General features: G+C 47.5%; 2 protein-coding genes across 6 annotated transcripts; one reads left to right on the forward strand and one right to left on the reverse strand.

The window, feature by feature from the left end:
* The first annotated feature begins 203 nt into the window (after positions 1–203).
* Positions 204–88,931, forward strand: CCDC63 (coiled-coil domain containing 63). Of its 3 annotated transcripts, XM_077955060.1 has the most exons (13): positions 204–269; positions 20,115–20,229; positions 29,872–30,098; positions 36,354–36,523; positions 41,514–41,703; positions 54,963–55,082; positions 60,325–60,506; positions 62,671–62,852; positions 65,875–66,095; positions 74,396–74,470; positions 80,274–80,466; positions 86,076–86,279; positions 88,729–88,931. In XM_077955060.1, the coding sequence occupies exons 3-13, from the start codon at positions 29,913–29,915 to the stop codon at positions 88,872–88,874; spliced, it is 1,869 nt and encodes a 622-aa protein (XP_077811186.1). In that variant the 5' UTR covers positions 204–269; positions 20,115–20,229; positions 29,872–29,912; the 3' UTR covers positions 88,875–88,931. The 3 variants fall into 3 exon arrangements, with proteins under 3 accessions (XP_077811186.1, XP_077811188.1, XP_077811187.1); XM_077955062.1 differs by lacking the exons at positions 204–269; positions 20,115–20,229; positions 36,354–36,523 and having other exon boundaries at positions 29,981–30,098; XM_077955061.1 differs by lacking the exons at positions 204–269; positions 20,115–20,229; positions 29,872–30,098; positions 36,354–36,523 and adding an exon at positions 41,334–41,405.
* Positions 88,932–96,494: 7,563 nt separating this feature from the next.
* Positions 96,495–107,131, reverse strand: MYL2 (myosin light chain 2). 3 transcript variants are annotated; one of them, XM_077955089.1, is made up of 8 exons: positions 104,717–104,767; positions 103,971–103,972; positions 101,845–101,944; positions 101,333–101,408; positions 99,803–99,907; positions 98,889–98,967; positions 98,740–98,788; positions 96,495–96,826 (listed from the first exon to the last, which is right to left on the reverse strand). In XM_077955089.1, exons 1-8 carry the CDS (start codon positions 104,750–104,752, stop codon positions 96,728–96,730), a joined length of 546 nt encoding a protein of 181 aa, XP_077811215.1. In that variant the 5' UTR covers positions 104,753–104,767; the 3' UTR covers positions 96,495–96,727. The 3 variants fall into 3 exon arrangements, with proteins under 3 accessions (XP_077811215.1, XP_077811216.1, XP_015008282.1); XM_077955090.1 differs by lacking the exons at positions 101,845–101,944; positions 103,971–103,972 and adding an exon at positions 107,066–107,131 and having other exon boundaries at positions 104,717–104,806; XM_015152796.3 differs by lacking the exons at positions 101,845–101,944; positions 103,971–103,972 and adding an exon at positions 106,145–106,351 and having other exon boundaries at positions 104,717–104,806.
* Positions 107,132–117,893: the final 10,762 nt, after the last annotated feature.

The following is a 117,893-nucleotide window of genomic DNA, read 5'->3' on the forward strand; positions in this document are numbered from 1 at the left end:
AATTCTGAGTTCTTATATTTCAGGATTGAGCTGAGAGCTTTTGTGAAACATCATCTCCGGGAGGGCCAGCCTGGGCCCAGCTCACAGACGTAAGCTGTCCTAATATCCCAGCTTCTCATTGACTCAGACATGCACTCGGTGCTTTATTGAGCACCAACTGTGTGTCAGTCGCTGTGCAAGGTGCTGGAGCTGTACTGTAGCAAGGAAAACAGGAGACAAGGTCCCTGCCATCATGAAGCTCACATGCTACAGGGAGTGACAGACAGCAGGTAAGTAAATAATAACAAATGAAAATATAATAGCAGAGAAAAATAATAGCAATGGAAACAAGCAAAGCAGGGGAAGGGGGCTAGACAGTGACTAGGACAGGGAGGTGGATGGTGTGTGAGTATTTTAAACTCAAGGAGGTGCTTCTTCCTGGGATGCTCTGGGATATTCTGGGATACCTGAGATAGCCAGGTAAAATCCACTGGGAATTTGTTGCTGACACTGAGGCAGGAGAATAGCGTCTGGAGGCAGGGAACCTAAGGTTGATTCACACTGACTTCCTAGAACTAAATCAAAAGGAAAATCCCAACTTTCCAAGCCCAAGTGAAAAAAGGACCAGAGGAGCAAAGGACCAGAGGCTGGACCGCGCCCAGCCTGTTCTTCCTATAATCTTTATGCAGATGCAGACAAATGTGAAAACTAGAGTTTTAAAAAGTCTAAAGGGAGCTAGTTAGAATGTCAACAGAGGCTACTCACAGAACTGTAAGAGGCAGAGGAGATAGAGGGTGGAACCTCGTTTTTGAGCCTGGCTGCCTGGGTTCATATCCTAGCCTTGCCACTTTCTAGCTGTGAGAAGAGGGCAAATCACTTCACCTATGTATGCCTCAGTTTCCTTGTCTGTAACATGGTGTAATAATGACATGCAGATATGAGATTATCTTACTATTTATAAAGCACTTCTGATAGATCTAGTACATGATGAAACCGATCTAAGTGTTTTTTTTCTAACTGTATTGAAACAAGTGGGCATGAAAAGAGATTCCTTTTCCACCCTGAACTACAGATTGAGAAGATTTTGGGGCTGGGTTCTGCTACCTGCATTAAATATATATATTTTAAATTAAAAACCCTTTGTTATAGAAAACGTGGAACATATATGAAAGTAGAGAGAATATTACAATTTTTTCTTTTCTTTTCTTTTAAGGCAGTCTTGCTCTATCACCCAGGCTGGAGTGCAGTGGCACCATCTCAGCTCACTGCAACCTCTGCCTCCTAGGTTCAAGTGATCCTCCTGTCTCAGCCTTCCAAGGAGCTGGGACTGCAGGCATGTACCACCATGCTCCACTAATTTTTTGTATTTTTAGTAGATATGGGGTTTAATCATGTTGGCCAGGCTGGTCTTGAACTCCTGACCTCAAGTGCTCCATCTGCCTTGGCCTCCCAAAGTGCTGGGATTACAGACATGAGCCACTGCACCTGGCCTATTTTTTATTTTCTTGAGACATGGTCTCCCTCTCTCACCTAGGCTAGAGTACAGTGGCGTGATCATGGCTTAGTCACCTCAAACACCTGGGCTCATGGGATCCTCCCACCTCAGCCACCTAAGTAGCTGGGACGACAGGCATGCACCATTGCACCCAGATAATTTTCTAGTTTATTTTGTAGAGACGGGGTCTTGCTATGTTGCCAGGGCTGGTCTTGAATTCCCAGGCTCAAGAGATCCTCTTGCCTCGGCTTCCCAAACTGCTGGGATTATAGGCATGAGCCACCTTCCCTGGCTCAGAATATTACAATTAACCTTTGTACACCCATTGTTCATGTCAACAATTAGCAACTCATGGTGACACCTGCATTTTTAACAAGGCCCTGGTGCACACTACATCTTAAGAAACCCCCAGTGGAATTCTAGGACACTCCTGAGGCTATTACCGGAAAGGGGGCCCGATCCAGACCCCAAGAGAGGGTTCTTGGATCTCTCAGAAGAAAGAAGTCAGAGTGAGTCCATAAAGTGAAAGCAAGTTTATTAGGAAAGTAAAGGGATAAAAGAATGGCTACTCCATAGACAGAGCAGCCTCGAGGGCTGTTGGTTGCCCATTTTTATGGTTATTTCTTGATAATATACTAAACAAGGGGTGGATTATTCACACCTCCCCTTTTTAGATCATATAGGGTAACTTCCTGACATTGCCATGGGATTTATAAACTGTCATGATGTTGGTGGGAGTGTAGTAGTGAGGACGACCAGAGGTCAGTCTTGTCACCATCTTGGTTTTGGTGGGTTTTAGCTGGCATCTTTATTGCAAACTGTTCTATCAGCCTGGTCTTTTTTTTTTTTTTTTTTTTTTTTTTGAGACGGAGTCTCGCTCTGTCGCCCAGGCTGGAGTGCAGTGGCCGGATCTCAGCTCACTGCAAGCTCCGCCTCCCGGGTTTACGCCATTCTCCTGCCTCAGCCTCCCGAGTAGCTGGGACTACAGGCGTCCGCCACCTCGCCCGGCTAGTTTTTTGTATTTTTTAGTAGAGACGGAGTTTCACCGTGTTAGCCAGGATGGTCTCGATCTCCTGACCTCGTGATCCGCCCGTCTCGGCCTCCCAAAGTGCTGGGATTACAGGCTTGAGCCACCGCGCCCGGCCTGGCCTGGTCTTTATGACCTGTATCTGCCTACCTGCTATCTCATCCCGTGACTTAGAATACCTTAACCATCTAGGAATGCAGCCCGATAGGTCTCAGCCTCATTTTACCCAGCCCCTATTCAAGATGGAGTTGCTCTGGTTCACATCCCTCTAACAAGACCTGTTGGACACATGTTAGTTTGTTGGGATTTTGCTAGACAAATTGCTAATCTTGAAATCAGAACAGATGATAACAAAAAACTTTTTTTCTCTCCCAAGAAAAATTTTGTCTGCTCCTCAGACGGGGATTTTCTATCCAAGTTCAGTGGATGAGAGCACCAGACACCCCCTGGAAAGGCTCAAGATTCCAGCCCTGTCCTGTGGTCCCTTCAACTGACAACAACCACTCACTACGCAGCCCCATTTACTATCAAGGGAGGCCAGGCTCTGCTTCACCCAAGCCCCGGGAACAAGGTTTGAGAAGCACATGAATTGTGTGCGTTAATTCAAGGGCCACCTTTGGCTCCCTTAGCAGCACAAATTGTCCCTGAGGACATTGACTCGATTCTTGGATACAAAGGGAGATACAATTTACCTTTGACTGCTCTCTGGGCATTAAAGCTGGTCTTGAATGTTTTCTCTGGGCGGTTCCCTGTCATTAGGGAGGTGCCCACATTTACCAAATCAATGAGCCTGATTTCACCTGGTCACACCCCTCCTTGGCACAGAAAACAGTGACTTCTTTTTCCTCTTGCTAATTTGCTATCAAGATCTTCTACTAATCATCATCATAATTACTAATATTCATTGCCACTTAGTAAGCTCTTTATACCCATTAACTCAATTCATTCTTGCAATGACCTTGTGAGGTGAAACTATTGTTACCCGCAGTTCACAGAAGAGGACACTGAGGCCCAGAGAACTGTGGCAAAGACTGCTCCATGTTCCCAACATCCATTTTTTTTCCCTCTTTCAAAGTAAAAGAAATCCAATTTTACCAGGGAACATGGCTGTCCAGAATTTCCCAGCCTCCTTTGTGGGTAAGTGTGGCCATGGTACTCTGGTATGGCTAAGGATGTGGGGGGAAGAGTCCTGCCGTGGTTCTGAAACACTCCCTCTAAGAGGTCACTGCTTCTTCATCCCTTCTTTTATTCTGGCATCTGGAACTTGAAGGCCGCCATCTTGAACTATGACGGTGGGGTGCCCTGAATGGAGGAGCATCTGGCTGGGAGGATACCTGTGACCACCATACCAGGCCTAGTTAAGAAGGAAGTAAACTTCTTCCTTTGTTCTTCCTCTTCTTCCTCTTTCTCTTCCTTCTTCTTCTCCCTCTCTCCCTCCCTTTCCCTTTCCCCCTCCCTGCTTCCCCCTGCCTCTACCTCCCTCTCTCCCCCTCCTCTTGTTCTTCTTCTTTCTTCTTCTCTTCCCTCTCCTCTCCCCTTCCTTTTCCCCCTCCCCCTCCCTCCCCCTCTCCCTCCCCCTCTCCTCCTCCCTCTCATCCCCCTCCCTTCCTTCTTCTTCTTCTTCTTCCCCCTCTCCCTCCCCTTCTACCCCTCCCTCTCCCCTCCGCCCTCTCTCCCCTCTCCCTTTCTCCTTCTCCTCCTCCTCCTCCTTCTTGTCCCTTTCTACCTCCTCTCTCCCCCTCCCCTCTCCCTCCCCCTTATTCTTTCTTCTACTTCTCCTCCTTCCTTTTCTTCTTTTTTGGTAGAGATGAGTTCTCACTGTGTTGCCCAGGCTGGTCTTGAACTCCTGGACTCAAGGGATCCTCCTGCCTTGGCCTCCCAAAGTGCTAGGATTATAGGCGTGGGCCACTGTGCCCAGCCTCTTCTTTCTTCTCAAAGTTTTACATTTTTATTTATTGAGTCAAACCTCAGTACCAAACATGGTGACAGAATTGGGACTTGAATCTACATCTGTGTGACTCTTAACTAACCTATCTGCAATTGTGGGGGTATGTTGTAATACCCTGTAAGATTCAGAAAACCCTTGTCTAAGGCATTATCTCACATGGTCTCAGATATCAATTCACTTTTGAGTAAGGAGTCTGGTTTTTTTTTTTTTTTTGAGACAGAGTTTGCTCTGTTGCCCAGGCTGGAGTACAATGGCACAATCTTCGCCCTCCACCTCCCAGGCTTAAGTGATTCTCCTGCCTCAGCTCCTGAGTAACTGGGATTACAGGTGTGTGCCACCAAGCCTGGCTAGTTTTTGTATTTTTAGTAGAGACTGGGTTTCACCATGTTGGCCAGTCTGGTCTCGAACTCAAGGGCTCAAGCGGTCTGCCCTCGGCCTCCCAAAGTGCTGGGATTACAAGCATGAGCCACCATGCCTGGCCAGAGTTGTACACTCTAAATGAGTGAATTGCAATGTATGGGAATTATATGCCAATAAAGCTGTTTAAAAAAAATAGTAGTGCTGAGGTTGAGAAGCCCTGAACTAGGAGGTAATTAATTTGAAAGAAGAAACTTGGATCAGGTGAGGGGACAGGCAAGGCAGGCTAAGGAGTTTTATCTCTGTTACCACTGATGGGTGACAAGATTGGTGGACTCACCCCTGGAGATGCATTCATATTTCAAGGTTGTTTGGGCACCTACCTTGTGCTGGGCATTTTCATGTATAGCATTCTGTATTATCCTCATGATGAATCTGCAGTTAGGTCTGGCTAGCTCATTGTGGAGATGAGTAGCTGAGGCTCAGAGAGGTTTGGTGACTTGTCCAAAGTTGCACAACTGGTAAGTTGTATAGCTGTAGTCTGAACATGTTTGGACCCTGTGGCTTTCTATGCTGCGCCCTGACTCTCACTGAGGGCTGTGAACCAGCCAGTGGCAGGGGCATCATCTGCCTCTGCTCTCTCCTGTTAGAGCCCTGGTTGCAGCTTGAGTCCTGGAAATGCCCCCAGGAGACCGTTCTCAGAGTGCTGATGTCATCCCTTGGCTGGGGTACAGCTGGCATCTGGATGGGGGATGGTTGCTTAGCAATGCAGATGCAGATTCTGCCCTGAGCAGAGGGAACCATCGTAGAGTCTTGGCTGCACGAACTTCAAGGAGAACAGCCCCAGGGGGGCCTTGGGAACCTGGGGCCTGTTCTGAGTTGGAAGAGCTGGGAATAGCTTTGTCCCTGGGCTGGACTGAACAGGGAGAGCCCTCCTTAAGGGGGTGATTGAGCTTTAGAGGACAGAAAAGGAGAACCATGAGGCCTGGGTTAATCACAGTGATATTGTTATTATAACCACAGCTACCTTTTGTGAGCACCACCTGCACTATGCCAGGTACCGTGCTAAGTGCCTTAATTCCGTCATCCTCCCTGAGCCCCTTGCTATAGGTTACTATTAGCATCCCCTTTGCAAAGAAGGAAGCCAGGGCTCATAGAGGTTAATTGATTTGCCTGTAGCCAGAAAGTAGAGCAGCTGGGACCTGAACCCCAACTTCTCTAACACCCTGGATCACCTCATATTGCAGCTCTGACTGGGCACCTGGTGGAGAGACTCCACCATGTGCCTCCAAGGTCCTGTGTGGTCTGTTCCATGCTCTCTGTGGCTCTCTTTTGCCAGCTCCAGACATCATGTCCTCGTTTCATTATCGGAAACACTCTGACCTTCCAGCTACAGGGCCTTTGCACTTGCTGTTCCTCTGTTCAGGGTGCTTTTTCATCCCTCCCTTCACGTGGTTTGCACTGACTCATCCTGGTCTCCAGTGGAACATCCTTTCATTCATTCATCTATTGATCCAAACGTAGTTATTGGTCGGCCATTGTGGCTCAGGTCTGTAATCCTAGAACTTTGGATGGCCAAAGTGGGTGGATCACCTGAGGTCAGGAGTTCAAGACCAGCCTGGCCAACATGGTGAAACCCCATCTCTACTAAAAATATGAAAATTAGCCAAGTGTGGTGGCATGTGTCTGTAATCCCAGCTACTCGGGTGACTAAGGCACAAAAATCGCTTGAACCCATGAGACAGAAGTTGCAGTGAGCCAAGGTCTCGCCACTGCGCTCCAGCCTGGGTGACAGAGCAAGACTCTGTCTTAGAAAACAAAAACCAAAAAAACTCACATAGTTACAGTGCCTCCCAATGCAGATAAACATTAGTAAATAGAGTATACACGATCCCAGACCTCTTGGAGCTTACACACTGGTGCCAGAGGCAGACAATGAGTGATAAATGAATGGACAAGCCAATAAAAACGCAGTTGCAAACTCCCTCTCCTCCTGGGAAATATTCCCTGACTCCCCTGCCCTTTGGCAAGAATAGATCCGGTCTCCCTTTCACAGTGGTTATCACTAATAATCACAATAACTAATCACTTAATTGTGTAATTAATTACACTTAATTGTGCAATTACTTAATGCTGGTCTGCCCTCTTAGGCTGTGGCTTCTGTGAGGCCAGGGACTGTAAGGCCATCTGGGACTTGCTCACGGGTTTGTTCATAGCACCTACCATAGCTGCTCCTTCAACGCTGTTTAACAATAATAACAAACACTTACACAGCACCTGTGAAGCACCAGGTGCTGTTCGAAGTGCTACCTGTGCAGCAAGTTATTAAATCTTCTCAACAATTCTGAGATCAGACTATTTTTTTTGACAGAGAATGAATAACTATTCCTATTCATATTTCACAGATAAGGAAACTGAGGCACAGAGCGTTTAAGCAACTTGCCCAAGGTCACACAGCTGGTAGTAGATGAAGCTAGGTTTTTGTTGTTGTTGTTGTTTTTGGGGCAGAGGCTTTCTCTGTCACCCAGGCTGGAGTGCAGTGGCACGGTATCGGCTCACTGCAACCTCTGCCTCCCAGGTTCAAGTGATTCTCCTGCCTCAGCCTCCAGAGTAGCTGGGATTATAGGCATCTGCCACCACACCCGGCTAATTTTTGTATTTTTAGTAGAGATGGGATTTTGCTGTGTTGGCCAGGCTGTTCTCAAATTCCTGACTTCAGGTGGTCACCTGCCTTGGTCTCCCAAATTGCTAGGATTACAGGCATGAGCCACTGCGCCTGGCTGGAGCTAGACTTGAGCTCATGGCTCCAGGGCCCATGTTTTCAATCAGTAGTCCCTGAATGAAAGAAAGAAAGGAAAGAAGGGAGGGAGGAAGTAGGGAAGGAGGGAGGGAAGGAAGGAAGAAAGGAAGGAAGGAAGGAAAAAGAAGGAAGGAAGGAAGTGAGGGAAAGGAAGGAAGGAAGGGAAAGGAAGGAAGGGAAGGGAACTAGGTGCGGTAGCCCATCAAGTGGTCATGCCTGTAGCCAGCTAGGTTTTGAAGGAAGTTGTCATCTTTTTCAGAGCTGGGAGCCCAGCCTCCTGGATTCCTGCCTTCCCTCCTGCTGTGTGACAACCAGGGTTATACAACAGCTTGGGGAAACTCTTAATAATAGAACGTGCCACCCACCAGCTTGTTTTGGGCCACAGGCAGGGAACCCGGAGAAGGCAGCTTTGAATGTGACAGGGGCCTTTGGGATGTTCATTGCAACTTCTGCTTCTCAGCTGGGAAAACCAAGATCTCGAAAATCTGATCTCACAGGTCCTGAATCCAGCCCAGAGTTCTAGAAAGTACTCGGTTACTCTGTGCCAGTATTCCAAAGAGTGCATTCTCACAAATCTCTGAGCCAATGGGCTTTCTGGGGCCTTCTACATTGTCATACCAAGGAAAGATTCTGGCCAGAGAGCCCCAGAGAACAGTTTTATGAAAGGTTGGGGTCAGAGCACAGAACCAATCCCGTTTTATACAAAAGAAGCCTAGTGATGTTGAGTATGTGCCACGTGCCAGGCAGTGTGCTAAGAATTCTACATACATCCGCACCTTCAGCAGCCCTTCTTGTCTCTGTTGGATGTAATTTTGTTCCCTGTCTTGCTAGCTGTGACCTTAGGCAAGTCCCTTCATTTTTCTAAACTTCCATTTCTGTTTGACATCAGAAAGATGAGGGGACTTGGCCAAAGTCACAGAGCTAGTAAGAAGGAAAGCCCAATGTGTCTGTTCACAAACATTTCCTTAATGTATGAACACCTATTACTATTTGGGGCAGGGAGTGGGAAGAGGTGATGAAGCCTCTACTAGAACTCGTGGTTTGTCTTGACAGATAACCTGGATCACTTGGTAACGGCTGCCTGGTGGGTTGCATCCTGGATCTATGTGGAAAGAGTGCCAGGACTGTTTAGTAATGTCTGCCATGGGATCAGCCATGGAGAACTAAATATTTGCCGTGTCTGGAATTGGAAATACCTGAGGGAAAAGAGGGAGGGAGAGACAACAACTTATAATTCAAGGAAAACTCTTCGGTGACAGCAGAGGTGCTCTGAGTGGGAAGGAGTGGACTGTGGCTGTGAAGATGTGTGTGGTGTTTCATCCACCCAAACTGGAGATCTCTGGAGACAGAACAGCAGGCTAGAGAGTGCACTGGCCCTGGATTAAATAAAATTTTGGCTTTTTTGTTTCTTTTTCTTTTCTTTTCTTTCTTTCTTTCTTTTTTTTTTGCTGGAATGCAGTGGTGCGATCCCAGCTCACTGCAGCCTCCGCACCCTGGGTTCAAGCAATTCTCCTGCCTCAGCCTCCTGAGTAGCTGGGATTACAGGCATGCACCACTATGCTGGGCTAATTTTTGTATTTTTAGTAGAGACAGGGTTTCACCATGTTGGCCATGCTGGTCTTGAATGCCTGACCTCAAGTGATCTGCCCAACTTGGCCTCCCAAAATGCTGGGATTACAGGCATGAGCCACCACACCCAGCCTGTTTTCTTGTCTTTAGAGACAGGGTCTTACTCTGTCACTCAGGCTAGAGTGCAGTGGCAGTGATCATGGCTCACCGCAACCTCAGTTTCCTGGGCTCAAGTGATTCTCCCTTGAATAGCTGGGAGAAGCTATTCTCAGCCTCCTGAATAGCTGGGACCACAGGTGTACGCCACCACACCCAGCTAATTTTTAAAATTTTTTGTAGAGGTGGGGTCTCACTATGTTTCCCTGGCTGGTCTTGAACTCCTGGGCTCAAGCTATCCTCCCACCTCGGCATCCCAAGGTGCTACGATTATAGGCATGAGCCATCCTTGCCCAGTGTGAAAGAAATTTTGTATTCAAATTCTGGCTCAGTCATTTATTTGACCTGTGACCTGGGGCATATCATGTAACCTCTCTGACCCTCAGTTTCCTCTTTTGTAAAATGAGGAGAAGGCTACTGGGATGATTGCTGAGAGCCTACTCTTGACACGTGGAGCCCTGACTACCATATTCTGAGGGAGGCAGTATTGTCAGTGCAACCACCTTGCAGGACCTTGGGGAATGGCATTCAACGTATTGCCTGTGTAAGTGGCGCCCCCTGCTGCACCAATGTGAATGGTGTTTCCTGGAATTGTGCAACATGGCAGCCTGGATTAGGAAGCAGAGGCCGGGAGAGGTTAAACCACTTGCCCAAGTCACATCGCAGAGGTGGGATTTGAGATCAGGTCTGTCTGCCTCCACCGCCCAAGCCTATAACCAGCATGCCCTCCTGCCTACTACCAATTTACCACATCTGCAACAGTTCAGCATCCGTGACTGCTTGAATGTCGGGAGACCACTTCAGCTGTGTAACCACCTCACGTGGCTTTTCCTGCAGCGGTGTACAACACATGAGTTCACGTCTGCAAAAATCTCTAGCACACTCCCTTGAGTGTGGTGGGCACTCGGGCGGGAGGGGCTGAGCGTAAAAATCAGAACAGCGAGGAGGAGGCTTGCTGGGAGATTGCCCCCACTTGAAGCTAAGTGTGAGAGGGGAAATCCTAAGGGAGGTGACAGCCCCTCCCCGGAGCATTTTCTTTCTTTTCTTTTTTCTTTCTTCCTTCCTTCCTTCCTTCCTTCCTTCCTTCCTTCCTTCCTTCCTTCCTTTCTCTTTCTTTCTTTCTTTCTTTCTTTCCTTTTTTTTTTTGAATTTTTTAAATTTAAAAAAAAATTTTTTTTAAAACGAAGTCTCACTCTGTCGCCCAGGCTGGAGTGCAGTTAGCAGGATCTCCGCTCACTGCAACATCCACCCTCCCTGGTTCAAGCGATTCTCCTGCCTCAGCCTTCAGAGTAGCTGGGACTGCAGGTGCATGCCACCATGCCCAGCTAAGTTTTGTATTTTTAGTACAGATGGGGTTTCTCCATGTTGGCCAGGCTGGTCTCAAACTCCTGACCTCAAGTGGTCCACCCACCTCAGCCTCTCAAAGTGTTGGGATTACAGGCATGAACCACTACGCTGGCCCCCAGGGCATTTTCAATGAAATGGAAAAGTCCAGGAGTCCTTGGCCCAGAGGCAAAGAGGTAAAGGGAGCCAGGCAAACAATGTAGGGAGTTGGGGGAGGTGTGCTCAGCTCTCCAAATGACTGCTGGGTCTCCAGATGAATCAGTTAGGGTCCCGGGGAGACAGTCAGGTGGGAGTGACAAGCAAGTGTGTGGGCAGGATGGGGAGAGCCAGCAGGGATGGCAAAGTGCCTGGGACTGACAAGTGCAGGGGAAGGACTGTCCTGGAGTCTGAGATCAGAAGCTGTGAGAGAGGGGCTCCCTGATAGGAGCTCTCAATAGGGGAACGCAGCTACCTGCATCTGACAGCACAGGGCAGCCTCCACAACCTCATGGACTGAGCACTGGGAGATGGGATGACCCTCCAGAGGAAAACTGGGGTGCTCTTACAAGATGAAGGCAGAAAAAGCCAACAATGGGTCCTTACACAGTCCTGAACAGGAGAACTTCTTTCCTCCCCACCCTTCCCCTCCCTCTCCTCTCCTTCCCTTCCCTTTTCTCTTTCTTTCTCTTTCTCTTTCTTTCTTTTCTTTTTTCTCTCCCTCCCTTCCTTCCTTCCTTCCTTCCTTCCTTCCTTCCTTCCTTCCTTCCTTCCTTCCTTCCTTCTTTCGTCTCTCTCTCTTGCGTTCTTTTTTTTTTTTTGAGATGGAGTCTTGCTTTGTTGCCCAGGCTGGAGTGCGATAGTGCAATCTCGGCTCACTGCAACCTCCATTCCCCGGGTTCAAGTGATTCTCCTGCCTCAGCCTCCCAAGTAGCTGGGACTACAGGCACCCACCATGCCCGGCTAATTTTTGTGTTTTGTTTTGTTTGTTTTTTGAGATGGAGCCTCGCTCTGTTGCTCAGGCTAGAGTGCAGTGGCGCAGTCTCTGGTCACTGCAACCTCTGCCTCCCTGGTTCAAGTAATTCTCCTGCCTCAGCCTCCCAAGTAGCTGGGATTACAGGCACGCACCACCATGCCTGGCTGATTGTTGTATTTTTAGTAGAGATTGGGTTTCACCATGTTGGCCAGACTGGTCTCGAACTTCTGACGTCAAGTGATTCACCCACCTCGGCCTCCCAAAGTGCTGGGATTAAAGGTGTGAGCCACCGTGCCTGACCAATTTTTGTATTTTTAGTAGAGATGGGGTTTCATTATGTCAGCCAGACTGGTCTCGAACTCCTGACTTCAAGTGATCCACCTGCCTTGGCCTTTCAAAGTGCTGGGATTACAGGCATGAGCCACCATGCCCAGCCCGAACAGAATAATTTCAGAACATGCTGGCAGCTCTCAAGTTTTTTAGTTTGATAACTATTGACTTGACCAGCTTTTATTTTCCGGGACATTAAATTGTATGGAATTTTAAAAGGGCACAGCTTCTGGGAAGGGTGCGTGGTTGGGGGGAGGGGGCTGAGGTCTGAGGCCATGGGTGTTTAACTACAGCCCTTCCTCAGGTGGCCTTTGTGTTCAAGCCACCGATGCTCCCAGAAGGTGAAAATGCACCATCCCCAAACTCCCTGCTGTTATTAATCAGCGAACGTGTCAGGGGCAGGTGCGCATGAGTGAATTTTGGGGTCACGGAGGGTAATTGGGTCTGGCCGGGCTAAAGCAGGTGACCCGACTGTCCGCTTGATCTTGAGCTATTGGATAAGGAGATTAATCTAATTCTGTCTGAGGAGAGGATGGCTTTTCGAGAAAGCCTGGGACTCAGAAAATGAAAGTTGGACTTAAACCTCAGGCTAAATTCCCAGCCCCGGGGCCAGCGTGACCTGAGGCGTGTTCCTGGGGGATCTTTTGGCAAGGCTGTCATTGTGCTTGAGCCCCCAGGATGTGAGGAAAGAAAACACAGAGCTCAGAGGGGCCTGGGAGGAATGGAAATGGGAAATTGGGGTGGGAGCTGGGGCGAAGTGGGGAGTCCATGCCCTCCTCGAGGGGTTAAAACCCAGTGCTAGCTGAGAGTCACTGCCTAGAGCCAGACAGTTGAGGTTCAGATCCTGGCTCTGCCCTTTACTCATCGTGTGACATTGGACAAGTCACTTCCCCTCCTTGTGCCTCCGTTTTCTCATCTGTAAAACTGGACAATAGCAGAACCCATCTTGGCCGGGTGCAGTGGCTCACACCTGTAATCCCAGCACTTTAGGAGGCTGAGGTGGGCAGATCACCTGAGGTCAGAAGTTCAAGACTAGCCTGGCCAACATGGTGAAACCCCGTCTCTACTTAAAATACAAAAAAAATTAGCTAGGCATGGTGGTGTACACCTGTAATCCCAGCTACTTGGATGGCTGGGGCAGGAAAATCATTTGAACCCAGGAGGCGGAGGTTGCAGTGAGCCAAGATCATGCCATTGCACTCCAGCCTGGGTGACAGAGTGACTCCCACTCAAAAACAAACAAACAAACAAAATAGAACCCATCTCATAGAGTTGTTCTGAGGGCTGAGTAGGTGAAAGTTTTGCAAATGCTTAGAACAGTGCGTGGTGCAGAGTAAAAAGTATTATATGACTGGTGGGGTGGCTCGCACCTGTAATCCCAGCACTTTGGGAGGCCGAGGTGGGAGGATCACTTGAGCTCAGGAGTTCAGGACCAGCCTGGTAACCTAGGGAGACCCTGTCTCTACTTAAAAAAAAAAAAAAAAAAAAAGCCGGGCATGGTGGCACATGCCTGTGGTCCAAGCTACTTGGGAGGCTGAGGTGGGAAGACAACCTGAGCCCAGAAGTTCAAGGCTACAGTGAGCTGTGATCACGCCACCACATGCCAGCCTGGGTGACAGAGTGAGACCCTGTTTCAAAGAAAAAAAGGCATTATATATAACATTTGCTAAATAAATTAGGTAAATAAGAATGTAACCTTTTTGTTGCCAGATCTTCTAATCTTTCGAAGAAAGTAAATCTGGAAATCCAAATTTTCATAATTCTATTAATGCCAAACACTCAGGCAGTTCCAAAACATCTTAAGATGTTAAATATTAACAAAACTTTATGACGTAGATACTGTTATTACTCCCATTCTACAGATGGGGAAACTGAGGTTCAAAGATGTCACATAACGCGTGCTGGGCCGGGTGTGGTGGCTCATATCTGTAATCCCAGCACTTTGGGAGGCCGAGGCAAGGGGATCACTTGAAGTCAGGAGTTCAAGACCAGCCTGGCCAACGTGGTGAAACCCCATCTCTACTAAAAATACAAAATTAGCCAGGTGTGGTGGTGCGTGTCTGTAATCCCAGTTCCTCGGGAGGCTGAGGTAGGAGAATCACTTCAAGTTGGGAGGTGGAGGTTGTATTTAGCCGAGATCACACCACTGCACTCCAGCCTGGGTGACAAGACTGAACAAATGAACAAACAAATGTGCTAAAATTATACTAGTTATTGGTAACTGGGATGTAGGGTGACCAGCCATTCTGATTTTCCTGGGACTGTCCCCAGCTTTTGCACTGTAAGATCCACGTCCCAGGAAACCCTTCAGTCCAGGAAAACCAAGACTGTTCATCAGCCTAGACTGAAAGCTGGTCAGTGCGGCTCCTGCCCTTCACTCCTGTGCTCCGTTTTCTCTGGTGTGAATGCTCTGGAGTTTTAAATGTTGGTCCCTGTGAGCCAAACGAACAAGCTGCAATTCTTGAAAGACTGCTGCTTCATGACATTAGATTTCCCACTTGTTATAGAGATGGGCCTCAGTTTCCTCACCTGTAAAGGGGGAAAATTATAATCTAGACCTCATAGGGTTGTTGCGAGCATTAAATGAGTTCATAGATGTGGAGCGTTTAAAAACTGTGCTTGGCACAAAGAAAGTGCTTTACAAATGTTTGTGTTCATGTTTTTTTTGTTGTTGTTGTTGTTTGTTTGTTTGTTTGTTTCTTTCTTTTTTTTTTTTTTTTGAGACAAAGTCTCATTCTGTTTCCTAGGCTGGAGTGCAGTGGCATGATCTTGGCTCATTACAATCTCCACCTCCCAAGTTCAAGCAATTCTCCTGCCTCAGCTTCCTGAGTAGCTGGGACTACAGTCGCACGCCACCAAGCCCAGCTAATTTTTGTATTTTTAGTAGTGATGGGGTTTTGCCATGTTGGCCAGGTTGGTTTTGAACTCCTGACCTCAAGTGATCTGCCTCAGCCTCCCAAAGTGCTGAGATTACAGATGTGAGCCACTGTGCCTAGCCTATGATTGTTGATAAATACATTCTCAAGATTCTTTCAGACTTCCTGAATCGAAATCTCCAGCCATGTCTCTGTGACTGGCGCCCAATAAAAAGCCTGGACACCAAGGCGTGGGTGAGTCTTCCTGGTTGGCAGTGCCTCTGACGTGTTGGTGTACATCATTGCTAGGAGAATTAAGTGACGTTTGTAAGACTCCACTGGGAAAGGACAACTGGAGGCTCATGTCTGCTCTCTGCGCCTTTTGTCCTTACTGATTTTGATCTGTAACCTCTCACTGTAGTAAACCATAACCATGAATATGACAGCTTTTCTAAGTTCTGGGAGTCCTTCTGTGGAATCATTGAACCTGAGGTTGGTCTTGGGTGGCCGTCTTGGAGCATATCTATTACAAAAGGAGGGAAAGTGGGAGATTTGCCCCTCATGGGCTTCTCCTTTTTGAGCAGAGACTCCCTGCAGAGATCTCTGTATGCCTCATTTGCCTGAAAGGATATGCCCACCCCTTGACTAATATGTTGGGTATGGTTTAGCTCAAAATAATCCATCCCCGGGACTAAGGAAGAAGTGTAATCGCAAGTAGGCAGGCAACTAAAAGTGACTTCTGTGCTGATGGAGTGGGCGCCGTCATTACCCTCACTTTGCAGAAGAGGAAACTGAGGCCCAGAGAGGTAAAGTGTCTTGCCCAAGATCTCACTGCTGGCTAGTGGCAGCCCAGGTCTTCCTGACTCCAGAGCCTATGTCTGGATGCTGTGATGTACCACTGCACCCAGCTTAGTGCCCTACAAACAGCAGACCCTATGGAAATGAGTTAGGGAACCAAAGATGCACGGCGGAGGGCCCAAGAAGAGGAAAGCGGCACCTGTTTCCTCTGAGCTGTGTTGGCAGGGCATGGAAACGTCTCTTTTTATTTATCAAGAGAAACAGCTTGATGTCTCATGCGAGGTGGCGGGCGCCTGTAGTCCCAGCTACTCAGGAGGCTGAGACAGGAGAATGGCCCGAACCCGGGAGGCGGAGCTTGCAGTGAGCTGAGATCCGGCCACTACACTCCAGCCTGGGCAACAGAGCGAGACTCCGTCTCAAAAAAAAAAAAAAAAAAAAAAAAAAAAAAACAAACAAACAAAATCAGGAATAATGATCATTTTTAATGTTGCCTGTGATTGAGCTGGTTGCCCAAGAAATGTGGGAGAAGCTCTCTTAGGGTGAAAATTGCTCTCTTATCCTTCCTAGCTCCTTCCGTTTTCCCCGAGCCAGTCTAGCAGAATCAGGAGATGAAAAGGGTTTTTTTTTCTTTCTTTTTTGTTTTTTTTTAGATGGAGTCTCACTCTTTTGCCCAGGCTGGAGTGCAGTGGCTCAATCTCGGCTCACTGCAACCCCCACCTCCCGGGTTCAAGCAGTTCTTCTGCCTCAGCCTCCCAAGTAGTTTGGATTACAGGTGCCTGACGCCATGCCCAGCTAATTTTTTTTTTCTTTTTTTTTTTAGTAGAGATGGGGTTTCACCGTGTTGGCCAGGCTGGTCTCGAATTCCTGACCTCAGGTGATCCGCCCGCCTCAGCTCCCAGAGTGCTGGGATTACAGGTGTGAACCACTGCATCCGGCCAAAAGGGGGTTAAATTTATCAGCATAATGTACTAACCAAGATTCTGATTTTTGGATGGTCCAGGAGAGTGGGCAGTGAAGACTTAGCCTGAGTTATTCTCAGTTGCCTCATCTGTAAAATGGGGATAATGTGGGTACCTACCCTGTGGGGTTGTTATAAGAATGTTGGCCAGGCGCGGTGGCTCACACCTGTAATCCCAGCATTTTGGGAGGCTGAGATGGGTGGATCATTTGAGGTCAGGAGTTCAAAACCACCCTGGCCAACATGGTGAAACCCCATTTCTAATAAAAGTACAAAAATTAGCTGGGCATGGTAGTGGGTGCCTGTAATCCCAGCTACTTGGGAGGCTGAGGCAGAAGAATTGCTTGAGCCTGGGAGCTGGAGGTTGCAGTGAGCCGAGAGTGCACCATTGTACTCCAGCCTGGGTGACAGAGTGAGACACCGTCTCAAGAAAAAAAAAAAAAAAAAGAATGTTAAGTGAGTTACTGTATGAAAGGTGCTTAGAACAGTGCCTGGTACATAGTAAGTGTTCAACCACTGTTACTACTACTGCTGATATTATTATTGCCATTGCTATTATCATGGAAGAGAGAGATTTTGATTTTCTATGGCGGGGGCAGGAAGCTATAGGGGGGTGAGTGATGATCGCGGCCTAAAGAGAAAGATATTCAAGGGAGAAATTCCCTGTCGTGGGGAAGATTGTAGAACTTTATTAGTCAACTATATTAGCAGTTATGTAGGTTGCTAAATCTAAAACCTGAAAAAGAGTGGGCTGGGTGTGGTGGCTCACGCCTGTAATCCCAGCACTCTGGGAGGCTGAGGTAGGTGGATCACCTGAAGTCAGGAGTTCGAGACCAACCTGGTCAACATGGTGCAACCCTGTCTCTACTAAAAATACAAAAATTAGCCAGGCATAGTGGCACATGCCTGTAGCCTGTAATCCCAGCTACCCAGAGGCTGAGGCAGGAGAATTCCTTAAACCCAGGAGGTGGAGGTTGCAATGAGCCAAGATTGCTCTACTAGACTCCAGCCTGGGTGACAGAGTGAGATTCCATCTCAAAAAAAAAAAAAAAAAAAAAAGTTAATGCTCTATTTTTCTCTCAGATAAAAGAAGTCTGGAAAAGGTAGGAGTCTAGGACTGTTGGCTACCCAAAGTTATCAGGAAGCCACAATCCTTCTGTCCCTACGCTTATTATGGTTACAAGATAACTGCTGGAGCTCCAGCCATTATATCTATGTTTTAGGCAGGAAGGGAGATAATGGTAAAAGAAGGAAAGAGAGAGCATGCCGGCTCAGTCAGCCTGTGTTTTAGGAGATTTCTTGGAAGTGTCATGCTTAGGTCACATTCTCCCAGAAGACTCTGAACCAAAGATCCAGATGCAAGTGATAAATTTGGGAAATGCTCCCAGGGGAAACTGGTCAGGGAGTGAGGGAAGCAGAACGAGGAAAAGGAACACGCCAAGCGAGAGTGCAACTTCAGGGCAGCCTCAGCTGGATCCTTGGGGAGCCTGGGAGTGTAAATTACATCTCAGAGTTTGTCCTGCCTCAGAGGAAAGGAACTGGGCTCCTGCATTCCAACCCAGCCATGGGCTGTCCAGAAGAGATTGGGAGGGAGTAAATCTCCAGGAACTTCTGACTTTCCATACAGCAGAGGTGGCACCATTGCCCAAATCTATGTTAGAAGCATAGAAAGGCTGCAAATGCTGGTGAATGTTTGTGGAGTTAGTAAAGGGCAGGCATCTGCTCAGAGCATCAGCAGAGCTCCTTCTACCCCATCCACCATAGTTGTTGGGCCAGATCTTAGTCATATGGCTGTCCATTTCTGTAAAGGAGACTGGGAGATGCAGTTTTTATTTTTTACTTATGTTTATTTTTTGTTTTTTGAAATGGAGTCTTGCTCTGTCACCCAGGCTGGAGTGCAGTGGCACGATCTTGGCTCACTGCAACCTCCGCCTCCCGGGTTCAAGCAATTCTCCTGCCTCAGCTTCCCAAGTAGCTGGGATTACAGGCACACGCCACCACGCCTGGCTAATTTTTGTATTTTTAGTAGAGATGGGGTTTCACCATGTTGGCCAGGCTGGTCTTGAACTCCTGACCTTAAGTGATCCACCCACTTTGGCCTCCCAAAGTGCTGGGATTACAGGCATGAGCCACCATGCCCGACTGAGATGTGGTTTTCAAAGTTGGGCATGTGCCATTCCCAGTAAAAGTAAGAAAAGGGAGAAAGAGAGAGTAGACATTGAGGAGGCAAACGGTCACACTGAAGCTTCCGTTTTTCCTTGAGGAGGAGGCCAGACAGACATGGGCTTTGCTCAGCGCCGCTGAGCAGCACACGGGTACATATACTGCTTTGGGCACCAGGTCTCTGCTGCCGCCTCCAGATGGGCAGCCATGTGTTCTCCCGTGCCTTGCAGGGTCACAGCACGGCCTGCAATCTTCTCTCTTCCTCTCACTCGAGCTCTGTGAGCTCTACCTGTTCATAGCCTCAGCTGGGGAAAGTGGGACCATGACGGGGAGAGGAAGGGGGCATACAGGTGGAGGGAGAGAGCTCAGTTCTTTACTTTTTCAAAAAGATGAAACACGGCTGAGGCAGGAGGATCACTTGAGCCTAGGAGGTTGAGGCTGTGCCGTGATTGCACCACTGCACTCCAGCCTGGGTGACAGATTGAGACCCTGTCTTGAAAAAAAAAAATAGAAAAAGAAAAAGATGAGACCAAGTGCAGTGGTTCCCACCTGTGATCCCAGTACTTTGGGAGGCCGAGGCGGGTGGATCACCTGAGGTCAGGAGTTCGAGACCAGCCTGACCAACATGGTGAAACTGCAACTTTACTAAAAATACAAAAATTAGCTGGGTGTGGTGGCATGCTCCTGTGATCCCAGCTATTCAGGAGGCCGAGGCAGGAGAATTGCTTGAACCCAGGAGGTGGAGGTTGCAGTGAGCCAAGATTGTGCCACTGCACTTCAGCCTGGGCAACAGAGTGAGACTCAGTCTCAAAAAAATAAATAAAAATAAATAAAAATAAAATAAAAAATGAAAGCATTTGGCACAACTCCTGGTGCCAAATTGAAATTATTGCTGGCTTCACTCCCGGGCTGGTTCCCATCACTCTGCTGAAGGCACAGTCTCTGCAGCATTGAACCCAAGAAGGTCACTGCTTGTCACATGGGAAGGTGAAGAGTGGCTGTGATGGTCAGGGCTCTGAAGAAAACTGAATCCAACCCAGAGAGTTCAAGAGACTTTAAAGAAGGACTTCTCTTAGAGTGTGGGCAGGATTAAGGGAACAGAGAAGGGAGGTTGAGGCCCTGAGAGAATAGCAAGAAAAGGAAGTCATTGCCACACTAAAGGTAGGATGAGGCAGGAAAAGGAACTGGTATGATGGATGCCCAGTGAGGGCTGCAGCTGGGGAGGGGGGAAAATAGACAGAAGCTGTAGCTGCACAGGGGTGCAGTGACTAGCAGGGACAGGATGTCAACGCACGCAAGAACTTTGAAAGAAACGTCTCACATCTCTCTCACCCTGCCCGGCTGGTCTCCTGCTGGTCTCTCTCATTGGCCACATTCAACCAGAAGACAGAAGGCAAGGGAGCCCTTGAGTGATGTGGATCACACTGTCCACTTCTTGAGACACACAGCAGGAAGAGAAGGGTGGCGAAGGAATTGGAGGGAAGATGAACTAGACGAGGTAAAACAATATGTACATACCATGCATGTGCTTAATAGATGTGGGTATTTTATTTTATTTTATTTTATTTTGTATTAAACATTTTTTAATAGAGATGGGGTCTCACTATGTTGTCCAGGATGGTCTCAAACTCCTGGGCTCAAGCGATCTTCCCACCTTGACCTCCCAGAGTGCTAGGATTATAGGTGTGAGCCACTGCACCAGGCCAGGTGTGGTTATTTTTATATTTTTCGATGTTCTAGCATGTCCCATGAGTAGATAAGCCATAATTTACTTTAAAAATCTTCCTCTTGGCTGGGTGCAGTGGCTCATGCTTGTAATTCCAGCACTTTGGGAGGCTGAGGCGGGCAGATCATGAGTTCAGGAGATTGAGACCATCCTGGCTAACATGGTGAAACCCCATCTCTACTAAAAATACAAAAAATTAGCTGAGCGTAGTGGCGGGCACCTGTAATCCCAGCTACTCGGGAGGCTGACAGGAGAATGGCATGAATCTGTGAGGCGGAGATTGCAGTGAGCTGAGATGGCACCACTGCACTCCAGCCTGGGTGAAAGAGCGAGACTCCATCTCAAAAAGAAAAAAAAAATCCTCCTTTTGTTCATCTGTCTAGAAAACTTTTGTATCAGAGTACAATACACACGTATAAAGGGTCCATATCAGAAGTGTACGGCGGGATGAATTTTCATAAATGAAATTGACCGTGTAACAAGATCAAGAAACAAAACATCTGCAGCCCGGAAGCCTCTTGATTTCCCTTCCACTTATTCCTTCTCCATCCCCCTGTACCAGATAACCTCTATTCTGACTTCTAAAGGCAAAGTTAGCTTCCCCTAATTTCGTGCTTTAAATGAATGGCATTTTTCAGTATGAGCTCTTTTGGGCTTGGCTTTTTCATTCCAAGTGTTTATCTTGTTGATTTTTACTTATTTCCACTTGCCTATGTAGAGATGATTTTACAATCGGTATCTTTGTATATATGGATTTTTTTTTGCCTTTGGCTTATTTTCTTTTTCTTTTTAAAAAGTGCAGTGCTGTTAAGGTAACTTGAAAAACACCTCAGCACTCTAAACATACAAAATATAGAAGATTCCTCTTGTTTTTTTTTTTTTTTTTTGATGGAGTCTCACTTTGTTGCCCAGGCTGGAGTGCAGTGGCAAGATCTTGGCTCACTGCAACCTCCCCCTCCGGGGTTCAAGTGATTCCCCTGCCTCAGCCTCCCGAGTAGCTGGGATTACAGGTGCCTGCCACCACGCCCAGCTAATTTTGCATTTTTAGTAGAGACGGGGTTTGCCATGTTGACCAGGCTGGTCTCGAACTCCTGACCTCAGGTGATCTTCCCGCCTCAGCCTCCCAAAGTGCTGGGATTATAGGCATGAGTCGCCGCACCCTGCCTGATCCTTGAATTTTCAATGATGGGTGGCTCTTTGCTTTGCTGACAAGGAAGAGGTCTGTAGTTTGTTTAAAAGAGAACTTGTTTCAGGTGCAGTGGCTCATGTCTGTAATCCCAGCACTTTTGAGGTGGGAGGATCATTTGAGGCCAGGAGTTCAAGACCAGCCTGGCCAACACAGACCCTGTGTCTGTTAAAAAAAAAAAAAAAAAAAAAAATTAGCTGGGTGTGGTGTAGTTCCAGCTCCTCGGGAGGCTGAGGTGGGAGGATCACTTGAGGCTGGGAAGTCAAGGCTGCAGTAAGCTATGATTGCACCACCGGACTCCAGTCTGGGCGACAGAGGGAGATCCTGTTTCAAAAAGAAAAAAAAAGGCCGGGCATCGTGGCTCACGCCTGTAATCCCAGAACTTTAGGAGGCTGAGGCGGGTGGATCACCTGAGGTCAGGAGTTCGAGGCCAGCCTGGCCAACATGGCGAAGCCCTGTCTCTACTAAAAATGCAGCAATTAGCCAGGCATGGCGGTGGGCGCCTATAATTCCAGCTACTCGAGAGGCTGAGGTAGGAGAATTGCATGAACCCAGGAGGCAGAGGTTGTAGTGAGTCGAGACTGCACCATTGCACTCCAGCCTGGGCAACAAGAGCGAAACTGTCTCAAAATAAAACAAACAAACAAACAAACAACAAAAAAAACCCCAAACACTTCTCATGCCAGCTGATCCCACTTTGTCCACAGCTAAGAATGGCAGCAGAATGCTATATCACTCTATACAGAAACAAGACCACCTGAAGCTAAGTAGATGCTTACCACAGAGTCAACAGGTCCAGTCTCACAGTGAATGCCCTGAGCTACCACTCCGTCGAAAGCCATCTTCCCCCACGGCCTCACTGTCAAGTGAGGAGCATCAAGAGTTTGTCTTGGTTGTTTTGTTCTTGTTTACAAACTATGAATATGTACAGTTGATAACTCAGGATTTCTAGCCAATAACCATATAGTTAACATCGTCTTAGAATTTTTTAAAATGCCAGAAACATCTTTAAATGCCTTGTCATACCATCAAAAGGCACAGAGAGAGGAGAACACAGAGTGCCTTTGAATTTTAAAAATCTTTGACTTGGCCGGGCACAGTGGCTGATGCCTGTACTCCCAGGAGTTTGTGAGGCCAAGGCAGGTGGATCATGTGAGGTCAGAAGTTCGAGACCAGCCTGGCCAACATGGCAAAAACCCATCTGTACTAAAAAATGCAAAACTATCTGGGTGTGGGGGTGCACACCTGTAGTCCCAGCTACTCGGGAGGCTAAGGCAGGAGAATCACTTTAATCTGGGAGGTGGAGGTTGCAGTGAGCTGAGATAGTGCCACTACACTCCAGCCTCAGTGACAGAGGGAGACTCTGTCTCAAAACAAAAACAAAAACAAAAACAAAATCCCCAACTTTGACTTATTTTCTTAGGCTGAATCTCCACATTTAGGTTTCCTGGGTTGAAGAATATAAACATTTTTGTAACTCTTGCTGTGTGAGGCCAAAATGTTTTCTGAAGAATGTAGACCTGTGTGAGAAGTCTGTCACTGAGATAATGAGTGGCACTTACCTTATGGATTAGTACTGTTTTTATTTTGTTTGTTTGTTTGTTTTTTGAGATGGACTCTCACTCTGTTACCTAGGCTGGAGTGCAGTGGCGTGATCTCGGCTCACTGCAACTTCCACTACCTGGGTTCAAGCAATTCTTCTGCCTCAGCCTCCCGAGTAGCTGGGACTACAGGCAAGCACCACCACACCCAGCTCATGTTTGTATTTTTAGGAGAGATGGGGCTTCACCATGTTGGCCAAGCTGGTCTTGAACTCCTGACCTCAGGTGATCCGCCTGCCTCAGCCTCCCAAAGTTCTGGGATTACAGTGTGAGCCACTGTGCCCAGCCCTGTTTTTATTTTGAATGTCATGGGTGGGGTAAAATGTTTCACAATCTTTGCAGGCTTTAAAGTTCTCCATTTGGTCTTGGCAGTCTCAATAAATTAAGGCTCAGAAAGGTCTATTTGCTCTTCTAGGGGCACACGGCAAACCAGTGGCAGATCCAGGACTCTGGCATTCTCTTCACTGCGCCATTGTGCCTCACTGTGTTACAGGAAAGGGGTCCGGATCCAGACCCCAAGAGAGGGTTCTTGGATCTCGTGCAAAAATGAATAGAGAGTGAGTCCATAGAGTAAAGTGACAGCAAGTTTATTAAGAAAGTAAAGGGATAAAAGAATGGTTACTCCATAGACAGAGCAGTCCCGAGGTCTGCTGGTTGCTAATTTTTATGGTTATTTCTTGATGATATGCTAAACAAGGGGTGAATTATTCATGCCTCCCCTTTTTAGATCATATAGGATAACTTCCTGACATTGCCATGGCATTTATAAACTGTCATGACTCTGGTAGGAGAGCAGCAATGAGGATGACCAGAGATCACTCGTTGCCATCTTGTATTCGGTGGATTTTGGCCAGCTGCTTTACTGCAAACTGTTTTATCAGCAAGGTCTTTATGACCTGTATCTTGTGCTGTCCTACCTCATCCTGTGACTTAGAATGCCTTAACCATTTAGGAATGCAGCCCAGTAGGTCTTAGCCTCATTTTACCCAGCCGCTTCTCAAGATGGAGTTACTTTGGTTCAAATGCCTCTGACAATTGGAAGGGAGGCCAAGAGGTGTGCAGCTCTGGATCCCACTGGGGAGGAATTGGAAACTCTGGATGTCAACAATGGCCACTGTCTCTGCATCTGACAGTTCTTTTTTCTTTCCTGCCTCAGTTTATTTGTACAAAGAGCACAGGAGGACAATAGTCCCATGGGGATGACAGCCCAGGGGCCACACCAGTCCTTCCGTCCTCAGGTAGGCAGACAGAGACCTCTACTGAGAAGACTTTGTCAGGGCCTGGGTGCCTTTGGGAGCCTGAGCTGGAAGTGAAGCTGGACCCTGAGCCTTGGTTTGATCCTTGGCCTTGGCCTTTGGCCGACAGAGCCTGAGGCCCTTGGTAGTGCCAGCACGAGGCAGGAGAATCACTTGAACCCGGGAGGCAGAGGTTGCAGTGAGCAGAAATCGCACTACTTCACTCCAGTGGGGTGATGCAGGCAGGTTGATTGAGCTTCCCAAGCTTGGAGTGGGCGATGCAGGCAGGTCGATCAAGCTTGTGGCTGATGCCCTTTGGGATCTTGGGCTTAGCCTCCTCGGACTTTGCCAGGGCCTTGATAGCCTCAGCACATGTACCCACGGCCTTGGCATTGTTGGCCTGCATCTTCTTCAGGCTCTTTTTGTTGTGCTTCTTGGCAAAGCGCATGTTCCTCAGGAACTTGGGGTCCACCCCCTAAAGAGATTCATATCTTTGCGATCAGAATTTTTTTTTTTTTTTTTTTTTTTTTTTTTTTTTTTAGACAGAATCTCCCTCGTTCACCCAGGCTGGAGTGCAATGGTGCAATCTCAGCTCACTGTAACCTCTGCCACCCAGGTTCAAGCGATTCTCCTGCCTCAGCCTCCTGAGTAGCTGGGACTACAGGTGTGTGCCACCACGCCTGGCTAATTTTTTTTTGTATTTTTAGTAGAGACAGGCTCTCACCATGTTGGCCAGGCTGGTCTCAAAGTCCTGACCTTTAGTGATCTTTCCACCTTGGCCTCCCAAAGTGCTGGGATTACAGGTGTGAGTCACCATACCTGGCCTGTGATCAGAATTTTTTGATGCCATTTCTGTGCTGTTTTGGGACTGGTTGTCTGCAGTGTGGTTTTTGGACTTGGCTGCACCGTAACCTGCAGCCCCTGAAGCACCTGGTTCTGGAAGGGAAAGCCTGTATCTGATAGTTCTCGGTTGCAAACAACAGAATCCTCTCCAGCTGGCTTAAGCAGACGTGGAATGCACTGAAGGCCATTAGGCCTTGGATGATCTGGCGGGCTTGGTGGCTCTGCAGCAGGAACAGAACTCACCTCCCTCCACCTGTAGGCCCACGCACTTCAGCTGACACCATGGACTCTGAGGACTGGAGACATTTGGCCAGCACCTGTCCCAAGTTCTCCCAGCAGATTTCCCCTCTCATTGGCCACCCTGAGATCTCAGGTAGGCTCAATGAGATCTTCAGACCTGTGAGATCCAGGGTCCTCCACCCAAGTCTAGAATAAAAATCAGGACTTTGCTAGCAAGGAAAACATGAGGGAAGGGCTTTGTGCATGGTCTGCCTGTGCGGCCACAGCAGTGTAGACTTGGCAAAAGTAGGCTACCCTGGCCTGACTTCACACAGTCTGTTGGCTCCAACATCCAACACCTCATTAACTTATTCATCAATCCTTTGTTTCCCAGGGAATTTTGTGTCCAGATTCCATTTCCTGGGAAAGGAGCTCTGATTGGTTTAACTTGTGTGAGGTGTTCTCTTCTCGTCCAATCCACCATAGAAGAGGGGAGGATTGGGGGAGCTCAAATGCCACAGGCGTGGAGATTAGGCCACTCGGCAGGGCAGAGGAAGATGGAAGGGGCTAGAGTGGCCTCCTTTGCTGAGGAAAAACAACAACAGTTTATTTGTTACCCAGAAAACAAATGAAGTGAGACTAATGGCACTAGTGAAGTCGGGACACCCACACTTTTTTTCCCCCAAAATGATTTGTTATGTTATTCAGTATACATGACAGCAGAAGTGGGAATCCAGACTACTTCACACTTAGCTTGTGGATCGGTACTGTTTTTATTGAATGCCATAGGTGGGGTGAAATGCTTCACAACCTTTGCAGACTTTAAAGTTCTCAATTTGGTCCTGGCAGTCACACCAAATTGAGGCTCAGAGAGGTCTGTTTGCTTTTCTCAGGGCACAAAGCAGAGCAGTTCTCTCCATTACACTACTGTGCCCTCCCTGCCTATGCCCCCTTTTCTAAGAATTTATTTTTATTTTTATTTTTTATTTTTCTGAGATAGGGTCTTGCTCTGTTACCCAGGTTGGAGTGCAGCGGCATGATCATAGCTCACTGCAGCCTCAAACTCCTAGGCTCAGGTGTTCCTCCTGTCTCAGCCTCCTGAGTAGTTAGGACTATAGGTGCATGCCACCGTTCCCAGCTAATCTTTGTATTTTTTTTGCAGAGACAGAGTCTTGCCATGTTGCCCAGGCTGGTCTCGAACTCCTGGGCTCAAGCAATCAACCCACCTTGACCTCCCAAAGTGCTGGGATTACAGGCATGAGCCACTGCGCCTGGTGAGAATTATTTTCACAGTCCCTGTTGGGGGCCACCTGACTATGGTCCCCTGGACCCATGTCATTGGGCCAGGACATCAAATCTAGACTTGGACAATTGTGTTCTCTTGGGAAGACAGGAGGACATTGGAGCATCTCTTGGGAAGAGAGGAGGAAATTGAGATGAGGACATTGATTTATTTATTTTTTTAAGCTGAGCTCTAAAATGGGAACTCGTAAGAAGCAAGATGGGAGGAAGAGGGGACAGCAGAGAAAATAGTCCTTAAAAAAAAGAGGCCAAGTTGAGAGACCAGGTGGTTCCAGAGAGGGCTGGAGGGAGGAGCTGCCTTGGTTTCTGACAGCTTACTAGTTCTGGGTTCTTGTTCCTCATGGGATCTGCCTCCAACCATCGTGAGGTAGCCCTAATATTCATATGATGCAGCATGCTTTAGATGAAAGAAACAAACTGCAATCCACACTGGCTAAAAAAACCAAGAAAACATATTCATTTACATAATAGGAAGTGCAGAGTTCCTATTGTTCCTAAGGTGGATTTCAGGCATGGTGTGATCACCGTGCCAGCCACATTGTTCTGTAATTCTCCCTAGGCTCTTCCCTCCATCGTGTGTTAGCCTTGATCTCACACTGGCTTCCCTCATAGTTGCCAGAGGGCTGCCAGCAACATGAGGGGCAACATGCTTTCTTGTTTGCATCCATAAGGGTAGAAAAGCATCTCCCTCCCACCCAAGTTATTCCTTTCTGTCTGATAGGCCACTGTCAGTTGCATGCCTATTCCTGGACCAGTAGCAGTTTCTGAGAGAATGCTATGCACTAATTGGCTTAAACTTAGATTCCCAGTCATTGGCAAGGAGGATGGGATGGCTGTGATTGGCTTACACTAATGGAGATCTACCTTGGAGGTGTGTGTAAAACTCAACTGCTTCTGGTTACATAGGCTTAACGGGGAAGGACTGTTACCTGAACAAATTGGGATCGGCTGGGAAGAAGGAAAGGGAAACAGATGCTGAGGAGGCCAAAAAAAAAAAAAAAAAATCATTTTGAGTTAGTTCGAGTGGGTTTCTGATTTTTGTAACCAAAGAGTCACTTGGACTGTCAGTTTTCTGGTCTGCATCCAAATGCCTCTGCCCGGTCCCTCTGCGGCTTGGCTCTAATTTCCTCCTGTGTTCTAGAGGCTCTGCTGTCGCCAACATTTCCCACCGCTGGCTCATCGCTTTGGCAAGCTGGCATCTCACCCTGCTCCAAGTCCCGCTGATGAAGCAGAAGGTCCCTTTAGCAGAATCGATTCTGACATGTTCTAATTAAAAAAGCCTGGTACGTCTCTGCATGGGGGCTGCTGAGAGCTGCGCCCATAAAGACACAGAGAGTAAATTCGTCAGAGGAAGGTCTATTTTTAACAAGTCCTGAACCTAATTGAACTTAATCATTTTTCAGACGTCGACACTTGAAATGTGTGAGTCACTGGGCTCTGCGTGGAGCTGAGTGCTGGAGCAGCCCTTTAAATATCAGAGATGAGAGATATCAGCTTGCAGGGCTGCTCAGCTTTGGGGCTGCGGTTTCAGTCAGGTTATGGAAAAGCGTGGGGCTCTAGAGACAGAGAGCCTTGGGTTCAAATCCTGGCTGCTCCACTGACTGCAAAACTCGGTTTCTCCAAGTCTGTTTCCCCATCTGTAAAATGAGGATGGTCAAATGTATCCAAAACACTTCATATGAATCATTTGGAGGCAAGGCCTGACATGTAGCTGTTCAAAATCTATCCTCCTTACTTGACATGAGTATTGATGCTTCCTTGCAGAAACAGTACTGTGTTTGGTTTGGACCGTGTTGCCCAAACCCTATATGTAATATACTGTCCCACTGACTTCCCTCATGGTTACAACGTGGCTGCCAGCAACATCGGGGCAACATACTCCCTTGTGTACCATATTATCTTTCTGAAACCAAAAATATGGTAAGTTCTTTTCTTTTCTTTCTTCTTTTTTTTTTTTTTTTACTGCAACCTTCGCCTCCTGGGTTTAATCAATTCTCCTGCCCTAGCCTCCCGAGTAGCTGAGACTACAGGCACCCACTGGGTGCGCGCCACCATGCCGGGCTAAATTTTTTGTATTTTTAGTAGAAATACGGAAAAAAAAAAAAAAAAAACCACACACACACACACACACACACACACACACAAACATAGGGTTTCGCTATGTTGGCCGGGCTGGTCTTGCACTTCTGACCTTAAATGATCTGCCCTCCTCAGCCTCCCAAAGTGCTAGGATTATAGGCATGAGCCAGCACACCTGGCCTTCAAAATATGGTAAGTTCTAAAACACATCCTGTCCCAAGAATTTACGGATCAAGTGGAGACCTTAGCAGGGCTGAGGCCCCATGGGCTGTGAGTTTGAGACCCTTGAATCCACTCAGGGGGCGAGGAGTTAAAGTGGAAATCACATGGAATCAAAATTACTGTAGAAAACGCGTACCCCCAATAATTTTCCATAAATTCTGTGATTGTTTCTAGAGCTTAGCCCTAGAGGGGCTGACTTGTGTTTCAGGGCCGATTGTATGAAAAATGTGTATCTTTAAACTACTAAACTCCGTTAGGGCAGTGAAAAGCTCACTTGCCTGGATCACACTTGGGTTCCTGTGTTATCCTTACAGTGGGTGGGGGTCAGGTGAATGTTCTGAAGAAAATTCTCCCGCACTGATGAAGTTATTTTTCTCATAAATGATTTCTCTTCCTCCCACCAACTTTTTTTTTTTTTTTTTTTTTTTCAAAGTAGGGAAAATTGGGCTCCTTTGAGTTAGCTGCGTGTGAAGTCCGTACCTAGCAGGGCTGCTGTGAGCATGAGTGTAGGTGTAGGCTAAGAAGACAGTGAATGGGGTGTGAGTGGGGTGAGGCTGACCAGCGATTGCATGGCGTTGGCCGAGGGAGGGGCTGAGATTGTTGATTGACTCAAGAAGTCACTTAGCGTCATGAGTAGTGTGGTAAGGGATCTTTAGAGAGTGTGTCGCCCCTCTCCCCCTACCAAAAGCTTCCCTCCAACCAGCTGCTCTTGTCCTCTCTTCCCGAGGACCCTGTGCCCTCCCTGTGAACTTGCAGGGGAGAACGTCCATGTCTGTGCGGGTCACAAAGGCGCCCGTTCCAGGGGTCCCAGAACGCCCGGGCGTGGGGCTGGGGGTGTGGCGCAGCGAGGCAGCGCAGCAAGCAGTCCTCCCGGCACCGTGGGACTCGCAGTTGCAGCAGCGTCGGACAAGCGGCCCGAGCCGCCACCGACAAGGAGTCCGGGCCCCGCCACTGGTAAGTTTTGCCGCCAGTCCGGCAGCGCCTGCTGCGCCACAGCTCCTCCTGCCAGGGAAAAGCAAAGAGCGGTGGCGGTCCCCAGCCCATTCAGATCTCGCTGCCCTAAGCCCGGAAGATATCAGGGTCTCCCGCAATCATGCATAAATAAATTGTAGCGCGTAAAATAACTCCAGGGCCGCGCGAGGTGGGTCACGCCTGTAATTCTAGCACTTTGGGAGGCTGAGGTGAGAGGATCGTTTGAGCCCAGGGGTTCAAGACCAGCCTGGGCAAATTCGTCTTTACAAAATATTTAAAAACTTAGCCAGGGGTGGTGGCACCACCTGTAGTCCCAGCTACTTGGGAGGTTGTGAGGGGAGGATTGCTTGAGCCTGGGAGGTTGAGGCTGCAGTGAGCCGAGATTGAACCACTGCACACTAGCTTGGATGACAGAGAGAGACTCTGTCTCAAAAAAAGGAAAAAAAAAAAGTTCAACAAATTATTTTCCTCCCATAATAATCCTTTTTTTAAAAAACAAAACGAAAACCAAAACCCGTGTATGTGTTTCTGTGCTCCTGTTTGGCTAGTGCCCTAAGCACATGTTTAATTCCATTACCAGGTTGTTCAGCCTTGGCTCAATATGATCCCTATAGCTGCCTGTCCCAGGGTCCCTAGGGAATCCATCATGGGGCAGGCTTGTCTTTTAAAGGCAGGTTGTTAAAATTCAGAAGCAGAGGAGGTGCAGGCCTAATTAAATATTAGATAAATGAAGATGATCTCTGCCTGGAGGAAACGTCATTCATTCAAATTGTGTTTGCCAAGAGCTTCCCATGTGCCCAGGACCATGGATGCTGTGGTGAATAGACTGAGGCCCAAGGAGCAGGAGACCCTTGCCTGACGTCCCCTGACCTGGGCCACTGGACTTCTCTGCACTTTTCCTTGCCCACGCTGTTCCCCAGAAGTGGGCAGGTTTTAGATTCCTACCAGGAACTGCAAATTCAAATTCCTGCTGGCTCTGGGCGGTTACAGAAAATGTAGAATTAGGGGGAAGGGAGGTTAGCCAATAGGGAGGAGTGGGGCCTGTGGCCAGGAGAGTGAGTGCGTGACCCACATTTATGTTTTGAAACACTGTGGGACAGAACTGGAGGCAGGTTGAATTGGCCCCATGGACTGTGAGTTTGAGACCCTTGAATGAGAGGGTGGTAAGCCAGGGGTCAGGACATCCAGGAGATGCTCTGCAGGCCAAGCTATGAGGATGGGGTTTGGGGTGGGGGAGATCTGTTCCCCCAGGGAACATAGGAGCCCATCCCAGAGGGCACTGACTGAAAGGGAAAGGCCTGGGTTAACATCCGGAACCTGAAGAGAAGCCAGCACCCTAGGGGAGAGTGACGGCGTATGTGCGTATGAATCAGCACGAAGGCAGGAGGTGACAGAGACTTTGGTTCCTGGAGGATGGTGCATAACCCAGCCAGTGATCTCAGGGGCCAGACAGACTGGTACTTGCAAATCCTAATTCACAAATCAGCTACATTCACCCAGCATCTGTCATGAACTAGGCACATGAACTAGGCACTATGCTAACCACTTTACTGACATTATTTTACGCTGAGATATGGGTGTGGGTATCCCCATTCTACAGATGAGGAAACTGAGGCTCAGAGAGGTCAAATCACACTATCAGTGAAAGTCAGGAATACCCAATTCAAGCTGTTAAGATGGTGCATTACAAATCCACTTAGGACTCAAAGGGCCCTGGAACATAGAACAGCTCCTGGACAATATGAAATTGGAGCTGCCCCAAATTCCAGGGTTGAAAGAGGCCTCAGAGAGAGTATCCTTTGCCCAAACCTTGTTAGTCAGGTAAATCCTCCTACAGCTACTACCCCCACCTGGAGGTGGGGATCATTCCAGAAATGATCAAGATACAGAACCATTGTCTTATACCACTTCCCTGCCTGTGGGAATTTCCCAACATTAGACAATTCACTTGGCCCCCAAACCCTCAAAAACATCAGGGAAAATGTGGAGGTTCCTACATTACCAGCCACTATTTTCCTATCACCCATTAACCTGAGAATCATTTTCAACGTATGCATCATGTGAGTTAGGAATGCTTTAGGCTTCAATGAACAAAATACTTGGTGACTGCCTTAAACAACAATGACTCTTGTTATTTCACCTAACACGATGTCTAGAGGTAGGCAGTTCCAGGGATGGGGCAGTAGCCAACAGTATCAATTGGGACCTACATTTTTTCCCATCTTTCCTCTTTGCTGTTTTTAGTGTGATGGTGATATTTCTCCTCGTGGTCATGGGATGGTTGCCACTGCACCATCATGCATGTCTTCACAATAATTTCTAAAAGCAGAAGGAGAGGGGAACACAGACAAGCTCTCACTAATTTTTTTTTTTTTTTTGAGACGGAGTCTTACTCTGTTGCCCAGGCTAGAGTGCAGTGGTCCAATCTTGGCTCACTGCAATCTCCATCTCCTGGGCTCAAGCGATTTTCCTGCCTCAGCCTCTTGAGTAGCTGGGATTACAGGTGCCTGCTACCATGCCCAGCTAATTTTTGTATTTTTAGTAGAGAAGGGGTTTCACCATGTTGGCCAGGCTGGTCTCAATCTCCTGACCCCAAGTGATCTGCCTGCCTTGGCCTCTCTAAGTGCTGGAATTACAGGCGTGAGCCATTGCGCCTGGCCCAAATTCTCACTTGTTGTCACAAAGGAATGGAATAGACTTCTCCTTATGTCTCATTGGCCACATCTGGGTCACATGTCCATCCTTAGACCAATCATTGACAAAGGGAAATGGGGTTACCATGATTAGCAGGAACCAATCATCAGTCATCCTCTGGGACTGGGCACATTGAGGGGGTAGAAAATCAGATTTGTGTTAGGAAGAAAGAAGTTAGGGTATTCTCTGAGGCTTGCTAGCTGCTGTAAAAAATACATCCCCACATTTCATTGGTTTAACATAACAGAAGTTAATGTTGCATTTGTGTAACAGCCCAATGAGGATGTTCATGGTTGGCAGGTGACTTCCTCTACAAGTTGGTCTGGGGACGTGTCTTGTGGCTCTGCCTCCTATAAATGTCAGATGGGGCAAGAAAGGATGGAAAGGTCACACCCACTTCTTAAAAGTAATGGTCTGGAAGTGACAGACTTCCCCTCTACTCACATCCCATTGGTGAGAATTCCTCAGAGAGCCCTGCCTGGATTCAAGAGGAGCAGGGAAGCAAAGCCCTGGATGGGCAGCTAACTCAAACAACAATGCCACATGAAGTGACTGTTGGGGAGGCAATGAACTGATCTCTTTCAGGCTGATCTTATCTCATCCTTGCTTTTAAGAGGCATCCAGGCTGGGTGTGGTGCCTCACGCCTGTAATCCCAGCACCTTGGGAGGCTGAGGTGGGTGGATCACCTGAGGTCAGAAGTTCAAGACCAGCCTGATCAAAATGGTGAAACCCCGTCTCTACTAAAAATACAAAATTAGTTGGACATGGTGGTGCATGCCTGTAATCCCAGCCACTTGGGAGGCTGAGGCAGGAGAATCACTTGAACCTGGGAGGCTAAGGTTGCAGTGAGCCAAGATCGTGCCATTGCACTCCAGTCTAGGCAACATGAGCAAAATTCCATCAAAAAAAAAAAAAAAAAAAAAAAAAAAGGCAGCATCCAGTCTTTTCCAGATCTCTTTGCTAGTCACTTTCCACTAGACACTGCCTATACTTGAGCACAAATCATTTTCTGAACACTCCTTTCAGTCACTTCCTTCTCACCCTTTGCCTGGGCAGTTATCTCTGCCCAGAATACCCCCTCCCACCCTCCAACTTTTCTTCTCTGCCTGGTGAATTCCTATTCATTCTTCAAAACCCAAGTTAAAAGTCATCTTTGTGGAGCCTTTTTTACTGTTTTGTCCTAGGCAGGATTTATGGCACTTCGCAGGCTGACTTACCACTGAATTCCACACAATGTGTAGCATACAGTGGGGGCTCAGTTTATGTGCTAAATAGATGTAAGTATTTCAGGTATGAGAACTCATTTGGTTGCAAGCAATAGAAAATGCATCTCAGGTTGCTTTAATGGAATATACTGATTTCTGTAATTGGACATTACCCAGAGGTATGTTCAGGCCTGGCTAAATGCAGGTGCTTGGATGATGTCCTCAAGCCTCAAGATTCAGTCTGTCTTCATTTTGTCTTCTCTCTTCCATTTTAGCTTGGTTCTCAGTCTCTGCCAGATGGCTGTCAACCCCTCCTGATCTTATCCACCGAGGTTCAAGTGCAGCAGGAAACAAAGTCTCTCTCTTCATGAGTGTTCCAGCTTAAATCCACCATTCACTCTGGTTGGACTAGCTAGCTTCATGTGCCCATCCACCCCTGAAGAAATCCCAGGCTAGAGGGCTGAGATCATGCAGACTGACCAGGATCTGGCGCTCTGACTCGCCCATCCAGAGTCAGATGCCCCAATCCTGAAGATGGTGGGGTATGGTCAGCCCCTAGGAGTGCAGGAAGGTGTGGCTTCCCATGGGAACGTCAGGGTATTGTTACCAAGAGATAGAGGAACACCCCTCTCACCCTTATCAACATTCACCACCCTGCACCTTCACCCTCTGAAACAATCCACATCCTGCCATATCATCCCAGCCACTGGGTACTGAGCACTTACGATGTCCCAAGCACAGTGCTGAGTGCTGAGTGTCTTACACACTCAAATGACATGGCTTCTAGAATTTCTCCCATTTTCCAGGTGAGGAAAATGAGACCTAGAGAACTGAAGTGACTTGCCCAAGGTTAATAAGTGGCTTTGGAGGAATTTGAAATGAGATCCGATGACTGGCACAACCAATGCTTTAAACCATTGCATGGCAGGACCCTCAATGGTGGCAAAACTGGAATTTCTGCTTTTGGAACCCAGCTCCTGCAGTCTGGAATTGGCTGTGCAGCGGGTCTCACAACCTCAAAGGATGCGTGGGATTAATGCTGTCCCTTGCTCTGAATAACTATGGGCCAGATGAAGTTCAAGTGGTGACATGATAAGAATACTGACTCCTGTTCTAAGATGGGAGGGTGGGGATTCCCCAACAGCTGTAGCTGAAGTTGGGCACATTTCTGTTTAACTCCATGAGGGGACACACTGCCCTGATGCCTTGTTTTTTGAGATGGAGTCTTGCTCTGTCACCCAGGCTGGAGTGCAGTGGTGCGATCTTGGCTCACTGCAATCTTTGCCTCCAGGGTTCAAGCAATTCTGTCTCAGCCTCTTGAGTAACTGGGATTACAGGTGTGCATCACCACGCCCTGCTAATTTTTTTGTATTTTTTGTAGAGACGGGGTTTCACCTTGTTGACCAGTCTGGTCTCAAACTCCTGACCTCAAGTGACCCACCCACCTCAGCCTCCCAAAGTGCTGGGTTACAGGCATAAACCACTGTGCCCGGCCCCCTGATGCCATTTTGCCCCCTCTTTGGGTACACAGGGAGCAGGAGGGTAACTGACACACCGCAACCATCTGCCCAGCTCCTAATAATAACTGGTGAGAGAAACAAGTTCCAGGCAAACATTGCTTTAAAACCAATAAGTGCCTTTTATCACACCCGGGCAGCCATCTGGGTATCCTCCTCATGTGCCAAGGTGTGGGTGGAGGAAGGGATGGCAGGGGGAGGGAGGAGGTGCCGTTCTGACCTGCACCCCCCAGCAGGGGTGGCTTACAAGTTCTCTTCCTTTCGCCACCATGAACAGGGCATTGCAGAGAGAGAGAGAGAGGCAGGCTCACTGGCTTTGAGCTCCCTGGATACAGTGTCTGAGCGGAGGCAAAGTGCGGTTCCTTCAAGATGTCTGTGGTAGGTGATGCCAGCTCCTGGCCACAGAACACCTACTACGGGGTCAGGCACTGTGCTGTCCACTTTACACATGTTAGTTCATCTCATCCTGACAACAGATCTGTGCTCGCCCATTTTGTAGGTGGGAGGCTAGAGGCTCAGAGACATCCAGTAATTTACCCAAGTTCCCACTAGATGGCACAGCGAGAGCTTGAACCCAGAACCCCAAAGAATACCCTCCCCCGACCAGAGTATGCAGTTACAAGTCAGTCATCTCTCCACCCTAGCAAGCCAGGGTGGGTTTTCCATGTAATAGACAAGCAGCTGACATCACCCAAGGGAAGGTATTCCACCTCCAGCCCTGGCCCAGCCACCCCCACTGCCCTTCACCCTTAAGCCCATCTGTGGGCTTCTGTAGCCACCTGACCCACTACGGCCTCCCACTCCCCTCCATCTCCCCCAGTTGAAGAAGCACAGAAGAAAAGACTCCGACACTCCCCAGGAACTTTCGGAGAAGGCCAAAGAGCAGCAGGCAGAGGCAGAGCTCCGGAAGCTAAGGCAGCAGTTCAGGAAGATGGTGGAAAGCCGGAAGTCTTTTAACTTCCGAAACCAGCAGAAGATCGCGAGTCAGTAGTAAGTGATGGTTGGAGTTTCACACTGAGTGACCTTGGAGGAAAGTTGGGGTTGGGTTTCGTGGTGCTTGTCTTCTGCCTTGTGACCCCTGGGGCAGGGAGCCACCTCTGAGCCCCATTGGAGGACTCATGGTCTTTTATCTGCAGAGCCTAGTTTCAAGAGAAACCCACTTGAGATGGCTTCAGTGGAGAGGGGGGATTTATTATCAGAATGCAGGGTGTTTTGGGGACCCCCGGGGCCTGGGCACCCAGATCTCAGGGAAGGACCTAATTGAGGAAGGAGTTCTGGTTTCTGTTTTTCTCCACACATGACTTTTGTTCTCTCTCTCTCTGAATTTCAGCCCCAGCTGGTGAGAAGTGGCTGCTCCAACTCTTAAGTTTACCAGCTGCACAGAGAAAGGGTCTTGAATCAATTCGAACCCCACATTCCCGGGAGAGGGAGATTCTGATAGGCTCAGCTTGGGTCAGGGGTCTCCTCCTAGTCTAATCAGCTGTGGCTTGAGGGGGCAAGGGACACAAAAATGTCTGGGGCTGTCACTCCCTTGGTCCAACAGGGAAGTGGAGGAGTTCCCAGAGAAGGTGGAAACCCCAGTGACGTTTCCTAATTGTGTGTCCTTATGAGAACTGAAAGATAGAATGTTTGAAATTGGGTTGCATCAGAAATTACAGAGTGTATTGTTTCTTTTCTTTTCTTTTTTTTTTGGAGATGGAGTGTCACTGTTGTTGCCCAACCTGGAATTGGCGATGGCATGATCTTGGCTCACTGCAACCTCCGCCTCCCAGGTTCAAGTGATTCTCCTGCCTCAGCTTCCTAAGTAGCTGGGATTACAGGTGCCCACCATCGTGCCCTGCTAATTTTTGTATTTTTAGTAGAGGCAGGATTTCACCATGTTGGCCAGGCTGGTCTCAAACTCCTGTCCTCAGATGATCCACCCACCTCGGCCTCCTAAAGTGCTGGGATTACAGGCGTGAGCCACCACGCCCGGCTCAGTGTATCATTTCTTCAGGCAACAGAAAGGTGTTCCCTGGGGTTGAATACACAAACATTAAACAGGCTTTCTTAGATTCCCTCCAAGGGAATGTAACTCCTTAGCTGCATCCATATTGTTTATAAAGGCAGAAACTGTCCATTGTTAGAAAGGAAATCTTACTGTTAGATGTGAAGTTCACAGGATGGGGAAAAGGAATTTTTATTTTTTATTTATTTTTTTAAGACAGGGTCTGGCTTTGTCACCCAGGCTGGAGTGCAGTGGTGCCATCTCGGCTCACTGCAACCTGTCTCCCAGACTCAAGCGATTCTCCAACCTCAGCCTCCTGAGTAGCTGGGATCACAGGCGTGTGCCAGCACGCCTGGCTAATTTTTTGTATCAATGGAGTTTCACCAAGTTGCCCAGGCTGGTTTCAAACTCCTGAGCTCAAGCAATCTGCCCGCCTATGCCTCCCAAAGTGCTGGGATTACAGGCGTGAGCCACCATGCCTGGCCTGAAAAGGGATTCTTTAGATTTTCCATGGATTCAACTTACTCAGGGCCAGGACTAGCCCATAAAGGACCTCCATGTGAATTTTTTAAAAAGCACACTTTCTCAAGACACTTTACTGCCATCTGTTGGAAAAATTGTCATTATGTAGAGATTTTGTTAGAACAAGAAAGTGTCTCCCAGAAAAGTGTAATAAATCTACAAAACAGTGGGATGTTTTCAAACTGGTGGTGCTTCCGAGGGCTGTACAGGCCACAACCTGCACATCTGTGGCTGGCTGACCTGATTCTCAAGCCTACCTCTGGTGTGCATCAGGAAATGCCTCCTTTTGATGTGTCTCTGACAATTTTTTTTGAATTTAACCCTTCTTCACCCCAGCCCCACCCCACACACAGGCTTCTGGATCTACTAAGTCAATCCATTTGATCTGGTTTCACTTTGATGGAACTGAAGGGGAGGAGGGTGGAAGAATGGAGAGTTTAGGTTCTTATTGTTTTATTTATTTATTTTTTGAGATGGGGTTTCCTCTTGTTGGCCAGGCTGGAGTGCAATGGCGCGATCTTGGCTCACTGCAACCTGTGCCTCCTGGGTTCATGCAATTCTCCTGCCTCAGCCTCCCAAGTAGCTGGGATTACAGGCATGTGTGACCACACCCAGCTAATTTTGTATTTTTAGTAGAGATGGCGTTTCACCATGTTGGTCAGGCTAGTCTCGAACTCCTGACCTCAGGTGATCCACCCGCCTCGGCCTCCAAAGTGCTGGGATTACAGGCATGAGTCACCGCACCCGGCCAAGTTTAGGTTCTTTCAAGTGAAATACCCATACAGTATTTAAGGAGGCACTTTTCCCCAGTGCTGACCCTGGCTTACAACATCCAGAGAGTAACTTAAGGTTTTGGGGCACTTCACTCCCTTTATACCAGTTCCAGCCCTACCTGCAAGACAGACGAACTTTCCTTTTGCTTTTACCAACCCTCTCTGAAAACCTCTTTTTTTTTTTTTCTTTTTTTCTTTTTTTTGAGATGGAGTCTTGCTCTGTTGCTCGAGCTGTAGTGCAGTGGTGCAAATTCGGCTCACTGCAACCTCTGCCTTCCAGGTTCGAGCGATTCTCCTGCTTCAGCCTCCTGAATAGGTGGGGCTACAGGCGCCCACCACCACGCCTGGCTAAGTTTTGTATTTTTAGTAGAGAAAGGGTTTCGACACGTTGGCTAGGCTGGTCTTGAACTCCTGACCTCAGGTGATCTGCCTACCTTGGCCTCCCAAAGTACTGGGATTACAGGCATGAGCCACGGCGCCCTGAAAACCTAACTCTTGTAGAGTGTTATACTCTCTTTTTTCTCTCCACCTTAACAAAGACACTCACCCCCTCTTCCCTCCCACTCCCCGCCTCCTTCCAGGAGAGGCTTAAGCAGGGGAGATGAGTCCCCAGGACTGTTGAGAAGACAGGTGGTCATTGGCCAAATGTGGCTATTTACATTTGTAATTAATTAAAATAAATAAAATAAAATAAAATTTAGTTCTGCTGAAATAGCCGCATTTCAAGTGCTCAATGATCACTTGTGCCTAAGTGGATACTATGGGCCCCTCAGAGAACATTTTCATCACTGCAGAACTTCCTATTAGAATGGGATCTACAAACTACGGCCAAATCTGGATGGCTGCCGGTTTTTGTCAATTAAAGCTCTATTGGCACACAGCCATGCCTGTTGGTTCACTTTTTGGCCCGTTACAGAAAAAGGTTTGCCACCTCCTGTCCTAGGACATTCTCTCTTTTTTTTTTTTTTTTTTTGAGACAGGGTCTCACTCTGTGTCTCCCAGGCTGGAATGCAGTGGCACAATCTCAGCTCACTGCAACCTCTGCCTCCTGGGCTCAAGCAATCCTCCGACCTCAGCTACTTTAAATATATTTGTAGAGATAGGGCCTCACTATGTTGTCCAGGCTGGTCACAAACTCCTGAGTTCAAGCAATCCTCCTGCCTCAGCCTCCCAAAGTGCTGACATTACAGGAGTGAGCCACTGCTCCAGGCCTGTAGAACATTCTTTTTTGTTTGTTTTTGTATTATCGAGATGGAATTTTTATTTTTTATTTATTTTTTTGAGACAGGGTCTGGCTCTGTCGCCCAGGCTGGAGTGCAGTGGTGCGATCTTGGCTCACTGCAACTTCCGCCTCCCAGGTTCAAGCAATTCTCTGCCTCGGCTTCCTCAGTAGCTGGGATTACAGGTGCCTGCCACCACCCCCAGCTAATTTTTTGTATTTTTAATAGAGATGGGGTTTCGCCATCTTAGCCAGACTGGTCTTGAACTCCTGACTTCGTGATCCACCGACCTTGGCCTTCCAAGGTGCTAGGATTACAGGCATGAGCCACTGTGCTGGGCCTGTAGAACATTCTTTGCTATTCTATAGCAGTGTGTCCAAAACTGTTGAAGCATCTGGACACTTGATCTTGTAATGAAGCAGATTCTGATCCAATTGGTCCCAGGTTGAGCACCTGAGATTCTGCATTTCTCCAGGCTTCGAAAGGACATTCAAGCTACTGATCCACAAACCACACTGGGCAGTGGGTGTCAGTCTCCAGACTGCCAGAAACTCAGCCTCTGTGCCATTTCCCCTTGTTTCATTGTTGTGCAGTCTTTCAAGCTCCCTTTGCTCTTTTCCAAATCCCAGTATTCCCACATCCCAGTAGACAGTGAAAGGAGGAGACTCGGATCAGCTCATTTCATCATTAGCACCCCAAGGAGAGAAACTGCTGGAGCTTAGAGGCTACTATGCATCCCTGTGTTGATGCAAACTTGAAAAATCCTGCCTGGCCAGGTGCGGTGGGTCGTGCCTGGAATCTCAGCACTTTGGGAGGCCGAGGCAGGTGGATCACATGAGGCTAATAGTTCAAGACCAGCCTGGCCAACATAGCGAAACCCTGTATCTGCTAAAGATACAAAAATTAACCGGGCATGGTGGTGCACAGCTATAGTCCCAGCTGCTCGGGAGGCTGAGGCAGGAGAATCGCTTGAACCTGGAAGGCGGAGGTTGCAGTGAACTGAGATCCTGCCACTGCACTCCAGCCTGGGCAACAGAGCGAGACTCTGTCTCTAAATAAACAAAGAAAGAAATAATCCTGCCTGATGGTTTGCTCCTCATTACTGGAGCTAATTGGCGGTGAAGTCTGGAAAGATGGGCTGCAGAATCAGACAGGTGCCAGGGAGTTGCTGGCAAAAGAAAACCTGGGGGCTTCCTCCATGTCTGGGTAATGGCTTTTGACAGGCACAGCTGCAAATCGTTCCCTAGGAAAAATACCCACTTCAGAGAAGGCAAGGCAGCAGGAAATCATGGTGAACCGGGTCTCAGGTGATGAGGCTTCCAGACCTGGATCTGAGACCCTGGACACGTCCCTTTTGCCTGCTTGCTTAGGTGGGAAGTTCCTCTCTCCCAGTCTCCTTGCAGGACTGATGTGCCTGGAGTGCTCCATCAAGGTAAACTCAGGGGTTCGGGGTTAATCATGGGCTGCTTTTCCAACAGCAAGGAGATCCAGAGCCTGAAGGCAGAGCAGGATGAGATCACCCTGCTGTTGAGTCTCATGAAATCCTCGAGGAACATGAATCGGAGTGAGAAGAACTACATGGAGCTGTGTCTCCTGCTGCAAACCAAGGAGGACTACGAGGCCTTGATTAAATCCCTGAAAGTGCTGTTGGCTGAACTGGATGAGAAGGTGTGGTCTTTCTCTTAAAGGGTTTACCAGAACACAGAGCAAAGGGGAGGAGTTGGGGTGCATATCCATGATGGCTTAGGCCAGACCTCACACCCCAGTATCGCAGTATCTCCTCTGGACAGCCTGCTAAATGTGACTGCTGCTATCGTCTCGCTACCCTTGAGACCTCTGGGCTCCAGTATCCAGGCTCAGCCATACCAATCCATCCCTCTGCCGTGCTCCCCAGCGCCACCCGTTGCACCTAGGATAAACCCCCACAGCTGCACCCTATCGATTAGAAGAGGCTTGGTTATGCTGCAGGAATAAATGCCACCCTCTCACGCATGCTCAGTGGTTTAAAACGTAAAGTTTAAGGATTCTTACTTGTTGATGCTACGTAACTGTTGTGGGTTGGCTAAGAGCCCTTATATCTTCTCACACTGGGACTAGGCTGAAGGAATAGCCACCATCTTGAACATTGCCAGGTGTTATGGGAAAGAAAGAGTTCTAGAGGGTTTCATGCTGGCAATTGAATGTTTCAGTATGGAAGTGAAATATGTCACTACTTCTTTTTTTTTTTTTTTTAAACAGAGTCTTGCTCTGTTGCCCAGGTTGGAATGCAGTGGTGCAATCTTGGCTCACTGCAACCTCTGCTTCCCGGGTTCAAGCGATTCTCATGCCTCAGCCACCTGAGTAGCTGGTATTACAGGCGTGTACCACCATGCTGGCTAATTTTTGTATTTTTAGTAGAGACAGGGTTTCACCATGTTGGCCAGGCTGGTCTCAAACTCCTGACATCAAATTATCTGCCTGCCTGGGCCTCCCAAAGTGCCGGGATTACAGGCGTGAGCCACTGTACCTGGCTGAAACACGTCACTTCTGCTCATGACCCAGGGGCTCAAAATAGTCATGTTTTCTAATTATGGTAACAAAAAAAAAAAAAAAAAGAAAAGAAAATAAAAAGCAAGAGAAAATAGTCATGTACGTGACCCTACCCATCCACAAAGGGGTCTGGGAAGTGCCACCCTCTCATTATCTGGAAGGCAAAGAGCTGGAGGTATTTGCAGGACAGCATTAATGCTCATGCTCCTTACCATGGCTTGAAAGGCCCTGCGTGATCCAGCCCCTGCCTACCCCTTGGCCCACCTCAGGGCCTTTGCCTGTGCTCCCCCACTCCCACCCCTTCCTCTACTCCCGCTTGTCTTTCAGGTCTCAACTTAAATGTGACTTTCTCAGGGAGGCCTTTTCTGTACCCCCTCTCCAGTTTATACCTCTCTGTGTCAGTCAGGTTCTGGCGGGAACATAGAGCACCCCCAGCAGGGTATTTTGAGAACAGTTTAACTCAGGAACCATTTACAAGGATGTGGGCATGAGTAGGGACGTTGAAACACTAGGATTAGCAACAGCGGGGAAGGGGGCAGTGGTCTGGAACTTGGAGAGCCTGGGACAAGCCAGGGGAAATGGCTCCTCTTTCTTCCAACCCTCTGATCCTCAGTGCAAGGGAGCCCCTCAGGGATGCAGCCAGGTCAGCCCATTAGGGCACAGAGCAGTGGGTCTGGGGGGCAAGCAGGGGATCCCATGGACTCCACAGTGTCCTCTTCATAGCTCTTCTCGCCATTGTCATGAGGCCTTAATCTGGTGTTGTTTAATGGCTCCCTAAGCAGCCTGACAGCTCCACAAGGGCGAGGACCATGTCTGCTTTGTTGCCTACCGTGTCACCCCTGCCCCCAACCCTGTGCCTGTCCCAGTGTCCCGCACACAGTAGGTAAACATTTACCCTCAGTAAACATTTACTATTTCTATTATAGCATTAATTAATTGCTATAAAGAAGTGGCTGAGACAGGTAATTTATTTATTTTTAAATATTTATTTATTTATTTATTTATTTATTTATTTATTTATTTATTTTGAGACAGAGTTTTACTCCTGTGGCCCAGGCTGGAGTGCAGCGGCGCGATCTTGGTTCATGGCAGCCTCTGCCTCCCAGGTTCAAGCAATTCTCCCACCTCAGCCTCCTGAGTAGCTGGGATTACAGGCATGCACCCCCACACCCAGCTAATTTTGTATTTTTAATACAGACGGGGTTTCACCATGTTGCCCAGGCTGATCTCAAACTACTGACCTCAGGTGATCCACCCACCTCGACCTCCCAAAGTGCTGGGATGCCAGGCGTGAGCCACTGCATGCAGCCAACACAGGAAATTTATAAAGAAAAGAGGTTTGGGGCCGGGTGTGGTGGCTCACGCCTATAATCCCAGCACTTTGGGAGGCCGAGGTGGGCAGATTACCTGAGGTTGGGAGTTTGAGACCAGCCTGACCAACATGGAGAAATCCCGTCTCTACTAAAAATATAAAGAAAAGAGGTTTAATTGGCTCACAGTTCTGCAGGCTATACAGGAAGCATCGCAGCTTCTGCTTCTGGGTAGGCCTCAGGAAACTTATAACTCATGCCAGAAGGCAAAGGGGGAGCAGGCAAGTGGCATGGCAGCAGCAGGAGGAAGAGAGAGACGGGGAGGTGCCACACTCTTAAACAATCAGATCTCATGAGATTTCACTATGACAAGACAGTACCAAGGGGGATGGTGCCAAACCATTCATTAGAAACTGCCCCCCACCATCCCATTGTCTCCCCCAGGCGCCTCCTCCAACACTGAGGATTACGATTCAGCATGAGATTGGGGAGGGACACCGAGCCAAACCAGACCACTACTGAATGAATCTGGAAATCTCTTCACATCTTTTGTCTGCTTCAGACCCTTCAGAAAGTTCCTGTTGTTCTTTCCATAAAGGCCCTACTCCCCAGTGGGGCTGCATCAGCTCTGCCTGCCTCTCTCACCTCCCCGCTGCCCCCACCTGCTCTGTGTTCTACCCACAGAGGCCCTCTTCGTGTCCTTTGAGCCCACGGTGCTGTCCCTCACTTCCAGGCCCTTGCATGTGCTGTTCCCTTTGCCTGGAGTGCCTTTCCCTGTCCTCTTTGCTTGGAGACCTCCTATTTATCACTTAGGTCTCAGCTCAAATGCTATTTCTTTTCTTTTTTTTTTTTTTGAAACAGAGTCTCACTCTGTCACCGAGGCAGGAGTGCAGTGGTGTGATCTTGGCTCACTGCAACCTCCACCTCCTGGGTTCAAGCGATTCTCCTGCCTCAGCCTCCAGGGTAGTTGGGACTATAGGTGCCTGGCTAATTTTTTTTTTTTTTTTGTACTTTTAGTAGAGATGGGGTTTCACTGTGTTGGCCAGGCTGGTCTTGAACTACTGACCTCAAGTAATCTGCCCTCCTCCGCCTCCCAAGTGTTAGCATTACAGGTGTGAGCCACTGTGCCCGGCCTCAAATGCTATTTCTGTGGGACGTCATCCCTTCATCTTTCCCCACTAGATGCTCCTCCTACTGTGTGTGCCTGAAGTACCTTGTGTCTCCCATCCCCTAGGGCTTGGCGCCCCCTTCGTGGCTTGTTTCCAGTCCTAGAATGTAAGTTCTCAGAGGGCAGAGACCCTCTGTCCTGATTATTGTCATCACCCACCCCTGCTGTCTGACACCAGAGCAGGTGTTTAATAAACACTGGTGAATGAATAAATGACTGAAAGAGGATGACCAAGGAGGCAATAAAGGGAATAAAGAGAAAAATTGAAGAAGAGCTGGTGCCATGGGTCTTCAGAAGCATTAGGAAAAGGCAACACAGTGTGGGGTCCTCAGAAGTTTCTGGGGCTCACTGCCCAGTGCAAACCGTCTTTGCCCAATTTCATTCCAGGGTGGAAGTTCCCAGAATCCCTTCCTCCTATGCCCACCCTCGATGGGCAAAGCCTCGTCCTCACAGGAGGTCACTGGAGGTGGGGACTCCCCAGGCCCTACCTGGCCTTCCTTGCAAAATAGTTAATAAGCTGATGGGAAGACAGCATCTTGCTTAGGGAATATAATTCTCCACCAGCCACAGCCTTGGAGAATGTCTTCCCTTGGGCAGAGGCTGAATGACTCCCAGCATCACAAAAGCAGCATCTGACATAAAGAGTCCAAAGGAAATCCAACTCTGAATGTAATCATGAGAGCTACCAGGAAATGCTGATGCCACAGCTTCCCTTGATGGGGAGCTGGAGCTGGAGGACTGCAGGCCCAACTCTAGTGGGGGCCTGCCTGCCTTCAGAGTAGGTGATGGTGCAGTCTGGAGATGCCACCGTTGCAGATATGAAAACAAATTGGTTGTTTGTTTCTTTTCTTTTCTTTTTTTTTTTTTTTTTTTGAGACCGTCTCACTCTGTCACCCAGGCTGAAGTACTGGGGTGTGATTTTGGCTCTCTGCAACCTCCACCTCTTGGGTTCAAGCAATCCTCCCGCCTCAGCCTCCCGAGTAGCTGAGATTACAGGCACCCGCCACCATGCCTGGTTAATTTTTGTATTTTTAGTAGAGATGGGGTTTCATCATGTTGGCCAGGCTGGTCTCAAATCCCTGACCTCAGGTGATCCACCTGCCTTGGCCTCCCAAAGTGTTGGAATTACAGGCATGAGCCACCATGCCCAACTGTTTTGTTTTATTTCATTGGTGAGTTAGTGAGGGTTTGCACTGGGGGCGCTGCCTGTGCACGGAACAGAAGGAACACCAAAGCAGAGCAGGGGGCCTGACCCCACTGTGTGTGTCAGAGCAGGTGAAGCCCTTTAGTCTTGCTTTGAGTGACGCGCGCGTGTGTGTGCACGCGCATGCGTGTATGTTCCAGCTGAAGTCCAAACCATGGCCAGTATCCATCGTAAACAGCATTCATGTGCCTCACCAGTTTGTGTGAGACCCAGCAGTTCCCTTGACACCTGATCTCCTGAGCTGCCACTTGCATGATGTACCAGCAAGGAAAGTTTGGGCTGCAAGTGACAGAATTCTCAAGTGGAAGTAATTGAGAGGGTAGAGGTTTGCTGTTATCACATAACAAAATATCTGACTGGAAACAGGCTATCCCAGGGAATTTTTTTTTTTTTTTTTTTTTTTTTTTTTTGAGACAGTCTTGCTCTGTTGCCCAGGTTGGAGTGCAGTGGCGCGATCTCGACCCATTGCAACCTCTGCCTCTCGTGTTCAAGCAGTTCTCCTGCCTCAGCCTCCCTAGTAGTTGGGATTACAGACACGTACCATCATGCCTGGCTAATTTTTGTATTTTTAGTAGAGATGGGGTTTCACTGTGTTAGCCACGCTGGTATTGAACTCCTGACCTCAAGTGATCTGCCCACCTCAGCCTCCCAAAGTGCAGGGATTACAGGCGTGAGCCACTATGTCCGGCTTCCAGGGATGGTTTAGCATCTCTGCAATGATGGTTTGTCTTTTTCTCTCTGATCCTCTTTACTGGTTTGCTCCTCATGGTCACAAGGTGGCTGACAAAGCATAGCTGGCATCAGCTTCTGCCATAGCCACATTCATCCTCACAGAACCACACTCAAAGACATGATGAGATGGGAGAGAGTATTTCACAAAATCCGTCTGGCAGATTTTCCCTCATCAGCCATGGCTGGCATATATGCCCATTTCAATGTCAGTCACTGACAAAGGTAAGTAGAATTTCCAGAACTGGCTTTGAGTAGACCAGGGGTAGCAAATTACAGGCCGAGGGTCAAATCCAGCCTATCTGTTTATAGTCTTCCAGCAAAGAATGGTTTTGACATTTTAAATGATTGTATGAGTACCTGGTTATAACCTCTTAGTCCTTGGAGCTTAAAATATTCACCATCTGGCCCTTTAAGAAAAGTTTTCTGAGTCCTACACAGTTGCGCCTGTGGTCCCAGTTACTGGGAAGGCTGAAGCAGGACGATCTTTGAGCCCAGGAGTTTGAGACCAGCCTGGGCAACATAGCAAGACCCTGTCTTAAAAAAAAAAAAAAAAAAAAAAAGAGAGTGGGAGCCGTGACTCATGCCCATAATCCCAGCACTTTGGGAGCTGAGGTGGGAGGATCACCTGAGGTCAGGAGTTCCGAACAGACCAGCCTGGCCAACGTGGTAAAAACCCCGTGTCTGCTAAAAACACAAAAATTAGCTGGGCATATGGTGGTGCATACCTGTGATCCCAGCTACCTGGGAGGCTGAGGCAGGAGAATCACTTGAACCCAGGAGGCAGAGGTTTCAGTGAGCCAAGATCACGCCACTTCACTCCAGCCTGGGTAATAGAGTGAGACTCCATCTCAAAAAAAAAAAAAAAAGGAAAATAAAATGTTTTCCACTTGGCTTAGGCCGGTGATGCTGTATCCCCTGGAGCTGGGGTGGAGACCACCTTCCTTGGTAGATGACTGGTAATAAGGAAATGTTTTGTCTTATATGGCAGGAAGTGCAAAGGTAAGGCAAGCTTCAGGGTTGGTTGGTTTAGCAGCTCAATTTTGCTGTCAGCTGTGTTGGGTGTTATCCTTTGGCTGGGGCAAGATGGGAGCAGCAATTCCAGGCACCACACCCAGACTGACACTACCTTCAGGAGATGTACCCTCTCCTCCAATAACTCTGTTTTAGGAATGAGAAGACTTCTTTTAGAAGCTTCCTTAGCAGACATCCCTTCCCAATGCAGAGGCCCCAGCTGGTTTAGTCCCCCTCACTCTGGAATCAATACATCACAGGCAGAGGGGTAGAATTCTCACGGTGGCCTTGGATATGGGAGGAACGGATGTGGGGAGCCACCGTCCACTGGTCTACCACAGTCCTGGGTGTCACCTCTGCCAGCTGTCTGGCTCTGGGTCACTCTTCTGTCTTCCACTGGGCACTTCTTGCTGCCTAAAATCCATCTTTCATCAGGGCACTGTGGTTCCATGACTCTAAATGTGGATGTAGACCAAGGATCTCAAACTGGTAGATCTCAGGATAGATTAAGTCTGGTTACATGAAGGCTTTGGCCCATTTATTGTTTAAGATTTAATTAATTGACAACATGTTAATAATTGACAGATGTTCAGCATATACCAAAAAAAAAAAAAAAAAAAAAAAAAAAAAAGAAAGAAAAAAGAAGAGCCAAAGAAAAAAGAAAAAAAAAACAGAGAGATTTCATAAAGAAATAAGATTTCCGGCTTCTCTTTTTAGAAACCAAAAGATCTGGTGATATCAGGCCTGAATTTTCATAGAACAACTGTTAACTAAATAGCGTTGTGGGTGACACTGACAACTGTTCCCCTATTGTCTACTTTTTCTTCTCTAACAGATTTCTGACCTTGTTCAAGCTGGTCTTGTGCCCAGCTAAAATGCTCCTCCCATCTTCCCTTGCAGCTAAGGGTAGACAATGAGTTTTAAGAGGAAGTCTGTTGGGGTTTCTGGGAAAATCTTGCTTTCCAGAAAGATGACCTACCTCTTCATCTGTATTGCATTTTCTACTTTCCTCCCTGGAATATGACTGTGAAGGTCAATGCAATGGCAGCCATCTTTTAACAATAAGGGAACAGTCAGGTGAATTACAGAGATCTTGTCCTTACTTACTTGAGCTATGGAACTTAGCTCAGCAACTTTTTTTCTTTTTTTTTTTGTGAGACAGAGTCTCCCTCTGTCACCCAGGCTGGAGTACAGTGGTGCATCCTTAGCTTACTGCAGCGTCCACCTCCCAGGTTCCAGAAATTCTCGTGCCTCAGCCTCCCAAGTAGCTGGGATTACAGATGTGCACCACCATGTCCAGCTAATTTTTGTATTTTTAGTAAAGATGGTGTTTCACCGTGTTGGCCAGGCTCGTCTTGAACTTCCGACCTCAGGTGATCCACCTCCCTCAGCCTCCCAAAGTACTGGGATTACAAGCAGCAGCAACTTGCTATGAGAAAAAGATAAACCGTAATTTGCTTAAGCCACTCTGTAGTTGGGCTTTCTGTAACTTACATTTTTCTTAACTGATAACAAGCTGGTGCCCCTTAACATAGGGTGCACACATTCTAGTTTGCTATCATCTCTGCCATCCTGTCATGTCTTATTAGCTGGCCCACTTTTGTATGCCATCCTCCTGACCACATTTTATAGCCCACTAGTGTAGATTTTTCTTTCAGCTTCCCATGATGATAGCTGAGACTGTGCTGTGTAGACTTTCTGAAGACTTGGGGATAACCAAAGGGAATTAAAGCTCAGGGATGCTAACATGGAATCCCAGATGCAACTGCTTGCAGAATTCACCAGCCCAGGCTCTGCACAGGGCCCCTGATTTTCCCAGCTGGAGGCTAGCAAACTTTATATTTCACAACACTGAGCACTTAAGCCTTCCTCATCCAGCACTCCTCACTTCCAGAACAAGAACTGAGCTTTAGATTATCCTCATCAAGCCACCATCTTGACACAAACAGGAACAAACCAAGTTGCTTCGAATGTCATTGTCCCCTTCATTCCCTGTTGCCTGTACCTACCAGGGTTCCAAAAAGACATCTCAGAGCTTAGGCTCAGCCCAGCCTCCAAGAAGAGAATGTGCCTCTGTTGTGCTTAGGATCTGGTACTCACCAGTCTTGAAGGGCACTCTTCTTTAGATACTAGTTCTGGAACTTCTCTAAGGCCTTCTGGGACTTAGCATTAGCCATCTGCTTCTAGATGGGGTTAAATATTGATAATGAAGATATTTGCCTGGGTGTAGGCTAAGGCTGCATCACGGGCTGGTTATGCACACTGCTAGCAGTGTTTCTGAATGCCTCATATGAGAAACTATGGAGTGAAGTTTCTGAGACAGTGGCTGGGGAGCATTTGGGTCTGGAGAACTGGGCTGGCATTACGAGGGTATAGAGAGACACTAACATTTTTTCCTGCCAGCCATGGCAGGGTAGATTTCACTTATTTGAAGTCAGACTCAGTCATCCTAATGAGTAAAGTGGATGGTGTGTCAGGAATACTTTTGACTGCAAGTAACATAATACCCAACCAAGGAGGCTTGGACAAAAGGATATTTATCAATTATTTTTAATAAGTTTTTTTATTTTGGCATACTTTAAAATTTACAGAATGGTTACAAAGATAATATAGTTCTCACATACCCTTCACCCCGCTCCCCCTAATGTAAACATTGTACATTACCATGGGACATTTGTCAAAACTAAGCAATGAATGTTGATATGTTACTATTAACTGAACTCCAGTTTTTATTGGAGTTTCTTTTCTTTTCTTTTTTTTTTTTTTTTTTTTTTTGAGACAGGTCTCGCTCTGTTGCCAGGCTGGAGTGCAGTGGTGATCTTGGCTCACTGCAACCTCCGATTCCTGGGCTCAAGCGATTCTCCTGCCTCAGCCTCCAAAGTAGCAGGGATTACGGGCACATGCCACCACATCCGGCTAATTTTTGTATTTTTGGTAGAGACGGGGTTTCACCGTGTTAGCCAGGATAGTCTCAATCTCCTGATCTCATGATCCACCCGCCTCGGCCTCCCAAAGTGCTGGGATTACAGGCGTGAGCCACTGTGCCTGGCCGCTTGGAGTTTCTTTATTTAAGACGGAGTTTCGCTCTTGTCGCCCAGGCTGGAGTGCAATGGCATGATCTCAGTTCACTGCAACCTCCACCTCCCAGGTTCAAGCAGTTCTCCTGCCTCAGTTTCCTGAGTAGCTGGAATTACAGGTGCCCACCACCATATTTGGCTGATTTTTGTATTCCTAGTAGAGACGGGGTTTCACCATGTTGGCCAGGCTGGTCTCAAACTCCTGACCTCAGCTGATCCACTCGCTGCAGCCTCTCAATGTGTTGGGATTACAGGCATGAGGCACCACACCCGGCCCTTTATTGGGATTTCACTGGTGTTTTCCATTCATGTCCTTTTATTGTCCCAGGATCTAATCCAGGACACCACTTTGCATTTAGGTTATTTACATTTTACTTAGCAAAAAGTCCTCTGGATGTAGGTGGCCTCAGTGTTGTTTCATCTGCTTTAAAAGACTGTGGCAGCCATGCCTTTCCCTAAGAGGATGCAGCCCTCCATCCTCTGCTCCATCTGCATTGCCTCAGAGGGAGAGGTGTCCCATTGCCTTTCTATACAGCCAGACCCCTCCTGTGTTAGGCCTCCCTCAGTCGCATCCCCCATTATTAGGGAAAGACCTCGCTCCATCAATGACAGCCCTGCTCTCATCTTCACCTTCTGTTTTGTCAAGGTATCCCTCCCTTGCCTCTTTTATCTCAAAATAACCTGAAAACTGCGCACAAATGAAACTCAAAACACAACCCATCTGCAATCCCAAATTATTGCCAGCTTCCCCCTTTCTAGAAATTTCTAGAAAGACTTGTCTACATTCCCTGCTTCCCTTTCTTGGGCAGATGTTATTTCCTCCTCCATCTGTGGTGATGGGAAGAAGTCACCTCCACTGAAACTGCTTTCTCTGGGGTCACCAAGGACCTCAACCTCTCTAAGCCCAGTGGCTTTGCCTCAGTTTCCACCCCAAGACTTTGAATCTGTGAATACCAAACTTACAAGCAGGAAAGGACCTCTCAAATACACAGCCCATTTGTGAATCCCTTTAGGACAGTGGTTCTTAAACCTATCACTCCCAAAACCCATAACACCCATTTCTCCCTTTCTCTCTCTCTCTTTCCTTTCCTTTCCTTTCCTTCCTTCCCTCCCTCCCTCCTTCTTTCCCTCCTTCCTTCCTTTTTTTTTTTTTTTTAACAGAGCCTTGCTCTGTCACCAGAGCAAGACAGTGCAGTGCTGTGATCTTAGCTCACTGTAACTTCCATCTCCCAGGTTCAAGTGATTCTCGTGCCTCAGCCTCCCAAGTAGCTGGGATTACAGGCGCATGCCACCACACCTGGCTAATTTTTGTAATTTTTAGAAGAGATAGGGTTTCAGGCTGGCTGTGGTGGCTCACACCTGTAATCCCAGCACTTTGAGAGGCTGAGGTGGGTGGATCACTTGAGGTCAGGAGTTCAAGACCAGCCTGACCAATATGGTGAAACTCTGTCTCTACTAAAAATACAAAAATTAGCCAGGTGTGGTGGCACATGCCTGTAATCCCAGCTACTTGGGAGGCTGAGGCAGGGAAATTGCATGAACCCAGGAGACGGAGGTTGTAGTGAGCCAAAATTGTGACAAAGCAAAGACTCCATCTCAAAAAAAAAAAAAAAAAAAAAAAAGAGAGAGCTAGGGTTTCACCATGTTGGCCTCAAGTGATCCACTCATCTCAGTCTCCCAAAGTGCTGGGGTTATAGGCGTGAGCCACCATGCCCGGCCTCTAACACCCATTTCTTTTCCTTTCTTTCTTCCTCCCTTTCTTCTTCCGCTGAGTTGTTAATTACACATGGTGAGATGCACACGTCTTAAGGATACAGCTCAATGAACTGATACTTAAGTATATACTCAGGTAATCATCACCAAGATCAAGAGGTAGATTATTGCAGCATCCAGAAGACTTCCTTGGTCTCTTTCACAAACCACCCCCAAGGAACCTCATCCTGATCTCCGGCATCATAACTTTGTTTTGTCTGCATATAGAATTGCATGTAAATCACCTCTTCCAGGATATGCACTTTATAACTGGCTTTTTTCATTCAACATTATGTCTGCCAACACCCTTTTCAACAGCAAATAATTATCCCTTTACAATCTGAAATGAAATCCATAAATGATAGAATATTTTCCCTTTACTTATGCTTTAAAATCATTATTTGTACTAAAATGATGTTTATTTTAATATGTGAATGTCCTCATCTGACTTACCTAGAACAGGGTCAGCAAACTGTTTCTGCAGGGAACTAGATAGTGAATATTTTGGCCTTGTGGGCCACATGGTCTCTGTTACAAGTCCTTAGCTCTGCCTTTGTAGCTCGAGGGCAGCCATAGACAATACATAAATGAAGGGGCATGGCTGGGTTTCAATAAAACTTTATTGACAAAAACAGGTAGTGGGCCAGATTTGGCCACGGGCTGGAGTTTGCAGACCCCTGGCCTAAAAACTGCACTGATAGGCAGAATCGCCAAACATTATACACACTACAGACAGATGCAGGCCGACTGTATCCACGACTTGAAGAACATGATTCAGGCTGTGCTGGTGATGTGATTTTCAGAATGGTGACCAACTCTTAGTAGAGTTACAAACAAATCAAAGAATAATCTTCTCTTAATTGATACAGTGACTACAGTCTCGGATAATTCAGTGTCTATTAGAATTGAATGGAAAATTCTGTGTGTGTACATAGAAACGATAGTTGTTTTTTGTTGTTGTTGTTGTTGTTGTTGTTTTTTAAGATAGGGTCTTGCTCCGTTCAGGCTGGAGTGCAGTGACACAATCATGGCTCACTGCAGCTTTGACCTCCCAGGCTCAAGTGATCCTCCTGTCTCAGCCTCTCAAGTAGCTGAGACTGTAGGTGCTTGCCACCATGCCTGACTATTTTTAGATTTTTTTGTAGAGATGGGGGTCTCACTTTGTTGTCCAGGCTGGTCTCAAATTCCTGGGCTCAAGTGATACTCCCACCTTGGCCTCCCAAAATGCTGGCCAAATTTTCTGTACCTAGAATCAAACTATCTTTTTTGACCAGATGTGGAAAAGGAGCCAGGCATAGTGGCTCATGCCTGTAACCCCAGCACTTTGGGATGTTGAGGCAAGTGGATCACTTGAGGCCAGGAGTTCAAAACCAGGCTGGCCAACATGGCAAAACCCCGTCTGTACTAAAAATACAGAAAAAATTAGACAGGCATGGTGGTGCATGCCTTTAGTCCCAGTTACTCGAGAGACTGAGGTAGGAGAATCGCTTGAACCTGGAAGGCGGAGGTTGTGGTGAGCCGAGATTGTGCCACTGCACTCCAGCCTGGGCGACAGAGTGAGGCCCTGTCTCAAAAAAAGAAAAGAAAGTCTCAAAAGAAAATAAAAATATAAGGAGGTCTCTCATCTACGTAATGTCCAGAGGGGCACTGGGAAGTCACAAGGATGGAGGATAAGTCTTGGATGCCTGGTGCTATCTCACATGCTGCAGGGTATGTGACCTCTCGTGACCCACCCATTACATGCCACTAGTGCCTTCATCATTGCAAGAGCCAAAAAATCACTTCTTCAAGGTTACAGAAAGTCCCTCGGAGGAGGACGACGTCATTTCTGCTGGAAACCATGGCTTTGGGTAGGCAGAATGTATGTCAATGTATGTAAATGTCACAGGTGAGTGATATTTACATGCACAGGTGACAGCAGATCCCCAGATTGCTTCATTGTAGCCCAGACTGGCTAAGATTCAGTCTAATTGAGGAGGCATCCAAGAGATAAGTAAAAATTCCATTTATAGGAGAAGAAAGAACATTGCAGTTTTTGTCTGAGCACACTTCAGTTAGTGAACTGTAGAACTGGTACCCACACAGATGCTAACACAGCTGGAATTTCTCTCTCTCTTTCTCTCTCTCTCTTTTTTTTTTTTCAGATTGTTGAGATGGAAAAAAAAATCGCAAACCAAAAACAGATTTTCACAAAAATACAGGAGGCCAATAACCCCCGGAAACTGCAGAAACAGATTCACATTTTGGAAACCCGTTTGAATCTCGTATGTAAGGTGTTCTCTGCAGCTCTGCAAACAGCTCTGCCCGACTTTGCTCAGAGCAAAGAATGATGTCTGCCCAGTCATTAGCAGAACATACCCATTTCCCTGGTTGACTCAGGAGCAGGTGAACTAATGGACACACAGGCCAGGAAGCCTTTAGGATTTACTGTCCACCTTAGCAAATGCGGTTATCCCCTCAAACCCTTACCTGAATCCCCCAACCTACCTGGGATGCCTACTCTTAGTTCTCTGCCCCAAACTTCCTGTTTGTTTTCAAGAAGCAGCTCAAATATTACCCATTACCAAAGCAGCATTAGTTAGACCTTCCTCCTCCGTGACAAGCTGCTCATGCCTCTGTCATAGCCAGTGCCTTTTTGTTGTTGGTGTTGTCTCTAAGAATTAGTCGGCATAGATATGCATAACTTGATAATGGGAAAGGTGACACTGATCACCCTCAACCTATAGTGACTTTTGTATTAGGCAGGGTTCCCTAAATTGCAATCTGGCTTAAGCAAAAAGGGGAACGTGTTTGTCATAGAATTGAAAGATCCAGAAGAGGAAGTGGGGCCTTCAGGCATAGCTGGATCTAGGTGCTCCATACATGTCTTTAAGACATATTCTCTGTCCATCTCTCCTCTGAGTGGATTTCGTTTTTGGGTAGCCCCCAGTGTGAACAAATGCTAGTAGAAATGAAACATCTTTTTCCTAAGAGTTTAATCACATATTCTGGGGAGAGTTCCCACTGGGCCAATTTGGGTCATTTGCCCATTTCTGAACCAATCATGGAGGTCAGAAGAATGAAATACATGGGCCTGAGTCACATGGCTACCCTGGGGCCCCTCTCTCCCAGATCCACCCACTGCCACCCCAAGTCAGGGAAGGGCAGCCCTATCCAAAATATGTGGATTAGAGGAGAGGTGGTTCACCTGGAAAAGCAAAAAAAGTGGAGAAGGAATGACGGACAGGGACAAACAACACATTCCAGTCTGGTTTGTGAAACTGTAGCTCCCACGTGAGCTACTAGAGAGAGAAAGTGAATGGATTTGGAAGAAAGCCTGTCATTCCCTCACTAAACAAAGCTCCTAGCTTCCCCTGGACTTTGACCCCCAGGCTTTGACCAGGCATGGTGGGAGCTAACTGGATCTGATCTCTGTATACCTCCCCAAGTTGCTGCTGAAGGACAGGGCAGTGTTTTTTTAATATCCATGCCCAGTGATTTGCAGCTGTGCCTCAGGATTCCCAGGATATGTGTTAAAAATACAGATTCTTGGATCCCCTCCGGATTCACCAAATCAGAACCTCCAGGGCGTAGGTTCAGGCATCTGTACCGTTATTAGCAAACCCAGAAAGACTGAAGATCCCATTGGTTAAGAATCATAGATGTAATGCCTGGCATGGTGTTTAATGCCTCAGCAAATGTCTGTTGATTGAATGAGTTACTAAATGCATGCATGATTTAATGATGACTTGTCTATAGGTACAATTTTTTTTTTTTCCTGAGACAGAGTCTCACTCTGTCACTCAGTCTGGAGTACAGTGGCATGATCAGGGCTCACTGCAGCCTCAGAGGTCTGCTTTTTTGTTCTAAGTCTATTCAGATGTTCTATTCTTCTCAAATCAATTTCAGTAGTTTGTGTCTTTCTAGGAATTTGTCTATTTCATCTAAATTATCCTAATCTGTTGGTATATAGTTGTTCCTAGTATATCCCTTGTAGTTTTTCCATAAGATCTGTAGTAATGCTCCTTTTTATATTTCTGAGAGGTCTGTTTTTTGCATCTCAAAGTAGTCCCCTCTTCCCTTCATCCCTAACCAGATGTGATTGTGCCTTTTAATAGGTTAGGCAGCTGGCCTGGTGTGGTAACTCATGCCTGTAATCCCAGCAATTTGGGAGGCCAGGGTGGGTGGATCACTTGAGGTCAGGAGTTTGAGACCAGCCTGGCCACCACGGTGAAACGCTGCCTCTACTAAAAATACAAAAATAAAAATAAAAAATAAAAATTAGCTGGGCATGATGATGCATGCCTGTAATCCCAGCTACTTGGGAGGCTGAGGCAGGTGAATTTCTTGAATCTAGGAGGCGGAGTTTGCAGTGAGTCGAGATGGTGCCACTGCACTCCAGTCTGGATCTGGATGAGAGAGTGAGAACCTGTCTCAGAAAAAAAAAAAAAAAAAGAAAAGAAAGAAAAAAAGAAAAAGGTTAGGCAGCCATCTCTAAAGGTGATTTCGGGGTCTCAGAGTACCCCCATGGTCCTAAATATCCTCTACCTACTCAGTGGGGCCTGAGAGTCCTCCCCCTAGGTCAGGTCTTCCCCCCCACAGTCAGAGGATAGATAGTATGCCTACAGTCCTGGAGCAAAATTCACAGTAAAGAGCCAATAACTGATAACTGATAACTGTCCTCCCCCTAGGTCAGGTCTTTCTCCCCCACAGTCAGAGGATAGATAGTATGCCTACAGTCCTGGAGCAAAATTCACAGTAAAGAGCAAATAACTGATAACTGATAACTTCCCAAGAGGAAGTGGAGGATGCAAAGATAGAATCAGAATGCTCTGCTCCTAGGGACTCCCCTACCTTGTGTGGTGGCGATGGAGACACTCAGGAACACCCGGAGCTGAGACTAGCAGAAGCAAGCAAAGAGCTCAGGATGCAACATTTTAGGAGGTTCTCCTGCTCAGGCTTGAGGAATCACAGGGCTGGCACCTGAGAGAGAGTGCCTCCTTAAATTTCATGCCCTGGTTGCCTCACTTGCTTTACCCCAGTGTTGGCCCTACAGAAACCAAATGTTTCTTAGAACATACTTTGAAAACCTCCAAAGAAATTAAATCCCTTTGCTGTTAGGAATATTTTTTTGGAGTTGTTTCTTCTCAGTGCTTATGGGAGCACTTCACATGGTCTTTTAAAAAAACTTTAAAAATTATTTTATTAAAAAAAAGATAGACTGGGTGTGGTGGCTCACACCTATAATCCAAGCACTTTGGGAGGCTGAGATGGGAGGATCATCTGAGCCCAGGAGTTCGAGACCAGCCTGGGCAACTTGGTGAAACCCTGTCTCTACTAAAAATACAAAAAAATAGCCCAGCATGGTGGTTTGCACCTGTAGTTCTAGCTGCTCGGGAGGCTGAGCTGGGAGGATTGCTTGAGCCTGTGATTGCACTACTTCATTCCAGCTGGTTGACAGAGCGAGACCCTATTTCATAAAAATAAAAACTAAATTCTACTGTGTATATTTAAGGTATATAATATATCACTGGATACATATAGATATTAAAGTGGTTACTATAGTGAAGCAAATTCATATATCTGTTATCTCACATAGTTACCCATTTTTGGTTTTGTGACAAGAACCTCTAAAATCTGCGCATTAGCAGGAATCCCAAATACAGTACAATTTTTTTTTTTTTTTTTTGAGACAGAATCTGGCTGTGTCCCCCAGGGTGGAGTGCAGTGGCACAATCTTGGCTCACCACAACCTTCGCCTCCGAGGTTCAAGCGATTCTCCTGCCTCGGCCTCCTGAGTAGCTGGGATTACAGGTGCCCACCTCCACGCCCAGCTAATTTTTTGTATTTTTAGTAGAGACAGGGTTTCACCATGTTGGTCTCAAATGCCTGACTTCAGGTGATCCACCCATCTTGGTCCCCCAAAGTGTTGCGATTACAGGCATGAACCACTGCACCCACCCCAAATACAGTACAGTCAGAGTCCCTGGAGTCCTCATGTTGTACCTTAGGGCTCTAGACTTGCTCCTCCTCCATATCTGCTACTTGCTATCCTCTGACCTCCGTCTCCCTGCTCCCTGTCCCCCTCACCCCACCTGCCCCTGGTAACCACTTTTTTATTCTCTATCTCTGTATATTTGCCTCTTTTTTTTGTTTGTTTTGTTTTGTTTTTTGAGACGGAGTCTTGCTCTGTCGCCCAGGCTGGAGTGCAGTGGCGCAATCTCGGCTCACTGCAACCTCTGCCTCCTGGGTTCACGCCATTCTCCTGCCTCAGCCTCCCGAGTAGCTGGGACTATAGGCGCTTGCCACTATGCCCAGTTAATTTTTTGTGTTCTTTAGTAGAGACGGGGTTTCACTGTGTTAGCCAGGATGGTCTCGATCTCCTGACCTTGTAATCCGCCCACCTCGGCCTCCTAACGTGCTGGGATTACAGGCATGAGCCACCACGTCCAGCATTTTTTTTTTTTTTTTTTTTTTTTTTTAGACTGAGTCTCATGCTGTCACCCAAGCTAGAGTGCAGTGGTGTGATCTCGGCTCACTACAACCTCTACCTCCCAGGTTCAAGCGATTCTCCTGCCTCAGCCTCCCAAGTAGCTGGGATTACAGGTGCCCACCACCACGCCTGTCTAATTTTTGTATTTTTAGTAGAGATGGGGTTTCACCATGTTGGCCAGACTGGTCTCAAACTCCTGACCTCAGGTGATCCACCTGCCTCAGCCTCCCAAAGTGCTGGGATTACAGGCGTGAGCCACTGCACCCAGCCTTGACTTTTTTTTTTTTTGTTTAGAGTCCACATATAAATGAGATCATGCAATATTTTTCTTTCTGTGTCTGGCTTATTTCACTTAGCATAATGTCCTCCAGTTTCATCCATGTTGTGGCAAATGGCAGAGTCTCTTTTTTTAAGGCTCAGTAATTGGGGGTGATTTTGCCTCCAAAGGGATGTTGTCTCCTAAGGGAGACCCTGTTGGTTGTCATAACAGGGTTGGAGGTGAGGGTGCCACCTGAATGTAGGGGGTATTTAATATCCCACAAAGCATAGGACAGCCCCCTGTTGCAAAGAATCATCCAGCCCAAAGTGCCAGTGGTGCTGAGTTTGAGAAACCCTGTATGAAAACAGCCCCACCCCATTTTATTTTTCATGCTATCAATTTGTTGAGGAGTCCAAGTCAATTGTCCTGTAGAAAGTTCTATTAATACCTTCTCAGTTTGGCTTATTATTTCCTATGGTGTCATTTAGCTTGTTCCCCTCTCCTCTGTTAATTGCCTAAAACTGGAAGTTAGGTCTAAAAGTAGTTGAGGAATTTGAGATACAATAAAAAGGATCCACTAAAGGGCCCTTAGCCAGTTGGTGGGCCACTCAACTGACTCCAACCAGTTGAACCTCTTGCCTAGTGCTCTAACCACTCTTCCATGGCCCTTGGGAGTGAGATGGGGCAAAGACCTGACAGTCCTCCAGGTACCTTCTGGAACCTTGTCTTACACCCCAGAAATGAGACCTGTTTTGAAGCATGGCCTTTTCAACAGGTCACTGTTCACTTTGACAAGATGCTGACCACTAATGCCAAGCTCCGGAAGGAGATTGAAGACCTACGATTTGAGAAGGCTGCTTATGACAATGTCTACCAGCAGCTCCAGCGGTGCCTGTTGATGCAGAAGAAAACCATGAACTTGGCCATTGAACAATCTTCTCAGGCCTATGAGCAGAGGTGGGCTGGTGATAGGTCCAGGGGCAGTGAGGTCTCTTAGCCCCTTGCTGAGCATCTAGCTTTCTACTCTGGGCCACCACTGCCCCTGGTCCTTATGTGTTGGGGAATCTTAAATCATAGTAGTAATAATTCTGAACACTGACTGTGTGCCAGGCATGATGCTAGGTACTCTGGTGGGTATTGTTTTAACTCTCACAACTGCCCTAGGAGTTATTATCCCCATTTTACAGACTAGGACATGGAGGCTTAGAGATGCTAAAATGCCTACCTGAGATCTAGGTAAGTGGGATTGTGGTGAAGTTGAGATTCAGACCTCTGTGCTGTGCCATCTCCTCCAAGTGCCCCTGCCTCTAGTCCAAGGGGATCTTTCTCAATCTGGGTCTCTGCTGGCCTCACACTCATAGGAGCAAAAGGCATATAGTTTGGCTGTGAAGGGCATAGGCTTTAGAGTCAGACAGATCTGGGTTTAAATCCTGGTTTCATCACTACTATATTGTTGTAGGAGTTCTTTAGACGGTGAAGAGGATTAAATGATATATAAATGTAAGGTAGTGCCTGGGACACAGTAACTGATAAGTGGTAATGGTGGTGGTGACCATAATGATGGTGATAATGGTGACGGTAATGATAATGACTGTGGTGATGGTGGTGGCGATGATGGTGATGGCAATGATGATGGGGATGATAGTGGTGATTAGGAAGATAATGATGATGGTGATGGTAATCATGGTGATGATGGTGATAATGGTGATGGTAATGATGGTGATGATGATGATGATGGTGGTGGTGGTGATGATGATGGTGACGGTGGTGATGATGGTGATGATGATGGTGATGATAGTGGTGATTAGGAAGGTGATGATGATGGTGAGGTGGCAATCGTGGTGGTGGTGATGATGGTGATGGTGGTCATAGTAATGATGGTGATAATGGGGATGATGATGGTGGTGGTGGTGATGGTGGTGATGATAATGGTGATAATGGTGATGGCGGTGGTAAGGATGATGATGGTGACAGTGATGATGTTGGTGATGGTAGTGATGATGGTGATAATGGTGATGATGATGGTGGTAATGGTGGTGGTGGTTATGGTAATGATGGTGATGGTGGTGGTGATGGTGGTGGTAATGGTGATGATGATGGTGATGGTGGTGATGAAGATGGTGATGGTTGTGATGTGGTGATGGTGGTGGTGATGATAGTGGTGATAATGGTGATGGTGGTGAGGATGATATGGTGACAGTGATGATGGTGATGGTAGTGATGATGGTGATAATGGTGATGATGATAGTGGTGATGGCAGTGGTGGTGGTGATGATGGTGATGGTGGTCATGGTAATGATGGTGATAATGATGGTGGTGGTGATGGTAATGATTGTGGTGATGGTGGTGATGATGATAATGGTGATAGTGATGGTGATGGTGGTGGTGATAGTAATGATAATGGTGATGGTGGTGATGAGGGTGATGATGGTTATAGTGGTGGTGGGGTGGCGATGGTGATGGTGGTGATGATAGTGGTGATAATTGTGATGGGGTGGTGATGGTGATGGTGGTGGTGATAGTGATAATAATGGTGATGGTGGTGATGAGGGCGATGATGGTTATAGTGGTGGTGGGGTGGTGATGGTGATGGTGGATGGATAATGAAGGTGATGATGGTTATAGTGGTGGTGGGTGGTGATGGTTATGGTGGTGATAGTGATGATAATGGTGATGGTGGTGATGAGGGCGATGATGGTTATAGTGGTCGTGGGGTGGTGATGGTGATGGTGGTGATGATAGTGGTGATAATGGTGATGGTGGTGGTGATAATGGTGATGGTGGTGGTGATGATGGTGACAGTGATGATGGTGATAGTAGTGATGGTGATAATGGTGATGATAGTAGTGATGGTGATAGTGGTAATGGTGATGGTGGTGATGATGATGGTGATGCTGAAGGCAATGATGATGATAATGATAGGAAAATCATTTCTGGGAGTGATCTAGAGCTTACAGCTCTTGTTGTTCAGGTAAGGAGGGTTGTTTTTACACAACCAGAAACCATTATAATTAATAAAAGTGATAGTCATTGTCTAGGCAGGAACGCCTTCTGGACTGGCAGGGAAAGGGAAGCAGAGAGGAGGAGCCTCAGATGCTCAGGCTCTGTACCTTTTGCCCAGGGTGGAGGCCATGGCTCGAATGGCTGCCATGAAGGACCGCCAGAAGAAGGACATCTCTCAGTACAACCTGGAGATCCGAGAGCTGGAGCGTCTCTATGCCCACGAGAGCAGGCTCAAGTCCTTCCTGCTTGTCAAGCTGAATGACCGCAATGAATTCGAGGAGCAGGCCAAAAGGGAGGAAGGTACACTCTACAGGAGCAAACTTGCTCTCTCGCTCTCTTTCTTGCCTTCTTTCTCTCTCTCTATTTAAGTGAAGGTGCCCAAGTCTCCTTGTGGTTGCCAAATTTAGCAAATAAAGATATAAGATGCCTAGTTAAGGTCGGGCACTGTGGCTCACACCTATAATTCCAGCACTTTGGGAGGCCAAGGCAGGATGATCATTTGAGGTCAGGAGTTTGAGAACAGCCTGACCAACATGGTGAAACCCTGTCTCTACTAAAAATACAAAAAAATTAGCTGGACATGGTGGTGAGTACCTATAATCCCAGCTACTTGGGAGGCTGAGGCAGGAGAATCACTTGAACCTGGGAGGCAGAGGTTGCAGTGAGCCAAGATCATGCCATCGCACTCCAGCCTGGGCAACAGAATAAGACTCTCAGACCCTGTCTCAAAAAAAAAAAAAAAAAGCCTAGTTACCTTTAAATATAAAATAAACAATAAATAAATATTTAAGGATAACTATGTCTCATGCAGCATTTGCGACATACTTCTGATAAAACTTTTTGTTTATCTATAATTGGGACATATTTATCTTAAAAATACATTTGTCTGAAATTCAAATTCAACTGGGAACCCTCTATTTTATCTGCGAACCCTAATTTACGGCGTGTGTCTTCATTTGGGGCTCTCTTTCTATTGTTTAGAGGGAGACTTATTGTCGGGGTCCCCAAGTTCATCTCTAGGTTTGATGATTCACTAGAATATCTCGCAGGACTCAGCACGGAGGCACCTTCACGGCTGTGATGCATAACAGTGAAAAGGTGCCAAGCAAGGTCAACACGGGGAGAAGGTGTGTGGTCTGGTGTCTGGAGGAAACTGGGCGCAAGCTTCCCAGTAGAATCACACTGAGCACACGTGGTTCTTCCAGGATCTAACTGTGACCACACATGTCAAGAGTTATCTACTAGGCTGGGCATGGTGGCTCATGCCTATAATCCCAGTACTTTGGAAGGCCAAGGCGGGAGGATCAGGAGTTGAGGCCAGGAGTTTAAGACTAGCCTGGGCAACAGAGCAAGACCCCATCTCTATAATAAATTCAAAAAATTAGTTGAGCATAGTGGTACGTGCCTGTAGTCCCAGCTACTCGGGAGGCTGAGGTTGGAGGATGGCTTGATCTCAGGAGGTCTGATGGTGACAAGGTGCTGAGGGGTACAAAAAAGCAGATCCTAAGCCCAGGAGTTTGAGGCTGCAGCAAGCTATGATTGCACCACTCCAGCCTGGGTGACAGAGTGAGACCCTGTCTCTTGGGGGAAAAAAAAAAAAAGGTTGTCTCATAGTGGGGTATACTAGAGATTCTGTGCCCCAAATTCTTACTGGGGGCTGGTCGTGTAGACATCCTCTGCCTAGCACATACCAACATTCTAGACCCCCAGAGGAAAAGCAGCTGTTTGGGATAAACTGCTGGGCATGGTGACACTTGCTGTGGTCTCAGCTACTGGGGAGGCTGAGGTGGGAGGATCACCTGAGCCTCACCAAAACAGTGGGGAGCCACTACCTGTAAAAGGTCACATGGTCAGGTGTGCCTAAAAGATCCTTTTTTTTTTTTTTTTTTTTTTTTTTTAAAGAAACAGGGTCTTGTTCTTTCTCCCAGGCTGGAGTGCAGTGCTGTGACAGTCATAGCTCACTTCAGCCTTGACCTCTTAGGTCCAAGCCATCCTCCCACCTTGGCCTCCCAAGTAGCTAGGACCACAGGCACTCACCACGACACTTGGCTAATTTTTTAAATGTTTTTTCTTTTTTTAGACGGAGTCTTGCTCTGCTGCCAAGCTGGAGTGCAGTGGCGTAATCTCGGCTCACTGCAACCTCCACCTCCTGGGTTCAAGTGATTCTCCTGCCTCAGTCTCCTGAGTAGCTGGGACTACAGGCACATGCCACCACACCCAGCTAATTTTTGTATTTTTAGTAGAGACGGGGTTTCACCATGTTGGCCAGGATGGTCTCGATCTCTTGACCTTGTGATCCGCCTGTCTTGGCCTCCTAAAGTGCTGGGATTACAGGCATGAACCACTGCACCCGGCCTAATTAAAAAAAATTTTTTGTCAAGGTGGGGTCTTGCTATGTTGTCCATGCTGGTCTTAAACTCCTGGGCTCAAGTGATCTTCCCACCTTGGCCTCCCAAAGTGCTGGGATTACAGGTGTGAGCTACCATGCCCGGCCAGGGCAGGGATTTTGTATCAGCAGTGCCTAGCACAGTGTGTGTGGTTCATAGTAAATGCTTCATGAGATATTTGTGAAATGAATGATGGGTGAAGCTTCTGCTCTATCTCCTGGAAACATCTAACCTCATCCCTAAGGCATACTACTACTAGTACTACTCCTACTCCTCCTCCTCCTCCTCCTCCTCCTACTGCTACTACTATTACTACTACTACTACTATTACTACTACTATTACTACTACTACTGCTATTACTACTACTACTACTATTACTACTACTACTGCTATTACTACTACTACTATTACTACTACTATTACTACTACTACTATTACTACTGCTGCTATTACTACCACTACTACGTATATATAAATATATATACACATACACACATATATGTATATCTATGTGTGTGTGTGTATATATATTTTTATTTATTTATTTATTTATTTATTTGAGATGGAGTCTTGCTCCGTCACCCAGGCTGGAGTACAGTGATGCAAACTCAGCTCACTGCAACCTCTGCCTCCCGCGTTCAAGCAATTCTCCCGGCTTAACCTCCCATGTAGCTGGGATTGCAGGCACGTGCCACCACACCTGGCTAATTTTTGTATTTTTAGTAGAGACGGGGTTTCACCATGTTGGCCAGGCTGGTCTTGAACTCCTGACCTCAGGTAATCCGCCTGCCTTGGCCTCCCAAAGTGTTGGGATTACAGGCGTGAGTCACCATGCCTGACCATAATGATAATATTGATCACGCTACTGTCTGCCTGGCATGGATCTGAGGCGCTTCCTTTTGAGTGTCACAGTGGCTGATTTTTCCTTTCCTAGCTCTCAAGGCGAAGAAGCATGTCAAGAAGAGCAAGGGAGAGAGTTTTGAGAGCTACGAGGTGGCCCACCTCCGGCTGCTGAAGCTGGCTGAGAGTGGGAACCTAAACCAGCTCATTGAAGATTTTCTGGCCAAGGAGGAGAAGAATTTTGCTCGGTTCACGTATGTCACGGAGCTCAACAACGACATGGAGATGATGCACAAGAGGACCCAACGAATCCAGGTCAGGGTGGCTCTGCTTTCCTAGGCCCTGGGGCCCCTGTGTCCACAGCAGCCTTTCCAGAGCAGTCTCCCAGGAAGGCTCTGTGAGAGGCACTATAGAAATCAGTTTGGTCAACACCCCTATATTCCCCCTACATTTTATTTTTGAGACAGGATCTTACTCTGTTACCCAGGCTGGAGTGCAATGGTGCGATGTTGGCTCACTGCAGCTTCGACCTCCCGGGCTCAAATGATCCTTGCATCTCAGCCTCCTGAGTATTCTGGACTACAGGTGTGCACCACCATGCCTGGCTAATTTTTGCATTTTTCGTAGAGTTGGGATTTTGCCATGTTGCCCAGGCTGGTCTCGAACTCCTGACCTCAAGCGAGCCTCCCACCTTGGACTCCCAAAGTACTGAGATTACAAATGTGAACCATTGCTCCCACTGTCCCCCTACTTTTTATTTGTATTTTTGTTTTTGAGATGGAGTCTTGCTCTGTCATCCAGGCTGGGGTGCAGTGGCATGATCTTGGTTCACTGCAACCTCCACCTCCCGGGTTCAAGAGATTCTCCTGCCTGAGCCTCCGGAGTAGCTGGACTACAGGCGCCCACCACAATGCCCTCTTTTTTTTTTTTTTTTTTTTTTTTTTTGTATTTTTAGTAGAGACGGGGTTTCATCATGTTGGCCAGGCTGGTCTCAAACTCCTGGCCTGCCTCAGCCTCCCAAAGTGCTGGGATTATAGATGTGAACCACCGTGCCTGGCCTGTAACAATGGATACCTACATTTAATGTTTTCATGTCCCCCAACCCAATAGTGACTTTATAATCCATGGTGTGTTTCATTAACCAGCATTCAGTAAACTACAGTCCATGGCTGTTTCTGTGCAGCCCATGAGCCAAGAATGATTTTTACATTTTTAAAGGATTGTAAGAAGAGAAAAAAAAGAGAGAGAGAAATATGCAAGAGGGACCTGCAAAGCTGAAAGTATTTCTTATTTGGCCCCTTACCTGACCCTTGTGAATTAACAGTTTCGAGGAGAGATAACTCATTCTTATCTTGGCGAGACTTGATGCACATGAGCATAGTAAAGGCCCTGACAAGTCCTGCAGTAAAGAAACCTGCCTACCTTTGTTGAACCCATAATTTCCCAAATGTCACTAGCGTCCTGGGCTATTTACATGCCAGTATATAAATAAACATCCTTTGGAACTATCTGCATGGAATAGAGTCTAAACCCCTTAGTGTGACATTCCAGCCCCTTCAAAATTTGGCTCCTACCTGCCTTTGCAGACACAGGTCCTGTTATGACCTCCAAGACACCCTCTGCTGCTGCCAGCCCCAGCTGTCCCATGCATTTCCCTCCGCCAGTGTCTTCCCCGTGCTGTTCCATCTCTCTCCCCTCCTTTTCTCTTCTGATGAAATCCTGCGCATTAGTCCTGACCCTGCACAAATGCTGCCTCCTCTGGGAATTCATTACTCCTTCTTCTGAGGGCCCTGTCCTCTGCTTACGTGATGAGGGGAGCTGCTTTCCTGTGCAATATATCACTGTTTCCCACATGTGGGGTATGCACGCTGGCCATGTGCAAATAGATTGCAGCTAGAATATAGGTGAAAATGTTTTCATTTACTAGTGATGAATTAATTTTTAAAGGAATAATAGAGCTTCCAGAGCAAACTTGTGATTTAATGGATATTTACTTAGGGTAGTAAGTAATAACAGTAAACAAAGAATAATAAACATAATACACAGAATGGCTTGGTTTACAGAAAACTATTATAGATAACAGTCCATGTGGCTGCAAAAAATGGAGTGAAGGTGACTTTATCAGCTAGGGTTGTCACAGGAAACAGCACAGCCAACATGGGTAAATTGGCCAGGCATGGTGGCTCACACCTGTAATCCCAGCACTTTGGGAGGCTGAGGCAGGTGGATCACCTGAGGTCAGAAGTTCAAGACCAGCCTAGGCAACATAGTGAAATCCTGTCTTTACTAAAAATACAAAAAATGAGCTGGGCGTGGTGGCGGACACCTGCAATCCCACTACTCGGGAGGTTGAGGCAGGAGAATCCTTTGAACCTGGGAGGCAGAGGTGGCAGTGAGCCGAGATGGCACCACTGCACTCCAGCCTGGGCGATAGAGTGAGACTCCATCTCAAAAAACAAAAACAAAAACAAAAACAAAAAACCCACCCCAAAAAACCACCAAAACCCAAAAATAAAATGGGTAAATTGAGGAGAGTTTTTAAAAAGGGGCTGTTTCCAGACATCTGAGGAAATTAAGAAGGCAGCACGTGGGAACAGCCAGAGCTCCAAAATGGGTCAGGGGAGGGAGGAATGAGGAGACGGCTGCCTGCTATGCCCTTCCTGGACTGGTGCAGCCAAACTAGGGATGGACCCAGGGGGTGGCAAATACCCCAACCTCCCTCTCCTCCCACCCTTTATCTCCCACTTGTGCCTCCCACTGGCTGGGCTGCCCAGCAGCCAAGCACAAGGGAGCCCATAGGTACAAGCCCCGCAGGTCCCAGGCAGGGCATGGGGAGGTGCAGGGTGGGAGGTGCATCTGGGGGTGGGGAAGACAGACTTGAAGGACCCTCATGCCACTCTCTGTCCCCCTCCTGGAAGGAGGTCTTCCTGGACGAGGGTCCAGGACAGGCACAGGAAATGGTTCTTCCCCAGAAATGACCTAGACCTCCCATTCACCTTGAGGCTGCTCTCTCCTTTCCTCCCGCAGCTGCACAGCATCTCCCGCACAAGGACAAGTGCAGGCGCTCTGGGACTCCGTCTCTCTATCTGTAGAATGGCACACACACTTGGACTAGAGGAGTCCTCCAAGTCCAAACTCTTTTTATAAAAAAAAGTTTCAAACTTTTATTTAAAAAGCTACAAAAGTTTGTTTTTTCTTTTTCTTTCTTTTCTTTTCTTTTTTTTTTTTTTTTGAGACAGAGTCTTGCTTTGTCACCCAGGCTGGAGTATAGTGGCACGATCTCGGCTCACTGCAACCTCCACCTCCCGGGTTCAAGCGATTCTCCTGCTCAGGCTCCTGAGTAGCTGGGACTACAGGCATGAGCCATCACGCCTGGCTAATTTTTGTATTTTTAGTAGAGACGGGGTTTCACCATGTTGGCCAGGCTGGTCTCAATCTCTTGACCTCGTGATCCGCCCGCCTCGGCCTCCCAAAATGCTGGGATTATAGGCGTGAGCCTCCACTCCCGGCCCCAGCCTTCTGTTTTAGTTTCGTTTGGTTTCCTCCACCTCCCCAAGTTGTTAAATTCTTAGTGGCAGTGATTTAAAAACCAGGATATTCCACATGAAACTCTGAATTTCTGGTTTCTCTTGGAAAATCAGATCTGACTCCTCCCGCCCACATTCCCGCGGGAATCCGAGTTCCTACAAACGGAGCCATTGGCTCCCTCATAGCTCACAGAGACCAGCGGGGCCGAAGTGCTCCGCGGCCCGCAGAGGTTAGCGGGCCTTTGAGTTGCTGAGGTTCAGGCGCGTCACCACTGCCCTCTGGCGGCCATTTGCGGTATCGCAGGGAAGGTCTTTGCGGGCCCGCCTGGAAGTGGGCAAGACCCTGAATTCTTGGGCCCCAGTGGGACATTGAGGACAAGCCCTAGCAGAGTGTGTGAGGACCCCGGCTGGATATCCTGACCTGATAGAAAATATTCCTGAGCTGACTTGGCCTTGATTTTCCCCACTCCTCATAAGGGGACCCTCTTCCTTAGGGTCATGACAAATGTGTCTAAGATGGGTAAGTGCTGCCCTCTGTGGGCCTCAGTTTCCCCATCTGTAGAGTGATGTTTGGACCAGAACAATAGCTTCCAAGCTGTTTGTTAAGGTTACAGAACTGTGCCTTTTTGGGCTCAAATAGAGCTGCAAATGCCTGTTGAATAAGTCCAGAGAGCACTGATTTCCAATGGTAAGACTTAATTTTGCAAAAAATGTTATAGGACAAAGATATGCTCACTGTAGAAAATCTGGAAAGCAACTAAAGATGGAAGGAATTTTAAACCACCCACTATCCCATTGCCTGAGACAATCACTGGTGACATTCTGAAATATTTCCTTCTAACTTCCAACTTTTTTATTTCTTGGCCCTCCCTTCCTGCCTGCCTGCCTGCCTGCCTGCCTTCTTTCTTTCCTTTTTCTTCCTCTCTATCTTTCTTTTTCTTTCTTCTTTTTTTGCAGGATCTCACACTGTCACCCAGGCTGGAGTACAGTGGCTTGATCTTGGCTCACTCCAGCCTCAATCTCCCCAGCTCAGGTGATCCTCCCATCTAAGCCTCCAGAGTGGCTGGGACTACAGGTGTACACCACCACACCCAGCTAATTTTTGTATTTTTTGTAGAGATGAGGTTTCAGTGTGTTGCCTAGGCTGGTGTCAATTGTTGTGCTTTTAAAATGTAAAACTTTATATAGTTATTACCATATAAAGTTGTGTATCTGATTGAAGCAAATGTCCTTTTGATTATTCATTCATCCAGCAAGTATTTATTGAGCACGTACTGTGTTCCAGGCACTGCTCTAGACCCTGATAATGTGACAGTGAACAGGATGACAAAAAGTTCAGCCCTCACAGAACTGCTGTTTTGGCAGGGAGAAACAGACAATAAGCAACAAGCCCAATACTTACGCAAATTATAGAGTAAGTTAGAAAGGGAGATGCAGTGTGGGTAACAAGATGAAGTAGCGCAGCGTAAGACGGGTTTTGGAGCCGGTTGTGGGCCCCGGGCAGTTGGGAAGTTAAGATCTGGGTGAACTTACAGGTGAGGGATTGAGCTGTCCAGATCTCTGGGGAAGAATGCTCCAGGCGGAGGAAACAGCACCCGCAAAGGCTTTGACGCAGCTTGCAAGCAGGCCAGCGTGTCAAGCAGGCCAGCGTGTCTGGCACGCAGAGAGAGATATGGGAGGGAGAGGGGATGAATCTGGGAGGTGAGGGCTGCTGGGCACATTTCCGGAAGAGGTTTTGGCCATTTCTCCGAGAAGTAGGGGCCATGGGAGATCTCCAAGCAGGGGAGTGGTGCCACCGACTCAGGTTATTGATGCAATTTGCAAACTACTAAACAGTCTCAATGTGAATCCCATCACCTGGATATGGCATTGGTTCATCTTTTTGGTAGAGATCCCCCACCCCACCCCTGCCCTGTAAAGATGGCAAGACTCACTTCCTTTCTATTTTTTTTCCAAAATAATATATTTTTTTCTGATTAGAAATTTTTTTCACAATTTGGAAAATACTAAAAAGTATAAATACCACCCCCAAATCAGGAATAATTCTATCACATGGACATAGCATTGTTTCATCTTTTTGGTAGAGTTCTTCCTTGCTTTTTAAAAAATTAAAAATTTCCAGGACTTTAGGAGGCTGAGATGGGCAGCTCACTTGAGCACAGGAGTTTGAGACCAGCCTGGGCAACATGGCGAAACCCCATCTCTACAAAAAATACAAAACACAAAAAGAAATTAGCTGGGTGTGATGGTATGTGCCTGTAGTCCCAGCTACTCAGGAGGCTGAAGTGGGAGGATTGCTTGAGCCTGGGAGGTCGAGACTGTAGTGAGCCAAGATTGTACCACTGCACTCCAGCCTGGGCAACAGAGCAAGACCCTGTCTCAAAGAAAAATTAATAAAAATTTAAAAATTAAAGGAGATGAGCCTTCTAATCTTTACAGGTGGGAAAAAAGCAAGAAAGAGCTCTTACCAAAAACATGAAGCAATACTATGTTAGGAGATGGGATTCTTCCTGATTTGGGTTTGTATTTGTTCTTTGCAGAATTTTCCAAATTGTATAAATATATTATTATACACCTGTGGGAAAGTGTAGGCAATTCAGAAAAACATAAAGAAAAATTAAAAGTCACCAAGATATCATTACCTGGAGATAATTAACATTTTGTTGACACTGCTTTATGAAGGCAGTCTGTGGTTACACGTGTGCACACACAGACACACACGCCCATTTACAAGCCAATTTTTAGTACTAGATCATACTAGACAGTTCATGCTGTTTTGTAAACCTTTTGTTTCCCAACGATTTACCATAGATACCTCCCAACATCTTCTATTTTTTTTTCACCTTTTTTCTTTTTTTTTCTGAGACAGGGTCTTGCTCTGTCGCCTGGCTGGTGTGCAGTGGTGGGATCTCGGCTCATTGCAGCCTCCGCCTCCTGGGTTCAAGGGATTCTCCTACCTCAGCCTTCCGAGTATCTGGGGACTACAGGCGTGCACCACTATACCTGGCTAATTTTTGTATTTTTTTGTAGAGATGGGATATCACCATATTTCCCAGGCAGGTCTCGAACTCCTGGGCTCAAGAGATCTGCCCGCCTTGGCCTCCCAAAGCACTGGGATAACAGGCGTGAGCCACCATGCCCAGTCCACTGTGTTTTTAAATGGCTTCTGGAGACCGTAGATGCTCTGTAGTACAGAATCACAAGATGCTTCTTAAAAATGAACATTCCAGGCTGGGCGTGGTGGCTCGTGCCTGCAGTCCCAGCTACTCAGGAGGCTGAGATGGGAGGATCACTTGAACCGGAGAGGCAGAGGTTGCAGTAAGCTGAGATCACACCACTGCACTCCAGCCTGGGCAAAAGAGCGAGAGCTTGTCTTAAACAAACAAATAAACAAACCAAAAACCAGAAAAATGCACTCCTGGCCAGGCACAGTGGCTCACACCTGTAATCCCAGCACGCCGGGAGGCTGAGGCAGGAAGATTGCTTGAGCACAGGAGTTCAAGACCAACCTGGGTAACACAGTGAGACTCCATGTCTACAGAAAATTTTTTTAAAAATTAGGCATGTGCCTGTGGTCCCAAGTGCTTGAGAGGCTGAGATGGGATGGGAGGATCGCAGTCAAGGCTTCAGTGAGCCGTGATTACGCCACAGTACTCCAGCCTGGGAGGCAGAGAGAGACCCTTTCTAAAAAAAAAAAAAAAGAAAGAAAAAGAAAAGCACATTCCCTAGAACCACCCGCCTCCACACACCTACAGACCTAGCTTCTCCGTGGATGGGCCAGGAATCTGCATTGAGCCATGTTTTAACTTAAGACCCTCTCCCCTGTGTTATGAATGTGCCATCATTAACTGACCCCCTATCAGTAGACAGGTGGATTGTCCCCAACTGGCGGCCACTAAACAAGAATACAACAGACAGCCCTGAGGGTCCACCTTTGCCGACCTGTTCTGTTGTTTCCATGGGACAGACTCCTAGGCATGAGATTGCTCAGTCGAAAGGTGTGTGCTTTTTTCTATCAGGGCACATGGTTTAAGCCCAGTGGTTCTCAAAGCTGGTCCCTGGGACAGCAGTGGCAGCATCACCGGAGAACTTGTTAGAAATGCACATTCTTAGGCCCCACCCAGATGGACAGAATCAGAAGCCCTGGGCTTGGGGCCTGGCATTCCGCATTTTCACAAGCCTCCAGGTGACTCTGGAGAGTATGCTCAGGTTTGAGAACTCCTGCTCCACAGCCACGCTGTTCAACACCATAGCCACCAGCCATGTGTGGCTTTTTCAGTTACATTAACTGAAATTAAATAATATCTAAAAATTAGTTCATCAGAGGTTGGGCACGGTAGCTCATGCCTGTAATCCCAGCACTTTGGGAGGCTGAGGCAGGAGGATTTCTTGAGTGTAGGAGTTTGAGACCAGCCCAGGCAACATAGTGAGACCCCATCTCTATAAAAAGAAAAAAGAAAAAAAAGAAAAATTAGTTCCTAGTGGCGCCAGTCATATTTCACATGCTCAGCACCACGTGGCTAGTGACTACAGTATTAGGGCGGATAGGACATTACCGTCAGAACAGAACATTCTATTGACTGCATTGCTCTAGAATATTCCAGAAGAGGCCGAGGTGGGCGGATCGCCTGAGGGCAGGAATTCAAGACCAGCCTGGCCAATATGGTGAAGCCCCGTCTCTAGTAAAAATACAAAAAGCTGGGCATGGTGGTGCATGCCTGTAGTCCCAGCTACTTAGGAGGCTGGGGCAGGAGAATCGCTTGAACCTGGGAGATGGAGGAGGCTGCAGTGAGCCAAGATTGCACCATTGCGCTCCAGCCTGGGCATCGCATCAAGACTTCATCTCAAAAAAAAGAAAGGCTGACTCACCCCTCCTACCCCGTTTCATGCTTTCACCCTCCTTTTACTTAAGAAACGTCAGAAGAAAAAAAAATAACCCCATGGGCATAAGAGGGGCCCAGGAGTTCGGGGCTCTTTGAAACGGATCATTGAAATCCTCATCGACTCTTTGAGGAGCACGCTTATTTTTGGGAGCAGTGGGGAGGGATGAGCCCGCTTTTCCTCATGGTCTTGTTCTCTTCCGGGCAGGACGAGATCATTCTCTTGCGATCCCAGCAGCAATCGTCCCACGATGACAGCCGCTCTGCCCTGAGACAGCTGGAGGTGAGACCAGGATCGGGAGGGAGGGATGCGGGAGCTTTTGTTGTCTGTCTCTGTGTCCGAAGGGAGCTTCTGTCTGTCTGTCCGTTGGGCATCGGCCAGCTGATTCTCAGGAGCAATAAGAGGTCTGCCCTGTGACTCAAGGCTGGCCTGGATCATATCCAGACGTGTCCTGATGTTTTGTCCCGGGCAGCCTCTGCTACAATGTCATTGTAGAATTCTGTCCCTTCATCCATCCTAAAGGCTCCCCCATTTCAGGGAGTCCAGCCCTGGCTCTTGGGCCTGCAATTTCATCCCCGATGGGCTCCTTCCACATGGATCTCCGCCTCTTTCCTTCTTTCTTCCCCTTGTCCTGCCTGTGCCCTGTTCTCAATCAGTAATAGCAAATACACACATTTCTGGAGTAATTACCATGTATGAGGCGCCGGGCTCAGAGCTTGGCCTGCACTTTCATTGAATCCTGACGGCAGGTGCTGTTGATCTCACCGTTTTACAGATGCAGAGGCTAAGGTTCACAGAAGTTAGGTCACTTGACCAACATCAAGGAGCTGGGATATTTTATAAGTTTTGAGTTTTATTCAGCTGCTAATAATAGGGACTCCAAATAATAGTGGCTTAAGTAGACACAAATTTATTTACTTTAAGAAGTAAGTCTGCCACCCTGGTGAAACCCCGTCTCTACTAATAATACAAAAATTAGCCGGGCGGTAGTGGCACACACCTGTAATCCCAGCTACTCGGGAGTCTGAGGCAGGAGAATCGCTTAAGCCTGGGAGGTGGAGGTTGCAGTGAGCCGAGATCATGTCACTGCACTCCAGTCTGGGTGACAGAGTGAGACCCTGTTTCAAAAAAAAAAAAAAAAAAGTCTGGAAATAGGCACTTCAGGGCTGGTTTGGCACCTTTATGATGTCATCAGTGACCTGGGCTCCATCTGTCTTTCTGTTTTGCCATCCTTAGTGTGTGACTTACATACCAAGGGCACCTCGTGGTTGCATCGTAGCTTCCACAGATCCAGCCATCGCATATACATTCCAGATAGGAAGAAAGTGGGAGCTGCAAAAAAAAAAAAAAAAAAAAAAAGCCCTCACTAGCAGAGCCAGCCAGCTTAAAAGTGCTTTCCCAGAAGTCTCAGTCAATGACTTCTGTATTTACACTTCATTGGCCACCCCTATTGCAAGAGAGGTTTGGAAATGTAACTTTTAGTTGGTCACATTGCCACAAATACAATCAGAGTTTTGTTACTGAGGTATAAGGAGAGAGTGGATAGCATATGTCTGACAAAGACCTGAGAACTGCCCTCTGGAGTCATTTCTCTTGCCTTCTTTGCGGCTGTTTTCTGCTTTTATTCTGTCTGACACGCACCTGGGAGACAGGGATGGCCACCAGGGTGTTATTCTCCTCTGGGCCACTGGATGGCAGCAAAGCACATGCTGCCCATTGAGGTGCTCAGAGCGGCATCTCCTGGGTATCTGGGTATGGGGAATAACAGGGTTCCAGGCACGGTCCAGATCCACAGAGACCCTCCCCAAGCTGGGCAGATGCCTGGGGGCCCACGTCCTTCACTCGGAGCCACCCAGAATCCAGACTTTTGTTGGGGTTGAGACTGGTGCCCCTCACATCTTGGGGTTTGGAAGAGGTTGATCAGGCAACCCCGAACATCTCACCAGCCTCTGCCTGAAGCCCCTCCACTAGCTTTTTGTTGCTTTGGCTTTAGCATGACTTTGAGGGGCTTCTTTTCAAATGCAGATACTCTAAGCAGGATAATTGGTCTTCTATATTTTTATTTTATTTTATTTTATTTATTTATTTTTTGAGACGGAGTCTCGCTCTGTCACCCAGGCTGGAGTGCAGTGGCATGATCTCGGCTCACTGCAACGTCCACCTCCCGGGTTCAAGCGATTCTCCTGCCTCAGCCCCCGAGTAGCTGGGATTATAGGTGCCCACCACCATGCCGAGATAACTTTAATTTTTAATTTATTGTTCTATCTATCTATCTATCTATCTATCTATCTACCTACCTACCTATCTATCTATCTACCTACCTACCCACCTATCTATTTTGAGACTAGGTCTCACTCTGTCGCCCAGACTGGAGTGCAGTAGCACGATCTCTGCTCACTGCAACCTCCACCTCCCAGGTTCATGCGATTCTCCTGCCTCAGCCTCCCGAGTAGCTGGGATTACAGGTACATGCTACCATACCCGGTTAATTTTTTGTATTTTTAGTAGAGACGGGTTTTCACCATGTTGGCAAGGCTAGTCTCCAGCTCCTGACCTTAGGTGATCCGCCCGCTTTGGCCTCCCAAAGTTCTGGGATTATAGGCGTGAGCCACTGTGCCTGGCCGGAATTAGTCTTGATAGCAACGGACTCACAGATGTTTCCTACCCCCTGCTAAAGATCACTTCCACCTGCTCTATTCTTGAAACCCTTTATTTCATCTTCTCCTTCCCCTTTGGGAGAAATGGTGGGACCGCATCCATCATGGGAGGGTTTTGCATAGTAATTAAGCAACCAAGCTCTGGGAACCTGGCTATGACTTGCAGAAAAGTCACTTCCTAGCTGTGTGACTTTGGGGTAGTGACTCAACCTCTCTGAACCTCAGTTTCCTCATCTGTAAAATGGGGATAATAATCATACCTGCTTCTTAGGGCTGTGAAGGTTGAATAACATCACGCATGTGTACATTTGACACACTGCAATGCAGACAGTTGTACATTGTAGCTATTATTATTGTTATGTGAGCCAGAAAAACTGGTAAGTCACCCTTACTTTGTTACTAAATCATTGCCCAAGTAGAGTTGAGCTCAAGGTCAAGCCTTTGAATGAACTTGGTACAGGGAAGCTAAACATGAGTTCACTTTTCTTCTCTGACCTCAACATTCCTCATCTGAAAACTAGGCCGATTATAAGGCTGAGTTCAGATAATGTGTGTAAGATACCTGGAATATTTTAGGAGCTAGACACATATTATCACCAGCACATCAAGCTTAACATTGACTTTTAAAAAATGAATCCTGTGATTTTTTTAAAAACGTGATTTTTTAAATGCACTTTTATTATAATTTATTTTTTGAGACAGGGTCTTGGTCTGTCGCCCAGGCTGGAGTGCAGTGGTGCGATCACAGCTCACCGCAGCCTCGACCTCCCAGGCCAAGTGACTTTCCCACCTCAGCCTCCCAGTGTGCTGGGATTACAGGCGTAAGCCACCATGCCTGGCCTAATGCACCTTTAGAGAGGGCCACTCTTGTTGTCATATGGGAAATTTGCAGCCCTGGGAACTAAACATTCTAGTAGCCAGATGCAGGAAGCCATCTGATGTGTTGCCGAGTTCACTTCCTGGCTTCCTTCTCCTGACTGTGTGCCTTGGAGCCTCAGTTTTCTCACCTGCAAAATGGGGGTGTGAATAGGGCCGACCCTGTGGGATCATTATCCGGGATGGTGCGTGCAGAGTTCACCTGCGGGAATGGAGCCGGTTCATCCAGGGTCCAGTTCACCTTTGCAAGCTGAGATCTCTGAGGGAGAGGCAGGAATCAGTGAAGGAAATACCCTAGAACAGTGATCCTCAGTCCAACTGCACGTCACAATCACCTGGGAGGCTTTAATGAGAACTCCCAGATGCCCAGGCTGCACCTCAGGCCAATTAAGACTGAATCGTTGAGGGTGGGGTTGGGCAGCAAGCAAGTTTAAAGTTCCCAGGTGATACCAGCGTGAAGCCAAGGTTGAGATCCAACGGGCTGGCAGAGGCTCTCAGACTTGACTGTGCACCAGGATCACCGGGAGGCTTGCTAAAACCCAGGTGGCCTGGTCCACCCCAGGGCCTTTGATTAAGACTGAGGTGGGGCCCAAGAATATGCATTTCTAATAAGTTCCCAGGTGAAGCTGATGCTGCTTGTCCTGGGACCACCCTTAAAGAACCACTGGGCTAGGGCAATGTGTTTTAAACTGTGAATGGTAAAATCAGTTTATTGGATGGTAACCAACATTTTAAAATAGTGAGATAGAACAGAAGAGAAAATATTAGAACACATAATAAAAATATTGATTTGAGGCTGGGTGCGGTGGTTCACATCTGTTAATCCTAGAACTTTGGGAGGCTGAGGCAGGAGGATCATTTGAGCCCAGGAGTTTGAGACCAGCTTGGGAAGCATAGTGAGACGTTGTCTCTAATTTTATTAAAAAATAAAAATGAAAAAGAATATTGATTTGAACTGGCACGGTGGCTCACACCTGTAATCCCAGCACTTTGGGAGACTGAGGTGGGAGGATTGCTTGAGCTCAGGAGTTCAAGACCAGTCTGGATCCCATCAAAATCCCATCTCTACAAAATTAAAAAAAAACCCAAAAACTTAACTGGGTGTGGTATTGCATGCTTGTAGTCTCATCTGCTCAAGAGGCTGAGGCAGGAGGATCACCTGAGTCCAGGAGTTCAAGGCTGCAGTGAGCTGTGATCACACCACTGCACTCCAGCCTGGGTGACAGAGCAAGACCCCCAACTGTATTTTTTTAAAAAATTGATTTGTGAAACTTTTATATTCATTTGATTAGATAATATGAATAAATCTACATACACAACATACGTATGTATGTTTGTATGTGTTGGCTGCAATGTATTTCTTCCTGTGGACCACCTTTTTTTTTGAGATAGTCTCGCTCTGTCGCCCAGACTGGAGTGCAGTGGCATGATCTCGGCTCACTTCAACTTCCGCCTCCTGGATTCAAGCGATTCTCCTGCCTCCTCCCCAGTAGCTGGAATTACAGGCACACGCCACCATGCCCAGCTAATTTTTGTATTTGTAGTAGAGACAGGGTTTTGCTATGTTGGTCAGGATGGTCTTGAACTTCTGGCCTCAGGTGGACCACCATTTTTTAAAAAACGAGTGAACTGGCTGGGCAAGGAGGCTCATGCCTGTAATCCCAGCACATTGGGAGGCCAAAGTGGGAGGATTGCTGGAATCCAGGAGTTTGAGACTTTGAGACCAGCCTGGGCAACATGGCAAAACCCCATCTCTAAAAAAAATACAAAAATTAGCTGGGCATGGTGGTGTATGCCTGTAGTCCCAGCTACTCTGGAGGCTAAGGTGGGAGGATTGCTTGAGCCCAGGAAGCTGAGGCTTCAGTGAGCTGAGATTGGGGCACTGTACTCCAGCCTGGAGCCTAGGTGACAGAGCGACACCTTGTCTCAAAAAAAAAAAAGAGAGTCAACAGCTTTTAAAAAATATTGTAGGCTGGGCATGGTGGCTCATGCCTGTAATATCAGCACTTTGGGAGGCCAACATGCGCAGATCACTTGAGGTCAGCAATTTGAGACGAGCCTGTGTCTCTACTAAAAAAATAATAATAATAATAGTAAAAAAGTTAGCGTGGTGGCACCTGCTTGTAATCCCAGCTACTTGGGAGGCTGAAGCATAAGAATTGCTTGAACCTGGGAGGCAGAGGTTGCAGTGAGCTGAGATCATGCCTCTGCACTCTGGCCTGGGTAAAAGAGTGAGACTCTGTCTCAAAAAAAAAAAAATCGTAATCCTGTAGACATGTAGACACACACACACACACATAAGTGAAGCAAAACTTACGTTGAACAATATTTACCCTTATGACTCTCAAAGTACACTAGTATTTTCTCTTCCTTTCTTTGCCATCCTATTTTATTTTGTTTCTTCAAAATTCGATGGAAACCCATTTAATTGATCTCATGCGCCCTCAGAGGTTTGAAAACCTGCAGTTTGGAGACCCTGACCCCAGAGGGTCCCAAACACCCTGCCCACCGAAAGTCTTCCTGAGCAGGTGGGAATTGGGGTCTGCCACCAGGATAAACTGAGGAAGACCACGGAGGAGGCAGATATGTATGAGAGCAAGTACAGGGAGGTCAGCAAGACCTTGGATCTACTCAAGAACTCAGTGGAGAAACTGTTCAAGAAGATTAACTGTGATGCCACCAAGATCCTGGTGCAGTTAGGGGAGACGGGGAAAGTCACCGACATCAACCTTCCGCAGTATTTTGGTGAGTCAGGCTGGGGCCCGTTGGAGTCTTAGGAAACATTTCCAGAACTTTCTGTGACTGGGCATGAGGACTTGCTCTTATGGAGTAGTGAGCTTGGTGGTGAATTGTGTGGGCACTAAAGCCAGCCTGCCTGGGTTCGAATCCTGGGTCTACAGTTACTAGCTCTGGAGCCTTGAACAGGTTTGTTTTTGACTTTGTTTCTTTTGAGACAGAGTCTTGCTCTGTTGCCCAGGCTGGAGTGCAGTGGTGCAATCAAGGCTCACTGCAGTCTCAACCTCTTGGGCTCAGGCAATCCTCCCACTTCAGCCTCCCAAGTAGCTGGGACTACAGGCATGTGCTGCCATGCACGGCTAATTTTTTGTATTTTTTGTAGAGACAGGATCTTGTCACATTGCCCAGGCTGGTCTCAAACTCCTTTGCTCAAGTGATCTGCCCTCCTTGGCCTCCCAAAGTGCTGGGATTACAAGTATAAGCCACTGTACCTGGCCAGGGCAGGTTTCTGAATCTCACTGTGCTTCAGATTTTTGATCTACAAAAAGGGGTCTCTTTTAATGCCTTCAGTTTAAAAAAGAAAAAAGGGTGTAAACCCAGTATCTACCTCATAAGACTGTTGGGAGGCTTAAATAAATGTATAGTTATTTGAGAAAAATGATATTATCACCTCAATAAATGCAGAAGCAGCATTTGATAAAATTCAACATCCATTCATGATCTTAAAAACGAAAACTCTCAGCCGGGCGCGGTGGCTCATGCCTGTAATCCCAGCACTTTGGGAGGCCGAGGTGGGAGGATCACGAGGTCAGGAGATCGAGTCCATCCTGGCTAACACGGTGAAACCCTGTCTCTACTAAGATCAGGACCAAGGAAGGGATGTCTGTGTGCTGTCACCATGCCTATTCAGTGCTGTACTGGAGGCCCTAGCCAATGCAATAAAGCACAAAAAAGAAATAAAAGGCACACAGATTAGAAAGGAAGAAATAAAGTGCTCAGAGTAGTGCCTGGCATGTAGCAAATCTATTAACAATCACATACATTTCTAGGCATTGACCCTAAGCTCAGAGTGGACAGGGAGGGACATACCTGCACAGATCCTGACAATTTGGAATGAATGGCTTCCACTGCTCCTTGAATTAAACCTCAGATTCTTTTTTTTTTTTTTTCTTTGAGGTGGAGTCTCACTCTGTTGCCCAGGCTGGAATGCAGTGGCATGATCTCAGCTCACTGCAACCTCTTACTCCCTGGTTCAAGTGATTCTTCTGCCTCAGCCTCCTGAATAGCTGGAATTACAGGCATATACCACCACGCCCTGCTAATTTTTGTATCTTTAGTAGAGATGGGGTTTCACCAGGTTGGCCAGGATGGTCCATGATCTCTTGACCTCATGATCCACCCGCCTTGGCCTCCTAAAGTGCTGGGATTACAGGCGTGAGCCACCGTGCCCAGCCAAACATCAGATTCTTAATACACTCTATATTTGGGAGGTTCCCCAAACCCATTCTATCCTCCTGGCCACATTCAGTGATTTGCTAGAGGACTCCCAGGACTCAGTATATAGTCACACATATGGCTATGATTTATTACAGTAAAAGGGTACAGAACAAAATTAGCAAAGCGACATGTTAGTGTGAACCATGTGATAAACCATATTGTGCAAATTAGGCAGGGTGAGACACTCTTTTAAAAAACTTAAAAAAAATTTGTGGGTACATAGGTGTGTATTTTGTGAGGTACATGAGATGTTGTGATACAGGCATGCAGTGCACAACAATCAAATCATGGAAAATGGGACATCCATCCCCTCAAGCATTTATCTTTTGTGTTACAAACAATTCAATTATACTCTTTTAGTTATTTTTAAATGTACAGTTAAATTATTTTGACTATAGTCAACCTGTTGTGCTATCAAATACTAGATGTTACTCATTCTTTTATCTATTTATTTATTTTTATTTTTTATTTTTTTGTAGAGATGGGGTCTCGCCATGTTGCCCAGGATGGGCTCGAACCCCTGTACTCAAGTCATCCCCCTGCCTGGGCCTCCCAAAGTGCTGGGATTACAGGCATGAGCCATCGTGCCCAGTCTTTTTGTTTTTTTTTTTTTATTTTTTGAGACGGAGTCTCGCTCTGTCGCCCAGGCTGGAGTGCAGTGACCAGATCTCAGCTCACTGCAAGCTCCGCCTCCCGGGTTCACGCCATTCTCCTGCCTCAGCCTCCCAAGTAGCTGGGACTACAGGCGCCCGCCACCTCGCCCGGCTAGTTTTTTGTACTTTTTAGTAGAGACAGGGTTTCACCGTATTAACCAGGATGGTCTCGATCTCCTGACCTCGTGATCCGCCCGTCTCGGCCTCCCAAAGTGCTGGGATTACAGGCTTGAGCCACCGCGCCCGGCCCGTGCCCAGTCTTATTCATTCTTTCTGGTTTTTGTATTCATTAACCATCCCCACCTCCCTCCCACCTGCCACTGCCCTTCCCAGCCTCTGATAACCATCCTTCCACTCTCTATCTCCATGTGTTCATTGTTTTGAGTTTTTCATCTTGCAAATAAGTGAGAGCATGCGAAGTTTGTCTTTCTGTACCTGGCTTATTTCACTTAACATAATGACCTCCAGTTCCATCCATGTTGTTGCAAATGACAGGATCTCATTCTTTTTTGGTGGCTGAATAGTACTCCATCGTGGATATGTACCACATTTTCTTTCTTTCTTTCTTTCTTTCTTCCTTTTTTTCTTTCTCCTTCCTTCCTTCCTTCCTTCCTTCCTTCCTTCCTTCCTTCCTTCCTTCCTTCCTTCCTTCCTTCCTTCCTTCCTTCCTTCCTTCCTTCCTTCTCTCTCTCTTTCTTTTTTCGGAATTTCGCTCTTGTCACCCAGGCTGGAGTGCAATGGCGTGATCTCGGCTCACTGCAACCTCTGCCTCCTGAGTTCAAGTTATTCTCCTGTCTCAGCTTCCTTAGTAGCTGGGATTACAGGTGCCTGCCACCACGCCCAGCTAATTTTTGTATGTTTAATAGAGATGGGGTTTCACCACGTTGGCCAGGCTGGTCTCGAACTCCTAACCTCAGGTGATCCACCTGCCTTGGCTTCCCAAAGTGCTGGGATTACAGGCGTGAGCCACCATGCCCGGCCATCACATTTTCTTTATCCATTCAGGTGAGCCACTCTTATCAATTAATAGTGTTGGGAACCCTGCTGATATCCAGGTTCCCGGATGCCAGCCCAAGCCTGACCTGGTCAACAAGGCTTTCAGAGGAGAAAGCCTCACCCTGCTGTGTTGACTTTTTTCTGTACACAGCCTATCAGGTTCTTCCTAGCCTGGCCTTGCTTACATTTCTCATCTCCTCTTGTCCTACTCTGTCCCTGGCTCACCACCTGCAGGCACACCATCCTCCTCTCGATCCTTCCAGTCTCCCCCACTGCTGCCCCTGCATCTCGTTCCCACCTCGGCACCTTTGCACAGGCTGTTCCTGGAAGACCTGTCCCATGCCCAGTTCCTTCACATTCTCAGATCTCAGTTTCATTGTCCTCCCTGCACCGAAGCTGCCCTGTCCCTACCCATCTGAAGCTGCCTGTGCCCCTCCCGCCACCACTATTATTCCCTCTCATAGCAGTCCTAGTATTTAGCATTCACCCAATTTGTCTCTATGGACAGGTCGCTTTCAATGTCTGGATCTATGTGGTTCCTGAGATATGATAGCAAATTTTGGATGCCAATATTATATTTATTTATTTATTTATTTATTTATTTATTTATTATTTTTTGAGTGTCACTCTGTTGCCCAGGTGGAAGTTCAGTGGCACAATCTTGGCTCACTGCAACCTTTTCCTCCCAGGTTCAAGTGATTCCTGTGGCTCAGCCTCCCAAGTAGCTGGGATTACAGGTGCCTGACACTACACCCGGCTAATTTTTTTTCTTTTTTTTTGAGACAGCTCTGTCACCCAGGCTGGAGTGTAGTGGCACCATCTCGGCTCACTGCAACCTCTGCCTCCCAGGTTCAAGTGATTCTCCTGTCTCAGCCTCCCGTGTAGCTGGGACTACAGGCCTGCACAACCACATCCAGCTAGTTTTTGTATTTTCAGTAGAGATGCGGTTTCACCATGTTGGCCATGCTGGTCTCAAACTCCTGACCTCAAGTGATCTACCTGGCTTGGCCTCCCAAAGTGCTGGGATTACAGGTGTGAGCCACCGTGCCTGGCCTAATTTTTGTTTTTCAGTAGAGACAGGGTTTCACCATGTTGGCCAGGCTGGTCTTGAACTCCTGACCTCAAGTGATCCACCTGCCTCAGCTTCCCAAAGTGCTGGGATTACAGGCGTGAGCCATTGTGCCTGGCCTGGATGGTAATATTTTTGATCCCTGATTTTCAGATAGAATAGCAGCAGTCTGGACAGTGTGAGGTTTATTCAAAAAACATACCCAAATCCAGTAGTTATTGAATCAGATAATGAACCTCCGGATGGCAAGGGCTCCCTGTAGTGACCTGTTCAATTGTTGAACTTGGCTTTCTCTCTATGCCTCCATACACACTGAAGCTCTGGTAGGGCAAGGACTGTATTTTTGTTGTTAGTGTTGTCATTGTTTTGTTTTTCCTCCATTGCATCCTTAGCGTCTAGCACAGTGCATGGTGTGGTAGGCATTGAGTAATCATTTGCGAATGAATGAATGTCTTGTGACTGCACGGGGCTATGGAGCTACAGTGCAAGGGGATGTCCCCTGAATGAGGCAGGTCAGGAAAGCATTCCTGCAGGCCTGACCTGCGTTTTAAAACACCTCTAGGGGGTTATTCAGGGAAGTGTGTAGGGAAAGACATTCTGGCAGAAGGAACAGCATAAGTAAAGGCCTGGAGACTTGAAACAGAGAGCACTGGGGCAAATCAGGAGTTTAAGGTGGGGCTCCCAATTTTTAGTGTAACCTGGTGTTTCTCAACCTTCTTTTCGTTATCATCCTGCTAAGGAGCCTCTCTAGACGTATTTTCCTAATTGCCCTCCTTATGAATGTAATATTTTAATATCATTGAGATACTGTGTGTCTGCTTATGTCCTGTGTGTATCTGTGTTATATACATTAAGAAGTCAGAGGCCAGGCACGATGGCTCACGCCTGTAATCCCAGCACTTTGGGAGGCCGATACAGAAGAATCACTTGAGACTAGGAGTTCAAGACCAGCCAGACACGGTGTCTACAAAAAATACAAAAATTAGCTGGGCATGGTGTCATATGTCTTTGGTTACAGCTTACTCAGGAGGCTGAAGCAGGAGAATCACTTGAACCTGGGAGTTTGAGATCGCAGTGAGCCAAGATCATGCCACTGCACTCTAGCCTGGGCAACAGAGCCAGACCTTGTTTACAAAAACAAAAACAAAAACAAAAAAAAGTCAATTATTTTTCTCTCAAGAACCAAATTTCAGCCTCTAAGGGTGAGGAGTGATGTTGTCCTGTTGAGAATGCATGGTGACACCCAGGAGAAAGCCTTGTCCTTGTCAGAGGTCAGATCCCGCACCTCCTGTACTTCCTGCTCCTCCCCACCTTCTGCAGTGGGGGTGCCACCCCCAGGGCCCCCAGCGCCCCCAGGTCTAGGTCTCTCAGCAGCCATCTTGGTCCTACTTTTTGTTCTCCAGCCATCATTGAAAAGAAGACCAATGACCTGCTGCTGTTGGAGACCTATAGGCGCATCCTGGACATGGAAGGGGCAGAGGCTGAGATCACGCCACCCTTCCTCAACCCTTTCTGGGGTGGCTCTGCCCTCCTCAAGCCCCCAGAACCCATCAAAGTCATCCCCCCAGTGCTGGGGGCTGACCCCTTCGGCGACAGGTTGGATGATGGTGAGTTCTCTCTCTCAATCTGTGCAGGTTGCTGGGAAACCTGTGCCTTCAGGTCTGGGGAGGCCTTGTCCAGGCGCCCGAGGGGGTCTGCAGTGTTGAACCTCGTTTTCCCCTCTTTATGAGCCATTGTGGCCTGCCAGTTCCCTTGGGTGCATTATTGGCTGTGGTCACTTGGTATCATTTGCTTGGGGACTTTTCTCTCTATGATGCTAGGGTGACACAGATCCTGAAGTTCAGTTATTTTGGATATTTTTAAAAGTCAAAACTACCTTTTGATCATTTAAAATGAACCTTAAAATATCAAAAGTTTACAAATTGGCAAGTTATGGGTAGACATAGTTCCCAGACTCTGTGTCTCACGCTCACCCTATCTATGCTCCTGAGTCTCACTCGCCTATGACCTCCCTTTCCCTGACCCATTGTGCCTCTAGGACCCATCCTTGGCCCCTCTCCATTTTTGTCCCCTAACCCCACGGTTGAAGCAGCTTCAACCTGGTCCATGCCAGAAGCGAAATGGTCAACCGTGGTTCTTCCAATACTGGCCCATTGATCTTCTTCTTTTCCAAGGTGGAACCTCACTCATCCCCCTCATGCAGAGAGCCAGGCCTTCACTCTGAAGGTGGGAATCAAATTGGCCTCACCTGCTTTTTGGAGAGCAGTCTGGCCACATATATGGGAACCGATCCTTCCAGAAGGACTTACTCAAGGGTCGAAGGTGAAAGGTGGAGGAGTGGAGGCTGTTCACTGTAGCTCCAAACTGGCAACAAGTGTAATGCCCACCCCTTAGAGATTGGTTAAATAAGGTCCAGCTCATCCACCCATGCAGTGGAATTCTAAGCAGCCCCAAAAATGAGGCATAGGGCCAATATGAAGAGACTAGGAAGATGCCCTTGATATTAAGACAAAAAGGGAAAACAGTCAGTTGCACGACAATTGTCTGGGCATCCTGAGAAGTACTGTATTGTATAATCCCATCTTTCGAAAAACATTCTCTACATATGCGTGCAATACACAGGCACACACATGCGTGTATATATGTGCGTGTGTGTATATGTGTATAGATGTGTGTATGTGTGTATATGTGTATATACAGATGTGTATGTATATATATGTGTGTGTGTGTATATGTGTATATATAGATGTGTGTGTGTGTGTGTATATATATACTTTTTTCTTTGCCAGTAGTCCTCAGTCAGGGGTGATTTACCCTTTATGGGACATTTGGCAATATCTGAAGATATTTTTGGTTGTCACAACTGAAAGTGATGGTGTTGCTGTCATCTAGTGGCCAAAGATGCTGCTAAAAATCTCACAATGCACAGGACAGCACTTCACAACCCTGATACGTAATAAGAGATATAAGACATCTGAGAGAGGGGGAGGGAGAGGGAGAGAAAGAGGAAGGCTCAGAGGCAGGAAGAGGAGGAGGAGGAGGAGGAAGGGAGGGAGGGGCGATGAGAGAAAGGGAAAGAGGAAGGTTTCTAGATTATGCATAAAAAACCAGAGGTGTATAAGCCACCTGTTACAGTGGATGATTGTGGATGGTGGTTTGCAGATAACGTTGCATTTCTAAGTTAAACAATTCTGTATTGTTTGAAATTTTCTCTTACAATGACCTTGCATGACTTTAGTAAGTAGAGAAAAAAAACAATTTTTAAAAAGCTGCCGCCATTTCTCTGAGCGGGATAGACCCCCAATAAGCACATGTGCACACACACACACGCACACAACACATGCGTACACACATGCACACACAGAGATCCTGTGTGTTTCAGCTGAAGAGACTGAAATGTGGCAGGAGTGAAAGCTAGGCCAGATGACACCCATCTCAGCACAACTTCCACCACCCTTTCAGTTCCTAAAAGGCTGGGGGGAGAGGTGGGCAGAGCTGCTGGTGGGTTGTCCTCACAAGGTCGGAAATGTACGGATACTGTCTTCACCTCTGTTCACGGGAATGTCGATGAACTTTAGTTTCTCCCAGCCCACTGGCCTCTATGGCCTACAGGCGTGAATTAGAAGAGAGGCCACTTTTGGGTAGATTAATTAGAAAAAGGTACCCCTTCTGGGTAGCTATGGCTCAGCAATCAAGTGGGGGCTGGATTTCAACCCATCTGTCTACCCCTCTCCTCTAAGTGTCTTTGTGTAGTGCACATCCTGAACAACTGCACATGGTGGCCCTAACTCCTTAACATTAAACCAAATATTCGTCACATCCTTGTCTGGGAGGAAAACTAGTCATTGTCTGGGCAGCCCCGAGAAGTATATTTCTGTTCATTCTCCCCTCCTTGAAACCTGAGAATTTCCAGGCTCCACTCCCCAATGCTATGGAGGGATGCCAAACCAGGCTTGGCCATCCCTGCCTTGGGCAGAGAGACAGAGTCACTGGGAAGGAAGCCCCAGCCCTGAGTTTGATTTCCCAGCACCTCACACAAACCTGGTCTTGGTGCAGTGGAACAGCCCCTGGATCACAGCAGCCTTCGGCAGCTGATTCTCGACAATTACATCCTGAAGGAGAATCGGAGTAAGGAAGTGCGCGGAGACAGCCTGCCTGAGAAAGTGGATGACAGCAGGTCCAGGAAGAGGGTAACCATGTGAGGTGCATGCATGGGGCCACCTTTGCACAATAACTGAAAAAATAAATGTTTTGTTCTGTAGCCTCGTGCCTGTCACACGCATTACTAAGGGCTTTGGGTGCTGGGGCCACCTCTGGGCTGGGACCGAGGAGTGAGAAGTAAAAGCAGGAGCAGGGGGCGGGAACCGTGTGAGGCCATCAAGGCCCCTGGACACCTCTGAGCTGGAGACCAACACAGGCCACCCCCAGACATGCAGAGACACAGATGCAGATGCGGTCCACCAGGTGTAACGGACTAGCCCGGGGGAGGGGCCATGCTGGAGCCAAAGTGTGGATCCTGAGACGCCGCTGGCCACCCGAGGTGTGGCAAACACTTGCGGATGGGAAGTGGGAGCTGGGGGCGTGCTGGATCTGCTTCTGTGGGTGTGTCTCTGGGCACATGTGTGTATATCTCTGTTTCTGTGTTTCTGAGTCTGTGTCTCTGTGTGTTTGTATCTGTGTGTCTGTATATATGTCTGTGTGTCTGTATATATGTCTGTGTGTCTGTATATATGTCTGTGTGTCTGTATCTCTGGGTATCTGAGTGTCTCTGTGTGTCCATATATGTGTGTACCTGTGTGTCTCAGAATCTGTGTGCATCTCTGTATGCCTCTGTCTCTGTCTCTGCGTGTCTGCACCTGTGTGTGTCTCTGTGTCTCTGTGTTCTCTGCGTGTCTGTATCTGTGTGTGTCTCTGTATGCCTCTGTCTCTGTCTCTGTGTGTCTCTGCATGTCCGCACCTGTGTGTGTCTCTGTATGTCTCTGTGTGTCCCTGTCTGTGTGTCTCTGCATGTCTGCACCTGTGTCTGTCTCTGTGTGTCTCTGTGTGTCTGTATCTGTGTGTCTCTGTGTGTATTTATGTGTCTCTGTATGTCTTTGTATGTCTCTGTATGTCTGTTTCTGTGTCTCTGCATGTCTGTATCTGTGTGCATGTCTGTATCTGTGTGCATGTCTGTATCTGTGTGCATGTCTGTATCTGTGTGTCTCTGTATGTCTCTGTGTGTCCCTGTCTGTGTGTGTCTCTGCATGTCCGCACCTGTGCGTGTCTCTGTATGTCTCTGTGTGTCTGTATCTGTGTGTCTCTGCGTGTCCCTGTCTGTGTGTCTCTGCATGTCTGTATTTGTGTGTGTCTCTGTCTGTCTCTGTGTGTCTGTATCTGTGTGTCTGTATCTGTGTGTGTGTATCTGTGTGTCTGTATCTGTGTGTCTCTGTGTGTCTGTATCTGTGTGTCTGTATCTGTGTGTGTGTATCTGTGTGTCTGTCTCTGTGTGTGTGTATCTGTGTGTCTGTATCTGTGTGTCTCTGTGTGTCTGTATCTGTGTGTCTGTATCTGTGTGTGTGTATCTGTGTGTCTGTATCTGTGTGTCTGTATCTGTGTGTGTGTATCTGTGTGTCTGTCTCTGTGTGTCTGTATCTGTGTGTCTGTATCTGTGTGTGTGTATCTGTGTGTCTGTATCTGTGTGTCTGTATCTGTGTGTCTGTCTCTGTGTGTCTGTATCTGTGTGTCTGTATCTGTGTGTGTGTATCTGTGTGTCTGTCTCTGTGTGTCTGTATCTGTGTGTCTGTATCTGTGTGTCTGTCTCTGTGTGTCTGTATCTGTGTGTCTGTATCTGTGTGTGTGTATCTGTGTGTCTGTCTCTGTGTGTCTGTATCTGTGTGTCTGTATCTGTGTGTCTGTATCTGTGTGTCTGTATCTGTGTGTGTGTATCTGTGTGTCTGTCTCTGTGTGTCTGTATCTGTGTGTCTGTATCTGTGTGTGTGTATCTGTGTGTCTGTCTCTGTGTGTCTGTATCTGTGTGTCTCTGCGTGTCCCTGTCTGTGTGTCTCTGCATGTCTGTATTTGTGTGTGTCTCTGTCTGTCTCTGTGTGTCTGTATCTGTGTGTCTGTATCTGTGTGTCTGTCTCTGTGTGTTTGTCTCTGTGTGTCTGTATCTGTGTGTCTGTATCTGTGTGTGTGTATCTGTGTGTCTGTATCTGTGTGTCTGTATCTGTGTGTCTGTATCTGTGTGTGTGTATCTGTGTGTCTGTATCTGTGTGTGTGTCTCTGTGTGTCTGTCTCTGTGTGTCTGTCTCTGTGTGTCTGTATCTGTGTGTGTGTATCTGTGTGTGTCTATCTGTGTGTCTGTATCTGTGTGTCTGTCTCTGTGTGTCTGTCTCTGTGTGTCTGTATCTGTGTGTCTGTCTCTGTGTGTCTGTCTCTGTGTGTCTGTATCTGTGTGTCTGTATCTGTGTGTGTGTATCTGTGTGTCTGTATCTGTGTGTGTGTATCTGTGTGTCTGTATCTGTGTGTCTGTATCTGTGTGTGTGTATCTGTGTGTCTGTATCTGTGTGTCTGTATCTGTGTGTCTGTCTCTGTGTGTCTGTATCTGTGTGTCTGTCTCTGTGTGTCTGTATCTGTATGTGTGTATCTGTGTGTGTGTATCTGTGTGTGTCTATCTGTGTGTCTGTATCTGTGTGTCTGTCTCTGTGTGTCTGTCTCTGTGTGTCTGTCTCTGTGTGTCTGTATCTGTATGTGTGTATCTGTGTGTGTGTATCTGTGTGTCTGTATCTGTGTGTCTGTATCTGTGTGTGTGTATCTGTGTGTCTGTATCTGTGTGTCTGTATCTGTGTGTGTGTATCTGTGTGTCTGTCTCTGTGTGTCTGTATCTGTGTGTCTGTATCTGTGTGTGTGTATCTGTGTGTCTGTATCTGTGTGTCTGTATCTGTGTGTCTGTCTCTGTGTGTCTGTCTCTGTGTGTCTGTATCTGTGTGTGTGTATCTGTGTGTCTGTCTCTGTGTGTCTGTATCTGTGTGTCTGTATCTGTGTGTCTGTATCTGTGTGTCTGTATCTGTGTGTGTGTATCTGTGTGTCTGTCTCTGTGTGTCTGTATCTGTGTGTCTGTATCTGTGTGTGTGTATCTGTGTGTCTGTCTCTGTGTGTCTGTATCTGTGTGTCTCTGCGTGTCCCTGTCTGTGTGTCTCTGCATGTCTGTATTTGTGTGTGTCTCTGTCTGTCTCTGTGTGTCTGTATTTGTGTGTCTGTATCTGTGTGTCTGTCTCTGTGTGTTTGTCTCTGTGTGTCTGTATCTGTGTGTCTGTATCTGTGTGTGTGTATCTGTGTGTCTGTATCTGTGTGTCTGTATCTGTGTGTCTGTATCTGTGTGTGTGTATCTGTGTGTCTGTATCTGTGTGTGTGTCTCTGTGTGTCTGTCTCTGTGTGTCTGTCTCTGTGTGTCTGTATCTGTGTGTCTGTATCTGTGTGTGTGTATCTGTGTGTGTCTATCTGTGTGTCTGTATCTGTGTGTCTGTCTCTGTGTGTCTGTCTCTGTGTGTCTGTATCTGTGTGTCTGTATCTGTGTGTCTGTCTCTGTGTGTCTGTCTCTGTGTGTCTGTATCTGTGTGTCTGTATCTGTGTGTGTGTATCTGTGTGTCTGTATCTGTGTGTCTGTCTCTGTGTGTGTGTATCTGTGTGTCTGTATCTGTGTGTGTGTATCTGTGTGTCTGTATCTGTGTGTCTGTATCTGTGTGTGTGTATCTGTGTGTGTGTATCTGTGTGTCTGTATCTGTGTGTCTGTCTCTGTGTGTCTGTATCTGTGTGTCTGTCTCTGTGTGTCTGTATCTGTATGTGTGTATCTGTGTGTGTGTATCTGTGTGTGTCTATCTGTGTGTCTGTATCTGTGTGTCTGTCTCTGTGTGTCTGTCTCTGTGTGTCTGTATCTGTATGTGTGTATCTGTGTGTGTGTATCTGTGTGTCTGTATCTGTGTGTCTGTATCTGTGTGTGTGTATCTGTGTGTCTGTATCTGTGTGTCTGTCTCTGTGTGTCTGTATCTGTGTGTCTGTCTCTGTGTGTCTGTCTCTGTGTGTCTGTATCTGTGTGTCTGTATCTGTGTGTCTGTCTCTGTGTGTCTGTATCTGTGTGTCTGTATCTGTGTGTGTGTATCTGTGTGTCTGTATCTGTGTGTCTGTCTCTGTGTGTCTGTCTCTGTGTGTCTGTATCTGTGTGTCTGTCTCTGTGTGTCTGTATCTGTGTGTGTGTATCTGTGTGTGTGTATCTGTGTGTCTGTATCTGTGTGTCTGTCTCTGTGTGTCTGTCTCTGTGTGTCTGTATCTGTGTGTGTGTATCTGTGTGTGTGTATCTGTGTGTCTGTATCTGTGTGTCTGTCTCTGTGTGTCTGTCTCTGTGTGTCTGTATCTGTGTGTGTGTATCTGTGTGTCTGTATCTGTGTGTGTGTATCTGTGTGTCTCTGTGTGTCTGTATCTGTGTGTCTGTATCTGTGTGTCTGTATCTGTGTGTCTGTATCTGTGTGTGTGTATCTGTGTGTCTGTATCTGTGTGTCTGTCTCTGTGTGTCTGTATCTGTGTGTCTGTCTCTGTGTGTCTGTCTCTGTGTGTCTGTATCTGTGTGTCTGTATCTGTGTGTCTGTCTCTGTGTGTCTGTATCTGTGTGTGTGTATCTGTGTGTCTGTATCTGTGTGTCTCTGTGTGTCTGTATCTGTGTGTCTGTATCTGTGTGTGTGTATCTGTGTGTCTGTCTCTGTGTGTCTGTATCTGTGTGTCTGTATCTGTGTGTGTGTATCTGTGTGTCTGTATCTGTGTGTCTGTATCTGTGTGTGTGTATCTGTGTGTCTGTCTCTGTGTGTCTGTCTCTGTGTGTCTGTCTCTGTGTGTCTGTCTCTGTGTGTGTGTATCTGTGTGTCTGTATCTGTGTGTCTGTATCTGTGTGTCTCTGTGTGTCTGTATCTGTGTGTCTGTATCTGTGTGTCTGTATCTGTGTGTCTCTGTGTGTCTGTATCTGTGTGTCTGTATCTGTGTGTCTCTGTGTGTCTGTATCTGTGTGTCTGTATCTGTGTGTCTGTATCTGTGTGTCTGTATCTGTGTGTATCTGTGTGTCTGTATCTGTGTGTCTGTATCTGTGTGTCTCTGTGTGTCTGTATCTGTGTGTCTGTATCTGTGTGTCTGTATCTGTGTGTCTCTGTGTGTCTGTATCTGTGTGTCTGTATCTGTGTGTCTGTATCTGTGTGTCTCTGTGTGTCTGTATCTGTGTGTCTGTATCTGTGTGTCTGTATCTGTGTGTGTGTATCTGTGTGTCTGTCTCTGTGTGTCTGTATCTGTGTGTCTGTATCTGTGTGTGTGTATCTGTGTGTCTCTGTGTGTCTGTATCTGTGTGTCTCTGTCTGTCTCTGCGTGTCCCTGTCTGTATGTCTCTGCATGTCTGTATCTGTGTGTCTCTGTGTGTCTCTGCGTGTCCCTGTCTGTGTGTCTCTGCATGTCTGTATCTGTGTGTGTCTCTGTATCTCTGCGTTCATCTCTGTATGTCCCTGTATCTCTGTCTCTGTGTGTTCTGTGTGTCTCTGCATGTCTGCACCCATTCTTGGGATTCTCTTTCTTCTTCTTCTTTTTTTTTTTGAGACAGAGTTTGGCTCTGTCACCCAGGCTGGAGTGATCTCAGCTCAGTGAGTGGTGTGATCGCAGCTCACTGTGTATCTGTGCTTCTCTGTGTCTCTCTGTGTGTCTCCGCATGTCTCCATCTCTGCGTGTGTCTGTCGTGGGTGAGCATGTCACTGCAGAGCTGAGTGCACAGTGTCCTGCCCAGAACCACGCACTGCCCTGGAGTGTCCTGAGTCCCGCCTTCTTGGTGCCGGACTGCATCTCTGACCACAGGAGCCCGGGGTATGAGGCTGTCAGCCTGGACCGACTCTGGAGTGCAGGGAGGCTGTCCACAGGGTGTGGGGCATCCTGGGTCATGGGGTGGGGCCGTGACTCCCCTGGGTCCCTGCCCATGAAGCCTGCTTTGAAAGGGGCCCCAGGTCTCTGCAGCCAGAAGACAGTTTCGTTCATCCTGTCGCTGGCTCGGCCCTGAGCTCCTGCCACGGATGGCACTGTTGCCATTGTCAAGCCTTGAGGACTGGCCCTAACTGTGGCTCCTCTGGCCTCCTGGGCCCTCCTGCCTTCACTGTGACCCCAGCTCCACTCTGTCACCAAATTTCAGCTCGTTCCCATCACATCATTGACTTGGGCTGTGTTCTTAGGTTCTTGGGATTCTCTCTTTTCTTTTGAGACGGAGTTTGGCTCTGTCGCCCAGGCTGGAGTGATCTCAGCTCACTGCAACCTCCTCCTTCTGGGTTCAAGTGATTCTCTTGCCTCAGCCTACTGAGTAGCTGGGATTACAGGCATGTGCCACCATGCCCAGTTAATTTTTGCATTCTTGGTAGAGACGGGGTTTTGCCATTTTAGCCAAGCTGGTCTCGAGCTCCTGAACTCAAGCAACCCGCCCGACTCGACCTCCCAAAGTGCTGGGAGGGTTCTTGGAATTCTCTTGAAAACTTGAAGTGCCTGAAGTCCATTCCCTGCTGCTTCTCGGGTTTTCCTCCGGGGAATCTTCCCGCCCATCTCCAGGTCATATGGTTCAGGAGGGCTCTGATTTCAACCCCAGCACAGGGCTGATCAGTTGAGCCAGGCCCGTCCATCCATCAGAGCACTGCCTTTGCCAGTCCATGGTGATTGGTTCAGGGGTCAGGTGCCCCAGAGGGATCCCACGAGGCCCTGTTCTGAGGTTTGTGTGGAGTTGGGAGAGAGAGGAGTATGCTCTTCTAGGATTGCTAAGGGGCTGGAAAGGGGGCAGGAACTGCTCTTGATTATTTTGCCACTGCCGAGAGCAGAGCAACATGACAGGAAACAGAGGCCTCCCCAGCCTCTGAGGGCACTGTCTGGGCTCCTAGATGCAACTGTGCCTGAAGCCCTTGGACTTCTTAGTTATTTGAACCTATTTCTTTTTCTTTTTCTTTTTTTTTTTCCTTTTCTAAGAGACAGAGTCTCACTCTGCCACCCAGGCTGGAGTGCAGTTCACTGCGGCCTCAACCTCCTGGGCTCAAGCGATCCTCCCACCTCAGCCTCCTGGGTGGCTGAGACCACAGGTGCACACCACTATGCCTGGCTGTTTATTTTTTGTAGAGATTGGATCTCACTATGTTGCCTAGGCTGGTCTCAAACTTTTGGGCTCAAGTGATCCTCCTGCCTCAGCCTCTCAAAGTGCGGGCATCACAGGGATGAGCCACCACACCTGGCCCTATTTGTTTCTTACATTGGGAATCTTGCAGCCATAATAGACCTGAATGCTTCAACCATGACTGTGGTCACTCAAAATCAAGGGTCAACTCACATCCAGGCCTGGGCCCCAGACAGGGTCAGAAGTCAGTATCACTCCCCTAGTTTGCTAGGGAAGAAGTACAAACAACTTCTACTTTATCTGAAACTAGAAATCACTCTCTTAGAATTGGCAGGTGTGATTACTGTTGAAGGAGCTATGTTCCTACCATGTGTCAGGCCACTTCCTTCTTGTCACTGTCACTGGCAGGAGAGGCATTCCGATGGCATCCTAAGGGAAGGATGTCGTGGAAGCAAGGCCCTCTAAATGCTTGAGCTCTTTGGAAGAGAGGGCTGTGGTCATCCAGGTAACATTCCAGTAAAACATGGTCCTTAATAGAAACAGTTTTGAGTGGCTGCAAAGGTCTACCTTAAATAAAGAGTCACCAAGGTTCAATAATGACTGCAAGGCTGTCACTAACTCATCTGCTTTTGCCTTTCTTACTTGAGGCACTATCTGTCAGAGAAATGTCATGACCAAATACACAACCTCCTGTTTATTGTAACACAGCCTCTGGATAGATTTCCATCTCTAGGATGTGCGGCCATGAGGTTATCTGTAGCCACCCAGGCTGCAAAGAAGATGGAGGTGGATAAATGGGGCAGCCACACAGCTAACAGACAAGGTGGGGACAGAGGCAGTACTGGGGGGAGAGAGATGAGGGCACGGACCACTCTGCAAAGACGAGCCCAGGGCGCAGCAGCCAGCTCCCTCCTAGTCCTTCTCTTCTCCGTGGGTGATGATGTGCACCAGGTTCTTGTAGTTCAAGTTGCCAGTCACGTCAGGGGGGAAGGCGGCGAACATCTGGTCAATCTGCAATGAGCCAGCAAGACATGCTAAGGATGAGGGGAGGGGAACTGAGACAGAGGGTGGGGGGTTGTGGGCGGGGCCTGAGTGGACGGGTAGCTGGGCTGGGGGATGGGAACATGGGCCACTCAGAGGGTCCTCCAGAGAAGGACTTCCCCAGCTGCTGCAGGGCCCCCTCGCCCAAGGTCATGCCCTTTCTGGGGCAGCCTACAGCCAGCGGATGGGATTGGTGTGGGGGTATAAAGGCGCAGCCATCTTGCCCAACTTGGTGCCTCCCAGGAGAGCTATCGAATGAGCTCCCTGCCTGGGGAGTCAGCGGTGCTGGTCTTTGGGCCTGAATCTTGGCTCAACTTCTTCCTTCATGCACTTTTCCTTCCTTGCCCTTCCCTGTTCTTCCCTGACCTCAACGGCCCTCCCAAATAAACATCATGCAGAGATGTCCCTGGAAACCCAGCCTTCCACCAGCATCACAAACTCAAGAGTTTCCAGGGGCCAGCAGGTGATTTAAGGGAGCAGGATAGGTCCTGTGGCTAAATGGAGACACATGGCAATCTAAAAAGGTGACATGAAGGTGGCCACAGGGACCAGGGCATCAGAAATCTAGATTTTTGTTTTTATACAAACTTTCCCCATTTAAAAAGCATTGGCTAGTTTTTTTAAAAAACCATACTGGCTATTCATAGCCAGCACTTGTATTGCCTTTGCCAGAAGGTCACATTTTCCCCACATTAACGTATCAAATCCTTGCAATCTCCTATGAGGTAGCTTCTATTATCATTCCCACTTTACAGATGAGGAAATTGAGGTGCAGTGAGGTTAAGGAGCTTGTTCAAAGCCCACAGCAGGTGGAAAGTGAAGGCAGCCCTTTTAGCTGCTTGAGTTTTTGGGGAGGGGAAATCTACATACAATTTTTAGTAAAATGTGGAACTTGATGGAGAGAGGCCTGTGAGGCTATGAGGGGGCATTTAAAATCAACTCATTAAGGTTCACTAATAAGGTTGACGGCACCATTGCTTGCTCATACAGAAGCTTTGGCAAATTAGCAAAAATGCCCCTTCTACCAAACTCACTACCGCATCTCCCAGAAAAAGGTCACTGAGTTAAAAAAAAAATATTACCAGACAGTTTACTGCCAGTTCTGGAAAGCTGTTGCAACAAATACACAGTCTGATGACTGTGTATTTTCTAGATGTCAGTTTCATAAAACTGAAAAAAAGAGTTGTTCAGTGCACAACTCACATGACAGTATGTGGCAGCCCTTCACACTACAATAATTTCATGCTCTAAGCAGGTCTCTATGCATCGTGAGGAAGGCAGAACCTGCAGTCACATAGACCTAGGTTTGAATCCAGGTCCTGGCATTTACTATTAGTTTTGTTATCTTATTTTATTTTATTTTTGAGATGGAGTCTTGCTCTGTTGCCCAGACTGGAGTGCAGTGGCGTGATCTCGGTTCACTGCAACCTCTGCCTCCTGGGTTCAAGTGATTCTCGTGCTGTGCCTCAGCCTCCTGAGTGACTGGGAATACAGGTGTCCACCACCATGCCCAGCTAATTTTTGTATTTTTAGTAGAGGCAGGGTTTCATCATGTTGGCCAGGCTGGTCTCAAACTCCTGGCCTCAAGTGATCCTCCTGCCTCGGCCTCCCAAAGTGCTGGGATTACAGGTGTGATTGTTGTTATTTTAGACAAGTGACTTTACTTCCCTGGGTCTCAGTTTGCCCATCTGTATAATGGGAGTTATGCTAGTCCCTACCTCATAGGGTGGCAGAGAATGAAATGAGGCCAGGGCTCAGAAGACGATAGCTGGTTCCCTGTCAGTGTGGGGTCAGGGGTGCTTTAGACAAGAGGGGGACATAAAGCCCCCCAGAGGGAGAGCCCAGGAGCTGGGGTACAGGGAGTGCTTGAAGGACCCCATTACCTCCTCCTTGGAAAACCTCTCCGCCTGCGTGGTCAGCATGTCCCGAACGCTGCCGAGAGAGGAAAGCAGGTGTTGGTGTCAGTTGTGCATGTGTAGTGGGGCAGGGGGGCAAGCAGGGAACCCCCTTCCTCCCCACAGACCCCACTCACTAATCAGCCTTCAGCACCCCTTTGCCTTCAGGGTCAAACACTTTGAATGCATTGAGTATGGTTTCCTCAGGGTCTGCTCCTGAAACGGAACACAGGGGTTACATGTACTGGGGGTGGCTGGGAACCACTGGCACCCCAGGCAGCTGGGCCCAAGTTCTCCCAGAGATGAAGGGGCCAGAGCAAGGCTGCTTTGCATGGAGGAAAAATACCCTGCTTTCATCTGATCCCTGAGCCTCTATTTTGAAAGAGGGCTGAGAACTCACGGTCAAACATCATCTAGATTCGAAAGCCTGGGATTCGAATCTTAACTCTGGCACTTGCTAGCCGTGTGGCCTCAGACAAGTGACTTTCTGTCTCTTAGTCTCAGTTCCCCATCTGTAAACTGAGGATAAGAATAGAGCGTACCTCCTAGTTGCTGTTAAGTGGGGTAATGCGTATAAAGTGGTTAGCATGAGGTCTGACTTAGGTTAAGTCCTGGAGCAATGTTAGTTGCTGTGTTTTTGTTTTGTTTTGTTTTGTTTTGAGACAGAGTTTCATTTTGTTACCCAGGTTGGAGTGCAGTGGCACAATCTCGGCCCACTGCAACCTCCGCCATCCCGGTTCAAGGGATTCTCCTGCCTCAGCCTCCTGAGTACCTGGGACTATAGGTGTACACCACCGTGCCTGCTAATTTTTTGTGTGTTTTTAGTAGAGATGGGGTTTCACCATGTTGGCCAGGCTGGTCTTGAACTCCTGACCTCAAGTGATCCACCCACTTCGGCCTCTGAAAGTGCTGGGATTACAGGCATCAGCCACTGCGGCCAGCCAAATTGCTGTTTTCATTATTTTTTCCAATGGTGCTTTATCTCTTTTAAAGTTAACCATCTTCTGCCAGCCCCCCAAAGAAACATAGACACACACACACACGACCTTACCCTTAAGTTTCTCCCCAAACATTGTGAGGAACACAGTAAAGTTAATTGGACCCGGAGCCTCCTTGATCATTTCATCAATTTCTTCATTTTTCACGTTCACACGCCCTAGGGTAGGAAACACACACTCAGGGACTCAGAGCTGGGGGAGAAAGAGCCATTATGACACTGCCATTGGCTCCTGGGATTCCACTTCAAGAAATCTAGTCTAGAAATAATCGGAGATGGGGTGGATGGGGGCAAAGATCTTATGTGAGAAGATGTTCTTGACAGTGTTATTTATAATAACCAAATGACTGGAAGCAACCCTAACATCTGATGTGGGAAGGGGTTCATTATTTACTTATTTTTCTTTGAGACAGGGTCTAGCTCTGTCATCCAGGCTGGAGTGCAGTGGTACAATTTCGACTCACTGTAACCTCCGTCTCCCAGGTTCAAGCGATTTTCGTGCCTCAGCCTCCTAAGTAGCTGGGATTGCAGGTGCACGCCACCGTGCCTGGCTAATTTTTGTAGTTTTTTGGAGAGATAGGGTTTTGTCATATTGCCCAGGCAGGTCTCAAAGTGCTGGGTTCAAGTGATCTTCCAGCCTCCGCCTCCCAAAGTGCTGGGATTACAGGTGTGAGCCACCATGCCGGCCAGTTCGTTATATTTAAAATAGTGTCTTCAGAACCTGGAACATTTAATGCAGATACTTTCATTTTTCACTCAAATGGGAAAGGCTTGTATTGTAAATTAGCCCTTCACAGTTGGAGGCAGGAGAGACAGATCAGGATCACCTGAGGGAATTTTTTCAAGTTAAACCTGCTGTAACCCACAGCCTTGAAGGTTCTGATTTACCTGCTCTAGTCCTGCCACAAGCCTACCTTTGTGCAAATAAGAAAAATCTGTCACTTTTTAAGCCAATGTATGTTTTAAGTATAAAAAGCTACACTCACTACAAATGTGAATAGTTCCCTGTAGAATTGTGCAGTGCACCGTCTGCACAGCTGTGTATGGTTGCCCTGAGTTCTAAGGTTAGGAGTAAGAGGCGGTGGTGGGTAGCAGATTAGACATGTATATTTTGAAGAAACTCCATGTACTTGTGCTCACACTGTTGAGATGATACATTTTAGAAGATGAATTCAAAAGAGAATGATTCCAATAATTTAAAAAACTAAAACCCAAACCTAACAGACATGTCTAGAAAGACTTAGAGGAAAGAGACTGGAATGTTCACAGTGGAATATGACCTTCTGGGTGATGTCATTTTCTCCTTTATACTTTTCTGCATTTTTCCCCATTTTCTGTTGTGAGCTGATATTGCATTCAAAATCACACAAAAAAGTTATTTCAGGAGATAAAAGATATCTGAAGACATTCAAAGCCTAAACACTTCTTTCCCATCCCCTGAAATTTGTCTTAAAGAGCAGTTGTGGTGGAGTTGTTTCTTTGGGAAATGACACCCATCTTGGGCTTTTCTGATGGTCCCACCTCGTGCTCCTCATGGATGTGAGATAAAGAGACCCTCCTCCAGGGCTAGAGGGTGCGACATACCAAGGGCAGCAAAGGTGTCTCTCAGATCGTTCTTGTCGATGAAGCCATCCCTGTTCTGGTCCATGATAGTGAAGGCCTGTGGAAGGGAAGTGATTGGCAGCTCAGCCTGGGAGAAACTGGCAGAGTTGCCCAAGAAGTTGGGCCAAGGACTTGGCAAGAGTGGATTCTGGGATCTTCAAAGATCATTGCAGGACCTCAGATCAAAAGTCAACAATTGAAGATAATCCAACAATTTCTTCAAAATGTTAGGCCTCGTGTTATCATATGACCCAGACATTCCACTGCTAGATATATACCCAAGAGAATTGAAAGCATGTCCACATAAAAGCCTGTACACAAGACTGGGCATGGTGGCTCATGCCTATAATCCCAGCACTTTGGGAGGCCTAGACTGGTGGGTCACTTGAGGTCGGGAGTTCAAGACCAGCCTGGCCAACATGGTGAAACCCCATCTCTATGAAAAATAGAAAAATTAGCCAGGCGTGGTGGCGCATGCCTGTAATCCTAGCTACTCGGGAGGCTAAGGCAGGAGAATTGCTTGAACCCGGGAGGCGGAGCTTGCAGTGAGCTGAGATCATGCCACTGAACTCCAACCTGGATGACAGAGCAAGACTCCATCTTGGAAAACAAAAACAAAAACAAAAACAACCTGAACACAAATGTGTATAACAGCATTGTTCACAGTAGCCCAAAACTGAAAGCAACCTACATTTCCATCAGCTGATGAATGGATAAAGCAAATGTGGTCTGTCCATACAATGGAATATTATTCAGTCATAAAAAGGAAGGAAATTCCTACAAAGATTACAACATGGATGAGCCTTAAAACATATGTGAAAGAAGTCTGACACAAATACCACATATTGTATGATTCAATTTCTATGAAATGTCCAGAACAAGAAATTCATGGAGACAGAAAATGGATTAGCGGTTGCCAGGGGCTGGTGGGAGAGGGAGGAGCAGGAAGTGACTGCTAATGGGTATGGGGTTTCTTTCTGGGGTGATGGAAATATTCTGAAAGTAGATAGTGGTGATGGTTGCACAACTTTGTGAGTATACTACAAACCACAAAACAGCACACTTAAAAGATGAATTTTATGATATGCAAATTATACCCCTATAAAGCTATTTATTTATTTATGAGAAAGAGTCTTGCTATGTCGCCCAGGCTGCAGTGCAATCTGGTGTGATCTCGACTCACTGCAACCTCCACCTCCCGAGTTCAAGCGATTCTCCTGCCTCAGCCTCCCGAGTAGCTGGGACTGTAGACACGCACCACCAATGCCCAGTTTATTTTTGTTTAGTAGAGTCAGGGTTTCACCATTTTGGCCAGGCTAGTCTCAAACTCCTGACCTCAAGTGATCTGCCCACCTCGGCCTCCCAAAGTGCTGGGATTACAGGTGTGAGCCACTGTGCCTGGCCCATGATTCCTCATTTGTGAAATACTTGGGCATTTATAAAGTTCTGAGAACCTCCCTGGCCGCCAGCTGAGACAGATTACTGGTCCCATTTTACAGGCAAGGCAGGCTAGGGAGTGGGGAGGTCAGATGAAACACCAGTTTTTAGCTTTTTAAAAAAATAATAGCTTTAGGCCAGGTGCAGTGGCTCACGCCTGTAATCCCAGCACTTTGGAGGCCAAGGCAGAAGGATCACTTGAGGCTAGGAGTTTGAGACCAGCCTGGCTAACACAGTGAAACCCTGTCTCTAGTAAAAATACAAAAAAATTAGCCAGGCATGGTGGTGAGTACCTGTAATCCCATTTACTCAGACAAACAAACAACAAACAAACAAACCCAAATGGGGAATCCTGGCTACGTGTTTTGAGCTCTTTGCATCCCCTGCCCACACCCCCCGTAGCTGATTCCGGGGGTTGGGAAAAGAGGCAGGTGTAGCTTTCTCCCTGGAAGGTGACGATCTCAAGTTCAGATATGACACTTGTCTCAGGAATTTCTCTTTCCCTATGGGACACAGCATTCCTGCAATCTGAATGTTAGTGAGGACAAAAGGTACAACTGCTCATTTCCTGTTTCGAAGCCCCAAATGGTTTCCCCTTTGATATAAAGCACGTTAGGGCAGGGTGTAGCAGCTCACGCCTGTAATCCCAGCACTTTGGGACGTCAAGGCAGGAGAATTGCTTGAGCCCAGGAGTTTGAGACCAGCCTGGGCAACACAGGGGGACTCAATCTTTACAAAAATCACAAAAATTAACTGGGCACGGTGGTGTATACCTGTGGTCCCAGCTACTCAGGAGGCTGAGGTGGGAGGATCGATTAATCTGGGAGGTTGAAGCTGCAGGGAGCCATGGTTGTGCCACTGCACTCCAGGCTGGGTGACAGAGCCAGACTCTGCCACACACACACACACACACAAAAGCAGACTGATCTCTTTAGCATCATTTTAGCATAGTTCCCTCTGGACAGCCAGGTAGTAATGTGGATGAGTCAGTGTGAGCCCTCACAACTGCTGGAAAATGAATTCCGAGCCTGTCCTTCCAAGCCTGTGTGCAGTTTGGTCTAATTGGTACTTGGGTTCTCTTCATAAGGTCCATTGCCATCGAATGCGATGGGGTTTCAAACAGGGCTAGTGGTTAATAATCAAAGACTGTAACATTTAAAACCCAGAAGATACTGCTTTTTACCTCTCAGACTGGCAAAAAAAATTGTGACTATTAATACCCAGTGTTGATGGAAATGTGGGGAAAGGCAGTCTTCTTGAGACTGCTGGGCATAGGAATTAGTGCTGTGATTTTGGGGGGCAATTCGGACCAGCAGTTCTGCCTGTTTTTAGTTCTTTTGTTGTTGTCGTTTTAAGTTCCTTTGACCCAGCAGTTCTGCTTTTAGGACTTTACTCCCAAGAAGTAGCCAGAGATACAAGCAAAGAGGTGTTATTTATAATAGTAAAACATTATAAACAAATGTCATATTTAACCATAGAAAAATGGTTTAAATATATGATAGGAAATGTTAATGGTGAATTTCTCAAAGTAAAAAATGCAGGTAGTAATCAGTGGGCACAGAAGATTATAATTTTGTTTAATACACATATACATAGATAACAAAAATGGCTTGAAGGGTATATACCAAAATGCGAACTGATTATCTCTAGGTAATAGAATTGTAGGTAGTTTTTATTTCCTTTTTTGTGCTTTTCTGAAAAATTTTCTGACATTTTTCAACAAGGAATATATTTTACTTTGATAATCAGCGAAGTTATTAAAAACAGTTTCTTTTAAAAATTTACACATCCATTCAGGCTGAATTTGGGATTGTTTGGAGGACAGAGGCGTCTAATGAAAAGTCCCTGCTGGGAATATGGAACAAAAGGAAGGTTCTCCCTCACGGGTGGGATTTCCTTCCGTGTGGATGATTCAACAGCTGCACCCACCTCCTTAAATTCCTGGATTTGGGTCTGTTCGAACATGGAGAACACGTTGGAGTTGGCGCCCTGGGCTCTCTTCTTTGCTTTCTTAGGTGCCTGGGGGGAAAAAGCATTGATTAAAAGGGTGAGAGGCTGGGAGTCAAAAAAACTAGGTCAGGCCCCTTCTCTGGGTGAGTTCATCTCTGTTGCAGGGCTCAGCTGCCCATCTGTGAAATGCAGGTACAGCGTCCACCCTCAGGTCTCAAAACAGTGACGCTGGAGGGAGCAAAGGACACGACATAAAGTTTCTCCAGAGCCTCCTGATCCCAGGGGATCATAAGCGTTTGTGCATCTTGTAGTGGCTCCTTCATTAACTAGGAGAAGCCACAGGTGTGTCCCTGGGGATGGAGGCCACACCTACAGATCGTCCCTGCAGAATCCAGCCGCTTTTGTTCCGATGCATTTCACAAAAAGCTCAGTAATGCACAGAAGGAGAATTGATTGGAGGGAGAGAAAAAGTCAGGCTCACTAAGCCATGATGAATGCCAAGATGAAATGACAGTTCTTCAAGGTGTTAAAACCCAACTGCGCCCCACACCCCACAATTTTCCCTTGATCCAAATGGCAGCAAAACCTCCTCTCTGAATGCCCTGTCCTTGCATCATGTCAACAGGGCAGAGAAGAGCGAGTTGACCTTTCCTCCCCACCCCACTTCTCTCTGACTTTCAATAACAGCAAATGCTTCAATACTCTACATATGTATTATTATTTAATTCTCATAACCGCTCTGTCAAGCGGATACTATTATTATCATCCCCATTTTACAGGGGAGGCAACTGAGGCTCAGAGAGGTTGGGTCACTTGCCCAAGATCGCACAGCCACACACACACAAAAGGCAGAGCTGGAGTTGAACTTGGGTATTGAACTTGGAGAGTTGAACTTGGGCATTCTGACTCCAGAGTTCCTGCCCCAACCACTCTCCGTCCTGCGCTGACCCTGATTTGGGAGCTGCCCACTTCAGGAGGGGGACACGCAACTCAACAGCACAGGAAGAAAGGTTTTAAATTTGCAAGTTCAAAAGGTGAAAACAAAAACATTCTTTTTCCCAGCTGCCTGAACAAGAGAAAAGAATTACAATTTGATCCTTAAAAGCATTCAATCCCATTTTGCAAGCCCTGGGAGTTATTGATTCCTGGAGAGGTCAGTAGACAAGCCATAAAAAAGCCAACTCTCTTATTTTGTGTTTGTGAGTCCCCGGGAGCTGCTGTTATTTGTGGCCTATCGGGGCATTGATTGGGGTTCCTCTGTGCGCGCGCAGTCAGCGGGGCTTTTTCCACAAGGGGCTGGAGGCTTTGAGAGCCTCCTTCCTCCGCCTCCGCCGTGGTCCCCTGCTTGTAGTGGCTTCCCCTCCTCGCCCACCCGGCATCATCACCTCCTGGAGCCCTTGTACTCACCATGGTGGAAGGGACCCAGCACTGCCTCCCGAGAAGAATTCCACACTCCGCCCAGCTCTCCGCAGCCCGGGAACAATAAATACTTCCTCCCCATGTTTAAAAATAACCCCATGACCGCTTTTGGCAGTCATAGGTGAGGCGGGCACCACCTAAGGCCCCCCCACCCCATGCCGTTCTTCTGAAGTAAGGGTGGCTCACTCGCCACTGGGTGACACGTGAGCCCCCAAAAAGGCATTCAAGGTTAAAGAGGCAGTAGCTGGGTCATGGTCACGGGGAGAGATGCTGCGCTCTCTGCAGTGCTCGGGCCGGGGACACTTGTGCTTGTCAATTTTGAGAAAGAAAATGGCAGGGAGAGGAGACTGCTAAAATGCTCTGTTTTATCAGCCTGGATCTGGCCTCAGGGCCTTTGCACCTGTGTGCCTTCTACCTGGAATGCCTTTCCGTCCGTCATTGCACAGCTCCTTCCTTCACCTCCTTCATTGCATCTTTGCTCAGATGTCATCTCCTGAGTAAAGCCTCCCCATCCACCCTATTTAAAATAACCATGAAGGCTGGCACTGTGGCTCATGCCTGAAATCCCAGCACTGTGGGAAGCTGAGGCGGGAGGATCGCTTGAGCCCAGGAGTTTGAGAGCAGCCTGGGTAACATAGGGAGATGCCTGTCTCTACAAAAACAAACAAACAAACAAACAACCCCCCCCCCAAAAACCCCACAAAAACAAAAAAAAAAACAAAAAAAAAACAATTAGCTGCGCATAGTGGTGCATGCCTATAGTCTCAGCTATTCAAGAGGCTGGGACAGGAGGATCACTTGGGTCCGGGAGGTTGAGGCTGTGGTGAGCCACGATCACACCACTGCGCTCCAGCCTGGGTGACAGAGCAAGACCCTGTCTCAAAACAGACAAATAACACAGCCACGGACCCGCTGCCCTCAGATCTCCCTTCTCAGCTTTGTTTCTCTGCACAGCGTGAGGCGGTCCTGAACGCTGCCTGCAGTGCACTGACTCATTCTGTTAGGTGCCAGTGGAGCGTCAGCTCAGAGGGCGGGGATCACTTTAGTTTCTCTCACCACTGACCGTCTCCCCAGCTCCCAGCTTGTGACGCACACAGCAGCAGCTCAAAAATGAGTATTTGTTGACTGAAGAAATGACAAATCTCATTGACTGAGCGCTGGCACGTGCTGGGCACCATGTGCTCGTGGCTCCCACACACAATTTTCCAACCACCCTAGAGGGTGGAGACCACCTCATCATCCGTGCCCCGATTTTACTAATGAGGAAACAAAAGCTCAGAGAGGCAAAGTGAGCTGCTCAGGGTCACACAGTGATGGAGCTGGGCATGGACCCCTTTGGAGGCCCCTTTGTCTCCAGAGTCCAGGCTCTTTGAGGGCCTTGAAAACAGCAGCTGCTCTCAGAATGCAAGGTGTTGTTATATAATACTTTTACTCAAGACAGCTTTCCTGCTGAGTGCAGTGGCTTATACCTGAAATGCTAGCACTTTGAGAGGCTGAGGCGGGTGAATCACTTGAGTCAGGAGTTCAAGACCACCCTGGCCAACATGATGAAACCTGTCTCTAGTAAAAGTACAAAAATTAGCCAGGTGTGGTGGCGTGGGCCTGTAGTCCCAGCTACTCAGGAGACTGAGGCAGGAGAATCTCTTGAAGCTGAGAGGCAGAGGTTGCAGTGAGCCAAGATCGCACCATTGCACTCCAGCCCTCCAGCCTGTCTCAAAAAAAAAAAAAAAAAAAAAAAAAAAAAGACAGGCATGGTGGCTCACACCTGTAATCCTAGCAGTTTGGGAGGCCAAGGTGGGTGGATCACCTGAGGTCAGGAGTTCAAGACCAGCCTGGCCAACATGACAAAATCCCGTCTCTACTAAAAATACAAAAATTAGCTGGGCGTAGTGGCACTTGCCTGTAATTCCAGCTACTTGGGAGGCTGAGGCAGGAGAATTGCTTGAACCCAGGAGGCGGAGGTTGCAGTGAGCCAAGATCGCACCATTGCACTCCAGCCTGGGTGACAGAGCGAGACTCCATCTCAAATATGAGAACAAAAAAACCCCCAAACCAAACCAAAACAACAAAAGATGGCCATCCTCCTATGCCCTTAAAGACAGCCTTGGGATTCAGGGAGCAAGAACTCGGGGCTTGGAATCATCGTGGTTATTTAGTGGCCGTGGGTGGACTGAGTGCCAGAGGTCACACCTCTAAGAAGGAGAATGTCCCTCTGCCCTCCCAGTGGTGTGGGCACAGGGCTGATGGTTGAACCAGCATTCTTTCCCCTTAATGGAGCCCAGCGCAAAGCAGCAAATTTCCCGCCCTTGAGGTGCATAAGTGTGAGGGGAAGATGGACAAAGAGAAAGTAAACAAATGCACAACCCAGACAGTTGCAGGCAGTGACAGGTCTCACGCAGGAATGAGACAGAGTGACGGATCTCATGCAGGGAGGAGACAGAGGCATGGCAGTGGCCAGGTGAGAGCCTCAGACGGGGACGTAGGTGGGCTCCTCCAAGCAGAGTCTGCAAAGGGGGCTCCAGGCAGCAGGGACAGCACGTGCCTCAAGGCAGGGAGAATTTGGAGGCTTTGAGGAACAGAAGTCACCTTGGGGCTGGAGTTTTCCAGAACATAAAAAAAAAAATCAGTTTTCTTATTAGGTTTTCCGCAGGGTAAAAGGAGGTGAGACCTGGTAAATGGTAGCTATCACTCACTCCCCTTCTCAGTTGGAAAAAAAATCTCAATTTTGGGGCACACAAACCCAAGGACCATTTACGGCTGTTATAAAAAAAAAAAAAGGTGTGGGGTTTTTTTCTTCTCTGCAGTCATACATGGGTTAGAATTACCCAGGAGACTCTTCTAACAGTCTTTAATAACAAAAGATGTGTTCATGTGTAGGCACATGTGTGCACAGACAAAAACACATCTGCACATGCATAGAGACACACAGACACGTGCACGCACACACATCCACATACGTACAGTGCACACATCAAGAGGAGCTTTTCTGTCCAAGGTTCTCTGACAACACCAGAATAAATGTTTCCCTAGCTAATAGCACACCATGGATTTTCGTTAAAACCCTGTGCGAGCAGTCAGTAGCTCTAACTGGCCAAGTGAAAAGGTTGTTGCAGCCACAGAAGATGTGGAGAGTGTATGATGGGGGTGGGAAGCCCCGGGGTAGGGATTAGGATGGGCTGGGCCCCCAGAGGCGAGTGGGGGTGTGTGTTCCTGAGGGACGCCTGTACAGCCAGGCCTCCAAAAGGGGTACTAGGGGAACAATTCTGGCTGGATAGCAAGAGGGGTTGTCAAACAGGGCACTCACCCTCTCGGGCCTCAGTTTCCTCACCTGGAAAATGGATATCACACACCCCCATAAGGCTGCTGGGAGGATTAAGTGAGATTGTGTCTAGGGATTCTGGGAACATGGCAGCCTGAATGGGGCATGGAACCACGTGACTGCTGGGACGTGGAACTCATGGGCTGTGGGTTAGGCCTTGGGGCCTGTTGAGAGAGCCAGAGATCCAAAGTCTCTCTCACCAGTGGCTTGTGTTGCCCCGGGGAGCCCACAAGACCAGGGACAAGGCCCTGGGATTGGAGAATCCAGGGAGGACTTGGGTGTTGGTTCTGTGTAAACTTCAGGGGTTCCTTTCAGCATCAGCCTCAAGACCGCAGGGGCTGGGGAGGGAGCGAGTGGGCGGCTGGGGCTGCTGTGCCCTCGAGGCTGGGTGGTGGAGGCCTCTTGCTGTGAAGCACAGGCCCACAGGACCTGAGACCCCTGCCTTTTTGCTATCTGTGGGATTCCTACAGCTAATAAGTTTCCAGCAACCAGACCTAAGTCCCACCGAATAGAAAAATAACTGCTCACTTGAGGTGTCAGAAGCCAGAGAGAAGCACAGTGGGCTGATCCATTAGAATAGCAACTTCTAGAAGAATCAGAAACCCAAGTGTATTTGTTTCTTATTGCTGCTATAAAAATATTACCGATTTGGTGACTTAAAACACACAGGGTCTCACCCTGTTGCCCAGGCTGGAGTGCAATGACACGATCATAGCTCACTGCAGCCTCGAACTCCTAGGCTCAAGTGATCCTCCTCACTTGTCCTCCCGAGTAGCTGGGATTACAGTCATGCACCACCATGCTCGGCTAATTAAAAAGGTTTTTTTTGGTAGAGACGGGGTCACATTATGTTGCCCAGGCTGGTCTTGAACTCCTGAGCTCAAGCCATCCTCCTGCCTCGGCCTGCCAAGGTGCTGGGATTACAGGCTCAAGCCACCACACCTGGCAACATATGTAATATCTCGCAGTCACAAATAGGACTGTGTTCCTTCTGAAGCCTCCTGGGGAGAACCCAATTTTTGCCTTTTCCACCTCGGAGGATTCAGAGGTTGGAGCGATGTGGACCACGAAGTAGGGAATGAGGCACCGACATTCCTTGTGGACCACGAGGTCCCCACATTCCTTGGTTCATGGTCCGCATCACTCCAACCTCTGAATCCAACCTCTCTGACTCCTCTGCTTTCATCTTTTTATTTTTGGTCGGGGGGTGTGGACAGGGTCTCACTCTGTCACCTAGACTAGAGTTCAGTGGCATGATCTCGGCTTACTGCAACCTCTGCCTTCTGGGTTCAAGAAATTCTCCTGCCTCAGCCTCCCAAGTAGCGGGGATTATGGGCACCCGCCACTATGCCCGGCTAATTTTTGTATTTTTTTGGTAGAAATGGGGTTTCACCATGTTGGCCAGGCTGGTCTTGAGCTCCTGAGCTCAAGTGATCTGTCTACCTCAGCCTCCCAAAGTGCTGGGATTACAGGCGTGAGCCACCGCGCCTGGCCCCACTGACAATTTTAAAAGAAGAGATGAAGAGAGGGAAAATATGTGAGTATTCTTCATAGGTACACACTGCTTTTAAGTAAGAATGATGTTAACCCCAAATCGAAGAACATGAATTTACATATAGATATTTATTTGAGCCCCACTATGTGCCGGGCGTGATGTACATCAGTAAAGCTTCATGCAAAGTAAGGGGAGATATATACATATTAAGCTTAAATTCAAGAAAAGTGGAAATTTATGTTCAACTGTATTATGGTACGACAGTCTTCATTTTTGAAAATAGAGCAGTGTATTAATTTCATTATTTTTTAAAGCCCAAGTACTGTTTTGCTCCAAAAAATAAAAATAAAAACAAACCAACAAAAAAACCTTAATTCAAGTGAAACCCAAAATGACTTCCTAGAGCTTTAAGACCTGATTTTCAAACTAAAAATGAAGTGAATGAATTGCAAGAAAGGTTAGTTTTGTTGCAATTTAAATAGTGGCCTAGAAGATGATATCTTGGGAATATCATGAAGCAAAATAACAAAGAAATGCAAATAAAAAACATTCCAGAAACAGAAGCCAAAAGTGAGCAAGTAATACAAGAAAATGTTCTTCAGCACAAAAGAGAACAAAATCTGCGGGATGAAAGAACTCCCAAACTCCAAGCTGGAAGGATAAGGAAAAACACACACGAAGGTGCATCCCAGCAAGATTCACAAACTCCAAGGATTAAGAGAATACCTGGCCTACTTCTGAGCAGAAAGAACATAACTCTAGTGGAAAAGTCCGGCTGGTGTCATACTTCTTGGTAACACTGCCAAAAAGGAAACAGAGCACGGAGGGCTCCGACACACAGACCCTAAGCCTGACAAGATATTGATCATCTGCCAGATTGAGGACTGGGGGAATATTTAGTTTTGATTGGCCTGACGTGGTAGCTCAGGGCTTTGTAATCGGACTAGCCAAGGTTTGCATCCAGGCCAGCAATGTGACTTTAGATAGGCTTCTCGCCGAGTCTCAGTTTCCTCCTCTGTAAAGTGTGATAATAACAGTACTCACCTCCTAGGGATGTTATGAGGATTAAATCAGAGTGTGCATTAAGACACATTTGATCTCTGTGGCTCACACCTGTAATTCCAACACTGTGGGAGGCTGAGGCGGGTGGATCACTTGAGCCCAGGAGTTGGAGACCAGGCTGGGTAACATGGTGAAATCCTGTCTCTACAAAAAAATACAAAGGTTATCTGGGTGTGGTGGTGCACACCTGTATTCCCAGCTACTTGAGAGGCTGAAGTGGGAGAATCACTTGAGCCAGGGAGGTTGAGGCTGCAGTCAGCTGTGTTCACTCTATTGCATTCCAGCCTGGGTGACGGAGCTAGATGGACCCTGTCTCAAAAAAAAAAAAAAATGTATGAATAAACAGGTAAAAAATGAATCTGAGCTGTGAGAAGTCAGGATAGAGGAGGGTAGTGATGAGGAGGGAACATTAGGAATGGGATTGCCAAGTTTAACAAAAAAAAAAAAATTATAGAACATCCATTGAGAGCAGAATTTATGATAAGTAATTAGGGGACGTCTTGGGAGAACTGGGAATGTCGCGGATCCTGATCTGGGTGTGTCACGGGTTGCACATTTATTATCTGTGCACTTGTCTCTGTGCATGCTACACGCCACGCCCATAAAATTACATTAATGTAATGAGAGCAAGCACATTCTTACTATAAAATAGTTGACCATGTTACAGAAGATATTGACTAAAACGTCCGCTTCCTATCATGACAACCAGAGCCTCTCCAAGAGGAACAGGGTTTGCAGTTTCGTGTGAAGCCTTTCAGATGCTACCTTTTATTCTTTGCTTTTAAAATTGAGATCGCAAAGTGCATGTGCCTTAAGTGTCCAGTGAGATGAGTTTCTACACAGGCGCACACTGTGTAACCACCACCCAGGCCAGGACACAGAACATTCCAGCCCCAGAGCTTTTCCTAGTGTCCCTTCCCAGCCAATCCTCCTGAAAGTCAGCACCTCTTGGCCTCTAGCCCCGTAGATTAGTTTTGCCATTTCAGAACTTCAGCAGATTCCTTCCAGACATTTTTAAATTAAAAATTGTATTTAAGAATTTATATTAAAAGTGGCAGAGTTCTCCTTTCCCCTGGCCCAGTTTCCCTGATGTTAACACATGTTGCATGACCCTAATACATTGGTTACAAGAAGGAAACTGATATTGATGCATTACTATTGACCAAACTCCTGGCTTGATTTGGATTTCACCAGGCTTTCCACTATCCTTTTGCTGTTCCAAGATCTAATCCAGCATATCACATTGCATTTAGGTTTCCCAACTCTCTGTCTCTCTCTTTCTCTCTGACACACACACACACACACACAGACATGCACACAGAAATATACACTTTTTTCACAATAATGATGTCATACCATGCAAACAGAGATACACATTTTCACGTTAATGGTATCATAACTCATACACGTGCACATACCCGCCCCAGCCACCTGAATTTTCCCACTCTATGGTGGCCTTGGAGACCTCCTTTGCAGTCCCTACCTCACTGATGGAGGCTGGTGTGGCCTCCCCTTAAGCTGAGCCAGGCCGTGCAACTGGCACATTTAATACATGGCACATTTAATACACGCCCAGAGCACCAGAGGTGCCAGTGACAACAAAAACCCAACAAACTTTTTTGGGAGAAATGATACATATATATATATATATATATATATATATATTTTTTTTTTTTTTTTTTTTTTTTTTTTTTTGATAGAGTCTTGCTTTGTCGCCCAGGCGAGAGTGCAGTGGTGTGATCTCAGCTCACTACAACCTCCACCTCCCAGGTTCAAGTGATTCTCGTGCCTCAGCCTCCTGAGTAGCTCTGATTACAGGCCTGCGCTACCACGCCTGGCTAACTGGTGTACTTTTAGTAGAGATGGGGTTTCACCATGTTGGCCAGGCTGGTCTCGAACTCCTGACATCAGGTGATCCACCTGCCTCAGCCTCCCAAAGTGCTGGGATTACAGGCGTGAGCCACCGTGCCCAGCCAATTAATTTTTTTTTTAAGTCAAAATAGCCACCATGGGAAAAAATCTGAACGTGGAAGGATGCTCTCCTGCTAGCTGGACCATTAAGTACTGTTTTTATCTTTCGTTTGCTGTCAGGTGGTGACAGTCAGCATCTTTTCAGTCTTTGGGGCATTTAAGGGTTTCAATCCAGCCTTGCTGGAGGCATATTTTAATTCGTTTCTTCTGCAGGGGCTTTTTGCACTTTAGCTCCTGGAATTCAAGTCTAAGCCATTACATCCCATATTGTAAGGGAGAAAGGGAAAGGCTTCTCTACGTGTTTGTCTTATAAAACCCTTCAGCGGATCACATAAGTGTGTATGTTAATATCAGTAGCTTACAGAGTTAATCTAGTAATGCATTAATATTTAGGACAGAGCCTGGCACAGGAAAGTGTCACATAAGTGCCCACCATGATTTCCATTGGAAGCAAGTAGCACAGTGGGTTAACTTGCCTTGGGGTGTAAGGCCCCTTTAAAGAGGGCAGTGAAGTCAGCCACCTCTTGATAGAACAAAGGCATACCAGGCCCTGCCAGCCCAAAGCCGGGTGGCTGATGGCTTTTGTCACCAAGTGATAGCCTATCTCCTTCTGTCAGGGCCCCCAGGCGTCAGTGAGAGCCACCAAGTGGGGAGGGTGGCTTCTCTTGCAAGTCAGATGTAGGTGGACCAGGCCTGTGCCCAGCAAAGATGGGTCAGTCACATAATGGAGCACCCCCTGTGTACAAAGCACCACTGGGACAAGTAGCATCAGCTCTCTGTACCTCAGTTTCCTCATATGTGAAATGGGAACGTGTAATAGAGGTCCTTACTTCAAAAAGTTATCATGAAGTTTGAATAAGTTAATTACTGCTTCTAAAGTTCTAGAATACTGCTAGGCACAGTGATGTTCAGTGAATGCCAGCTCTTATTCCAGAGCACTGGCTGGGCACCCATGTCAGTGGAGATGGAGGTAAAAGAAATAACATTCCAGCACGGTGGCTCACGCCTGTAATCCCAGCACTTTGGGAGGCCGAGGCGGGCAGATCACGAGGTCAAGAGATTGTGGACCATCCTAGTCAACATGGTGAAACCCCATCTCTACTAAAAATACAAAAATTAGCTGGGCATGGTGGTGTGCACCTGTAGTCCCAGTTACTCGGGAGGCTGAGGCAGGAGAATCACTTGAACTTGGGAGGTGGAGGTTGCAGTGAGCCGAGATTGCACCACTGCACTCCAGCCTGGTGACAGATTGAGACTCCATATCAAAAACATTAAAAAAAAGAAAAGAAAATAAAAGAAATAACATGTTCCATAATAAATTCATTTTCTCTCCTCTTCCTCTCCCAAATCCTTTTCCTATTAATGACTTTACCTCTCTCTTAGGTTCCCAGACCAAAATCCTCAGCCATCTTGATTCTGCCCCACTAGTGGCAAAATCTGTCTATTCTTCCTCTAAAACGTCTTGCAAATCCATTTCCTCAAGTCCCACCCCCGCTCTGGCCTGTGGTAGTAGCTCCCAACTGGTTTTGGGCCTCCTCTCTCTTGTCTTTATATCTTGCCCTTCACACACTCTGAGTCAAACTCCTTTCCCCCATACCCCATTCTGATGATGACTTGCACATGCTCTAGAATACTCAGTGGCTCCCCACTACCTCAGAAGGAAATCTCCCCTCCTTGGCCTGACAGCTAAGATCTTTTATCACTTGACCCTACCCTACCAGAATGGTGTTATGATTGTAAGTTGAGTTCCAGGTCAGCTCCTCCACTTCCTTGACTGTGGGGCCCCTGGACAGGTGACTTAACCACCCTAAACCTCAGAGTCTTCACTTGATAAATGGAAAAAACTATCATGCTAACCTTGGAAGAGTGTCATTCAGGTGAAACTAGATAATTGTGATACTAACGATAGCAGCTAACATTTATTGTGTGCTTATTCTGTTCCAAGCACCATCCACATGGTCACTCATGCATGAGTGTAAATGGCTTTGCACAGTGCCAGGCATGGAGTATAGGCACTGTGTGTGAGAGAGTGTGTGTATGTGTGTGAGTGTATGTGTGTGACTGTGTGACTGTGTGACTGTGTGTGTGTATGTGTGTGACTGTGACTGTGTGTTTTTGTGAGTGTGCGTGACAGGTGTGTATGTGTGTGAAACTGAGTGTATGTGTATGAGAGTGTGACTGAGTGTATGTGTATATGTGACTGAGTGTATGAGTGTGTGTCACGTGTCTGTGTATGTGTGTGAAAGTGTGTCTCTATGTGAGTGTGTTTCACGTGTCTGTGAATGTGTGTGAAAGTGTGTGTATATGCATGTGAATGTGTATATGTGAGTGTGTTAAAGTGTGTGAGTGTGTGAGAGTGTGTATGAGCGTGTGTGATTGTGAGAGTGTGTATGTGTGAGTGAATGTGTGAGAGAGTGTGTATGTGAGAAAGAGAGTGTGTGTGTGTGTATGAGTGTGTGTGGTTTTACTGGTTGTCTTCCCACCCTCATTTCCTACTCCGGCCCCCACCTCACCCTCCAGCCCGTCATTCAGTGCCCTTAGGGACAGCTGCCCTAAGCTGGCGGAGTACAAGCTATCATGTATGGAGTGCTCCAGTGTACTGGGAGAGGTAGGCCTGCCCGCCATGGCCACCACCCAGCTACTGCATAGCTCGCCAAACTGAAGTACCAAAAGAAACCAAATCGCCATCATCCCCCTTCCCTAGAACTCCCTGCATGTCACACACTGAGCCACATGCTTTACCCACCATGGGATTTAATCTTCACAACACTATGAGGAAGGTACTAATATTAGACCCATTTTCCAGATGAGGAAACTGAGGATCAGGGAGGAGCAGTCACTCCCCAAGGCCCTACCCCTAGCACCTGGTAGCACTGGGCTTCGAACCCAGATTGTCGGACTCCTCTGTATACGCTTTTCCTCCCCATGGTATTCTGGTTTCAAAGCTGGGGGATCCGGCCCCACCTCTCACTACCCTCCAGGATCCCAGAGCTCAGGTCCAGACTCAAGCATCCAGATAGCCCTTCAGTGGCTTTCTTGTCCCTGGTATATTTAGCCCTCGGTCATCTATCTTGCCTGCACTGGGGACAGAGGCACCTAGACAAGCCCATTTTTACTGGTGCCCTTCAGATGCCCGTGGGATCAGCTGTCTCAGTCCTGGCATTCCGGGGGCATTGTTCCTCTCTATGAGGCCCAGATTCCAGCAACAGCTGCTGCCCCGGGCTCCCCGCCAGCTTCCCCCTGCCATCCCCTTGCCTGCCTGCCAGAGCCCCCTTGCTGAAGAACGTGGCACTGTGACAGCCGAACCTGGTCCCGCATGCCTGGGCCCAGAGCTATATAAAGGCCACACTCCTGGCTCATTAGTCATCCAACCTGAGGTTGTCGGGTGAAGGACCTTTCAACGAGTCTTCAGGGCACACCCAGCTCTGCAGGCCCAGGCCCCTGCTCCTCCGCAGCACAGATGCAGGCGTCTGCTGGGCTTCCATTCCGGAGTAGCACGCTCATCCTGGGCTCTATGGCCGTTTGGGGCTGGATAATTCTTTGTTATGGCAGTGGAGGGTGTCCCGTGCATTACAGGATGTTCAGCCGCATCCTTGGCCTCCACCCAGTAGCAGCCATTAGCAACCCCCACCCCACCCCGCCCACCCCCGCCCCCCCCCCGGCCAAATTGTGATATCCAAAAATGTCCTCAACATTGCCCACTGCCCTGAGGGGCATACATTATCTCAATTTCAGCACCATCGACATACAGAGCAATTCCTAGGACGGGAGAGACAGGTTCCCTGCTCGTAGACTTTGAGGATGGTTTAGGGCTGCCCGAGTCCACCGACCTCCTGAGGTCTCCTGGCTGGGGACCTTGGAGAAGAAGGGACATTTGGAGTTGGGTCTAG

Source organism: Macaca mulatta, chromosome 11 (assembly GCF_049350105.2).
Source record: "Macaca mulatta isolate MMU2019108-1 chromosome 11, T2T-MMU8v2.0, whole genome shotgun sequence".
Taxonomy (NCBI): Eukaryota; Metazoa; Chordata; class Mammalia; order Primates; family Cercopithecidae; genus Macaca; species Macaca mulatta.

Bases quoted from the DNA above. Each gene is read 5' to 3' on its own strand.
- CCDC63 (XM_077955060.1), top strand. From the start codon at position 29,913: ATGTCTGTGCGGGTCACAAAGGCGCCCGTTCCAGGGGTCCCAGAACGC. The intron at 41,704-54,962 runs GTGTGGTCTTTC...TTTTTTTTTCAG, and splicing joins TGGCTGAACTGGATGAGAAG to ATTGTTGAGATGGAAAAAAA. The intron at 62,853-65,874 runs GTACACTCTACA...TTCCTTTCCTAG, and splicing joins GCAGGCCAAAAGGGAGGAAG to CTCTCAAGGCGAAGAAGCAT.
- MYL2 (XM_077955089.1), bottom strand. From the start codon at position 104,752: ATGTTCGAACAGACCCAAATCCAGGAATTTAAGGAG. The intron at 99,908-101,332 runs GTATGTCGCACC...TTCCTACCCTAG, and splicing joins AGACACCTTTGCTGCCCTTG to GGCGTGTGAACGTGAAAAAT. The intron at 98,789-98,888 runs GTGAGTGGGGTC...CTCTCTCGGCAG, and splicing joins GGGGTGCTGAAGGCTGATTA to CGTTCGGGACATGCTGACCA.